At 38.1% G+C, this 120,523-nt stretch overlaps 2 protein-coding genes across 2 annotated transcripts; one reads left to right on the top strand and one right to left on the bottom strand.

Moving 5' to 3' along the window:
* Window positions 1-16,006: 16,006 nt before the first annotated feature.
* Window positions 16,007-70,694, top strand: SBSPON (somatomedin B and thrombospondin type 1 domain containing). Its single transcript, XM_043976342.1, has 5 exons — window positions 16,007-16,356; window positions 37,679-37,873; window positions 48,259-48,352; window positions 51,370-51,546; window positions 69,545-70,694. The coding sequence occupies exons 1-5, from the start codon at window positions 16,131-16,133 to the stop codon at window positions 69,660-69,662; spliced, it is 810 nt and encodes a 269-aa protein (XP_043832277.1). The 5' UTR covers window positions 16,007-16,130; the 3' UTR covers window positions 69,663-70,694.
* A 5,151-nt stretch (window positions 70,695-75,845) lies between these two features.
* TERF1 (telomeric repeat binding factor 1) lies at window positions 75,846-119,043 on the bottom strand. The gene is made up of 10 exons (XM_044004135.1): window positions 118,695-119,043; window positions 110,839-110,934; window positions 104,988-105,109; window positions 103,366-103,449; window positions 97,899-98,048; window positions 94,720-94,805; window positions 91,289-91,345; window positions 87,971-88,068; window positions 86,883-87,019; window positions 75,846-77,046 (listed from the first exon to the last, which is right to left on the bottom strand). Exons 1-10 carry the CDS (start codon window positions 118,915-118,917, stop codon window positions 76,870-76,872), a joined length of 1,230 nt encoding a protein of 409 aa, XP_043860070.1. The 5' UTR covers window positions 118,918-119,043; the 3' UTR covers window positions 75,846-76,869.
* Window positions 119,044-120,523: the final 1,480 nt, after the last annotated feature.

Genomic DNA, 120,523 nt, shown 5'->3' with positions numbered 1-120,523 from the left:
GCTTCTGAAATTCCACCCCTACTAAAAGACCTTATGGTTTGATTAATGAGACCCTAATACTGAGATTCAGAAATCCCTCAATTACATCTCCCCCTATTCAGGGTCTTCTTACCTTCTCTTTCCCTTTACCAAATAGGTATAGGTCATTGCCCCCCTCCTCAGTGGATCCTATGAAAAGAGCCACTATTTACTTCCCTATTCTCATAAACATCCTCGCCATTAATGCAGTGACATTCCCTTTTTTGTGGCTCCTCAAAGACTTCTAAAGATATTTGTATGGGACATAAGCATATAATAGTTAATGTTGTTAAATAATGAAAGATATAGGAAATAGAAGACTAGGGACATAGTCATTTAGACCTGAATTCAGGTGCCACCTCTGATACATCTTGATTTTTTTTTTTTTTGCAGGGCAATCAGGGTTAAGTGACTTGCCCAGGGTCACACAGCTAATAAGTGTCAAGTGTCTGAGGACGGATTTGAACTCAGGTCCTCCTGAATCCACAGCCGGTACTTTATCTATTGCACCACCTAGCTGCCCCACCTCTGATATATCTTGACTGTGACTTTGAATAACTCACATAATTTTTCAGTGCCCTAAGAAACCTTCTAAAATTGTTAGCTGAAGAGTAGTTTCTGAATTGGTGAATGGAGTTCTCCACACTGATAAAATGACCTTCCCAAAAAAACAGACAAAAAGAATTTAAAGAATAGTTTAATATGACAATTTGAAGCATTTGAATAATAGTTCAAAATTTCAAGGATACGTGGTTTTATTAGCAGAGAGAGAGAGAGAGAGAGAGAGAGAGAGAATATGAGGTCCCGGAACATGTAGGGCTCACCTCATAGGTTTTAGGGACTTGGCGTTGACTGGAAATTACCCTCTCATCCTCAAGAGAGAAACTAATTTCCTAGGCAAAAACTTTTCCATGACTCCCTTTAGTACAATGAATGATTCAAGTAGAGATCCAGAAAAATGTCTTCAGGTGTTCTTTCTACACAGGACACAGAGCCAGGAAATGAAATGTTATGTGTGTTGAAGAGCAAGAAGACCCATTGGCCCAGATCAGTTCTTTTGCTGTCATATCTCGGGGATTGTCTTTTATATGTTCTTAGAAGCACATAGAGTTTGCAGTGCTTGGTAGGGGGCATGAAAGGAAGTACAGTTAAGGATGTTTCTGAATTTGTTAAGCTAGAAGAGTATATAATTGAAAAATTTAGGTTGGGGGCCTAGAATTAGTTTTCAGCCCTGCTTAAGTCAGCTATTTAGTTAAGAAGCATTATTTAAACTCCTACCAGGCACTGGGATAGGCATTGGGTCAGTTGCCCCACCATGCATAACTTCATAGTTTTTAAGGCTAAATGTGATCCTTTCATTTTTAAGTCTGATGAAAACAAGGAAATGCCATCAGAAATAGGTTGAACCTTTTTTATTAAACCATACCTGTGATCTCATTGGTATAAAGAACTCCCATATGAGGGAGCTCCAGCCCTCAATAAAAGTCAACACCTGTTCTGAAACTTAGAGTACTAATGAATCTTCGGGAAGATGAGCTCAGAATATTAGTAAAATTAAAACCAAGAGAAGGAATCAAATAGATACAAAAAGGAACTGGCTACAAAACAGAAGTAAATTCAATGGAAAAAGGATTAGAAACATCTAAGAATGTAAGGAATTCTGTGAATGGAAAAACTGACATCTAGCATCTGGCTCCTTTTCTTCAATGGTTTAAATGTGGTCTATATCTCACAATTAACTTGATATTAACAAGAAATGTACCTGCTTTGGCACATTTTAGAAATTATTAGAAATTTCATTAGAAATTCATCTGTAGTTGATCATAAAGTTGGCATCGTTAATACAAACAAATAGAGATCCTGCCCCACATGAAAGGGTGTGCATGTGGAAGTATGGGGTGGAAGAGAGGGTGTTTGCTTCCTTGTACATTCCCAGCATTGAGGCCAAAGTCATCTCAAATACACAGCCACGGAACATTGCTCCAGAACTGCATTCACACCCACCCAGAAAAGCCCAGATGCACTCCCACTTCTTTCTTAGAACCGAATAGAATGTGAACATTCCTGCCCCTTGGAGGCCCATTTCCTCCATGATTGCAGGGCAGTTTTCACAGGGCTTTGTGTGCTCCCCCAGAGAAATGTCCTGGGTCACAATGGGAATTCCACACGTAGGAAGAGAGCCCAGAGCACAGTGTGCTATAAAGATCTATATTGTAGATCAGAGAGCATCATTTTGCCCTAAAAAAGAGCAAATTACATAACTTTTAAAAATGTCATCCAGATGTCATTAAAAAAAAATACTGCTTCTAATTCCTCTGTAGTCAGGATCAGCAGGGCCAGATTTTTATCACCATTGAAAGAACAGTCTTGGCACTAACCACAACCTTACCCATTGTACGTTTTTTATGAGGAAGTTAAGACATATATTTTGTTACTATACCTCATTGGCTGAATTCCATTTTGTGACCAAGATTTATTCAGAGTTCTGGTATGACTCTTTATGCACACATGTAAGGGGAACTGTGTGTTTAGATTTCAACTTTTATCTTTATCTCTAAACTTCACCCTAATCCCTTTTCCTCTGAGGAAATCTTCAGTCTCTCTACAAATCCTGGACAGGTAAAGCTGTCTCTGTCACATGATACGGTTACTTGCAAATAGCTATAAAGATTAAAGGGGAAAATGTAAAGCCATATCCATCTTGGGCATTGCTGTAATTTACTGCATCCAAAGTAGGCTCTGATGGCTCATTGTGGCATGGATTCTTGAAGGCAGCAACAGATTCTACTAATGTGGAAAGACAGACTTTGTATACAGGCTTGATTGTCAGCACAGCACACCTAAAGGTTCATTGCCATAAATCTGACCACTGAATGGTCAACTTTTTTTAGTCAATGTAACACATGAAATTAAGGGGTGTAGTGTCCTTCCACTTCAGCAGTAATAGCAGCAAATAAACACAATAACTTTGTATGACAAATGTAAAGACAAGATTTTGGGATAAGAATTCATTATTTGGTACAAATTGTTGGGAAAACTGGAGAGCAGTGTGGTGGAAACTGGGCATGGATCAATATCTTACACCATTTACCAAGATAACATCAAAATGGATACATGGGGGCAGTTAGGTGGCACAGTGGATAAAGCATCAGCCCTGGATTCAGGAGGACCTGAATTCAAATGTGACCTCAGACACTTGACACTTACTAGCTGTGTGACCCTGGGCAAGTCACTTAACCCCCATTGACCCACAAAACAACACAAAAAAACAAAACCAAAATGGATACATGACCCAGGTATAGAGAGAGATCTTACAAAAAAAATTAGAAGAACACAGACCATATTACTTATAAAACTTATGGACAGGCAAACAATTTATGAATAAATAAGAGATAGAGAACAAAGCTAGGTAGAAAATGGATAAATTAGAATACATTAAATTAAAAGATTCTGTAGAAATAAATGTGGCCAAAATCAGAAGGAAAGCAGAAAGTCGGAAAAAAATTTTATAGACAGTTTATCAAATGAAGATCTCATATCTAAATTATATAAAGAACTTTGTCATATCTACAAGAATATGAGTCTTTCCACAATTGATGAATGGTCAAAGGATATGAACAGGTAATTTTATATTTTTGAATAATAAATATTTTTATTTAAAGTTTTGAGTTCCAAATTTTATCCCTCCTTTCTTCTCTCTCTGCCCCCCTTCCTTGAGGTGGCAAGCAATCAGATATGGGCTATACATGTATGATTATGTAAAACATTACCATATTAGTAATTTTGTGCAAGAAAACTTGAATAAAAGAAAAAATGAAAGAAAGTGAAAATAGTATGCTTAAGTCTGCGTTCCATCAATATCAGTTTTTTCTTTGGAGGTGGATAGTATGCTTCATCATTAGTCCTTTGGGATTGTCTTGGATCATTGTATTGCTGAGAATAGTTAAGTCATTCATAGTTATTCATTAAACAGTATTGCTGTCACTGTGTACAATGTTCTCTTGGTTCTGCTCACTTCACTATACATCAGTTCATACAAGTCTTTTTAGGCTGTTCTGAAATAATCCTGCTTGTCATTCCTTATAGCACAATAATATTCTATGGGGAGGGAGGAAAGAAAAAAAGAAATTTACATGATAATTTTGTTATATATTTGAAAGGAATAGCAAATTGTGCATAGTAGGTTTGCAGTTTCATGTACAATCATCTTTTGTTGTTCTTATACTATCTTATAGAAATGTTTGTTTTATTCCATAAATTAAAAATAAATTTTTTTAAAAAAGGAAGTAGGGGAAGAAGTTGCTAATAGTACACAATTCTCACATCATCAATGAGCATCAATTTGTTAGCCTTCCTCTACATTCCTTTCCCAATGATCAACAAAACTTTAATTCAAGGCCCTGCACTACAGAAGGAAGAGAACCACATCCAAATTGACATTTTTCTTATAAATGAAACAGAAGACATAAAGAAGTTAAATAGAATAAAAGCTTGAGAGGTAAACAGCAGAGTTGGAAGAGTGGGTTTTAGCAAGCACCCAAAGACATCAAGAGAATTTCTTGGGGAACTTGACATAATGGGTGTAATCAAGGGAACCTTTGCTTCCCTCCTTGGCTTAATGGAGAGAGTAAGTTCTAGAAAATGAGGTGGTTTGTCTATGTTCTACTTAATGGGCAGCTTTTCCTCAACTACTGGCCAATCTGCTACCTCCCCTTTACTGACCTCACCCATGAACAGGGGACAATTCAGTTTTCCTGGTAATCCTAAAGTACCAAGTATTTCAGAACTGAGCCAGGATACATGGTCCACATATGTAGACTAGGATATGTGCTATCAGAAAGGGCCAAGCTCCAGGTATGCTGCATGGGGCACACTCTAACCATAGCCAGTGGGGGAGAGGGTTGATTTTTCCTCATTACACAAATTACATTGGCCATCTCAATTTGCAGTGCTCAGTGAGTATAAGCAAGCAGACCACCATGAAGACAATTGCAGTTTTTCTGCCAACATTCATTGCAAAGGATAAAGTAGAGAAATTATATGAAGAATTTAGTAAGATCCTTCAAATTAACCCCCTGCTACTCAGTAATTTTAATATGAAAGTAGGCACAGAGAAAGATGGTAAAACCTGGAAAACATGATTCAGGATCAAAAAATGAGAATTTTCAAGATAGTGGATCATCCAGAAGACCTTATCTCTGTATATCATGACCATTTTCTTCAAGAAGACTCAGAAGGCACTAAACTTGGCAAGCAGCAAACCACACATTTACATTTTCACATGAGATTATATTTTAAGTGACAGTAAATGACTCATTACTGGAATAGGATTCACTTCAGAATTGATTATATGTAGCCTGGGCTGGTTAGGAAAAAAGTCAGAATATGTACCTATATAACTCTTGTCTGGAGAAGTTTCATACTGTGACATAAAGGCAATAAAAAGACATTGCCTTTAGAGATGGCTTCAGAGCTAAGCAGACATGGGTTCAAGTACTGCCTGTGGTACATATTGGCTTTGTAACTTTGGGAAAGCTGTTTAACCTTGGTGGGCCCAGTCAACTCTTGAAGACTATAAGTTGCAGAGAAGGTGTTACTTGTATTAAGCCGAGACTCTTCATTCAGAAGTTCCCTAAATCAGTGAAATCACATGTTCATCCCCTCTTCCTTAGGTCCCAGGGACAGAAAGGCAAAACTAGAATAGTGTCCAGAGTTGTTTGGCCCCATTCATCAAAAGGCTTTTTTAAAAAATGCATCTGTAGGTTACTGTAGCAGGATGCAGAAGCCAGAGGGGGAATTGGAACATCAGGCTTTGCTAGACTGGATAACAATTATTTGTTCAGGCTCATTTGGCTGCCAGAGAAGTGGTAGGTTCCTCTTCATTGGAGGTCTTCAAGCAAAGGCTCAATGGAAAAGTTAAAATGGAGATTCCATTTCAGGTATAGGATAGACTAGTTTACCACTTAAGTTCCTTCCATCCCTAAAATCCCATGATTGTGTGAAGATCCTAAGAGATTTGAACAAGTCACTGTCATAGCTTTTGAAAGTCTGATGTTGCAGTTCTTCTCACTCCTTCTATATGCTGACCCTTTGCTCTAGGCTGAATTCCAAATGGTTAACTGGGTACAGTAGTTTTTATCTTCCCCCACCCCTTCCCCACTGCAGTTTTTAGGAAGAAGCTATATGACAGTTATTAGGGAAGTTATATTGAAAATTTGGAGGTTTCTCCAAAGCTAATGGCCTCACTTCATATTTTATTGAGAAAATAGAGGCAATTTGCTATAAGATCTTTCTCTCCTCTTCATCTCACAATTTCTTGACATTATCACTTATTCTCTTGCCCTTTACTTCAGGCTCTGATAAAGAGGTGGTCCTTCTTACCAAGGCTAAACTCTCTTCATATAATTTTTTTTTGGGGGGGGGCAAGTCAATGAGGGTTAAGTGACTTGCCTAGGGTCACACAGCTAGTAAGTGTCAAGTGTCTGAGGCCAGATTTGAACTCAGGTCCTCCTGAATCCAGGCCTGGTGCATTATCTCTTCACATACTCTTGATCCCATCATCTCCATAAAATTATCCCTACGGTCATTTAATACTCTCATTTTACGGATGAGGACATTGAGGCCCATGACACAGAAATAATGTGTTCAAAGTCAAAAACCTTTCAAGGTTAGACTATAACCTTAGCCTTCTGACTCTATTCAGAAGTTCCTTTTTCCACTTCCCCCACCATGGGCAAAATATTTTATGAAAAACTTTAATTAAAAAAGTTAAAACAGGTCTTTATAAATTACATCCTTATAAATCAGTTTCAGAGTATAAACAGAATGCCATATTCATTAAATCCTTAGCTGATACTATAAATGAACCTGAAAATGAAAACTGTCATTTCCCAGTTTTATGGTGATACTACTTTGGGCAAGGTGGTAGGGGAAGAATCCCTGAATCACAGAATGCATGTCATGCCCCTCAGAGTAGTCTGTATCGGCAATCTTTATCTAATTACCACATTACTGAGGATGGACAACTTCCAAGAGGATTTTCACAGTACTCTGTTAGATAGAAAACCTATTCTTTTCTACAAGGTTGTTAAGGGAAGCAATGTCAGCCTATTTCTGAATTTCATCAATCTCACATAAGACAATAAGAATTATCCAAATGAATTCAATGCATGATTCAGCTTAGCCCTGCATTCTTTCTCTGACAGTTTAAGAGAGGGGAATACTTATTTGCATTGATGTTAACTTCATTAATATCTTTTTTTTTTTTTTTGGTGGGACAATGAGGGCTAAGTGACTTGTGCAGGATCACACAGCTAGCAAGTGTCAAGTGTGAGGTCAGTTTTGAACTCAGGTCCTCCTGAATCCAGGGCTGGTGCTTTATCCACTGCGCCACCTAGCTGCCCCCACATTAATGTTAACTTCAAAAGTTTTAGGATATTCCTCCTCCACCAAAAAAAAATCATTTTAATTTCACTTGTCAAGGTTGTATTGAAATATTAAGAAAAATCTATTCACCATATTCTCTCTCTCTCTCTCAGGTATGAAATGGCTAGTCTGTTGCTGCCATTGCTGCTCATACAGCTGCTCTGGTAGCAGACACTGTTCTGTTCCTAGGAAGGAGGCAAGATACCAGCTGCTTTTCAAGAGGCATTGTGGCACAGGAAAAAGTTTAGGAATCAGATAAGGCATTGTAGCATAGAAAAGAAGACCAACATGTGCTGGGCCCATCTTAGACTCCAGCTCACCAGGGAGCCATAAGCTCATGGCTTGTGAGTGGGTGGAATATATTGCCTTTGTAGGAAAGAGTTCCAAAAACGTACTAGCTGTGATGGTAAGTGGTATTAAGTAAGAGGTCACACTACAATTTAATTCAACAACATGTAATAAAGAACCTACTGTGATTTTCAGTACAGACATGTATACTAATTTGTTTTGCTTGTCTAGTATATTTATTACAAGGCATTTTCCCTTTTTTCCCCCTTTTCAACTTGAGAAGGTATGTATAGGGGATTAGGGATAGGATAGCCTCCCCCCCCCCAAAAAAAAGGGAAAAAGAAGAGAAAAAGGATCTTTAAAGCATTTTTAAAAAATTTAATTTATTTTTACATATAAGGTATTTTATTTTTTCCGTTACATGGAAAGATAGTTCTCAACTTTTGTTTATACAAGCTTTACAATTTCAGATTTTTCTCCCTCCCTCCCCTCCCTCCCGCCTTCTCTAGACAGCAGGTAATCTGATATAGGTTATATCTATATATCTATATACATATACATATATATACCTATACACACACACATATATATATACACACATAATAACATTAATCCTATTTCTGCATTAGTCCTGTTATAAGAGAAAAAATCAGAGCAATGATGAAAAACCTCAAAATAGAAAAAAAAACCAACAGCACCAAAAATAAAAGAAATAGTATGGTTCATTCAGCATCTATACTCCACAGTTCTTTTTTTTTTTTTCTTGGATTTGGAGATCCTCTTCTATCATGAGTTCCCTGGAACTCTTCTGTACCATTGCATTGGTGAGAAGAATATAGTCCATCACAGTAGATCAACACTCAATGTTGATGATACTGTGTACAATGTTCTTCTGGTTCTGCTCATCTCACTCATCATCAGCTCACGTAAGACCCTCCAGGTTTCTCTGAACTCCTCCTGCTCATCATTTCTTACAGCACAATAGTATTCCATTGTATTCATATACCACAACTTGTCCAGCCATTCCCCAATTGATGGGCACCCCCTCAACTTCCAATTCCTTGCCACCATGTAAAGAGCAGCTATAAATATTTTTGTACATGTGGGTCCCTTTCCCCTTTCCATGATTTCTTTGGAAAAAAGACCCAAAAGTGGTATTGCTGGGTCAAAGGGTATGGACAGCTTTATCGCCCTTTGGGCATAATTCCAAATTGCTCTCCAGAATGGCTGGATCAGTTCACAGCTCCACCAACAATGAATTAGTGTTCCAATTTTCCCATAGCTTCTCCAACATTTATTATTTTCTTTAAAGCATTTTTAATGCACAGAAGGAAGTCTAGAAAGAATCACACACAAGTAGGACAATTCTGAAAGTTACATTTTGAATTTATTATTTAAAAGTAAGATATACAAAAAGTCCTAATTTTATGTACAGTCCTCTTTATGTACTTCTACATATATAAATGCTCATTTTATTTACTGTTTGATAGTTTAGCATAAACATTTATATATATATACATATATATAGTTAAATATTGTTTTTTTATTGCTTGTCTCCTACAGAAAAATTAAAAATCCAAGAAATTATTTTCATGTCTCCTACAAGAAAAACCAGATCAGAGACAGACAGAAAAAACATAGTACCAGTTTGTTTATCCCAAGAACAAGCAAGCATGATTCATGTGGAAACCCCTTCCTAAAAAGGAGCTTGAAAACTCCCTTTCTAAGGATATATAAGGTTTCTTTGCTCACTGGTGACAGGGTGTTATCAGTTTCATTAGCATGATACAAATCAACCCCAAAGCCAATACTGCAACAAGAATGGATGTAATGCAAAGCAGTTTTAACATTTTCATTTATAACTAGTGTGTAGGAAATGCAGAAACACTCTGATAAGATTACAGGATTTCAAAAAGGAATTTGGCCAGGATGAGGATGCTCAAATGTCCCCACAAGATAGGGACTTATTTGCTAGCTATCTGGGTTCAGTTTGGAGTTCAGTCAAAGGGCATTTTGCTCCTATTAATCCAGGGTTTCATAAAATACTTTTGGATAATAAGGCAGCTCCATCAAATCCAGGTGGTCCAAACATTCTTATTAAATGTGTACACACATATTTATTTATTTTTTATGCTGGGCAATGAGGGTTAAGTGACTTGCCCAGGGTCACACAGCTAAGTGTCAAGTGTTTGAGGCCAGATTTGAACTCAGGTCATTCTCAATCCAGGGCTGGTGCTTTCTCCACTGCACCACCTAGCTGCACCTACACACACATATTTAAAGGTACCCACTATGTATCAGGTACCCTGAGAATACAAAGTCAAAATGAAACAGTCCATGTTATCAAGGAGCTTATATTTTATTGAATTTCATCTGTCTTACAATAAGGCCATTTGCTATGGTAGAAGGGAATGGACTAAGAGAATTGGATTTTAGACCTAGCTATGTCATTAATGAGTGGCATGAATTTGACCATGCTTCTTAACTCCTTTGTATCTCTGAGGTTTTTTTATGTGTAAAATAGAACGTTTCCCTTCTTCATCCCTTTTAGAATACATAGTTCTCTGCTCAGAGCAGATGCCACGTTTCAAGAAGCTTCATTCTTCTAGTTGTTTGTACCCCACCAAAAAAAACTATATACACGTGTGTGTGTGTATATATATATATATACATATATGTGTATGTATGTATACACACACACACATACATATAGTGTATATGGTGTTCCACCCAGGGGATGAGGGGGTAGCTCCTACAAGTGGCCCTGTGGGGAAGCCTGACCCCAGAGAGTCAGGCTTTTCTCATACTTTATAGCTCATTGCCTCCACTTCAGAGCTCCAGGGAAGATATTATTAAAGATATGTCTCATGTCTAGAGTTTAGGGGAGACCTAGAATGGTACTCACTATACAAATTAGTAGTCAGGTATAGGACAGCTATTTATTTCTCCATCAGAGGTGAAATGCTTAAAACAAAACACACATTAATCAATAAAATATGGAACAGTAACCCATTATACCTATTATACTCTTCTGAGAGATAAAGGCAATTGCTGAATGGACATTTCACTTTCATTTCTGATGTCTTTTTTGGGAATTCACAAGTCTGAAATCTGACAAGCCAGGGCATAGCCATGGTTTTCTTAGTCTTTAAGGTATTTATCTCCTCCAAGATGTTGTTTTGGAAATCACCTGCTGCTCAGCAACCAACATCTAACTCAAGGAAATCTCAGTTGCTCAAATTCACAAAGTAGCTTCCAGGATTGGAAACTTCCATCTCTCAAGATCTGTGCTGGGTCACATTTAGTGGAAGACACGCAAATTAGAAGGGGCAGGGGCAGCTAGGTGGCGCCGTGGATAGAGCACTGGCCCTGGATTCAGGAGGACCTGAGTTCTGATCCAGCCTCAGACACTTAACAATTACTAGCTGTGTGACCCTGGGCAAGTCACTGAACCCCAATTGCCTCACCAAAAAAAAAAAAAAAAGATGTTAAATTAGAAGGGGCAGCCAAGGCCTTGAGGTCCAGTTTGAGGTTTGTATAGGCAAGCACATGTTTTCACTGCCGCATGTATAATAGCCATTGCTTCTAGATCAGAGGGCAAGAGAAGGGGAACCCCTTCCATCCTTACTGGAATTTCAAGGGTAATCTCTGCCAGTATATGTTCCAATAAAGAGGCTACCTCAAAGGAGGCCTAGAGCCACCCTTCTTTTACCCTTGTAGCTCACAGAGTGGGTAGCTCTTCTTGGCTGACCCCAATCTTCTTCAACTCAGCCCCAAATTATGGGGGTATGAGAACCAATAATTTGCTGTTGGATGCATACATCCTTTAGCAAGGTGCAAGACCTTGTGGCCTGCCAAAATTGAGTCAATGTACAGACTCAGCTACATTCCCCTATACAATTGCATATACTTATCTGGCTGCTACGCAGGGTTTGTCTCCATATTTTCATGTAATACAAGCTTTAACATATAGCATTAGAGCTGAAAGGGGTCTTAGTGATCATCTAGTCCAGTGGTACTAAACTTAAATAGAAATGCATCCTTTCTGCTACATACTGACTGAGAACACCATAAATTAACATTATCTATGTTTTATTGTATTTTTATTTATTTTGCTAAATATTTTTTCAATTACACTTTAATCTGGATTGGTAGCACTGGGAATTTTGCAGCAAGAGACCTGATGAATTTGATGCCTCTGATCTAGTCTAATTATTTTACATTTAAGGAAATTGAGACCCAGATAGGGAAAATGCCTTGCCCAAGGTCATACAGTGAACAAGTATCAAAGTCAACATTAGAATCCAGTTCTAACTCCTAGGTCCGGGCTCATTCCCCAGCTCCATATCTACCTTCAGTTGTGAGCTATCAAATATTATAATTATGAAAACTTACTTGGGAAACTATAAAGTAGTATTCAAATGCAAGGAATTATTAGATTAGGATTCACCTTCTCATTTGTGCCTCTTTTCTCCTCCTCTTCCCATGATCTTGCTAATTATCCCTTACTGCTTCTAAGGAACAAACCTTTACAAGTAATTTCTTTCAAGGAGCAGGGTCACACTCCCTTACCCACTCAGTCACTGGAATTAGTCTCTCTTCTTCAATCTTCTTGTTTTCAATTTGCTTCAAAACATAGAATACAAAGTGTCTAATTGTTATATTAAAAAGCATACTGTTTCCAGCAAGGATGTGAACTTTATGGTTTGAAATGTCAATTGTCCTGCTGACTTTCTTTGCCTGTTCCTGTAGAAATTGCTTCTTTGCTAGTGGCTACTAGGAGTGGCTTATCTTGATGTTTGCAAGAGTGCAAGCTTTAACATGAGTTTAACATGAATTCCACTGTTTCTTACCAGACAAGTTCTCTTTTATTTTGTCTCTTAAAAATAATGCTTTTATTTCTGGCTAAAAATTTTAAAAGTTTGAGAACATCCACATTTGTTTCTGGGTCTAAATTGAACAGGACTATCTAGATCTCAGATAGCACACTTTCTGAGGTTAAGTATAGGGAATTTGGCCAGAGCACTCTTTCTCTCTCTTAGTTTATGTGGTGGTGAAACGATATGTATATTTCAATCTTTTAAGTAAATCTATTGAAACCCTTAGCTCATCTTTTTCCACTTTATCGCTTCTTTGACATAGTTTTCCATTAGTACATTGAAATTAATTCATGAAATAAATTCACCAGTGTCTCATTTTCCTCTGGAGTTTTTCCAAATACCTGCAAAGTTAGAGAATTTTAGTTACCTAAAGGTGTTCTGCAGTGCAAGTAACCTCTTGGAAGGTGTGGAGGAAAAACTGCATTGGGTGTGTTGTCAGAAAGTCTCACAGTGGCTCATGGATACAATATTGTGTTGTGTTATTATTGAGGTTCTCATTTGAGAGTGTATTATGAAAATGAGGGGAAATGAGAACTAAGTAATAAGAATTATGTTTTTTGGAAGTCTTCATTTGAATCATATAAACTATGGGGGGAAATTTACCTGAAGAAAAAAAATTAAAAAGGTATTAGATTAGATGGAAAATAAGGCATTAAGTAAGTGCTTACTATATGCCAGGCACTGTGGTATCCCTGGAAATACTAATACAAACAGAAAGATAGTCCTTGACTTCGAGGAGGTTACATTCTAATGTGGGAAGACAATATATAAAAGGAACCAGAAAAGGGAGGGGGCACAAGGCAGAAAAGTAGTCAGAGTTGAGCAGGATTAGAAGTGACTATGGCTAAAGTGGCTACTTCCTCAAATGGAGATTACAGGGGAAGAACTCATCAATTAGAGAAGGATATCGAAGGAGTGGACAAGGGAAAGTTATAAAGGAGGTCAAGGACAGAGTCTGGTTAGGAGCTGGATTAAAGTAATTTATCCTGAAAACCTCATTGTTTAGTCACACAAAGAAATAAATTCCCTTGTACCACCAGATTCAGAGCTAGAAGGGAGCTTAGAGGCCATCAAGTAAAATGAGTATTCCCCCCTCCCATTTTTACAACAGATGAGGAAACTGAGGCACAGAGGTGCCATATGACTTTCCCAGAGTATATAACCTTTTCCCATTCTGCTAGTAAGTCTCTGAGGCTGGATCCCATATAGCCTTTCCTCACTCTACTAGAATTCCCTGAGGCAGGATTTGAACCCATCTTCCTGACTCTGAGGCCAGTACCATGTCCATTACATCATGAAGATTTATCAGTTCATTGATTTCAAAAGGAATTCTGCTTGGGTAAAAGGAACAGAATCAACCTGCAAACCAGAATTAATCTGTTATCAGGGTTTATAGGTGAAAGGATCATTTGTTTGGAATTTTCTGTGACAGTTCTGATTTCAGTAAATGAAAGCATGCTTTGTAGGCTTTGTAAAAACTTTATCTTTCTATCTATACCTATATTCTTATATCTTTAGGATATGAGTATCTTATATCAAGCTATATTTCCCAATTTTGGATCTGATGAATCTTTTGGGGGGGGGGCAATGAGGGTTAAGTGACGTGCCCAGGGTCACACAGCTAGTAAGTGTCAAATGTCTGAGGTCGAATTTGAACTTAGGTCCTCCTAAATCCAGGGCCGGTGCTTTATCCACTGTGCCACCTAGTTGCCCCCTGGATCTGATAAATCTAATTGCTATCTTCCTAGGGCACAATACAATTTATCATTAGAAGAGTGTCCCCATGATGGACTATCCTCACTTTCACTTGCTAGCATCCCCCCACAGTTCAGTGATATGACACCCGCTGTACCACTTCATTATCTTCCTCATTTGTTAGCAGAGAATTCTTCTTCATGTCATCATGTATTTTTTTCATCTGTTTACTTGTACCACACCCCACAGACTGTAAGTTCCTTGAAGGTAGATACTATTTTTCATTTCATGTTTTGTATTTCTGGAACCAACATAGTGGTTGACACAGGGTTGGTGCTTGTTGGATTGGAATGGGGGGGGGGGAGATGCCACTTTTATTTGACAACTGGAGGCATTCACCAGTACACTTTATTTGGATGATTTTATTGATGCTTTCCTTTAAAAGTGAAGAGAGTGCTATTGCAAAAAGGCTTCTGTTGAAGAAGAAATTAATTGGGTAGCATCTCTTAAGCCAGAAACTTTGTGGGTTCAGTTTCACACAAGAACCCATATGTTCAGTTATTTGAAGGAAGCTTAACCGAAAGGAATCTCGCACAATTTCAGATCTCGTACCTTTTTTGGTCAGCACGAGAAGGGGCTGGGGAACGCCTTTCAAGCATTTGCATTTGGATTGTTTGGGGAGAGAAAGTTGATCTAAAAAGCACCAAATCCTTTCTATTCAAGCGTCATCATTTAAAAGCGTCTATAGATATGGGAAATCTACGTGGAAATAGACTTTGGTCATAAGGAGGGACTAACATTTCTTTGTTATTCATCCAGTCACTCAATCACAGTCATTCATTTTGATTCTCCATACAAGCAAACAATTTTTTGCTCGGTGGTTTGAAGGAAGCTCCACACCCCATCCCAATCCCTCACTCACCTCACACACCTCGCTCTTGCTCCCAACCCTCGGTACAACCTTCCTAATGTGGCTCTCTGGCAGAGCCCGTCCTCCAGAGGATACGAGAACTCGGCTCCCAGCAATAGGAAATTCGTGAATGGGGGCGGGAGGGGAACCCCCGGTTTTCATAAATGGTAGCGGTAATTCCTGATACTTCCCCCCAGACCCCTATTACTTCTGGGTATTCAGTGCTGGTTTTAAACGGCTTTGAATAGAGATCGATGCCAAAGGCGCCAGGGACTACAGGTGCCAATGGGCCGCTGCTCCCTCCTCCCCCCCACCCCGCCCCATTAGGACTCACTGGCCTGGGACCCACCAGAGTGCCGCTCCACCTGCTCTTTCCCCCGCCGGCTGCTTCACCTCGCGGGGTTTTCTGGTCTTCGGGTAGGTACGCTCCCTGCCCTGAGGGGCAGCCCATGTGGAGAGTAAGGAAGGGCGGAAGGAGAGCGCAGCGGGAAGCTGCTTTCTGGCTCCTTCCTTGGAGTGGGGAGTAGAGTTAGAAGAGGGACCCAAAGGGCCAGTTGCTGCCCCGAGAGGGGCGAGAAGTAGGGAAAGGGATGAAGTTGGCGCCCCGGTAGGGTTCCCCTGGATAGGAGGAATACCGCACGGTCTGGTCCTGCAAAAGCGGGAACCGCGGCGGTGCGGTCTCTCGAACGCCACGGGCAGCGGCAGATGGGGAGGGGCTGCGTCCGAGAAGGGCGGGGGCTGGCAGGAGGGAGAGGGGCGCGCCTTGCCTCTCTGGCGGTTTGGGGGCCGCCTCCTCCACCCGCTTCTCGGAGGAGCCCGCTCACTCTCCCTGGGGACCAAATCAACTCACCGTCGCCGCCTCGTTTGCCCCTATTACGGTCACTGCTGCCTTAGGGAGGGGAGAAGCCTTCGCGATGCGGACCCTCCCGGGTACCCTTTGGATGGCACTCTGGGGGCTGGCGCGCCTTTGGGCCGGGGCCCAAGCGGGCTGTTCAGAAGTGGGGCGGTGCTGCCCTGGGCGGGACCCCACCTGCTTTGGCCGGGGCTGGAGGCTGGATAGGGTCTACGGGACGTGCTATTGCGACCAAGCGTGTCGGCTCACTGGGGACTGCTGCTTCGACTACTCCAGGGCGTGCCCAGGTAGGGAGGTGGGCGAGCGTGGGACAGGGGCGTGATGCGGCCGAAGGGGGCAGCCCGCTCCCCGGGAGTCTTAGTGCCCTCACCTGACCCTGCTAGGGCTGGCCATCCCGCAACTCTGTCCTGAGCGCTGCAGAGCTGCAGAGCTGGGGCCCTTGTCTAAGAAGCCCAAAGAATTCTCGGATGTGACTCAGGCTCAGATGAGAGCCCGGGCAGTGTTTCTCACCAACTTGGAGAACTTCCACTCACCCTCTTGGGGAGAAGTTAGTGACCACCCGGTGGGGCAGGAGTCCTTTAGAACTTTCTGGGGTCATGGTTCGGAGGGCTTGGGGGGGGGGGTTGTAAAGGGAGGGGGCGGGGATTAAAAATAGCCTGCCTACGTAGGAATGCATCTGCCAGTATACATCATAATGCCAGGATTTGCGTGGTATCATTCTCCTAAACATTTTCTTTCTCTAAGTGTTCCCAGTAGGTACCTGCCTGAGAAATATGACGGGAAGTTCTCTTTTCAATCGGAATAGATTTAGAACTGGAAGAGATATTAGAGTTCAGCTACTGCTAAGACTATCCTGGAGTCAGCATGGTGAGGGGAAAGGATGCTAGAGTAGGAGATGGGAGACGCAGGCATCCGGATTGAAATGGCTTTTCCTCTAACATTTTACTATGATATCGTGGGCAAGTTACTTTTTTTGTGTGTGTGTGAGTCAATTGGGGTTAAGTGACTTGCCCAGGGTCACACAGCTAGTCAGTGTTAAATGTCTGAGGCCGGATTTGAACTTAGGTCCTCCTGAATCCAGGGCTGGTACTCTATCCACTGCGCCACCTAGTTGCCCCGCAAGTTACTTTTTGAGCCTAAGTTTCCTCACCTTAAAAAGAAAAGGTGGGCAGGAAACTTTCACTACCTATCTCTTAGGAGCTATGTAAATGTAACTTGTAATTTATAGCAACAGCCAGTTTGTTAGACCCTGAGTGGTATATTTAAAATTGCTTTCCATGCCATCCACACTGAAGTAAATAGTAATATGACTGATGACACTTGCTCTCTGTGTGACTGTGGATCTCCAGTTCCTCTTCTGAAAACTCTAAATCCTATGGCTCTGTAAATCATTAAGCTGCTAAGAGCCACACTGATTTTTCTGGGTTGCACTGGCCTAGTACACACTTAGAATGCAACACACCTTACGATGCAATGCACGAATGTGGGCTGTTTGGAGATGAGACAGTTTCTGTTACAAAGTGATTCCCGTGGTCCTATTCTTCTCCACTCCCCCTCCCCAGGAGGCAAGAATCAGGCTCAGCATCTACATCATTTCATTGGGTAACTCACTGAACATGCCTACTATGTGCAAAGCACTGTTTTAACTAGGTTATATGATTACAATGATAAGACCTATTCTCAAAGACTTTATGACCCAGTAGAGACATACACAAGTATTGTGACAGAAGAAAGAGTGCCGTTAGGTGCAAAGGAGAGATCTAGTCAAAGTGCTGAGAAATTTGAGGCCTGAAAGGCTTCCTGGAGGAGGCCCTATGAATTGAGTCTGAAAGGAAAAGGATTTCAACAAAGGAGTAATACATTCCAGAAATGTAGAATGGCCCAAAGAAGGGAGAGAAGGAAGAGAACGGAAGGAATCTCAGAAAGGGACTCAAAACAAGTAGGGCAATTTTCTTACTACTTTGTTAAACTTAATATATACACTTTTTAAAACTGTAAATGAAGCTCAAAGCTTTACATACAATCCTATTTCTTGTTTCTATTTGTATGTTGAAACATTTATGCTGCTTGTTGATGTTGAAGATCAAATTGAAAAGATGATGATAATAATAAATGCCAGGTTCTGTGATAAGCATTTGACAAATATTATATCATTTGATTCTCATAGTAATCCTGGGAGGTTAGTGCTATTATTACCCCTATTTTACAATTGAGGAAACTGAGGCAAACAGGTTAAAGTGACTTGCCCAAAGTCTACAGCTAGGAAGTACCTGAGGCTGTATTTGGACTCAGGTATTTCTGATTCTAAGCCCAGAGCTCTATCCACTGGCCCACCTAGAATCAAAATAAAGATGTTAAAGAGCTCAGAATAAAAATGGGGATAGAGAGTAATTCACTTTAATTACAATGTAGAATACTGAAATATCTGATTTATGTAGCATGGGGTAATTCCTGGTATGGGAACTGACTGTATCCCATCCTAGTAGATAGGTCTTAGGGAGTTGTCTGAGTCACAGAGAGGTTAAGTGACTTATCCAGGATCACACAGTGTCAGTCATTGGCATTGAACCCAGGTCTTCTGAGGCCAACCCAAGTATTCCATTCACTACATCATGTAGTCTGCATGTGAACAGGAATAGTATGAGATGAAACTGGAAAGATAGGTTAGAGGGATATGGTTCAGTGATCTAGGAGAGATGAAATAAAGACTAGCTAAAGCCTGAGAAATGGTGGTTGTGTGATCATGTTCTTGAACCACTCCTTATCTTACCCAAGATATTGATATCTCTGCATTGGTGTCTCCAGAATTTTTCCTGCTCTTAAGTGACGCTGCTTTTTTTCCTCATGGGCAAGGTCAGCCTCCTCTCCCTTTCAGGTGGTATGTTCTAAGTTATTCTCACTGCCACAGTTCTCACTTTGGGCAAATAGGAAGGTGAGAAAAAGGGAGATGAGGATGGAAGGAAATAAGCACTTACTAAGTACCTACTATATGCTGGGTGTTGTGATAAGTGCTTTACAAATATCTCATTTGATCCTTACTACAATAACCCTGTATCATGATACCATCACAGAGCTAGCAAATGTCTGAGGCCAGATTGGAGCTCAGTTCTTCTTGACTCCAGACCCAGGGATTTCTCTACCACACAATCTAGCTGCCTCTGATAAATGATCTTCTCAACAATAAGGCAGGTGCAAGAGTAAAGTTGTAACCAGCAAGGAAAGAAGTGAAATTCTTTCTTGTTTACTATTTTGGAAATTAACCATTCTCTTCTACCTCTGAAAAGTGTCAATAGGAGTAGAAGGAACCATTGTGATATGATACTCTAATGTACGCTTCACCATTTCTTACACTTGACTCATCCTCCAAATCTCCCCATTTCTGTTGAGTGTATCACCATTCTTCCAGCCATCAAGATTCAAAACCTTGGAATTATTCTTGACTCTTCCCTCTCCCTCCCTTTCCATATCCACTCAGTTGTCAAGCCTCATCAACTCTACCTCCATATTATCTCTTGGTTCTATTCCCTTCTCTCCACTCACATGCCTACTGTCTTCATTCAGTCACCTTGTGTTGGGAATGTTGCAATGAACTACAAATTGATTCTTCCTGCTTCTACATTATTCTCACTCTAATCATCTACCACACAACTACCAAATTAATATTACTAAGGTACAGTTCAGACTGTGTCATTCTCTTGCTCAAGAAGCTTCGATGGTTTTCTTTTGCCTCTGGGATAAAATTAAATCTCACCTTGACATTTAAAACTGTCCCTCCCCTCATCAGGTTTCCAGTCACCTTTCCAGATATATTTCATACTATTCTCCTTTCACACTCTTGTTTTCCAGTCAGTGATCTATTTGCTGAATTCAGCATTCCACCCCCAATTTCAGTACCTTTGCAGAGACTGATCCCTTTGCCCAGAATTTCTTTTTCTCTTTTACCTCTTAGAATTCTTAGTTCCTGGGGCAGCTAGGTGGTGCAGTGGGTAAAGCACTGGCCCCGGATTCAGGAGGACCTCAGTTCAAATGTGACCTCAGACACTTGACACTAGCTATGTGACCCTGGGCAAGTCACTTAACCCGAATTGCCCTGTCCCCCCCTCCCCTCCAAAAAAAAAAAAAAGAGTTCTTAGTTCCTTTCATGGCTCATAAGACCATAAATTTAGAACTGGAAGCCAGTTTAGAGACCATCTTGTCCAACCCCCTCATTTAACAGATGAGAAACTGAGGCAAGTTGAGATTAATTGATTTACTAGCATCCCAAAGCTAGTAAATTTTTGAGGTGGAATTTTAATCCAGGTCTTCTGACTCCCAAATTCAGCACCCTGTCCACCACAGCTCAGTCTAAGTGCCACCTCCTATTCAAGGGTTTTCTTGAACCAACAAGTTGTTTTAGCTTCTATATGACCTCAAATTATCCTGTATTTATTGATGTACATATCTCCTGCCTCTGCCCTCTCTTGCCAAAGTAGAATGTAAGTTCATTCAGAACTGGAGACTCTTGTGTGTGTGGTTTTTTAAAAAATCTAGTGGCTACCATAGTATTGTCCATATAGTAGGTGCTTAATAAATGTTTATTGAATTGAGAGTTCCTGATTAGCTTGATACATATTCAGCTATTTCTATTTGTTTTTTTTGGGGGGGGTTGGGTTTTTTTTTGCAGGGCAATGGGGGTTAAGTGACTTGTCCAGGGTCACACAGCTAGTAAGTGTCAAGTGTCTGAGGCTGGATTTGAACTCAGGTACTCCTGAATCCAGGGCCCATGCTTTATCCACTGAGCCACCTAGCTACCCCCCCAGCTATTTCTACCTATTCAGCTATTTTACTCATTTTCTTTTTGGAGCTGGATAGTGAGCAGTCTCCCTAAATTGCCTAGCAGAGTCAAGATCTAAGCAACAAAGAAGACAAAGTGACCTGAAAAATCCCATGATTGTGGTTTGAGGTTTTTGCTGTATACATTCAAAAGATTGTTTTTTTCAAGGGTTTTTTCTAATGGATAATTAATTCATTTTAAGATTAATGCTCAAAATTATGGATGTTGCTTTAGTTATTTTCATTATTCAGAGAAAATATCATTCTTTTTTAAAATCATAAAAGTATTTTATTATTTCCAGTTACATGTAAAAATAGTTTCCAACATTTGTTTTTATAAGATTTCGAATTCCAAATTTTTCTCCCTTCCTCCCTTCCCCGCTCCCCAAGACAAAAAACAATCTTTTTTTTTTTCCAGGGCAATGAGAGTTAAGTGACTTGTCCAGGGTCACACAGCTAGTAAGTGTCAAGTGTCTGAGAGCTGATTTGAACTCAGGTCCTCCTGAATCCAGGGCTGGTGCTTTATCCATTGCACCACCTAGCTACCCCCCAGAAAGCAATCTGATATAGGTGTGTTATATATATATATATATACACAATCACATTAAACATATTTCTGCATTATTTACTGTAAAAGAAGAATCAGAACAAAAGGGAAAAACCTCAAAAAAAAAACAACAAAAAAAGTAGAAACAGTATGATTCAATCTGCATTCAGATTCCACAGTTCTTTTTTTCTGGATGTGGAGAGCAGAAAATAACATTCTTAAGAAATCTTTTTCCTGAAGGTTTCTTCCTGAATGTTATTGTTGTTTTGCATTAAACTTGTGATTTCATCAGCATAGGTAACTCCCAGTGAAGAAACTCCCCCTCTTGTACTCAGAGAGCAGCTCAGAGTACTCTGAGTTATTACCTCCATATCCACTCTATCAGAAGAAGGACTTGGATCTCGGGTTTCTTGATTCTGGGCCCAGCTCTCTACCACTACAGCACATTCCTTTTCTTTGACTTATCTGGCACCACTTCTCCTTTTTATCTCTTTCTAGGGATTCAACCCCTACTGTGCTACTAGAAGACTTGTGGGAATTAAATAAATGTGATTGAGTACAATTCCCACTGCAGAACTTCAAACCCCCTTCCATGAATATTGCTTCTTTCCCTACTTCTTGCTGCCACCAACCTAAACTTGTCCCATATAGATGAAAATCTGCCTTCTTTTGGGTTGAGTGTTGGCCAATTTTCCTTTCCTTTATCCAACAAAGAGAAAGTCAGGGTGAAATGGTTTACTAAGGAATTAGGGGAGCAAACTGAAGAAAAAGTAGTGTGCAAAAGTATCTTTGATTTAACCCATCAGATCCTATCTTGGTTGAATTAAAGGAAAGAGGATTTTATCGGCAGATGAAACTGAGGAGAGCAAGGGAGTGATTTCAGGTTACCTTGTGGAGTGGGGGGGGGTCATCTTTAGACTGGAGAGAAGATATAAGAAACCCTTTGAGGAAGAGACTTTAGGGTTCAACTCAATTCACCTAACATTTATTAATATTTGTATAGGGCTGTGTTTGGCGCCAGAGACACAAAGCAAAAACCAGAACATTCTACTTGGGGAAAATAACATTCACACAGATAATTTAATGCAAAATATATCTGGGGTAAATCAAAAATATTTTTGTGTGTGAAAGGAACAGACAACTGGTGGGGCCAGAAAAGTTTTCCATGGGAAATGGGACTTGAGCTAGTGGGTCTTGATAGGAGGTAGGCATTCCAAGTAGTAGAGGTGAAGAGGGAGAGCATTCAGTTAAGGAAGCTGTTTTTGGCTGCCTAGAGAGCAATTCTTTACAAGACTCCAGTTACAGAACTCTCACAGTCTGCATATGGTCAACATATAATCCTCATTTTAAGTCTATGAAGGTGGAAAAGTTAGAACAAAGGGCAAACCCATCATTCCCAACTTCAGTGTAGAGCTTTGAGATAAGTAATAGAGATGACCCTGCCATCTGGAAGTACTCAAATAAACTCGAGTTCTTAGAGAAAAAATTCCAAACAACTGTATGCAGGGGAAAATTCTTGTTAGTAGTGGATAAGAAGAAACCAAAGCCAAAAAAGGGATATGTATTTTCTAGGATTTTCATCTTAAGCATAGCCAGGATCTCTAAAGATTCTCTCTGAATATTTTCAAGAGTTTCAGAGAGTTCTGTTGATTTGGAGAAAAAAAAAAAGAAAGTAGGTTTTAAGAAGACTTTAAAATAATTTTTCCTGAACTTGACAGTAATTGACAAATATGAACATTTCCAAATAGGGAAAAAAACCTAAAAGAGGACTGCAAATGAAACTGCAAATCTACTATACACAGCTTGGGTTTTTAAAAGTATATTTCAACTTTAACATGGTTTTACCACCACTTCCCTTCTTTTCTGTGCTCTCTTCTGAGAATGCAGACATTTATCAGCATGCTCTCTGGGGCCACAGATAAAAGACCTGCTGTGGCCACCTCACTCACAGTGGCCATCAGGAAGATGGCAACTGTAGAGAATTGACTTACCTGCCTTGATTTATATTTTTCATTATGGCTTTAGATAATATACATAAGTAATATTGTGTAGTATATTTTGAAACACCTGGACAGAAAGGAAATAGATGAGGAGTCTGGGAAATGGATCACAAGCCTGGAAAAGAGGAATGATATAGTAATGATAGGGGACTCCAATTATCTGTACATCTGGAGGTCTCTCCCTGCCAAAAAGAGAGCTAGTGATTATTCAGTTCACTTTAATGATGATTTTTAATCCATCGAAAGAGGTGGTAAAAGAAATAGCTATTCTTCTTTGACTCTCATCATCAGTGAGGAAGAACTGGTTGCTGAAGAAGTGACAGGATTTTGAGCAGGGGGAAGTGACCATTTGATCTTAGAATTTGTAAAACAAAAGGAGAGGAACTCTGAGCAGAGTTTCATATTCACTCAAATTTTGGAGATCACTGTCAAAGCTTTCAGAGAAAGGATAGTTAGATCACATGCATTAAAAATGTGTAGGAGTAGTAAGCCCAGGAGGGATGGGTTAGATGTTTGAAGAATGAAATTCTGAAGACACAAAGAACAATTCTGATGAGGAGGAAAAGGGAAACTGGTTTAAAAACAGCAATGTTGAACAATTTAGGATTATAAAAGACACATAGGTAAGACAAAAAGGGCTGAGAATGGAAAATGTACACAAAAGTGTGGCATTGTGTCAGGGACACTAAAGATAAGGAGTTGTGTCCAATTCTTCATGATCTATTTGGGGGTTTTCTTGGCAAAGATATTGGAGTAGTTTGCCATTTCCTTCTCCAGCTCATTTTACAGATAAAGAAACTAAGGCAAACAAGGTGGGTCACACAGCTAATAAGTGTCTGAGGTTGGATTTGAACATAGGTCTTCCTGACTCCAGGCCAGGCACTCTATCTACCACACCAACTAGCTGCCCCCAAAAAAAATCCCCTATAAGAGGTAAGGACAAAAAAGAGGCAGATTTATTTATTGCTGTATTGGGGACAAGAGGATAAAAAATGATAGGATAGCATGCTACTTGGGGGTAGATTAGACAATGAACAATGGAGAGAATGCTGAGCTGTTTCTGTCCATTTTGCATCTCTTTCTGCCAAGGAGAATGATCTCTGGACTGGAATGGATAGAACAACAACAACAAAAAAGGCTAATAAAAGAGTTGAAACACAAGATTAAGAAGGGAGATAGTAAAAGCACCTAACTGCCCTTGATAGTTTGCCACCAGGTCCAAAGAGCCACATCCTGGGGCACTGAAAGAACCAGTGGGCACCTTTGCTGAGCAATGATATTTGAACAATTTTGAATAATGGGGAAAGGGATGCAGGACAGGGGAAAAGTAAAGGTTGTCCCAGTTTTCAGAAAGGAGAAGAGAGTAAAACCCTTCAGATTTAGACCAGTGAACTTCCCTTTAGATTTCTTTTAAAATTCTAGCATATCATGAATGACAATCTGGGAAAAGGAAGCTGGCATCATAAAGAAATAGCATTACCCTCACCAAGAACAGGTGATGGTGGCTAACTTCATTTTCTTCTTGGACTTGGTAGTTGTTGCGATAAGGTCATGGGTATAGATATGGTTCATATAGATTTTTTTCTTATTTATTTATCAACAAACATTTATTTTATTTTTTCCAGTTACATGTAGGGTAGTTTTCAACATTCATTTTCATAAAATTTAGAGTTCCAAATTTTTCTCCCTCCCTTTCCTCCCCCTTCCACAAGATTGCAACCAGGTTATATATGTACAATCCACAAGTGTTCTTTTTTTTTTAAGTGAGGCAATTGGGGGTTAAGTGACTTGCCCAGGGTCACACAGCTAGTAAGTGTTAAGTGTCTTGAGGCCGGATTTGAACTCAGGTAGTCCTGAATCCAGGGCCGGTGCTCTATCCACTGAGCCACCTAGCTGCCCCCACAAGTGTTCTTTTTATCAGCTCTTTCTGTGGGGGTGGATAATAAGCTTCCTCATTAGTTCCTCATTGCATTGCTGAGAGTAGTTACATCATTCACAATTGTTCATTGAACAATACTACTGTCACTATGCACAATGTCCTCCCAGCTCTGCTCACTTCACTATACATTGATGTTCATTAGTCTTTCCAGGTTTTTCTGGGATCATCCCGTTTGTCATTTCCTATAGCACAAGACCATTCCACCACAATCATATAGCACAGCTTCTTCCATCATTTCTCAATTGATGGACATTCCCTTGATTCTCAATTCTTAGCCTCCACAAAAGAGTTGCTATAAATATTTTTTGTACATTTCCCCCCTTTCTCTTTTTCATGATTACCATTGTTAACTGTTTCCCTTCCATCCTATTCCCTTCCCCATAATATTTATTCTATTATCCTTCTTCTTTCATCCTATCAGTCTTCAAAAGGGATTTACTTCTGTCTGTCCCCTTCCCCACTCTGTCCTTCCTTCTTTTGCCCCTCTTTCCAATTCCCCTCCTATTTTCCTGCAGGGTTAGAGAGATTACTCCACTCAATTGAGTGTGTACATTATCCCCTCCTTGAGCCAATTCTAATGAGATTGAGGTTTTTGAGCCAATTCTAATGAGTGTTAGGCTCATTTACTGCCCAGATTAAATAGATTACTCCACTGAGTTGGGTGTGTGTTAGTCCCTCGCTGAGGCAACTCTGATGAGTTTAAGGTCTTTGAGCCTTTTCTGAAGAGTGTAAAATTCATTTACTGCCCTGCTCTCTCCCATCTCTTCCCCCACTCCATAAGCCTTTTCCTGTTTCTTTCATGTAGGATTTCACCTCTGCCCTTCCCCTCCCCCAGTGCATTCCCCTTACCCCTCAATTTAACCCTAAAGATGTCATTATGGGGCAGCTAGGTGACACAATACACAAAGCATCCACCCTGGACCCAGGGGGATCCCAGCCAAAACCTGGCCTCAGACACAAGACAGTCACCCACTGTACGATGACCCCAGGCATGTCCCCCAACTCCAATTGTTGTATAGCTCTCTAGGGTCTTGTATTTGAAAGTCAAATTTGCCATTCAGTTCAGGCCTTTTCATCACAACTATCTGAAAGTCCTCTTTTTCATTCTCTTTCCATTTTTTCCTCTACCTCTTTAACTTTATCTTCAAAGTCCTTTTTGAGTGCCTCTATGGCCTGAGACCAATTCATATTTTTCTTAGAAGCTTTAGATATAGGGGCCCTGACATGGAAATCTTCCTCTGAGGGTGCACCTCGATCTTCCTTGTTACTGAAGAAACTTTCTAAGGTCCTCACCTTTCTCTGTCTTTCATCTTGCCTTTCTTTTACTTGACTTTTAGCTCCTTAAAGTGGGGCACTTTTTCCAGGCTGCAGTATCCCAAGCTTAAGAAGTCCCAGGTGGTATGATTTAAGGAGAATCAGGTTCTTCACTCACCTGGCCTGTTTCCTGGTCCTAGATGACCCCAGACCAACTTGCTAATCAACCAGCTTTGTGTGTTGTGGTTGTTAGCTCCCAACGAGCCTGTGCCCCTCCCCCACCTGGGCCCCTGCTAGTTGAGTCTACCTCCTGGTTCTCAGCAGGGGTGTAAAATCCAAGTTCTGCCTTAGCACCAGCATAGACCCCTGTAGTCTCTCCCCTGCCTAGGGCTCAGCCCTCTCACCAGACTGTGAGCTTAGTTCCAGACGACACTGGCGCTTTAGCTGATTCAGAGGCTCTGGGGGTCTCCCTCTCTGGTGAGGCCTTCCTGGAATTGGATCTGTGTCAGGGTGACTGTGGGGTTGGGCTCTACTCCTGTATCAGCACAGCAGCTCCCTCCTTCTGACCTTCCAAGCCATTCTTGGTTAGAAGATGATTTCAGCACGTTCTTCTGTGAGTTTTGCTGCTCTGGGCATTTTCCTATGGCGTTATTTGGATGTTTTTTGGAGCGATCGTGTCATGAGTTTGAGAGCTCACTGCTTTTCCTCTGCCATCTTGGCTCCACCCTTAATATGTCCATATAGATTTTTTCAAGGGGTTTGAAAATTTCTCTCATTGATATCAAGGTTAAAGTGGAGAAATATGGAGCAGACTATAGTTTGATGAATTTGGATATGGTTGGATAGCTGAACCCACTCATTTCTTATGTCAACTTAGATCCCCATAGTAGAATAACTCAAGGTATCTCTACCTGGTCTTGTGCTGCCAATATTTTTACTAACAACTTGGAAGAAGGTGACCTAGATGGCATATTTTCAGAATTTGCATAAGATACAAAATTAGGAGCAATAGATAACTAATGAGTCAGATGAGGGAGGATCAATCTCCAAAGATTTCAATGGGAGTAGGATCTATGACAATCTAAGGACAAGATGTTTAATAGAGAGAAATAGAGGATAGTCTTACACCTGGGTTTTTATAAGTTTAATATGGAAGAGGCAGGATTAGAAAGCATTTTGAAAAAAGACTTGCAATTTTTAGTGGATAGAAATCCCAATATGAATCAACAGTGGGATACCCCCAAACTAATTCCATCTTTAGCTGCCTTAAGAAAGGTGCAGAATCTAGAATGAGGGAGGTAATAATGCCACTGTACTCTATCCTGGTCATATCCTCATTTGGGGTATCATATTCAATTCTGGGGGCTATATTTTAGGAACAACATTGAGAAGCTAGAGTGTATACAGAGAGGTGACTATCGATAAAGTCCCTGAGATCATAGACTATCAGGACTGAATGAAAGTTAGAGGGAAATGAGGAGCACTGGCTTCCTGTGTAAAATCTGTCATGTGGAAGAGGGAATAGGTTTGTTCACCCTCCAGGGCAGAGCTAGAAGCAGGAAGTGGAAGCTTCAAAAAGAGGCAGATTTTATTGTCAATTCAATTCAATTAGCATTTATTAAGCACCTACTATGAACCAGCTACTACCCACTAGGCTTAGAGGATGCAAAGAAAAAAAAAAGCAACCCCTGCTGGGGAGCTGGATACAGTGACAGGCTTGGAGTCAGGAAGACTCTTTTTTCCCTAGTTCAAATATGGTCTTAGACACTTAGGAGCTGTGTGAAACTGGGCAAGTCACTTACCCCTGTCTGCCACAGTTTCCTCATCCATGAAAATGATCTGGGAGAAGGAAATGGCAAATCACTTTAATATCTTTGCCAAGACAACCCCAAATGAGGTCATAAAGAGTTGTACACTACTTGAAAACGACAATAACAACAACAACAGTTGCAGCCCTCAAAGAGCTTATATTTTTCTGGTGGGGGGGGTGGCGAGGGGACATAACAAAGATAAATAAATATTAAATATGTATAAAGTAAGCATAAGGTAATTTGGGAATGTGGTGGAGATAACTGTGAAGATGGTCTCAAGTAGATGGAACTTAAACTGAACTTTGAAATGAAGCTAGGGTTTCTAAGAGGCAGAGATGAGGAGAGAGGGCATTCCAGGCATAAGGGAATAGGTGTGCAAAGACATGAAGGTGGGAAATGAATTGTCCTGTGTGGAAAACAGTAAGTAAGCCCATTGAACTGGTATATAGAGTACATGGGTCAGGGGCAGGGCAACGAGGAAGAATAATAGAAATCTGTCTGGAAAGATGGTTTGGAGCCAGAATGTGAAAGATTTTAGATGCGTAAAAAGATTTTGTATATTACTTAGAGGCAAAGGGAGTCACCAAAGCTTATTGAGCAGAAGAATGTCACAGTCAGACTTGTGCTTTAAAGCAGTATCAATATGATAGCTGTGTGGAAGGGATGGGGTTAGAAAGAGAGACCAAGTGCAGTTAGGAAGCTATTGCAGTGGTCCAGGTGAAAAATCTTGGAGATCTAAACAAGGGTGGTGGCCATGTGGTTGGAGAAAAAGGGGGAAGATACAGGAAAGAATGTGGAGATAGAATTTACAAGTCTTAATGTAAGGGAAACTTCCTAACAAGGTGAACTATCCAAATGTGGAATGGTCTACCCCACAAAGAAGTAGGTTCCTCTCCCCCAACCCCTGCAGTAGAGGTCTTTAAGGAAAGCATGGATGACCACTTGTGGAGTGCATAGTAGGGGGAATTCTTATCTAGATATGGCTTGGATCAAGTGGCCTCTGAAGGTTTCCAACTCTGAGATTTGGGGATTTGTGCATCTATACCTACATTACTTGCCTTCAGTATATGGTGAGGACTCATATCTCACTGTACTGTTCCGATAGGTGAAAAGAGTGAAGATCTGAGTTCAGATCTGGCCATTACTAGCTGTTTCTAGCCTCTGTGTGCCTTAGTTTTCTCAACAGTAAAATAGGGATAATAATAGCAGCTATTTCCCAGGGTCAAGAAGACCAAATGAGATAAGATTTGTAAAGGGCTTAGCACAGTGTTGGGCACTTAGTAGGTGCTTAATAAATACTTGTTTACTGCCTTTCCTGCTTGTGATCTAGCTAAGGGGACAGTTATGTCAGTCTAAACAGCTAGCTTACTATGGAAGAGAAATAGGATCAGAGTCTGATTTCAGGTAGTGGTGACAGTTTCTAGCTCGGCAGGACCCTGAAGATCATGTAATCCAAAGTCCTTGTTTTACTGATGGGGAAATTGAGCCTTAGAAAGAGTGAAGTGTAGCTAGTAAATGGCAGGATCAGGATGATAACTCAGGTCTTGTAGCACCACAGCCACTAAGCAACCTGGGTTTTTCCCTCCTTTTCCTCCCGGATTCTTCCTGAAACAGGTATTCCTGCCTTCCAGTAGATGAACAGGTATGTGTGGGGGTACTAGTTGAGACATTTGTTGTGATGTGCAACTTTGGGGCATTAAAAAAAATAACTTCTGCTATAAAACAACAACTTGCCTTTATTTCTGAAAACTCTATCTTAAAAAAAAAATTCCACAAATCTTTTTTTGTTCTGAGTTTGCAGTTTGTGAGAATGCCATCAGTCAGCCTCTAGCACTATAGGCTGGGAGGGAGACTTGCTCTGAACCCAACTGGCACCTTCATGTCTGGGCTTTTAAATGAATACAACATTTATACAATAATTCATAATGTCAACTTATAATTTTTCTTAGTCATTCTGCACAATAAGTCTTGGGGCTAACTCATCACTATTATTTACAGCCCACCTTATTTAGACAGTGGAACCAAAGCTAAGGAAGTCAGTGGGGAAGGCAGGGCTCGTTGGCCTGAGCAACCATGCATCTCTGAATGCAGAACACAGTGGCATGCATTCTTCCATTTCAGGTCCAACAAGGTACCACCTAAAGAGAGGGCAGAAAATTGTCCATTTGCTCCTGATTAAGGTTGGGAGAAGAAGAATGAAGTAGTAATAGATCACATTTCTTTAGCACTTTGTTTTATAAAGTACTTTCTTCACAAATCTATTAGGAGGCATGTATGGAGAAATGTTTAACAGCTGGCTCTGGGATGGTGGGGGGAGGGAAATGTACTACAGGACACACTTTTAATCTGCATTATTAGCATTTTCACCTTCACTTCAAGTAATTAACAACAACAACAATACTAATAATAATAGCAGGTAAAATTTATATAGTGGTTACCACATATGGTAAGCACTTTACAATTTTTATCTCATTTAATCCTCACAACAACCTTGTGAAGTGGGTGCTCCTATTATCCCCATTTCACAGGTGAGGAAGCTGAGGCAAACTGGGGCTAAGTGACTTGCCCAGGGTCACACAGTGAGTAAGTGTCTGAGGATGGATTTGAACTCAGGTCTTCCTGACTCCAGCACTCTATACACTGTGCCACCTAGTTAGAAAATCAATAATAAATCAAGCCCTTATTTATAGCATTTGTTGATTTCCAAGATATAAATGCTCACACTAAAAATTCAATGATCAGCTCTCTGGAGCCATTTGAGCTGACTCCAGCACACCTCTGGATGGAGGCAACACACATGTTATACACATTTACAGCTAAGGCATGGAGAAGTAAGCGATTTGTCCATGATCGTATATTTACTAAGTGTCAACATTGGTTCGACCTAGATCTGATTCTGACCAGTACTCTTTTCACCTACTTCATTCTGCCTCATCTTTCTTCAAAGGGAATTCATGCCTGACTAATTTATTGAAAATTCTTTTTGAGGAGGTAATGGAGGAAGGAGAAATCACCTACATTCCATTTGGGGAACTTCATGGTGCTTTCAATGACTTTAAACTATTTAGAACAAGGTAAATTACAAACAGGGTGTGCTGGTAAATGTTTAAACAATCTCTTCTGCAAAAACCCAGGACAGACTTTTAAGTCTGATCTGAATCATTACCATTTTGGCCATCACTTTAGGCAATCAACAAAACAATAAACCATGTCCTTATTTATGGCATTTGCTAGTTTCTGAACTATAAATAAACACTCACACTGGAAATTTAACAATTGACTTTTTCAAACCCAGTTCAAGGTGGCCTCAGCACATCCCTAAATTTACAAATAATCCAAAGGGGAATGGTACAGCTAGATGGCACAGTGAATCAAGTGCCTGGTCTGGAGTCAGGAATACTCATTTTCCTGAGTTCAAATTTGGCCTGAAACACTTACTAGCTGTGTGACCATGGAAAAGTGACTTAACCCTATTTGTCTGTTTCCTTATCTGGAAAATGAACTGGAAAAGGAAATGGCAAACCACTCCCATATCTTTGGTAAGAAAAAACCCAAAAGGAGTCATGAGTCAGAAACAAATGAAAGATGACTGAATATCAGGATAAAGGGGAATGGGAAGATGCACAGTGGGTCTGTAGCATCTTCTTAACAATGACTTTGGTGCAAGAAATGATGTAAAAGAAGGTGGACTGGTCAGGTATTGAGAATGAGAGATCACAGAGGGGCAACTCATGTAGTAACTTGGCAGCCTTGAAGTACAAAAAGAACAAGAGGGTTCTATAGTGTATCTTACCAATGATGTGGTCAGGGGCATCAAACTGTCAAATAGAAACAAATACCCACAGTTCAGTATGTTGACTTAGAAAATCACAAATTAACATTAAGTTGTTTTGTACTTTTATTTATTTTGTTAAACATTTCCCAATTACCTTTTTTTTTGGTGAGGCAATTGGGGGTTAAGTGACTTGCCCAGGGTCACACAGCTAGTAAGTGTTAATTGTCTGAGGCCATATTTGAACTCAGGTCCTCCTGACTCCAGGGCCAGTTGCTCTATCTGGTCTCTGCTGGCAGCAAGTTTGATAGCTCTAATTGAGTTCAACCTCTTCATTTTACAGATGAAGAAACTGAAGTCCAACAAGACTAAGTGGCTTAGCCCAAAGTCAGCCAAGTGTAGTACAAAGTGGTAGAATCAGCATTCAGACCCAAGTGCTCTTCCTTCAGATGAGATAGTTTTAATTTCCCCTGTCCATGCTTCTATCTAAAGGAAGGCCTACAGTGAATGGGGAGGTGCTGGGAGAACCTCTGGGGACACAGGCTAAAACAGCACAGAATGAGGTGTGGCAAGCCTGAAATCTGCATCATCTGAAGGAGCATCATTGTTTCTGGAAATCATTCAAAGTATCAGAAGGCTATGGACTCAGGATGCCTTGATTTGAGGGTTTTTCCTTGATGCAGATAGAACTAACTTAGAGATAGGAAACAATGGGGGCATTAAATAATGTCTTATTTAATTTAGTTTTGAGCAATATTTACATTTAGTAGGATTTTGATAAATGTTTTTCCTTTTTGCATGTTTTTGTCTAAGTAGATTCTTTTTTAACTGCTTATAGGGCATTACTTCTACCTTCCTAACTGTCCTTTCTTTTGGTACTTTCCTTCCTGGTATTCTCCCTGGTACATTGAAATGAGCCTTGGATTTAGAGTCAAAGGACCCAAGTTCAAATACTAGCTCTGCTACTTACTACTTGACTACTGACCTTGAGGAAGTCACTTAACCTCTTTAGGTCTTAGTTTTCTCATCTATAGAATGAAGTATTGGACTAGATTACTTCCTCAATAGGTAGCTTTCAATCCTAAATCAATCCAATAAACTTTACTCTCCCAGGTTTTATAATTTAGCATTTAAAATGCTGATTGATTAAAGTTCACTCATTACTAAAATTCTTCATACTCTTAAGGGGCCCTCAATCCTCTTCACCTTTTCTGAAGTCAAAACCATGGTGAACAACAACTTCATTTCTTCCTTTTTTCCTTCTTTTTTTTTCCCCATTTCTTCTTTTATTCCTCAGTTTTCCTCAAGGTCCAGCTTTGGGTACCACTTCCTCCTTGAAATCTTTTCTACTTTTTTTCCACTGGAAGTGATCATTCTCATCTCAGACTTGTCAGAACTTTCTTTGGATCTCTACCTGGTATTTAGCACATTCTGTCTTATTTTGTGTGTGTGTGTGTGTGTGTGTGTGTGTGCGCGCGCGCGCGCGCGTGCGCATACCCATCTTATTCCCCTGGAAAATTAAAGTTCTTTGTGGGCTAGGACCATGTGGTATTTTCTATTTTCTAATGCTGGACATAATGCCTTATACACACTTGTCACTTAGCAGATATTGGCTAAAATGATTTTTTGGTATCTGTTGAATATACAATCCCTGACTGTCAGCAAAGTACCCCAAATTTCTAGAATAACCCAAAGGGATGAAATGTTTTTTTTGTTTTTTTTTTAGTGAGGCAGTTGGGGTTAAGTGACTTGCCCAGGGTCACACAGCTAGTAAGTGTTAAGTGGCTGAGGCAGGATTTGAACTCAGGTAGTCCTGACTCCAGGGCCCATGCTCTATCCACTGCACCACCTAGCTGCCCCTCTTTTTTTTTTTTTCCCCCAAATTTTAACTGAGTTTTCAGAAACTGGGAGATTGTAGTTCTGCAGGTCAGAATATCATGAAACAGAAAAAATGTCTTGTCAGGTTTCATTAGTAACTAATAAAAAAGAAATGGATACAAAGAATGCTGAATTTTAAGAGAAACTTTGGAGTGATTTATGGAAATTTGAGTTAAATTGAATAGAATAAGCATCAGAGGGAAAGGACACAGAACAGTAATGGAATAGGTTTAAAATAAGACTGTAATTATGTATGATACTTATTTGCATTCAATCCAGCTAGAACCTCCATGCTTCCCCTCCAGCTCCCCCCCCCCAAAAAACCCTAGTTCTTATTTAGCTAAAAGAAATTGCAGCCAAAATAATAAAAAACACAAAAATAAATCAAGAATATATTATTTTTATTCTATGCAGGAAGGGAACAAACGTACACAAATGTTTCAACTTGATATTTTGGGGATTACCTTTTTATTTGTAACTATTTTCAAATGAATATATTCAATTTGTATTACAGTTAAATCTCCCAAATATTGTATTTCAAAGTCCAAGAAGCTTTCTGAATCTCTTTGATGGGTCTTTTAAAGTCATGGATTTTAAACAAAACAGGAAACCTCATTCTGCCAAACTCAAACCTGAAGCAACAGTAACAATGACAGAAAACAGTAACTTGCAGTTTAGACTGCCTTTTCAATCCAGGGACTTTAAATAGCTTTGGAAGAAACCAGATAAAATAAAAAAAAATTTTTTTAAATTAATAAAGTATTTTATTTTTTTTTCTGTTACATGTAAAGATAGTTCTCAACTTTTGTTTATACAAGTTTTACAATTTCAGATATTTCCCTCCCTCCCCTCCCTCCCCCCTTCTCTAGACAGTAGGTAATCTGATATAGGTTATATATATATATATATATATATATATATATATATACACATAATAACATTAAACATATTTCTGCATTAGTCATGTTATAAGAGAAAAAATCAGAGCAATGATGAAAAACCTCAAAATAGAAAAAAACAACAGCATCAAAAACAAAAGAAATAGTATGGTTCATTCAGCATCTATACTTCACAGTTCTTTTTTTTTTTTTTCCTTGGATTTGGAGATCCTCTTCCATCACAAGTTCCCTGGAACTCTTTTGTGCCATTGCATTGGTGAGAAGAATATAGTCCATCACAGTAGATCAACACTCAATGTTGATGATACTGTGTACAATGTTCTTCTGGTTCTGCTCATCTCACTCATCATCAGTTCACGTAAGACCCTCCAGGTTTCTCTGAACTCCTCCTGCTCATCATTTCTTACAGCACAATAGTATTCCATTGTATTCATATACCACAACTTGTCCAGCCATTCCCCAATTGATGGGCACCCCCTCAACTTCCAATTCCTTGCCACCATGTAAAGAGCAGCTATAAATATTTTTGTACATGTGGGTCCCTTTCCCCTTTCCATGATTTCTTTGGGAAAAAGACCCAAAAGTGGTATTGCTGGGTCAAAGGGTATGCACAGCTTTATCGCCCTTTGGGCATATAAAATAAAAATTTTAAGGTGAACCAAATTTTTTGAAGAAGTTTAGCATCTTAAATATACTCTACAAGATATTCTCATTTTCTTTGTAGATGGGGACTTATCCTGTGTACCTATGTAATAAGAAGAGTAGGTTGGGAGCAAGACTTGAGGGAAAGGACAAAGTGTGATGAAGATCCAGTGAGTTTTGAACCTCTGGAGGATTTAAACTAGGGAATAAGAGGAAAGAGGATGAAGTTTAATGTGCCCCTAAGGGTGCTAATGAGGTGAAGGGAATGACATTTTTCATGTTGAGGACCCCCAAGTAGTTGCTACAAGAAAGTCAAAGAACTGAAGAGCTTGATTCTGGAAAATATAGTGCAAAGGAAGAATTTTGTAGTGAGCTCTTTGAAGTAGGTGTTGCTTTTCTTTCTGCCAGGGTCAAGTAGTTGTTATCTATGCTCAATGTTCAGGTTGGCCTCCCTCCCAGAAGGAGAAGAGAATGGGGCTTAAGAACATTTGTTCACTTTCCAGGTTATCAGGGAAAATGAAGTGTTCCTTTAAAAAAACAGAAGGTGAGAGATCATTTGGTAAACAAAGAGACAAATAGTGATAGTTGGTGACTCCATGCTGAGGGATACTAAGGTGGCTTTTTGCCAGCCTGCCAAAGCCAATAGAGAGGTCTGTCATTTTTCCTGGGAATGGATGAAAGATAATATGTAGGATCTCCTGAAATATCAAGTCGTATAGCTAGTCAGTCCCTAGATACAGTGCTTCACATGAGTGAAAGTGATAGCTTCCCAAGTACAAGATAGGAGAGGCATGGCTAGACTGCAGTTTGCATAAAACTAGAATGAACTCTGCAGGCTCAATTATGACATGACATTCACAAAAAGTAACAGCAATCTTTACTTTGCAAATCTTAAAGCACTATATAAGTGCTAATGATTGTTATTATTGTTGTTGTCAGCCTTGTCATTGTTATTATTTATTATCATTCTAAATCCTGAGGGAATTAAATCTAAAAATCTATCAGAATCACTTAAAATTTTTTCTTGACCATGAAATTGGCTTATTGGATTTAAAAAAAATCAACAACATTTGCCCTTGAAATTCTGGTTTGTGGCTTTTTGAGACAATCTAAAAATGGCAAATTTGGTAAACAGATATCTCAACCTCTTTTGAGGAACATGATATCTGGCCTGATATGTTCCATCAGGTGAATGGGGAAATAGAATCCATGGGAAACTGGGAGTATCTAGCCTCATTCTGCTCTCTGAGGACAATGCCCTCTTCTCCATGGTGTCCAGATCAGTTCTGGGAAACTTGTGTCACCCATAGAAAGTTGTCTTCTATCTCGAGTTGCCTTGAAAGGTCTTGTCTTGGGCAGAGAAAATCCTTGGGCATTGCTAGAAGTCAAGGTTAGATTCTGATAGTCTCAATATTTTATAACATAGCATATGGAGGAAGCTCAGGACTAGAAAGACCTGAGTTCATGTTTTGGCTTTGCCAATGTGATACTTAAACCTAACTCAGTTTACTTATTTGTCAAATGAGAGAGTTATACTAGATCTCTATGGTTCTTTCAGCTCTTGTATTCTACATCTCTATCAGTCCTCAATGACTGTAACAACCTTCTGGGATGGTCTTACTCTAGGCTTTCTTCTTGGATCTGCTTGATACAGATTAAGGCTGGACCTTCTCTAGGACAACATTTGAGGTTTTGTTTTTTTTAATGGACCCCCAAATCCACTTTGGGATTTTGAGTGAATGGTCCCTGCAGGTTCATCATCTATCATTAATGGAAAGACCAAGTTTACCAAATCTGTCTGGTGCATTGTGATATTCTGATGTCTTATATGTGTTGCAATCTTAGACAAATCATAGATCCTGGGAGAAGTTGTAGGGGCAAGATAAACTGAAACAATCTGAAGATTTGTATGCTACCTTTTCAACTGGATACCAGTCAGAGACAAATTTAGATGGTGTTGGAATTTCAATCCTATATTAGAAGAGATAATGGGGTGCCAGTATGATCCACTGGAGAAATTCACCACTGTAAATGTTATATCATTTTACTTTCTAGCTCGCCCATGCATTGTGGGAGAATGGAGTCCCTGGAGCAGTTGTACAGAGCAGTGCAAACCTGCAACCCGAATGCGTAGACGTTACGTGCAGCAGGAACCTCAGAATGGTGGGGAGCCTTGCCCACACCTTGAAGAGAGAGCTGGTTGCCTGGAATATACAACTTCTCATGGACAGGATTGTGGGCATTCATATGGTATTCCTGTTCATCATTGTTGTAATCTTCCTATAATAGCACTCTTTACCATTTAATACAAAAAAGTTGGTTATTTATTGCTGTTAGAAAAAGGAAAAAAAATCCTCTTTGGCCAAGGTTGGGAAGTGGAGAGAAGGGGAAAGGAGGAAATGGAGTGTTGAGGTCTACATATTGGAGGCATTCTCAAAACGTGATTCTGAGAAGAACCTGCTCCATGGCACAACCCCTAGTCTGAAGTAATAATCAACCAATCACAAATGCCTTCCTCCCCACCAGCTTTTCTCACATAGTCTATCAGACATGTTCCTTCAAGCCCTCTGACCCATTTATGCACAGTAACATGGAAAAGATATCATTCTAAGTATAGTGATACAAGGATGCCCCCAAATGGCTTGTGCTGTTATCATAAGCTGTAGTGTTTAGGACTAATGCTGATAACAAAGTACTTAGCACAAAGTATGGCAATTTTTCGTATGAGGAAAATAGGCTGACTCTGCATCTCACTTTGTAATAAAAATAATAGCTCACACATAGTACAGAATAAACATTTATAAAGTGTCTAATGTGTTTCAGGCACTGTGATACATTTTCCTAGGAGCGTTTTCTCCATACATGGATGAGGACAATTTCCCCTTAAATGTTATAAAACAATCCTGAACAAAAAACCCTCTTTTTAATTATAAGGGTAGCAATACCAAATTTATAATCAAGTGGTCTGTATTCTTAGAACCCAGAAACATAGTTGAAAAAAAGGGAGGGAATTCAAAATCGAGGGTTCACAACTAGTGGAACCTACTAATTGCAGGCTTTTAGGACCTATCAATTTATTCCTTTAAAACTTATTTTTCATTTTCTCAATTAAAAAAAAAATCCAGTCCCACCCTGCCTTTGGCTGCTAGAATGGACTGGACAATTAAAGTTTTTGTTTGTAGAATCTTGGAATAGGAAGCCACAATACTCTCCTGTGACACAACAGACTGTCACTGTTATAGCTCTCTTTACCACTGGGTACAGGAAAAGCATAGGAATCCTAGATTTAGCACTGGATAGTACATTTAGAGGTGATCAAATCTAACCCCCTCATTTTATAGTGGAAGAAACTAATACCCAGAGAAGTAGTGTTCAAAATGAAATTCATCATCTCTCCCCCTAACTCTCCCACCCTACTCCCGCTCCTACTTTCCTTAATACCATAGAGGGCAGCATCCTCCTCTCTGTTCCTTAGGCTTGAACCTAGATGTCATCCTGGACTCTTCACCATTCTCTGCCTCCCCCAGCCAAGTTTATGCCAATGCTTATTGATTTCACCTTTGCAACATCTCTCTAATATGCTCTCTTCTCTCCTCTGACACTCTAGTGCAGGCCCTCGTCATCTTATGTCTACATTATTGCAATAGGCTCCTGGTGGGTATGATTGACTCAAGTCTCCCCACTCAAATCTACCTTCCATTCAGTCACTGACGTGATTTGCCTAAAATTTAGCTCCAGTCATGTCACACTGCTCCCCTCTCTCCCATTAACTACAGTAGCTCCCTATTACCTCTAGGATCAAATACAAAATATTCTGTTTGGCATTCAAAGTCTTTCGTAACCTAGCCCCCTCCTACCTCTCCAGGCTTATTATACTTTACTCCCTACCACATACTCTTTGATCCAGGTTCACTGGCTTCCTGGCTGTTCCATTAACAAGACAGTCCACCTCTTGGCTCTGGGCATTCTCTCAAGCTGTTCCCCATACATGGATTGCTCTCCCTTCTCTGCTCTGACTGCTGATCTCCCTGGCTTCCTTCAAGTCCCAGCTAAAATTCCACCTTCTAGAGGAAGCTTTCCCTAAACCCTCTTAATTCTAATTCTCTCTGTTGATTATTTCCTATTTGTCCTATATATATATATATATATATATATATATATATATATATAGCTTGCTTTGTTCATATTTGCTTGTATGTTTTCTGCTCCATTAGATTGTGAGCTCCTTGGGGGCATGGATTGCCTTTTGCCTCTTTTTGTATCCCCAGCAATTATGACAGTATGTGAAACATAATAGGCACTTAATAAATGTTTATTTATTGATTGTTCAAGGTAGTGCTGGGAGATGTACTGAGGACTTCAAACTTTAAATCAAGTGGTCTTTTTTACCCAACTCCTCCACCTTTAAGAACACATTTGATGCTCACACATCTAGGTGAGATACAACTATTTCAGGGCATGCTGTGAAATGCATGTCAAAGACAGCAGAAAAAATTCTCAGTGGAAAAAAATACATAGGCTGGCTAGGTAGATGAAATTTGTCCCAATGCCCCTCCCTCCTTTTTTGTCCCTACAGTTTGCTCTTACCACTGTGATGTTTAAAATCTATATGTGTTGTGTTGGGGCAGCTAGGTGGCGCAGTGGATAAAGCACCGGCCCTGGATTCAGGAGGACCTGAGTTCAAATCTGGCCTCAGACCCTTGACACTTACTAGCTTTGTGACCCTGGGCAAGTCACTTAACCCTCATTGCCCCGCAAAAAAAAAACCAAAACAAAACAACCAACAAAAAAAACCCAAATCAACAACAACAACAAAAATCTAAATGTGTGGTTGCTTTAAATTAGAAGCTTTAGCACCAGTCTTTGGGCATTAAGCATTTATTAAAGCATACTAGGTATTAGTAAAAAGGAAAACACATGGAGTTCAGAAAGTTAAGAAAAGGCCTATCTAGCCTAGACTTCCAGCCTGGTCTGGTTCTTCCTCAAGTCCTCCACTATAAGCCTCCTTCAAACATGAACTCTCCTCAAACTGAGTGTGGAAGCCTTTTATAGGTCTGGAGCAGAGGTGGTCCCTACACACTGCTTCAAGCTGATTGATAGGCGTCATCCAAATTCATTGGTTCACTGGACTTGAAGGTGGTCTTGAGTTGAGATCAAAGTCCTTAGCTTCTGAGAACAATACCTTCTTAAGGGCCAGCCAGGTGTGGTTACAATATAATTAACTTGAAGTAGGCTAATCAGCAAAGTCAATCACTCTCACTTGATTCAATCAGTTTAAATCAATCTCCAGGTGAGTCTTTGAGTATCTGCCAAATCCCATTATTTTCTCATACCTCCTAACATTCTTTGTCTCTGGTCCTCAGATTCCTGTTGCTCTCCATTGTCCTCTGGCTCTCCGAAGTGCCATAATGTGGCACCCTGCCCAGACTTCCTTTCTCTAAAATTCATTTCCCCCATTTCTTTTCCTCAGATTGGAGAAAAGCAATCTGATTATCTGAATGAAGTCTCTTATGCTAAGGATAGGATATTTTAAGGAGGTATTTGTATTTTAAAAGAGGAGTTTGTTCATCCAAATTAATCCCTAACTCATCTCACCATAGAAATCTATCTCATCGAGAGGGGACCTAACCCAAAGCCTCTGGTATTTTCTTATCTTCACAAGAAGGCAGCAGAGGTATTGCATTAGTCAGTGAGCATTTATTAATCACCTACTGTGTGATAGGCACTGTGCTAAGCATTGGTGATTCAAAAGGAAGCAAAAGACAATCTCTGCCAACAAGGAGCTCACAAACAAGCAATATACAGGATAAGTATGAAATACTCAACAGAGGGAAGGCTCTAGAATTAAGGGAAAGACTTCCTCTAGAAGGTGGTATTTTGACTGGGACTTGAAGGAAGCCAGGAGACAGAAATAAGGAGGAGGAGCATTCCAGGCATGGGGGACAGTCAATGAAAATGCCCAGAACTGAGAGATGGAGAATCTTCCTGAGGAACATCAAGGAAGTTGGTCAAACTGTATCAAAGACGATGTGGTTGGGGTTGAGGTGTAAGGTGTGAGAAGACTGGAAAGGTTGGTGGAGGGGGGTAGGTTAGGAAGGGTCTTGAATGCCAAAGAGAGGATTTTATACATGATGCTGGAGGTGATAAGGAGGGGCAAGGAGGGACATAACACGGTCAGACCTTCTTCACTTCAGAAAAATCACTTTTGTAGCTTAGTGGAGGATGGAACTGGATTGGGGAGAGACTTGTTGAAGACATACTGATAAGCAGGGTATTATGGGGGTCCAGGCATGATGACATGAAGCTCTGCACCAAGGGGCAGAAGAGGACATATTTGAAAGATGTTGCAAAGGTGAAATTGACAGGACTTGGCAACAGATTGGCTGTGAGGGGTGGGAGATAGTTCAGAGTCCAGGATAATGCCTAGGTTGGGGGATGGGGAAGAGAGCTATGCCCTCACAGTCATAGAGAAGTTTGGAAGCAGGGAGGGTTTTGGGGAAAGATAGTTTTGGACATGTTGAGTTTAAGCTGTCTACAAGACATACAGTTCAAGATGTCTACTAGGCAGTTGGAGATAGGAGCCTGGAGGTCAGCAGGGAGAGCTGGGTAAGTAGATTTGAGAATCATCAATAAAGAGATGATAATTGAATCTAAAGGAGCTCATAAGATCACCAAGTGAAATATTATAGAAGGAAGTGAGAAGAAGGCCTGAAATAGAACCCTGGGGGACACCCATGTATAAGGGGTGTGAACTGGAGACTAAGAAGTGGTCAGATAAAGGGAGGAAAACCAGGAAAGAGAGTGTCCTGAAAACTTAGAGAAGAGAGTATCAAGAAGTAGAGGGATCAAAAAAAAAAAGTAGAGGGTAATCAACACTATCAAATGCTGTGGAGAGGTCAAAGAGAATGAGTATTAACCAGAGGCTACTAGATTTGGCAAGGAAGAGATCATTAATAATTTTGGAGAGAGCAGTCTCTGATGAATGATGAGGTAGAAGGCCAGACTGTGGAATGCTAAGAGAGTAAGAGGAGAGAAAGTGGAGGCATTTACTGTGGTTGGCCTTTTCAAGGAGAGTTTAGCCACAAAAGGCGGGAGAAATGGAATGATAAGCAGGATGGAAGGATCAAATTATGTTTTAGGTGTTTTTTTTGTTTATTTTTTGAGCATGGTCAAGACAGGGGCATGTTTCTAGGCAGGAGGGAAGCAGCTGGTAGATAGGGAAGAAGTTGAAGATAAATGAGAGAGTGGGGATAATTGAGGGGTCAATTGCCTGGAAAAGACAGGATGGAAGGGGATCACTTAGGAAAGTAGAGGAGTTTGTCTTGGCAATGAGAAAAGCTACTTCTTCTCTTGAGACAGGGGTGAAGGAGATAGTGATAGAGGCATCTGACTGATATGAAGAAGAGGAGGGGAGAAGAGGGAGCTCTCAGTGAAAGGCCTCAGTTTTTTTCAGTAAAATAGGAGGCAGTGTTTTCACCTCAGAAGATGTAGAAGGGTTATCCATGGAAGGCTTTATTTAAGAGGTATAAAAAGATTTGGGAGAGCTGTTGTGGTGAGTGGGATAGTGAGTTAATTCAAGAAGTGAAGAAAGATTGTCTAGCAGCATTGAGGGCCCATTTGAAGTTATGTAACAAAAGTTTGTACTGGACCCCCAAAGAATGGTCTATTTATTTTTCTCCACCTTCATTCAGAAGCACATATGTAGGGGCAAAGGCAGCAGATGGGGGGAGTGATCTCAGACTGAGGCTTGGAAAGATACAACAAGTAATAAGATAAGGGGATAAGGGACCCAAGAGGACAATGTAGAGTTGAATGGGTTCATTAAGAGGTGAAGATGTGGAAAGGAGGAGAGTTTGGCTGGTGCTAGAATGATGGCCTGAGGGTTTGGAGGTCATGGTGTGCATGAAGAGCAGGCTTTGGTACTTGAAGGGAAGAAAAGTGGAAAGCCAATAGATGGTGAGCAGATAAAGGAATTTCAGAGTGTATGAAACTGGAAGTGGTATATTTTTAGGTGACAGCAAGAGAAAGATGTGGCCATTTTTATGTATGTCTAGAGTGGGGTAGAGGAGTAGGTCATGGGAAATGAAGAAATTGAGGACCTGTGAGGTTAACATGATTAAGGAAGTATTATCAATATGTATGTTGAAGTCTCCTAGTATGAAGTCAGGAGTTGGGGAGGGACAAAGATTGTGATCCAGGTACTGAACTTATTGAAGAAGGAAGGGAAGTGTCCTAGAATTCTGTAGACAGGACCTACTGGGATATCTGTAGACAGGACCTACTGGGATATTCACCCCGCCCCCCCTCCCCTTCAGTAGAAGCAAAGGACAGCAACTTGGTAATCAGCTCCTGAAATGTTGTTGGCTTTAGTATCAGTCAGTCAGCAATCATTTGTAAGCATTTACTATGTTTAAGGCACTGTGATAATTGCTGGGGATACAAGAAAAGACAAAAAACAGTTCATGCGCTCAAGGAGTTTCTATCCTAATAGGTGAGACAATACTTAGGTAGACAGAAAATATGCACAGAACAGATGGAAGTGGGTTTGGATGATTATTTCCTCCACTTTTTAGAAGCATGATACTCTAGGATTCTTTGATTTTTTTGACCTTCTTCTAGTCTTCAGAGTGTTATTAGACACATCAACAAATACACGTTTGCTTTTAAATTTTACTTTGATAATTTTAAAGACTTTAATGATACCCCTTAAGATACTGGAAGTACTCAAGTACTCTGGACTATGTCAGAACCATAGTAACAATTACTGGGCCTAAGGAGACACTCTCTAGTAGGATAACTTGATCCTGTTTAGTAGGAATAATGAATCTCCCAAAGTGGTCATATTGAAGTTTGAACTATTCAAAGTGATAATTACGTAAAATATGGTCATTGATCCCAGCCCAGTGGAAATACGAAGTGTGAAGTGCAATAGCACGTCTACCTCAGGGGTTTAATTATTCCCACCAGTTGAGATGGAGCTTTATTGGTTGAATAAATCAATCATCCAATCAAAAAGGATGTATTAAGTGTTTATTATGTACCAGACAGTATGCTAAACAAGGAAAGGCATAAACAGTCCCTGCTCAGAAGCTCATCTCATGAGGTGGACAAAATGTAGATAATTAGGTACATATAAGAAACATACAGAGTAGATGGAAAATCATTTTGGAGAAGACTCTTGCATCTGCTGGGACTGGGAAAGGCCTCATAGACTAGTGACCTAGAAGAGGCCTCAGACTTGATCCAATCTAACTTTTTTCTGTGAATGAGGAAAGTGAAATTCTGAGAAATCATGTGTTAAGATCTTAAGCTTAAGGTCACATAGCAAATAAATTAGGAGAGAGGATCTGAACCCAAATTTCCTGATTGGATGTCTATATTCCCCCCACTATGTCATGAAACTTCAGAGATTCATTGGCTTTAGAGTTGGATGAGACTTTAGAAATCACCAAATCTAACTTTCACTTTGCAGATGAGGTAACTTGAACCCCCAAAGATGAAATGATTTTCTTAATTTTATGAAGTCAGTTAATGGCAGAACCAATGCTAGAACCCAAGTTTTTTGACTTCCTATCTAATATTGATTTCATTAGCTCTTAAAGCTTGCTAATTCCCTGAGGCTGCACCCACAGAAGGACCTGTCATCTTGAAGAACCCATTCCTCTTCCCCCTTTCCCCTGCCTCATATTTTCACCAAAAGCTAACCCTTCACACCCCTAGATAAGTTCAACTGGGGCAGAAAAGGAACCCTACCCTGACCCTACCACCACCAAATACAATCTCCTTCTGTCTTCTTTTCTTCCTGCAGACCTCCTTTCTGCTTGTCACATTCCAGAACACATTAAGTTTATGTTTGTTACAGACATCTCTGTTAACCTCCATCATTTATACTGAAATAGTAATGGTGTATTCTAATAACTGAGAGCCACTGATTCAAATAAGGGTCTTCTTAGAGAGCCATTATCACTGATGCTGGACCCTAAAGCCTTTATTTGAAGTTTTATGAGGGTTAGTTCAAATGACCATTTTTCCATTTTATGCATCTAAGTAGATTTCTATCATAAACACGAGTCATAAAATCCACAGTAATATACATGCTTCCCATTCCTTTGAATCATTTAATGTTATTGTATCTTTTCCTACTATTGTACAATGTGTTTTATAAACTTCAAGTTAGCAGATGGATGCTAACTCTTATATTTCCATTATTTTCTCCTTCCACATTATTTTTATAGACCAGTGATGCATAATCGACTTTTGAGAAGACCTAAGATCTCTCCATTAGATCAAAGGACATTAAACACTTTTTAAGATGAATTTATTTCACTTTAATTTTCTGTATGAACATATCAGCCATGGGGGCAGCTAGGTGGCTCAGTGGATGAAGCACCGGCCCTGGATTCAGGAGGACCTGAGTTCAAATGTGGCCTCAGACACTTGACTCTTCCTAGCTGTTTGACTTGGGGCAAGTCACTTAACCCTCATTGCCCTGCCCCCCCAAACATTATGAAGGAAAATTGTCCTGATAGTCTAGAACCAGAAGATAAAATAGAAATTGAAATAGAACATATCAGCCACTCATTAGAAGGCATTGTACCTTTTTTTTTGTGGGGCAGTGAGGGTTAAGTGACTTGCCCAGGGTCACACAGCTAGTAAGTGTCAAGTGTCTGGGTCCAGATTTGAACTCAGGTCCTCCTCTAGGGCCAGTGCTCTATCCACTGTACCACCTTGCTGTCCCCATTGTACCTTTTTAAAAAAAATTGAAATAAATTCATCAGGTAATTTGGATTAAAACTTTTATGATGACGCATGTGTTTATTACTAGATATTCTGCCCCTCCACACTTAGTTAATTAAAACATGGTCATTCAAGTAACTAGAAATGGGGAAGTAATTAGGAACACAAGATCCTTTAGGTGTGCTTATTATTGGAGACCAAGTCTTAAATGAAAAAGGAAAGAATTTCAATATAGAGCAGCTTTAGACTGACTAGAGCCTTAGCTTTTACATATGTATATGTATGCACATATGTATATACACATATATGTATATGTGTACATAATGTGTATATATACATATATGTAAATGAGAGAGTAGGAATGATGATAGAGGGGGCAATCTGCTGGAGAAAATGGGAAGGAATGAGATCACTTGTAGGAAGGTATAGAGGAGACAGGACAGATAGAAAAGAAAAGAAGGAGAATTTAAAAGGAGAGAGAAGAAAGGCTCTCAACTTAGGTGTCATCCCTGACTCCTCACTCTCTCACCCCCTATATCCAATCATTTACCAAATCTTGTTGCTATAACTGTTGTAACATCTTTCCTTTATGCCCTCTTCTTTCCCCTGACACTGTCTCTCATTATAAACACCTGCAGTATTACAAGCAACTACTGTCAGGTTGGCCTTCTTGCCCCAGGTCGCTCCCCATTCTGGTCCATCCTTCAATCAACTGTCAAACTGTTCTTCCTAAAGCAGGTTTGCTCATGCCACCCCTCCCCGCTCCTCCCCCAACTCATTCAATAAACTGCAGCAGCTCCTTATTATGCCCAGGATCAAATATAGAATCCTGTTTATGTTTTAAAGTTCTTTATAAAATGGCCTCCCCTTGCCTTCCTAGTCTTTTTATACCTTATTCTCCTTAACACACTCTACAATCCAGTAATACTGGTCTCCTTGTTCATCTCCTGATGCCATGCCTTTTCACTGGCTGTCCCCCATTCTTGGAATTCTTAGCCTCCTAACTTCAAGATTTAGCTAATATTCTGCCTCCTGCAGGAAATCTTTGTGGATCTCCATAATTCTAATGCTTTTGCCCTGAGATTATCTCTGTTTTATCTTGCATATATATTTTTTTGTACATAGTTGTTTGCATGTCACTTCTCTTATTAGATTGTGAACTCTTTGGACTATTTTTGCATTTATTTCTATACCCAGAGCTCAGCATAGTGTCTGGTACTTAATAAGTGCTTTAAAGGTGTTCATTAACTTGACCTACCTCTTTTTAAATATATCCCTTTTAGTTCTTTTTCTACTTGCCATTGTGTTTTTCCTCTCGGCCTCTACTTTTTAGTATATTTTAGTATATTTTATTTTTGAGGTCAGATTTCCCTACCTCTCCCAGACTAGATGTGCAGAGGCCACTTATGGAGCCCAAACCAATGCTGATCATCATGGAAGATTTGATCTCCATTTTTCTGACCTGGGCTGGTTTGCCCTATTAGGTATGTTAGTTTCTTTCTCCCCACTACCACTTCATCTAGGGGTTTGCCATATTGATGCCAGACTTAGTTCAGACACCAAGTCTGGATTAACTTTACTGCAGTTTGGAACTCCAGAACTCAAGCAATCCACTAGCCTCAGGCTCCCCAATAGCATGGATTACAGACATGGGTCATCTCATCCTGAAGTCATGGGTGTGAGCCCCATTTATTCCCTTCCCATAAAGTATGTGTGCAAACCTCTCTCAAATATGGTTAAGGGGATATTTCCATTTACCTTTTAATGATCTAGCTCAATGGGTCATAGGGATTTAGAACTTTTCAAGATATGTGTCATAAAGCCAAAGGACTGGGAACTTTACTGTGAGTGCTTTATTTTTTAGACTGTCTGTTTTAATACAATCTTTTCCTTTGCAGTTCCTGCTTTCATCACTACCTCTGCATACAACAAGGAGAGAAAAAGACAGGTGGCATCTCCACAGTGGTCTGCAGCAGACACAGGGGATGCTGGGTAATTACTCTTTTGACTTAAAATTTGAAGATTGAGTAGTCAGGTCAGTTATAAAAATCAAGCTTATTTGTGCATAAGTTGGATAATTGAATTTACTTTTTCTGTTTGTTTAGTGTATTTATCCTTTTTTTTTTTTTTTTTTGCTAGGCAATGGGGATTAAGTGACTTGCCCAGGGTCACACAGCTAGTAAGTGTCAAGTGTCTGAGGCCGGATTTGAACTTAGGTACTCCTGAATCCAGGGCCACTTTATCCACTGTGCCACCTAGCTGCCCCCCCATATTTATCCTTTCTGAACTTAATATCTGCACCACCACCACCACCACAGAGTAAGGAATATATGTCTTCTTGGTTTTATGAATGTTGTCAAGGTTAAATTAGGTATGAATTCTATTTTTTTGAGAAAGGTTCTGTATAAAAATGAAACTACAAGATCACATACCTAGAGCTGGAGGACCTTAGATCATCTAATCTAACCACTTCATTTTATGGAGGAGGGAAATGAGACCCTGAGAGGCAACTTGCTCAAAGTGATATGGATAGTAATGCTCACATCACCTTGTGAATTAGTACACTTTGATGTAATGGAAAGAGAGCTGGAATTGGTACTGGGAATTCTCAGCTCCATACTTACTAGCTGTATGACCATGTGCAAATCACTTAATTTCTCACATCCTCAGTTTCTTCATCTGTAAAAGGTGGGAAGTAATATTTTCTTTACCTACTTAATAGGATTGCTATGAATAGATCACTGTGTGAACCTTAAAGCAAATACAAATGAGTTATTTCCAATAGTTATAGTCTAGATAGATTCTATAGACAACAGCATAATTTCTGCCAGGTGCATTTCAAAGGAGCACATATGTCATAGTACTTGTAAAAACCTCAAATTTGTATGATGCTCCTTGCTTTCTCAACAACAACCCTGAGAAGCAAGTAATTAAAGTACTATTACTTCATTTTATGGATGAGGAACATGAGGCCAACAGAGATTCTATGACTTGCCCATAGTCACAAAGTTAATGTGGCAGAGTTATGATTCAAACCTGGATCTCCTCATTCTAAATCCAGCACCCTTTCTACTCTGCCATATGGATATCTCATCATATGAAGGATAATCAAGCTGGGATGAAGTTTCTTCCAATAGATCATGTAGCTCATTAATCTGCCTGTAGATAAGACCTTTGAGAACAGGATAGATACTTCAGACATTATTCTGCAGCCTTCTTTAAGAATCTGTCATAGTTCTTCATTCTCAAAAATCTTTGTAGCTCAGTAAGGAAATAATAGTGTCAAAGTGATTTTGTTTGCAGTTCCCTTTGGACATTTCTGATTTGTTTTTATATTAGAGTTATAAATAAAATAACATTTAAATCTCAAGTCAGCATAGCTTATGTTGTTAGATTTCCCTTTACTTTTAATGACTCTGAAAATCCTTACCTATGCCTGGAAGTTCTCTTTAAAGAACTCCTCAGAGATTGTTTTTCCACTGGTCTGATGCAGCAGTTTTTGAAGTGTAGTCCAGGGATCCTTGAGACCTTTTCAGAATGTCTACAAGGTTGAAACTATTTTCATAATACTAAGATGTTTTAATTTTTAATATAATAAATAATGATAACTCATAAGCCATATTAACAAAAGCTCTTTGAGGAAAAAGTTTAAGCTGTTTCCTGAAACACAAAACGTCTTGAAGGCATACTGCTTTTCTCAACCTTAATTTGTCTGACTTTGTAAAATTCTTTGAAAAGTGCATAACGTTGACTCTGCTAATGTATTACAAGGGTTTTTGTCTTTCTTGTTTTGATGGGGGAAAGTAGAAGGAATAAAAAATAAATGCTCAATAATTTTAAAAAAAATGAAATAAAAAATGCAGACAAGAGAAGCTAAATCATTACAGGTGATTTAAGAACTATGTCCAGGAAACAAGATATCAGATTTTCTGCTTTGTAGGAGTGAGAGATCATGGATTAGGAAGAGAAAAGATGATAAAGATCAGCTAACAAATAAGCCACCAATCCAAAAATGGAGAGATCACCAAAGAATTGCTACATTTCACTACATTTTCCAAGATTTCCAAGTTTGCATGTGCATAGTATTGTACACTTAGATGAGCAGCCCTGAAAAGGACTTGGCAAGCCCTCTTACCAGAGGTGTTAGTCCTCCCTGAACACCCTATACACCACTCATCCACATTTGAAGTCCATCTTCACCCAACTCTCACCTGTGGCTCCAAGAAGCTGTAACATTCATAGTGGCCACACACCGGTAAAACTCTCTTGATAGATGGGCTTAATGAGTTTGAGACCTCAGTCCTGTCAGTGAGTTAGGGGGATGTCTAACCCAAGCACATGAAGACCTCCCTTATCAAAATGTGTGGATGAGAAAAATTTGTTCCAGTGGCCATGAAGGCCACTGAAGCAGGCGCTATGGAGTGCTTAGAACTTGGTCAAATATTGAAGACACCAAAGTCATCCCTGTATCCTGGGCCATTGTCAGTTGTCTTGACTTTGTCCTGACACTGGACTTTGATGACTCTGGAAGAGAGAGTGAAGCTGATGACTTTTTGCAACTCTGCCTCACTTAAATACAATTCATGAGCAAGTCAAGACAACACTCCATGATGTCATTGAACAAACAGTTTTACACTTAATAAAGTACCTTCCTTATAACAACCCTGTGAGACAGATAGTTCTGGGGGTAGGGGGTGGTATTCTTTTTTTTTTTTGGATGAGGAAATTGAGAATATGAAAGCTTAAGTGCCCAAGGTTTTGGAGCTTGGTTCCTTGTTGTTTTTCAGTTTGACAATAAAAAAATCTTATTATTAGGATGCTTCCAAGGAGTAGAACCATTAGGTACAAAGCTGGGTCACAAGCCATGGCTTCTGATGCTGTTAGATGTTCTTTCCATTATGTCATGTTGATGTTGGAGAACACCATCCCTAAGGTTCCCTGTTGGTCATACCTATACTATAGCTTATGAAATTGTCTGTAACTCTCCCTCCCCCCCCCCCCCGCAACAGATATTGTATGGAGTTCAAGACAGAATCCTTGACTCATCATTGTGCTATGGAAAATCGTCCCCTGACCCGCTGGATGCAGTACCTTCGAGAGGGTTATACTGTGTGTGTAGATTGCCAACCTCCAGCCATGAATACTGTGAATCTGCGTTGTTCTGGAGATGGCCTGGATTCTGATGGGTAAGAGAAGTAGATTAGTTTGTACAAGCAAATACTCTATTATAGGATAGGATACTGCCCCACCCACCCCTTATTTATAATGATAAAACTCTTTGAGATGGACAGCTCTACCTTTTTTCTCAGTGAGGACACATAATATGTACCAGGTCCTGCTTTTTCTGTTTTTAAATTTTTCATTTTATTTCCAATGAATAGAAACCCATCTTCTCTCCCTACATTCCCTACCCTATCCTATTGAAAATAAAAATAAAACCCACATTAAAATTTGCACAGTGAAACCAAATTCCTGCATTGGCCATATCCAAAAGAGAGATGGCTCAATGAGTACTTTGAATTGATCACCTGTTAGGAGGTAGATAGCATGTTTCATAAAACCCACGTTAAAATATGCACAGTGAAACCAAATTCCTGCATTGGCCATATCCAAAAGAGAGATGTCTCAATGAGTACCTTGAATTGATCACCTGTTAGGAGGTAGATAGCATGTTTCATTGAGTCCTCTGGAATGGTGGTTGGTCATTTCATTGATCAGTATTATAGCTTTCAAAGTTGTTTGCCTTTACAATGTTGTTTTATATATGGTTCTAGTTTTGCTCATTTCACTCTGTATCAATTCATACAAGTCTTCTCAGGTTTCTCTGAAACTGTCCTTTTCATCATTTCTTAGAGCACAGTAGTATTCTATCATATTCATAATGTGTTCAGCCATTCTCCAGTTGATGAAACCCTCCTTGGTTTCTAGTTCTTTGTCACTACAAAAATGCTGCTACAAATATTTTTGTACATATGGGTCCTTTTTCTCTTTTTTTAGTTCCTTTGGGTACAGATATAGTAGTATAAACTACTATATACAGATATAGTAGGATGTCTGGACAAGCTTTCAGCTCCACCAATAATTCATTAATATATCAATTTCTCCACAGCCCCTCTACCGTTTACCATTTTCCTTAGTTGTCAATTTTGCAAATCTGAGAGATATGAAGTGGAACCCCAGAGCAGCAATAATGTGCAATTCTCTTCATTATTATGTCTTGCAGCATTATTTATGTGGATATATATATATATATATAGTCTGAGTTTTTTCACTTGAGATCCATCTGTTCATAACCTTTGATGATTTATCAATTGGGTAATGGCTCCTGTTCTTATAAACCTGAATCAATTCCCTTCATAGCTTAGAAATGAGACCTTTATCAGAGAACCTTGCTGCAAAAACTTTCCTCCACCTTTACCTTCCTCTCATAATTTTAGCTGCTTTGGTTTTGTGAAAACAACTTTTCAGTTTTATGCTATCAAAATGGTTCATTTTACTTTCTTTTATCTACTTTATCCCTTGTTCATGAATTCTTTCCCCATCCATACATCTGAAAAATAATTGCTACCTTGCTCCTCTAACTTATGATGTAACCTTTTATGCCTAAGTCATAGACCCGTTTGATGCTTATCTTCATATATGGATGATACATTGTTTTATACCTAGTTTCTGCAAAACTGCTTTCCAGTTTTCCTAGGACTTTCTGTTAAGTAGTGAGTTCTTGCTGCAATAGCTGGGATCTTTGGGTTTATCAAACATAAGACTATTGTGTTCATTTGCTTCTATATATCATACACCTAATGTGTTCTACTGATTGACTACTCCGTACCAAATGGGGGCAGCTATATGGTTCAGTGGATAGAGTGTCAGTTCTGAATTTAGGAAGACTCATTTTCCTGTGTTCGAATATGGCCTCAGACACAATCTCTAAGAAGCAATCTTTTGGTAGTTCAGTATGGCACTGAATAACTAAATACATTTAGGTAGTGTTGCCACTTATCATATTGCCTTGGTCTATCCATGAGCAATTAATATTTCTCCAACTATGTAGATCAGTCTTTATTTGTATAAAGAATGTTTTCTAGTTGTACTTCTTGTATATATCTCAGTGGGTAGACTCCCGAATATTTTGTACTTTAAATAGAATTCATCTTTCCTCCTGCTGATTTTGTTGGTAATTACAGAAATGGTAATGATTTATGTAGGTGTACTTATATTCTGAAACATTGCTGGTTATTGCTTTAGTTAGTTTTTTAGTGGATCAATATCATCTGTAAAAAGTGGTATTTTTCCTCTTTGCTTATGCTTATTCTTTTTGTTGTCTTATTGCTAAACTAGCATTTCTATCACTATGTCAAATAGGAATGGTGATTTTACTGCTGATTTTATTGGAAAAACTTCTAGTGTATCCCATTACATATAATGCTGGCTCAGTTTTAGATAGATATTATTTATTATGTTAAAGAAAGCTTTGCTTATTCCTGTACTTTTTATTGTGTTTTTCTAAACAATATAACATTTTATAATAATATTTTCCCCAATTACATGTCAAGATAATTTTTAGCATTCATTTTTTACAAGACTTTGAGTTGCAAATTTTTCTCCCTCCCTCTCTTCCCTTCTTCCAAAAATGGTAGGCAATTTGATAATGTAGTTATACATGTGCTATCATGTAAAACATATTTCCATATTATTCACAGTTGTGAAAGAAACAGATCAAAAAGAAAAAATCCACAAAAAGAATAAAGTAAAAAAATATGCTTCAATCTACATTTAGACTCCACCAGTTCTTTATCTGGATATGGACTGCATTTTCCTTCATGAGTCCTTTGTTCTTGTCTTAGATCATCATGTAGTTGAGAAGAGCTAAGTTATTCATAGTTGAACATCACACAATGTTGCTGATACTGTGTACAATGTTTCCTGGTTCTGCTTATTTCACTTTGCATCCATTCATACAAGTTTTTCCAGGTTTTTCTGAAATATGCCTATTCATCATTTCTAATTGCATAATAGTATTTCATTACAATCATATACCATAGCTTGTTCAGCCATTTCCCAATTGATGGGCATCCCTTCAATTTCCATTATTTTGTCACCATGAAAAAGCTGCTATAAATATTTTTGTACATGTAGGTCCTTTTCCCTTTTTTATGATCTCTTTGGGATACAGATCTACTAGTGGTCTTGGTGGATCAAAGGGTATGCACAGTTTGGTTGCTCTCTGGGCATAGTTCCAAATTGTTCTTTAGAATGGTTGGATCAGTTCACAACACCACCAATAGTACACCAGTGTCCCAATTTTCTCACATCTTCTCCATCATTTATAATTTTCCTTTCTGTCATAATAGCCAATCTGACAGGTGTGAAGGTAGTACCTCAGAGTTGTTTTAATTTGCATTTTTCTAATCAGAAGTGATTTAAAGCACTTCTTCATATGCCTATAACCACCTTTGATTTCTTCATCTGAAAACAGCCTGTTCATATCCTTTGACCATTTATCAATCTCAGAATGACTTATATTTTCACAAATTTGACTCAGTTATCTATATATTTGAGAAATGAGGCCTTTATTAGAGACTCGCTATAAAGATTGTTTCCCTGCTTTTCTTCTAATCTTGATTGCATTGATTTTCTCTGTACAAAAGCCTTTTATTTTAATATGGTCAAAATGATCTATTTTACATTTTATAATGTTCTCCCCTTCTTGTTGGGTCATGAATTCTTCCTTTCTCCATAGATCTGACATGTACACTATTCCTTGGTCTTCTAATTTCCTTATGGTGTAGTATTGGTATTGCTTCATTGTTTATGGTACCTTTTAGCAAGGTGTAGTTTCCTTTTAATCTCTTTTAATTAGGTCTATTTTTTGCTTTTGTTTTGTCTGAGATCAGGATTATTACTCTTGCTTTTTTTTTACTTCAGCTGAAGCATAATAGATTCTGCTCCAGCTCCTTACCTTTATTCTGTGTGTGTCTCTCTATTTCAAGTGTGTTTCTTGTAAACAACATATTGTAGGATTCTGTTTTTTGATCCACCCTGCTATCTGCTTCCATTTAATGGGAGAGTTCATCCCATTCACATTCACAGTTATAATTACTGTTTACTTCCCTCTGTCCTTTTTTTCTTCCTTGTTTGTCCTCTCTCTCCTTTCACCCTTTCCCTCCTTCCCAGTGTTTTGCTTCTGTCTACCACCCCAATCTGCCCTCCCTTCTCATTCTTGCCCCTGCCCTTGCCTTACTTAACCTATCAATTTTTTCTATGATACAAACATTATTTTAATATACAAGCCAGAGAAAGTCAAAATAGAAAAACCTATAGACTAATGTTTCTAATGAATACTGATGGAAAATTAAAAATAAGATATTAACAAGGGAATTATGGCAATGCATCACAAAGATTACACATACAGACACACATATACATATTTTGACAAGGTTGGATTTTTAACAAGAATACATTTGGTTCAATATGAGGAAAACTATCAACATAGTTGATAGGGACAGCTATGTGGCACAGTGGATAGAGTGCCAAGGTTGGAGTTAGGAAGACTCATCTTCCTAAGTTCAAATCTGGCCTCAGATGCTTACTAACTATGAGATTCTGGGTAAGACCCATAACCTTATTTGCCTCAGTTCCTCATCTGTAAAATGAGCTGGAGAAGAAAATGGCAAACTATTCCATTATCTTTGCCAAGAAAACTCCAAATGGAGTTCATGAAGAATTGGAAACAACTGAAAAACCATTGAATGACAAAATCAACATAGTAGACTATGTCAATAACAAGAACCATAGCTTATTTAATCTTGGAAAAATTGTTCTTTAAATGTTTGAATTTGCTTGTAAATCAATCTGATCTTAGGATTTTTTTCACCCTCCAGGAGTTCATTTATGGCTTGTTTATTGTCTTTTTTTTCTTTCTGAAATCAGTTTATTTAAGTCCTTTATTTTCTTTTAATCTGAAAACTTTATATTTATTGTATATATTCATATATTTCATTTAGAGTGTCAGGTTTATTGGCATGTAGCTGGGTAAAATAATTAAAGAATTCTTTTGTTTCTTCATTTGTTGTGAATTTTCCTTTTTAATTTTTGAAATTTGATTTTCTTTTTTCTTTTTTAAAAATCAGAGTCATTAAAAAGATATCTAATTGCCATTTTTTAAATCCCAAGATTTAGTTATTAATTCGATGTGTTTAAATCTTTTCACTCTTAATTTTGGCAATTTCTTCTTTGATTTTTCTTGATACTATTTTGGTGTTTAACTGGAGTTTTTAATTAGTTGGCTTGCTTAAGTTTTTTTTTTTAGATATAATTCATTGACCTTAAGAGAACCAACTAATTAAAAACTCCAGTTAAAACGTCAAAATAGTAATTCAGACTTTCTCTGCCCCTTCCTTCTCTCCCTCTCCCCAGCTTCCTTTTGTTATTTTTTTCTGCTTTAGAATGTAAGCTTATCTGCACTTGCCCCACATCAACAGTCCATTGCCAAGTCTTCTTGTTTTTACCTTTACAATATCTCTAGTTTACATCCTTTTCTCTTACACAGCTATTGCCCTAGTACAGAGGCCCTCATCACTTCATGCTTAGACTGTTGCAGTAAATTAGTAAACAATGTGATTTTCCTAAAGCCTGAGTCTGAACATGTCAACTTCCCTTCCCACCCAATAAATTTCAGTTGCTCCCTGTTACCTCCAGGATCAAATAGAAATTCCTGTTTGGCTTTTCAATCCCATCACTGCCTTTCTCTTTCCTTCCTTCACCATTTTCTTGCATGTTACTCTCCTCCACATAGTCTACAATCCAGTTACACTGGTCTCTTTGCTGTTCTTCATACATGACTTTTTCCTGACTCTGTGCTGTTTAATTTGACCCCCATGACTAGATGTTCTCCCTCCTTGCCTCTACCTCCTAGTTTCCTTCAAGACTCAAATCAAATCTCACCTTCTGTAGTCCTTTCCCTCCCCATCTCTGTCTTTTACTCAGTGCCTTACACTGAGATGTATGCTTCCTTGTGTGCTGCATATACAAACATATCAATGCTCTATGTTGTATCTATGCTGTATATGTGTGAGCTCCTTGAGGGTAGGGACTGTGTTTCTGTCTTTCTTAATATCCTTTGTACTTAGCATAGTGCCTACCACACTGTTGTCATTTTTGAGTTGTGTCCAACTTTTCATAAGCCCATTTGGAGTTTTCTTGGCAGAGATCCTGGAGTGGTTTGCCAATTCCTTCTCCAGCTCATTTTACAGATGAGGAAACTGAAACAAACAGGGTGAAGTGACTTGCCCAGGGTCACAAAGCTACTATGTGTCTGAGGCTCCCTCTGGAACTTTGTGTCTGGAAGATGAGTCTTCCTGACTTGAGGCTTGGTACTCTATCCACTGTAGCACCTAACTGCTAGGCACATAGTAAGTACTTAATAAATTCTTCTTCTTTTTTTTTTTTTTTGGTGAGGCAAGTGACTTGCCCAGGGTCACACAGCTAGTAAGTGTAAAGTGTCTGAGGCTGGATTTGAACTCAGGACCACCTGAATCCAGGGCTGGTGCCACCTAGCTGCCCCCTTAATAAGTTTTTATTGACTTAGATGACATTTTTTTGGATAATAAACATTGTTATTTAAAGTTTTGTGTTTCAAATTCTATCCTTCCCCTTCCCCCTCCCTGAGGTGGTAAGCAATCAGCTATAGGTTATACTTGTGCAATTATGTATAACATTTCCATATAAGTCATTTTGTATAAGAAAACTTGAATAAAAAATGGATAGACAGGCGGAGTGCAAGCACGAGCCATGTCACAAAAACCCAGGGATGAGGTATAAGAAAAGACAGATCATAACATCTATCAGTAAAGACTCTAGCAAAGTGGTAGAATTGGAAGCTGGATAGCATGGAGCTGAGGAAATGAAGGCAACAAATGTAGATGACTCTAGGCATTTGGGCGTAAAAAAAAAAAGGACGATAGCTTGACAGTTTTTGAAGGATGGAAAAGATGTGGAAATGTCTGAAGGAAGAAGACAGAAACCAGTGGATAAAAAGTTGAAAATTAGGGAGAGATGATCATCAAAGGGACAAACTCCTAGAGAAAATTGGAGGGGATAGTATGAAGGGCATAAGTCAAGGGGTTGCCATTTGCAAGAAGGACCCATCATTTGAGACTGAAGCAAAGGAGGGTGTGGTTAGTGAGTTGATTTGACCTGTAGTCTTGGGGAAGAGAATGAGAGCTTATAATGGAGAGACTCAGTTTTTCCTGCAAAATATAAGTTCCTCTGCTTAGAGGGAGGGGACAGGTTAGGTTGTGGGTAGTTTGTGAAGAAAAGAGAATTTGAAAATAGCCATTACCTTGAGCCTCTAGAACTGGAAGCATCTAATTTTTCTGGTCTAGATTGGAGTGGAAATATAGCCCTCATCCTGGGTTCAGGTAATTTATAGAGTATCCTAATATGAATGAGTCCATTCTAAAGGCTTCTAGGGAGATGAATAGAGGGACCAACAGTGGAATTTCTGTATGGCGCATTTCAACTTTGATACAATCATAGATTTTATGACATAAATTTAGGGCAGTAGTTCATTGCTTCAAAAAACCTGAACCTGCCTAATGTTTTATCAATCTGGCAACTTAGCCCAGTACTTTATACTCTTAACCAGAGCTACATCTGATAATTGTTTCAAAAGCTTAAAGAGCAGAACCAGTGGACAAAGCCATTTCATTTCAAGGCTATAATCTGCTTTTAAGAGTGTCAGGCAGAACTAGTTAAAAAATTGACTTAAAAAAAGCATTTTTAAAGCATGGTGTGAACTTCTCCCAAGTTCTTTTTAGTCAATCATTATTTCTACATTGTTTTATTCAATAACTTGATTAAGTTTTACTAGGCACTTAAAGCAGCCCATGAAATAGATACATAGGGTATCTATTTCAAAGAGGTATATTTAGATTTAATATCTTTCAGAATATCTCATTTGCATTTGGAGTTTAAAATAATTTAAAATATATTTTAATTTGACTTTTATTCATAAAATATCCTAGCTTCTGGCTGAGGAACTGAGGAGCTAGTGACTTTTAAAAATTTATATTTTTAATAATCTGGTTTTGTTTTCATTACTTTCTTATTATGAAATTATAGTGTTACACTTTTCATTACTTTTTTTATTATAAAATTGTAGTGTTATAAGGGAACATACAAGATCTGTAATTTAACCCTGTGAGAAATAACAAATCCCTTCCCCTTTTATAGACCATCTCACACATTCTAATTAAGGGAATAATTTAAAACTTTGCATTATAGATCGAGAAATATTGGCTGTGGAGGCAGTTTGGCCCAGTGGATAGATTGCTGGACCTGGAGTCAGAAGGACCCAAGTTCAAATATGACCCCAGATACTTGCTAGCTCTGTGACCCTGGGCAAGTCACAACACTCTTTGCTTCAGTTCCTCATCTGGAAAATGAGCTGGAGAAAGAAAATGGCAAACCACTCCAGTATCTCTGCCAAGAAAATCCCAAAAGGTGTCATGAAGAGTCCAACAAGGCTAAAAAATGACTAAAACAAATTTCACTAATAACAGTTGTACCATCTCACAGGAAGAATTTTGGGGGTGATGTGAGTAGAAGAAAAGACAGAGGTCCTGATCTATTATTTCTTCACCATAAGGAATTCAAAGTGTGGAAATTCTCACCACTAGTGCAGGTCAGCAGTTCATTTGCAATTTATATATTTAGAGGATGTGTCTGGGGCACTGAGAAAGATTAAGTGACTTGCCCAGAGTCACAGAAGTAGTATGTCAGAAATAAGACTTGACCTGACTTCTAACTGCTTCTCACTTGAAGAATGTTAAGAACCTTTTTCAGGAAGCTTTCCAAAGGCAACCCAATACATTTTCTCTTTTCCTCTTTAATTCTAGGACTTATTTACAATGTTTCAACAAAATATATGTTCTGTGTTGTCCCTCCAACTACCTATCATAGTGTGAGCAACAGGCATTCTTCATCCATTTGGTTTTTTCCTATATAAATGAATGTGTTGAACTCTTGATTGATTATGGATTTTGTCTGGAAGCCTGGCTGTGTTACAGGGCTCAGTGCAATCATCCCAATGTCATTTGTATACAGGATCTGGAGGGCCTCATCATCTATTGAAAATTCTTCATTTTGTGACTATGCCCTGGGCATCCAACATGTCAGTGTCTGGAACTTTGGGCCAGCACGTCTCCCTGTTTTATGCCTTACTTAATGTTAGTAATGGGGAGTGGGTGAGTAATCATCCAAGAGATATTATGGCATTTTTCAGGATGCCTTGAATGGAAGACACTGTTAGGGGAGACTCCCAAGGTCCTTCCTTTTCCTTATTTAACTATTATTACCCTTTGAAAACAAGAATTCTGAAGGAAAAAAATTGTTTCCTCTCCTACTTTTAGAATGTTATTTAGCCCTGATAATTTTACAGCCTTTTCCTATTGTTCAAATAAATTCACCTTTCTAGGTTTTGTTTGATTCTTATATTTTTATTTCACAGTTCTTAGTCACTTCTGGCCTTTTTTATCAGGAATGCCTGAAAATCCTCCATTCCATTAAAGGTCCATTCCCCGCCCCACCCTCCTCCCCTTTAGGATTATATTGAGCTTTGCAGCATGAGCTGCTTCTGGTGGTAAGTTATCTTTTGCCTTTTGCAGTACTGTATTTTTTTCTCTCTCCACCACCATACACATATTACAAATATGTATAAGCAAATCATTTCTGCAATGGCCACATCAAAATAACAATCTCATTCTGCAGAGAGTTCTTCACTTCTCTATCAGGAGGTGAGTAGCCTTCATCTAGAATTAGTTATGCTGATCAGAGTCTCTAATTCTTTAAAAATTTGTTTGTCTTTGCCACATTATCATTATCTAATGTGTTCTTCTCTGGTCCTGCTCACTAAAGCATCCCCTTCATCATTTCATAGGTTGCAGTAGTATTCTTTAACACTTACCATATCATATATCATCTTTCCAGCCATTCCTCAATTTATGGGCACTCTCCCCCATTCCTATTCATCACTTCAAAAAGAGGTATAGATATTTTTGTTCTTCTTTAGAGCTTATTTTGCTTATGACTAATCCCTATTTTAATATATATTCCTTCTTATTCCCCCTTCTCCCCTTCACCTGTCCCTAATTCTTTCCTATTTTGCTGTTGGGTGAATTGTATTTCTATATCCAACTGTGTCTATATTCTTATTCCCTCCTTTGATCAGTTCAGATGAGAGTAAGGTTCAAGTGTCAGCTGCACCTTTTCCTCCTTGTTTGTATAGATGTCTGCTTGTACACTGTGATTGGTAAGATAATTTTCCCTAAAGTTCTTTTCCCTCTCCACTCCTCCCCTCATGTACTCCTCTTCCCCTCTGTTTCCATTCTCTTAAGATGAAGACATAACAGAACCATTTTCAGGCCTTGTCTAACTTTATTTCCTCTATGACCTAATGTTGATTGGGTTCAGACAGCACACATATCATCTCCTTATATTTGAATGTAAGAAGTTTATCCTTTTATAGTCTCTTATGATTGTTCATCTGTGTTTGAACTCACAATTCCTATGTGGTTGTTCTTTTCATCAGGAAAGCTTGAAAGTGATTTATTTCATTATCATTTTTTCCTCCTGTAGTATTATATTGTTTCCCTAGGTAAATTATTCTTGACTGTAAACCTAGAGTCTTTGCTTTCTGGAATGGTGTATCACAAGCTCTCTACTCTTTTATAGTGGTGGCTGCCAAATTTTGTGTGATTCTCTGACCATGAGTCCATGTTACTAGAAAGAATTCTTTCTTTTTCCCTGCTTACAGTATGTTTTCTTTGACCAGGAAGCTCTGGATTTTGGTTATGATATTTCTGGAAATTTGAATTATGGCACTTCTTTCAAGAGATGACTAGTGAATTGATCAGACTGATGAACATTATGTACAGGCCTCTGTTCTGCTCCTGGCCTTTCTCCTGGAGTTGTTGAGCAACAAATACCATATCATCTGTTCCTTGGCCCTTTTTGAAGCCACACCAGCTCTCAGGCAGATTACTACCTTCCAGGTGAAGGATCAACTTATTAAGGAAGATTTCAGCAATAATCTTGCCATCAATGACTAAGAGAGACCCCCACAGTGATAGATGTCACAGGACAACCTATTTCCTATACCTTTATAGGGATGGACAATGGAGGCATCTTTGAAGTCCTGGGGGATAATCTCCTCTTGCCATATAACTGGGGAAATTTCAGTCATCTTTTGTATGAACAATAGACCTCTCACCCTGTAAATCTCAGCTGGAATAGAATCAACCTCAGAAGCTTTGCCACACAAAAGGAGCCAAATAGCATTAAAACCTCTTCTTCAGTTGGAAATTTGGCTAGAGAGGGAGTGACTTCAAACAGAAGTGTACAATTATTGGTTTCAACACTGATTGATGATTGTCTGTTGAGAACACTATGGAAGTGTTTGGCTCATCTCTCCAGGATGATGTCCTAAACTGCCAAGTATTCAAACTCTTCTTCAAAGAGTGCAACTTCAATGAACTGACCATGCTGTTCAAATGTCAAATGTATTTTTGCCTAAAAGACTGTTTTACAGAAAACTCACAGAAAGCAAACATCCAGATGGTGGTCAGAAGAAGCAATACAAGGACACTCTCAAAGTCTCTCTGAAGAACTTTGGAATTGATTGCGTGACATGGGAGATGCTGGTGAAGGACTGCCCAGCATGACATGCCAGTATCAAAGAAGTCAGTGTGCTCTATAAGCAAAGCAGAATTGTCATAGCTCAAAAGAAACGAGATGCATAAATTTAGAGGCTCCACCCCCAAATGTTCACATGTACTATTTGTGACCAACCTGTGGTAGGTAGAGCCTTCTCTGGTCTGATCACTGACAGTTGGACAAATTGTAACTTGACTAACTTAGTGATGTTGTTTTGGTTCTCTTTGAGAATGAAGGATACCAACCAGTGGATTCTTGCTTTCTACTTTGCCTCTGGTTCTAAGGGATCTGGGCACCTTTCTTTTAAGATTACTTCCAATATAATTTTTTTATTCCAATATAACTTTTTATTTTGGAGTACCTGCAATCAGGTTGTCTGATGATTCTTAATTTTTTTCTCCTTCTTTCCAGGCCACTTGTTTTTGCTATGAGATACATTACATTTTGTTCTAGGTTTTCAATCTTTTGATTTTGTTTTAGTGCTTATTGTTGTCTCATGGAGTCATTGATTTCCATTTGGTTCATTCTAATTTTCAGGGAGTTTGTTTCTTGGGCAAGGTTTTGTACCTCTTTGTGCCAAACTGTTAATTCTCTTTCCAATTTTTTCTTTCACAACATTTCTTTTTCCATTCCTACCTCTCATGCTGTCATTCAATTTATAAAGACACTTTAAGCTTAAAAAAAACCCCTCATCCTTTTGCTTTATCTCTTCTAGGAATTCTAGCTGAATCTTTGCCTGGGCTGAGATTTTCCTCTGAGGCTTTGCTTGTAGAAGTTTTGGAGTAATTCTTTTTCTGAGTTTGTGTCTCAAATGTGCTGGACACTATAATAGCTTTTCATGGGATTTTTCTTTTTGCTCATTCTTCTAGCCTGCTTTCTGACTTCACACTTGATATTAGGGCTGAGGTCTGTCTTTTGGAGGGAAGGTGTGGGCTGCTTTTGTTGCTTCTTTCTTAGGATTCTGAGTGTTATATAATTTTGGGATCTCAGGGACAGGTTGGGGACCTGCAAGCTTTCAGTGCTCCCAAAGTGGTCTGATCAATGGAAAAATCTGATTGCTGACCCTCCAGCCTCACTTCCACTATCTCCCATCTGGGCATAGGGTATGTTCAGGGAAGAGTTCTGGTGTGAGGTCTTCTGAGACTTTTTTCAGGGCTGCTTTCTACCTTTGGTGACCATCTGATTCACCCAATTTCACCTGTGGTTCCAAGAAACTGTAGCATGTGCAGCTGTCACACTGGTATAAACAGATGGTTTATCTATTTAGCAGATGGGCTAAACCAGGTTCAGGGTAACTGAGAGGCCTCAAACATTGGGGAGTTGGGGTAAAAGAAGGGGGCCGATGAGAATTTGTTCCAATGGTCATGAAGATGGCTAAAGAAGAGCTTGGTTAGACAATGAAGACACCAAAGCCATCCATTGCATCCTAGGCATCATCAGTTATCTTCACTTTTGTTTTTCCACTGGATTTGGAAGAGAGTGAGGCTGATGACTTTATGCAAATCTGCCTCACCTAAATCCAATTTATGCACAAATCAAAAGATATCACCCAATACCATTTTACCTACCTCAAAGTCCTGTGGTGACAGGCATGTGACAAAGCAACAGGTGAGGTTACACTGGGAGCTCTAGTCCCTACCCTCTAGTGCATATAGATGGCTCTGGCCATAGGGTCATCTTCTCACTGGACTGAAGCAGCCATGGGATTCAGTAGCACCTTGGCTGTCTGAGCAGTCTTGTGTGTGTGTGTGTGTGTGTGTGTTGAGGCAGTTGGGGTTAAGTGACTTGCCCAGGGTCACACAGCCAGCAAGTTTCAAGGGTCTGAGGCCGGATTTGAACTCAGGTCCTCCTGATTCCAGGGCTGGTGCTGTATCCACTGTGCCACCTAGCTGCCCCCTGAGCAGTCTTCTTTTTTTTTTTTAATTAAATTTTATTTTTTTAACAGGGCAATGAGGGTTAAGTGACTTGCCCAGTGTCACACAGCTAGTGTCAAGTGTCTGAGGCTGGATTTGAACTCAGGTACTCCTGAATCCAAGGCCAGTGCTTTATCCACTGTGCCATCTAGCTGCCCCTCTGAGCAGTCTTTTTTTAAGGATGGCACTGCTTATCTCCTGGCATGAGAAAGGAGCTAGAAAAAATGCCCTAAAAATTGTCTGCTTCACCCAATCCTGGCTGGCTTGTTGTGGCAGATGGAGATCCCACCCTGAGGTCAAAACACACAAAAAAATGTATAAGAACTTTTGCAAAGATAATTCCACTTGCCATTGGTACAATGAATGTATACATGCTTATAGAAAACATAAAATCCAGTAGACCTTAATGATGAAACAGCTCTTGTGAGAGAACTCAGCAGTTATCACATCCAAATAGTAGCCCTGAATGAAACAAGGCTGGCAAATGAAGGCTGGATCCAAGTTGGAGCTGGATACACATTATTTTGGAAGAGATGGTGTAGGTTTCGTGATCAAAACTAATCTTGCCAACAAGCTTACCAAGAGGTATGCCTACCAAGAGGAGTCAATGACAGATTCATGACAATGTGATTGCCACTTGCAGGAAATACCACACTACCATCATCAGTGTGTATACTCCCACCATGATAAACCTAATGAAGCCAAAGAAATATTTTATGAAGACCTGGAGATGATTTCATCATCAATGTGTCAAAAGAGGATAAGCTTATAATTTTGGGTGACTTTAATGCAAGAGTACACACAGACTACCAGACATGGCAGGAAGGAGGGATGGAGTTGGATACAGCGACAACAATGGTTACCTATTATTGAATATGTACGCATCTCTTGACCTTCTCATCACTAATAATATCTTCCATTTACCTATATGTAATAAAACTTCATGGATACACCTTCACAGCAAACACTGGATTTAATAGACCATGTCACTGTAGGGAGAAGAGACAGGATGTGAGACTGTGACAAAGGCAATGTGTGGCACAGCATGCTGGGCTGAACACAAACTTATCCTCTCCAAGCTAAAAATTTGCATTCAATAAAAGTAGCAGCCCCAAGACAAAATGACTAACGTCAACAGGTTAGAGTACTTTTCCCAAGGAAAACACTAGTAAAAGTATGTACAAGTTGCTAACTCGGAGGGAAAGCTGAGCCAATACATGGTTGGCAAGAGTGAAGCAGAAAAGGAGTGGATAGTTTGCAGAGATTTGGTATACAGCACTGCATTTACTCAGCTGGGACAGAACATTTGCAAACATCAAGATTATTTTGATAAAAATGATAAATTCAGAAGCTGCTAAATGAAAAATGAGAACTCCACAGGGTTTACCAGCAAGATAATTCATATATCTCTAAGAGAGCCTTCAGGGCATTGTAAAAGTGCTTTGGTTTGTTATGATCAGCAGAAAACTGAATTTCATCTGCCTTCTTACTGAGCTAAGAATTCCTACATCTCTGTAAGCTTCACCTGCACTTTATTTTTGATGGAGTTAACTGTTGCTTTCTTCTTTTTTTTTGGTGGGGCAATGGGGGTTAAGTGACTTGCCCAAGGTCACATAGCTAGTAAGTGTCAAGTGTCTGAGGCCGGATTTGAACTCAGGTCCTCCTGAATCCAGGGCCGGTGCTTTATCCACTGCGCCACCTAGCTGCCCCCTGTTGCTTTCTTCTTAAGGTAAACTGCCAAGCATTCAAATTCTTTTTCAAAAAGCGAGACTGATGGGATGGATATGTTCTTCGAATGCCAAACAAGTTTGCCTAAAAGACTATTTTACAGAGAACTCACACAAGACAAGCAATCTCATGGAAGTCAGAAGTGACATAATGACATTCTCAAAGTCTTTCTGAAGAACTTTGGAACTGATTGTATGACATGGGAGATTCTAGCGAAGGACCACCCGACATGGCATGCCCACATCAAAGAAGCCACTCTGCTCTATGAGGAAAGCAGAATTCCAGTAGCTCAATAGAAATATGAGCTGCACAAATCCGGAGACTTTTCCACTCCAAATGTTCATGTGGAGTCTTTGTGCCTGACCTGTGATAGAGCTTTCCAAGCTCATACTGGTCTGATCAGTAACAGTCGGACACACTGTACCTTGACTACAACATAGTCATGTAATTTTGGTCATCTTTGAGAATGAAAGATAATAACCAACCAACTAGCCAACGAACAACTCTCCCATCTGAGTTCTGCAAGTTCTTGACTTGAGTTTAATTCTGAGTAACAATATATTGCTGCTTGACTTAAACATCTGGGAAGTTCTACTGGTTCAGAATAACATAATTGAGAACTTCCCTTTGGTTTAGGAATACTGGTTTGGTTATTCTTCTGTAGGCTTCAGAATGGGCTAGAAGCTGGAACTAAGGCATTGTTCTACCTCTGGGCTTTGAGCTGTACCATTGCTGCTTGCTGCTGCATGTATTTCTTGGTTTGGGCTTTTAGGAGCAAGATTGTTTCAGTCCATTTTGGATCTGTGACCAGGCACTTCATAGTGAGCAACAAAGCTGCTACTTGGCACCTGTTCATGTTGAAGTGTCCAGTAGGGGTGTGGGATCTCTTTTTGCTCTGGTGCACTGTCTCTCCCAGTACTGGAATGCTTCTTACACACTACTTCTGGACAGATACATTCCCCAGTATCTACACTCTTTGTTTTCCTATACATACCTGGACTGGAAAAATGACTCATGGATTTCTCCATCAGAATTTGATCTGGTATATTTTTTATATCCTCTTGGAGATTTTTGTTTGTTTTTTCTTTTTTGGGGCGGGGGAGGGTAGGGGGAGTTCACCATACTGCTTCTTATTTTGTTACTCCACCATCTTGGTTCCATCTCTTTGGCAGTGTTTTATTTCAGTATTTCCTACTATGTATAGTAGGTACTACTACTTTTGTGATCCTGTGATTTTTCTGGACCTAAACTTCTTTCTGCATGCTGTAGTTGTGTTTTTGTTTTTTGTAATGTGGTAAGATTTTTGCTGACATTCCTGAGACTTTTCCTTTTGGGAATTCTTTAAGGAAGTGATAGGTATAGTCTATTTTCACTTTGGCTTCTGGGTATAATAGAGCTGGACAGTTTTGTCATTCATAATTTCTTAAAATACAATGTCCAAGGTTTCATTAAAAAATCAGTTTTTAGGTTAGTCCAATGATTCTGAAATCATCTGACTGATGAGACTTCCAGCTGAGTTGTTTTTACATCATATATATGTTCTAATTTTTCAGTCTTTTTTTGAGGGGCAATGAATGAGGTTAAGTGACTTGCTTAGGGTCACATAGCTAGTGTTGTGTCTGAGGCTGGATTTGAACTCAGGTCCTCCTGAATCTAAGGCCGGTGCTTTATCTACTATGCCACCTAGCTGCCCCCTTAATTTTTCAGTCTTAAACCTTGTTCTATTTCTTACTGTCTCATGGAGTCATTGATTTTGTTCAGTCAATTCTAATTTTCAGGGAGTTCATTACTTGGATTATATTATTTTCTCTTCAAGCATTTTCCTTCCTATTCTTTTTTTGTTTTTGTGGGTTTTTTTTTTCAGGGCAATGAGGGTTAAGTGACTTGCCCAGGGTCACACAGCTAGTAAGTGTCAAGTGTCTAAGGCTAGACTTGAACTCTGGTCCTCCCGAATCCAGGGCCGGTGCTCTATCCACTGCTCCACCTAGCTGCCCCCTTCCTATTCTTTTTTTGAGATTTTATTTCATGTTTCTGTCCTGCTTTATTTCTTCTAGGTATTCGTGTAGTCATTATAGATATTTTTTCCTGAGTCTCTGCTTTCAGTTGTTAGTAAGTCACTTTCCTTCTAGGTTGGATTTTCAAGTATCTTTAGGTATTTTGGCATTTATTATAATTCTTTAAAGTGATCTTTATTTTCTTCAGTTTACTGATGTCTTCAGCCTTAGTTACTGAACTGGAGCTTGTGTTAGGACCAAGCTTTGTTCTTTGCTCTGCTTGGTGGCTGAGCTTGAATTTAACCCAGGTCTGGACTGCCTACAACACCTCCTAGAGTTAGATCCTTCTGGATCTTTGAAATTTATAGTGGTGGTTCTTTGGGGCCCTTTGTAATGGCTTAGAACTGAGTGCCAAAGAAGCCTTAGGCCTAAAGTCCTGGGATGTTCTGGCCTGAATGAAGCCATGCATGCCACACTCACTGGTCCATTGCTTTCTCCCTCCTCAGCCCTCAAAGTAAACAGCCCCAACCAAATCAACTTAAAAAATAAGCTAATGTTTTGTTTAGGCTTCTACTAACATTAATTTTATTTCCCTGTATCCAACTCTCGGATTTGGTAGAATGAAGTAGCCAAAGAATGTACTAAGAGGTATGGAGAAGTCAGTCATGGAATAAGTGTTTTTTCCCTAGCTATACCACAAACCATAAAATCTATATGTGGATGTTTAAAAAGTCAGCTCTCAATTAACAAAAATAATCAACTTTGCAAGTAATGTAAATTCACTGACATCAAATTTTATCTCGTTTAGTGACATATTTTAAAAAATACTGTTTCAGAAATCAAACTCTTCATTGGCAAGCTATTGGTAATCCTCGATGTCAAGGAACGTGGAAAAAAGTTCGGCGAGTGGATCATTGCTCCTGTCCAGCTGTGCACAGTTTCATTTTTATTTAGAGCTTAAGCAATTAAAAAAAATTGTGAATATTTTTAATATCATAAGGAACATTTAACACATTTCACAAATCCTAAAAAAAATTACCTGCTGTGTGTGCTAAACATTTAATTGTCATGCTTTGAAGAAAATAAAGGAATAAAGAAGGGAAATGTGGCAGAAAATCCATGTCTCAAAGTAGGTGACTATCTACATGACTGCTATGGTTCAGTGTAGTTGAGATTTGTCTATACTAGGTCACTTCTATCTTGGTGAGAAGTCAGAGACACACATGACATATAATTATATTGCATTGAAGGTATTGTCCCACATCCAACAAGGGTCTTTATACTTCAAGTCATGTTAGGATTTTTTTCCATGTCAAAAATCTCCTTTGAGCTTCCTAAATAGTTAGGAATATTTCCTGAGTATTGGTCCTTATTCTCAAAAACTTTTCAGACAGGATAAGTTATTTAATCTTTCAGAAGCACTTTATAACAACATTTACTGCTCTGCTAAAGTTTCTGTTGGAGGAAGTAAATGGATACTAATGATTTTGGTAGACAAGAACAATCCCATGTTAATTTAAGGGTCAATATAATTTACTTTTAATATTGAGTCATGAAGAAAACTTAGGAGTGGAGTAATTATGTCTGTTGGAGAATTTATTCCATTAACATCCAAGAAACATTTCAAGTGTAAGAATTAAGTGCCTCAAAAATATCTCAGAATTAAGGGGAGAATTTTAAACCATGGGATGTTGTTTAACAATGTGATTGCTTTATCTTTAAAAATTTCTCCTGTTTAAAAGATGAAATAAAAATACTACTTTTGTTTCTTGTGCATGTTTTTTTGGGGGGGGGAATGAGAAGAGAGAAGAATTTGAGGCTGCAGTAGGCTAATAGCCCACTTACTATTTATATTACATCAAAACAAAGTGGTAAAATATTTCTCTTTTACTCAGGTCAGTTAAAAACGTATTAGGGGGTAGCTAGGTGGCACAGTGGATAGAGCACCGGCCCTGGATTCAGGAAGACCTGAGTTCAAATCCGGCCTCAGACACTTAACACTTACTAGCTGTGTGACCCTGGGCAAGTCACTTAACCCCAATTGCCTCACCAAAAAAAAAAAAATGTATTAGGCACCTGTTTGTCAGGACATGTGGTGGGGGAGTTGAGGCTACAAAAAAATTCCTTCAAAAAGGATCTACAACATGTACACAGGGAAGTAAATACTGCCTGGAAAACGGCATATGAAGAGGTTAAATGACATAAGTCCACAGAGTAAGGTGGCATGATATTAAAGTTTTGGACTCTTCTAGTGACTACCCTGATCGGGATTCTTATCCTTAGGTCTCTGCACTTAGTATTTTAGTAACTGTATTTCAGTATAATTGGTTTTCTTTGCAATCCTATGCATTTTATTTTATGCATTTAGAAATGTGATTCTGAAAAGGGGTCCATAGACTTCACCAAATAACCATAAAGGGGTCTGACAAAAAAAAAAAAGTGAAAACTCTTACTCTGACCTTGGGCCAAGCATTTCTCCAAGATCCAATTTGTTCAGCTGTAAAATTAATATTTCTAGAAAGAATATAACATAAGAATTAGAATTTGAGGGAGAAGGGAACCTTTTGACTGCAAATAAGTGGCATAGTCCAGAGCATTAAATATGGAGTTAGGAGCTCAGTTCAAATGCAGCCTCAGAAACTAGCTATGTGTCCTTGGCAAGACTCTTAACCCAGTTTTCCTCAATTTTCAAAATGGGGTTAATAGGACCTACCTTGAAGGACAGAAAGGGAAAGAAAGAGAACAAAGCAAAGAAAATCTTTAGAAAAGGTGAAGAAAATGCCTATCTTTTGGGGAATGGCTACACAAATTGTGGTACATGAATATAACGGAATATTATGTTGTAAGAAATATTCAGAATGATGAATACAAAGAATAGAAATATTTACATGAACTGATGCAGAGTGAAGTAAGCTGCATAAAATATACACTGGCTACAACAATGTAAATGGAAAAAGAACTACAAAACAATTTAAAGTGAATGTTACAGAATTCCAAAGAAAAAGCATGGCTCTCAAGAGCAAGTATAAGAAGACACCTCCCCTCATTCTTTTGCAGAGGTGTAAGGTCCTTGAGTAAGGAACACTGCATAATTTTCAGGCTTTTAAGATGCATTGATTAGGATTTTCTACTTTTTCTCCTTTAAAAATACTGTTATAGGAGATGGCTGGGGGGAGCAGGGAAGAGAAGGATCTTGGGAAAAAATTAGAAGAGGTAAAAACAGAAGAAATAATTTTTTAAAAGGCACAGAAAAACAAGAAAGACTAAAAATACATGAGAGGAATTTTGAATTAATCATTTAATTAAACAGGGAAAAATAAAAAGGAAAGAATCATATAACAAAAGGGGGAATTAACAAAAAGTAAAATTGGGAAAGAGTTGACAAATCGGAGAGGATGAGTTTGAGGGTGAAAGCGAGAGAACCTTTGAGAAGAGAGTTGCCTAGATTAAACAAAAATAATCATGGAGACAAGAAGAGGGAAAAAAATTCTGATTTGGGGAAAAAACACCCCAATACTAGAAACAAATGGGGGAAAATATAAACCTATCACATAATTTGAAATATAAGTGGATTAATGCAATAAAACAAAAGCAGGTGACCGTAGAAAAGACAAAACTTCATATTATATTGCTTACAAGAAACAAACCACCCTCAAAAAAATATACTGACTAAAAATGAGAGGCTAGAACAAAATTTACCATGCACTGGGTGAATCAAAAAAAAAGGTAGAAACTGCAATCATGTTAAAACAGACAATCTAAAGGGAAAGGCATAATCATTTATTAAGAGCATTCTATGTGCCAGGACTATGGGAAATGCTTACAAATCATTTCATTTGATCACCACATCAACTCTGTGAGGTTGGTACTGTTTTATAGTTGAGGAAACTGAGGAAGACGGAGGTTAAGTGACTTGCCCAGGATCACACAACTAACAAGTGTCCGAGGCTGGATTTGAAGTTAGGTCTCAGGTCAGGTCTTCCTGACTCCAGGTGCAGTACTCTCTCTACTGTGCCATATAGCTGTCAATATAAATAGAAATAAAGAAGAAAATTACATTATGCTGAGTGGACATCTCAAACTGGTGTTCTGTGTTGTCCTTGTTTTGTTGTTTTCAGTCATATCTGACTTTTTGCGATCCTATGGTGTTTTCTTGGTAAGGAAACTGGAATGGTTTGCCATTTCCTTCTCTAGTATACCCCCATTTTAGAGATGAGCAACTGTGGCAAATATTTGCCCAGAGTCACACAGCTAGTAAATGTCCGATGTCACATTTGAACTCAGATCTTCCTGACTCCAGGTCTTGTGTTCTATTCCCTGGGGCACCTATCTACCCAAGTAATTTTTTTTTTTAACTACATAATCTCCCTAATATCCTGAGACAACTAAATTGACCTTTCATCAACAATAGCATTTGTGTGGATAAGAGCATAACAAACTGGTACTATTTTCCGGCATTATGCCTAGCAACCCCTACCTCATCCTTCTACTTTTTAAAAAATTCAATTTTATTTGTAGTTCCAAATTTTCTCTCCTTCCACCCCTGCCTATTGACAAGGAAAAAAAAAGTCCATTACCAATATGTAGTTATGGAAAAGAAATTTCCCCATTATTCATGTCCCCCCCCCAAAAAAAAGCAAGAAAAAGATAGCATGTTTCATCATGAGTTCTTTGAAATTGGGATTGGTCATTGTATTATATTGCTCACAGTTCCATCTGATCATCACCAGTCATCTTGACCTATGTCTTACCACTGGACTCAGATGACTCTGGAGGAGTGAGGCAGATGACTTTGCCCAGCAAAGTCACTTCTTGCAAGACATCACCCTTCTGATGTCATTAGTCCTCTTAGAGAACAAAGGACAAACAACAAAGAAATCAGAGTTCCCAAGTTTTTCAGAGATGAGATGATTGTCTTTCCAATATCTTTACTGTATAAATTGATCTGGTTTTGTTTACTTCACTTTGCATCATTTCATACAAATCCTCTCAGGTTTTTCTGAAACCACCCCCCCCCCCTTCATAATTTCTTACAGTACCTTAGTATTCCATCACATCATATATACCATAACTTATTCAGTCATTCCCCAAATAATGGGCATCTCCTCAATTTCCAATTCTTTGTCCCCACAAAAAGAGCTGTTATAAATATTTCTGTACATATGGGTGGGTCCTTTTCACTCTTTCTTTGGTCTCTTTGGGGTAGACCCAGTAGTGGCATTGCTGGGTTGAGGGGTATGCAGTTTATTAGCTTATTGGATAACATTCAAAATTGCTAGGAAATCAAGAGGGGAAAAAACAAATCCCTGCCTTTAATGGGAAGTGGGGGAGATGGGACATGTACACAAAAGAGCATGATGCAAGGCAGACCTAAAATGCTTCAAGAAAATGGAGAGCACTTACTTTCTGGAGGGGAGATAAAATGAGTGAAGGTTTATTTTATTGTTTATTTGTTTGTTTGTTTTTTGGCAGGGCAATGGGGGTTAAGTGACTTGCCCAGGGTCACACAGCTAGTAAGTGTCACGTGTCTGGGGTCGGATTTGAACTCAGGTACTCCTGAATCCAAGGCCGGTACTTTATCCACTGTGCCACGTGAAGGTTTATTTTAAAAGGTTGCGTCTGCTATGTCTTAAAGGAAGAAATGGATCTCCAACAGGCTGAGATGTTGAAGGAAGGCTATTAATATTTGGAGAATGGTATACATAAAAACATGGATGTGGGCTATCACAGAACAAATGCTACTTGAGTTTATCTAGAAGAGAATCCCAGAAGGGATGAAATAAGGGTGAAAACATAAGATGACAGTGAAACTGCAGAGGTCCTCAACATTAGACTGTAGGATGTATTTCATACTCTAGAGAAAAGGGATTTGAGCAGGGAAGTAGCATGGTCTGACTTGTGTGATAATGATGCATGGCTAGAGGCAGCGAGGTGGCACAGTGGACAGCATACTGATCTTAAAAGTCAGGAAGACCTGAGTTGAAATCCAACCTCAGAATATATCTGAGCTGGGTAAGTCACTTAACTGCACAGCCTTAGTTTCCCTATCTATAAAATGATTAGAGTAACTACCTCACAGAACTGTTCTGAGGATCAAATGCCAAAAGTAAAGTGCTTTATGGACTATGGAGCACTGCATGTATTAACTATTATTACTGTGAATATTATTGGTACTATTCTAAAGGATGGATTGGACAATGGAGAGAATGGAAGAAATGGGATCATTATCACAATGTTGGCAGTGATAAAATCAATATAAAAGGAGAATATGAATTATTTTCTAGGTAGTAATTAACAGGATTTGGCTCTTGATTGGATTGGGGGGAGAGAGATGAGTCAGGTAACATTGAGGTTACAAGCTTAGGTGAGGGATGTATGGTGGTGCCATTGCCTTAGAAATAGTGGGTGGGGCAGGGGCAGATTTTTGTGGTAGAACAGCAGATTATTTTGTACCTTCTGATTTTTAAGATGGAAAAGGGACATCCATGTGGAGACTCCCTTATGGGAGATATATGGCTCTATCCTTAGATAGAGCCCCTCTACTCCTTTATCAAGCTCATTCATTCACATAGCTGTGATTGTCACCTCTAAGGAAATGATTAAAAACCTATCTATCTAGTCTCAAACTATTGCCCGAACTCTTTTGTTTTTACATATCCACCCATGTATTTATATGGAGTTGTCCTGTCAGTACTTTAAACTCCACATACTACAAACAAATTATCTTTCTCCAAACACTGCTGACTATACTTCTGATATGATGCCCTGACTTGAGTGTGTTCCCTCATTTCAGCTTCCTTTCGTGTACTGTCTTTGACCATGACAACATAAGCTTCTCGATGGTCTTTTGGTTTGAATTTTATTATTAGCAAATATACTTAAGCATAGTGCTGGGTACACAGCAAACACTTAATAAATGCTTGTTGTTTTATGCATGGAAAAACATTATTCTGACAAGCCAATAGGCTTCAAATTGCCCAAGGGGCTAAAGATACAAAAAAAGGTTATGAGCTCTTGTGCTGTACTATTATCTGCATGACTGAAGCAGAGGGTGTCAAAAAGTGAGTTGGTTATCTATGAGACAAGAGTCCTAATAGCTATCTGATTTTGTGCATATTCAAATACTTGGCAACAATATGAGGATTTGAGGTTTTATTGAGTAATACACAATTTCAACAGCAAAAGGTTCGACTGAATTTTTAAATAATAAATGGAAAAGACACAGACACAACTATTTCAATGTTTTCTTATATTCAATCCACAAACTCTAATCTCTAATACTTGCAAAGCAGATCTAGAGTTATAAATAAATTTGACATGTTTTTTCTTAGTTTGATAATTTAACAAAGAAAAACAGTCTAGTTAGTCCTACTAACTTGATGCATTCATGCATAACAATTAAGTGATTCTTTGATATTCCTTGTCCAAGACATGAAGAACAAAATGCTTGAGGTGAACAAAACAAGCACTGCTGATTCCAAGAGTTCTTTAATCATCTTTCACCTAAGTGATATTAAAATCATTAATATGATCTATCAGAGTTCAAGTGTTTCTAGTACAATTAATACACTTTGCTGGTACTATGTTAAATAACAAAATTACAGAACTTGATATTTATGATGTATGTTTTCCTATATAATACTACAAAAGTCAAGCTTAACATTTAAGTTAAAAGTCCATTAGAACAAAGTCAAAATAATCTGTCATATAAGGAAATTAGCCAATATTATGTTATTTTAGGTATGTAATTTATTATCTCCAAACTTCCTCCTTATATGAAAACATACACTGCATAGAATGAACACTGTGTATTTATGATTTTATCAGTGAAGCTTTGACAGTGACCCACTGATGCCATAAAGCCAAGCAAGTGTATCTTAGCAGAACATTTATTATTCAAATGCTCAAAATATTAAAATTCTGTTTGGTAGATTTTTTTCCAGACTATTCTATATTAAACCAAGCAAAATGACAGTATGTGGCATGGTTCAAAAAAAGACACAGTACTAAGAAGCCTGTCTAATGACTTTGTTCACAGAAAAATATACTATCACACCAAAACATTTTAAAATTTCAAAATACAACATTGACTGCTAATGTTTTAAACAAACCAATTGATCTAAATGCTTTTCCTTATTTAACCCACCTTTTACAAACACATTCAGTTATCACTGTCTGGAGAAACATGTTCTAACCTCTTCAAAGTGCGCCACCTGTCCTTTAACATAACATTTGTTCGATTGCTGAATTTGTAACTTGAGAGAATTTTCTGCCAATTTCCCTCTCCATATTTTCTCACCCCTGATTTCAGTTTCTGGTCTTCATCCCAACTCCAGGCCTTCAGACAAAAAGAGAAAGTAAGTTTACACTTGATTTTTGCAATGTATAAATGTATATTTGTGGATTCTATGTTGTTCTACTACAGTCCAATTTCAATTTTTTGGGTGATTTAAAACTTTTTGATTGAATGTATGGATGCTATAATTCTTCCAGCAGAGTACTGTTGAAAGAATTGTGATTGTTACCATCATCAACAAAGACCATGGCAGAAGTATATTAAAAAAAAAATTCAGAGATCTGCATTTAAAATTCTCTCCCTCCCTCCCTTCCCCTATCCCCTCATATGATAAAATTTGCATAGCAAAGAAAACCCAGAAATGTCTATGATTGTTAATCAACAGAAAACATTAAAAAAAGTATTACCACCAGTGGTTTATCACTATTGGTATACTGCATTTTTAAAAAGGATAAACTGCATTTTTCACAGAAGGATATAATTACCTTATGATTAGTTACTAAAACTATTCATCCCTAAGGTGACCAATACACACACTTCAGCTAGGTGGCTAATTCTGATAGAAAGAGAAATTATGGAATATTCTTTAAATTACTTTCTTATCAATAAGTTCAGATATATGACAATTCCTTCACATATATTTCGACTTGGGAGAACCAACGTATTTGCAAAACACAGGTGGCCAGTGCTGTAATACAGCCTGTGACTACGGGCAGGAAAAAAACAACTAAGTGGCTAACCTGAAAATGAAAATATTACCTTATTAGAATGATACTCAAATGAAGTGAGCCAGTAAGTACTTTATAAAGCCCTTTACTATTTTACATGAGACCAATAAGCAAGGAGAGAGGAATTCTTATAGCTTTTGAAAGAAGGGAAAGATTCTAGAGGCATGGAAAAAATCTGACATTTTTATGAGAATAATCTACACATAAATCAATGGCATTTCGTGAAAAAGGCATGAAAAGGGAGCAAGTCTGTTTTTTTAAATGATATTGTACAGCCGACTTCTACAGACAGAAAAGAACTAAAGGTGTAAAGAACACAATATCCTAATAGATTTATTGTTTGTTGGTTATAAAAAAAGCATTTGATTCAATAGTGTAAAATGTTGCCTTAAATTGTCTCTCTCTCTCTCTCTCACACACACACACACACTCTCTCTCTCTCTCTCATACAAGATTCCTTGAAAGATGTAACAGAGCTAACTGCTTGATGACCTTTTGAGATGAAGAAGAGCATAAGATAAGGAGACTAATGCTTGATAAATGTTTGGCACCATCCTGGAAAACATCATAACATCAAAAATCAAAGAAATATCTCCTTGAGATGGCTATGTCCTCCAGGTGCTCCAATTTGTGGATGAATGACATTGTGCAGGCTACACCACCCCCTGGAATAAAAACAAAGCCTCATAAAGAGATCAATAATCATTCATGAATTCTGGCCATCGAGCTACACTGGAAAAAAACAAGTGGAGAAAGAATTTCTGTTGTTGAAACTACAACAGATGATTGAATGAACTACCCATAAAACTTATCCATTAGGATATATCTTGAACAATGAGCAGAACCCCCATAACTAAAACTAAAAGGAAAGAAAAGCAAACTGAATTAACTATCAATTAAACAAGAACCCATTTTTAAAGTAATGTGTTGATGTTGTATGGTGATGAGTCATAGGCTGTACTCATCAATTAAGAAGTGTGCAAGAACAGTACATCAAAGGATGTCATTAGAAAGATATATAAGCAAAAAAGATGGACTGATCATTTGACAAATGCAAGGGTAACTGATAGAGAACTCGGGTATGCAATGTGAAGAGAATGAGGAAAAATATCATTGGCATGCCAGGTGGAGGTATGGGATGACATAAACAAGTGTCATACACGGGTCATGAACTTCATTACAAGAATGGATCTGTTTTTATGAAACCACAAATTTTCTGAAGAAAACTAGACCTTTTATTTTGGGAAATACAGAAGTAACACATGGACATTTCCCCTTTCACTTAAAAATCCTTTCCTATACTGACTTTGACAAAAATTAAAATTTTATTCTGAAAGTCTAAGCAAAACTTTCATAAGAAAAATATTTCATAAGTAGTGATGAATTTGATGAATTCTACTAACTGTCAAGTAATACATTCCTGTTATGGCAAAACTTACTAGAAGGGTGTCCTTTTGAGTAATTTTATTTCTGACCTTTGGGATTATTTTAATATTACTACCACATGAGATTCCAACAGGTATATGAAGACAATTATTAGATTCCTCTTAAGTTTACTCCTTACACTAAGATGACACAGTTTCTCCAATCATTTTTATAACTTTTTTTTTGTTTGAACATTTAATATGTTGCATTAGAGTAAGGATTCTTAAACATTCTTTGTGTAATGGCTCTCTTTTGACAGTCTGGTGAAGCCCATTGATGCCTCCTAAAATAATGTTTTTAAATCCATTAAATTACAAAGGGAATCAATTACATTGAAGAATGTAATTTTTTCCCATCTTAAATTTATGGACTCCCTGAAAAGCTATCCATGGATCTTATCACCCCAGAAAGTCCTTTCACCACACCACCAGAGGTTCAGCAAGAAAAGATGTTTTTGACAGCAAAGTGGGAACTCTGTAAAGCATAAGTAGTAAAACACATATAAATCAATGTGCAGGCTACATTTCTAGGAAGAAAATGAGTCCCAAATAATCGGCTTAAAATAGTTTTAGAAATAAAACTCATTGGTAAATTGGAGACTGAGTAATCTCTTTAAATCTCATTCATTTTTATATTTCTATTAGTTCTACTACTGTATTAAAATATTTTTCAATTCAATTTTTAAGATGTCACACAGCTAGTGTCAAGTGTCTGAGGCAGCATTTGAACTCAGGTTCTCCTGAATCCAGGGCCGGTGCTTTATCCACTGCGCCACCTAGCTGCCCAAGTAACATAAGCTTTAAAAAGCATTACATAACTAAATATTACCAGAATAGTAAGAAATGTTATATTACAACAGGCCAGGCTTTGTGTAATTTTCTGGTGTTTAAAAGTTTGACAGTAAATGGAGATTATAGATTTCTAATATCAAAATGGATCGGAAATTTTTGTATTTTATCCCTAATATGATTTTCAGGATTAGAAAATTATATGCTGGCAACTGCTAGAGCTACTGTAATTGTATGGAGAAGTCCTTTAAGAATTACATTTATAAGAACCTAATTATTTGTTTGTCCTTTGTTCCTGAAGAGGACCATGACATCAAGGTGATGTCATGACTTTCACTGAATTGGCTTCAAGGTCACCAACCTCACTCTCTCCTCCAGAGCCATCTGGGTCCAGTGGCATCAGGACGACTGGATAGCCACAGATGTTTAAGACAATTGGAGTTAAGTGGCTTTCCCAGGGTCACACAGCTAATACGTGTCTGAGGTAAGATTTGAACTCAGGTCCTCCTGACTCTAGGGCCAGTGCTTTATCCATTGTACCCTCAAGCTGCCCCTATAATAACCTAATTTGGAGATGGCAAATCTTGACTTCTACCAAGCGAGCAAGAAAGGTTTTGAGCACAAACCTGGCAAGGGAACGGTATATTGATAGTTATCATGACCAATTATAGGAAGGTTCCTGACAGAAAGATGTCCATGGTGTGATGAATTCTTTAGACATGTTGACTCATGGGAGAAAAAAACCCCCAACAAAATACTTCTCAATCTAGTATCAAGCTTAATCAGTGAGGATCATGGGAGGGAGGAAGATGGTGCTAAGAATCACACATTCAAATTGTCTAAGGACATTACTAAATGGCAGTTATATTGGCCATTCTTGCTATAAATGAAGTCAGAAGATATGTAGTAACAAAAGAACAGGTCAGAGAATTTCCTCAGGTTGAATGAATTAGTGAAGTTGATAAAGAAACATTTCAGACAAGCTAGTGATCTCACCACCTTGCAGATCGGATGCATGATAAACAGAAGTTAAAAAGACAACCATAAAGATAGTTGCAAATTTTATTTCAACATATTGTGGATTTGGCAGAGAGATAATATGAAGTCCTTTCCACTTAGTGATTTTGATACCAAGGTGGACATAAGGGAGAATAGTGAATAATAAGACACGGTTGCAAATTACAAGATAGGTGAGAGCAAATTATTCAGAACTGTCACACTAATTAGCTATGACTAAGAGAAAAGAGCCAGTACTAATAAGAAAAAGCAACTTCTGGAGTGTGGTTTCTTTTTCCCGTTAGGCCATGCAGTAATTGAGGCTTTCTTTTCACCATTTCTTTAAGTTGTCCCATATCTCCTGCTCTGTGCAGTCACCTTGCCTTCCCTTTTTTTCACCTATGAAAAGATGATTATACTAACAGCTGAAGGATATAAGGTTCTGTGTATTTTATGGAGCTATGGAGTTTAAATCGAAATTGCCAGGCACAAATTTAGTCTTGTCATTTTGTTTACACATTGGGGAAAATAAATCAGTTTACTAAACGTTTCATGTAACTGCATCCAAGTTTTTCCAAGTAGGAAACTTGGAATTTTTCTGGTATAGTGACTTTTTAATTCTAGTTTTCATATTCTGGAGATCAGACTGTTGCTTTCGCATGATGTACATAATGTCTCATGACTGGAGTTTGCTTTGTTTTATAGTATCTGTACTCCTTGTATTTTTCAAGAGCTATTTTGTAAACAGAGGATATATTTCTCCATTGAAAACACAATAAAAAACATACCTCCCCCCAAAAAGAAAAAGCAACTTCTCAGACAATAACCAATAACCTAAACATTGGCACCTACAGTTTGGATTTCTATGTGGTGCTAAGAAGCATAAGACATGATTCATTGGGGTCAAACAGTTTCAGCAAAGAGGAAGCTAATCACTAGTTTTGGCAGAAGTACAATAATGCTAATATTCTCAGCAAGTACCCAGTTTTCTATTAAAAGGTCAATAAAAATGATCTAAGTGATTTGTTTGTTAAAGTCAGAGGATTCTGGACAGAGAAAGCACTGAATGGCATACAAAAACATAATTGCCAAAGTCTTAGCAGAGTGAAAAAAATTATTTGTTATTTTGTAATAAATTCTATGTGTATAGTCAGATCAATTAATTACAGAAAAGTTCAAAACTGACACCAAATTAGAAGACTAAAATGAAAAGACTACACTGTGTGCAACCATAACAGCTCCAACCTAAAAAATGTCACAAGCTGTTGACTATGATCAGAAATGGCTGAAAGACTAAAACTATAACTTAAGGTATTTAATTGACATAAAACTAGTGACAGAAAGATGAGGCTAAGAGCCTAGAAGATGTTTTGGTCAGTAAATACAATGTCCTTGTTGATTTGAGAGAAATGGCAGCTAAGGGGAATTTCCTTTTAGAGTATAAATCTCCTTAGTTGAAACATTAAGGAAACGGAGGATGGAAAATTATGAGCAATACTGTCTTCTTGAATATGAAGTGCCATTTTCTGAAGGAAAATGCGTGTGAACATGGTAAACAAACTTGTTCTCCAGAGCTAATAGTTATGAATTCAAAAGAATATAAATCTAGACTTCCTCAACAATAACCCTATGACTAGAATGCCATGACTGAAGGAAAAATTGGAAAAGCAATAGTTTTCAAGATATTCAATGTTAGGATTACATCTTTTGATGTATGATATTAGTAAGTCACCACTTTCCAAAAAAGTGACTGAAGATGACATCTTATCACTCAAATACCTATTTAATCTTACAAAACCTTTATAGTCTATGCACAGAGGGTATCCATCATGAAAATAAAGAGTTAGGTAGGCCTTCATAAATGATTTTCTGGTTGGCTACATTTTAGCAGTCATACAAGACACTGCTGTGTTTTTATCTGGCTGATTACTCCTCCAAAAAATGGTTTGGCAGAACAAAACTTAAGGCTTGAAATGTACTACAAAGATGATTTTGTTCAACAATATTCTTACCAACAGCAAGCAAAATGGAGAAAAGATAAACATGTTCACCAATGGTGTTTACCACTATCATATAAGATAGATGGTAAAAAGTTAAAATGGAATAGATATCGTATAATTCTCCAGATGTTTCTTCTTGTTTTAAATATTTTGCTGACCAAGCATTAGAAGAGCATAGAACCTCCATAGCCACTTGCAATTTGTACAGCAATCAGCAAAACACTGAATGACTGAAGAATGCTTATCTTTCACATCATGGCATGCAGCTTAATAAGCATGTCCTCATTTTCCACATGGTTGACCTACTTTGGGACTTCTCCACTAAATGCCCCTGTGTCAGGTACCTCCCGTCCCCTTCAGCTTCCTTTTGTGTGCTGTCTTCCCTCATGAGATTGTAAACTCATAACATGGACTTCCCTGTTTCCAATTTGGATCATGAAGGTTTAGCACAGTGCCTGACACAGTAGGTGCTTAACAAATGTTTATAGATTATTATTAAGATGACTTAAATTAGTCTATTAATATTTCATATCTTGGATAGTTGTCACAGATGGACAACATGTTGGGCTCAGAACTGAATAGGAGTAAGGCAGCAGGTTGAACATTTGGGAAATATTTCAACATTTTCAAGAACTCAACTTGCTTCTTGCCTCCCAAAGTCCACCTCCTTCAAAAGTGCTGCTAGATAGCTGTGAATCATGGAACAGATTGATCACAGAATTAAAAAAAGGCTGGTGACTCCAAAAAAGTTACATGGTAGATATAAATAGGCTAAAGTATATTATTGTGTTCTACCTTGTGTTCTCAAAGAAGATTATAAGGCATTATGTCAAAGACCTTTATGACCAAATGAGGTAAGCTGTTCAAATAGTGAGCACAAAGATTAAGGAAGATGGGCATTACAATCATTGTAATGGTATTATTCTATAAAGTATGAAAAGTTCCCAAGGAAGGCTAGGAGTAGTTTGGTTCATCTGTGAAGAATTATTGCATATTAAAGTTTCTTAAACTATGGGTCATGTAACTCAATGTGAGGGTTGCATATAATTTGGCAACAGTAAAAGGTTATGTATCCCTATTTTGTATATCTATATACCTGGGGTCATGGGCTAAAAGAGGTCGCGAGTGGAAAAAGTTTAAGAAGCCCTATTATAGATAAAAATAATAATAGTGCATAATAATCACAAAAGATTAGAAGAAAAGATGGATTACTATTGCCTCCACCCTCCCTCTTTTCTTTTTATGTGTTGTCTTCTCCCATTAGATTGTGAGTTCTTTAAGGACAGGGGGCAAACCTTTCTTTAAAATCCTAGCACTTAGCACAATGGCTGGCACATAGTAATTGCTTAATAAATGTTTACTGACAAATATTAGTAGTGCTAACTTAGGGATTTATTAAGCCAGACAAACTGGCTTCTTTCTCTTATATGTAGGCATGTGAAGATTTAATTTTAAAGGTTTAAATTTCCAAAGTAGGACTTTGTGAAAATGTTTGGTTCATCGTATGAATTTGGATAAATCACAAATCAAAACTTGTTCCCTCTCATCCCTCTGGAATTAACAACAAACCAGGTGGCTAAATGGTACCATGGATTGAGTGCTGTACTTGGAGTCAAGAAGATCTGAGTTCAAATCCAGCCTGTTTCACCTTACTATGTGACCCTTTTTAGTTCACTTACCCTTTGTCTGCCTCACTTTCCTGTCTGAAAACTGGGGATAATAATAGTACCTACCTTCCTAGGGCTGTTGTGAGGATAAAATTATGACGTTTGTAAAGCACTGTGCAAACTAAGTAAGTAGTGCTACATAAAATGCTAGCTTTTGTTATTATTTGAGGCAGCTGGTGGTACAGTGGAAAGAGTACTGGACTTGGGAGTTAGTAGTTGTTTTATTTGAGTCACGTATGACTCTTTGTGACCCTATTCTGGATTTTCTTGGCAAACATACTGGAGTGGACTGCCATTTCCTTTTCCAACTTACTTTACAGATGAGAAAACAGGCAAATGGGGTTAAGTGACTTGCTGAGGGTCACATAGCTAGTAAGTGTCTGAGACCAGATTTTAATTCAGCAAGATGAGTCATTCTGACTCCAAGCCCAGTCCTTGATCCACTGCATCATCTAGCTACCCCAAATTATTTCAGACACTGCCAAGAGTGTCAGTCAGGAAACCTGACTTTTACTAGTTGTTTGACCCTGGGGGCAAGTCATTTAACTTGTCTGCTTCAGTTTCCTCAAGTGTAAAATGGGGATAATAATAGTAATTATCACCTCCCAGGATTGTTGCAAGAATGAAATATATTTCACATTGTAGGTGCTATATAAATACTTATTTACTTTCATTCATCTCACTAACTATATCATGGAAGTCTTGTATACCATCTTTACCCACTCAATTAATTTCATGATCATCAACATAGAGATTCTATACTAAACCTTAAGCTATTACAAAAATGCTAAACTGTTATTTCAAATATGATTTTCACATTTCATATAGGACTCATTTATCCAGTGCAACATAGACTTTCTCAGATCTACTTATTGTAAGGGGCTAAAATTCTAGCTATACTGTCTAAAATATCTAATGAGTGGTCGACAATAAATTATAAGCTTTAGCAAGAGTTAGACTTTTAAGCATTTATTAAGGAGAATAAGAATTTGGTAAAGAGAGAGAGAAAGGCCTAGATTCCTCTATCTATTAAAAGGAGAGTGCATTTCTAGCTCCCTTCTCCACCAGAGTCCTCAGGAAAGAGACCAAGTCAGAGCGCCAGCCTCCCCCTTCTTCCTCCCACAAACCAACATCACTTCCTGTCACCCAAGAAAAGCCTCATGGTTCTGCCCTTAGAGGCCCTCTCCTCATGTTGGAGCTTTCTTACAGTAAGTCTCCAGCAAGTGGCGTCATTCCAATCATTACATTATCCAGCCCTAACTTCTTACTAAATCTTCAGAATGGCATTTCTAACTGACTACTGGGACTTCCTGAACTGGATGTCACAAGGACATCTTAAACCCGACATGTCCAAAACAACTCATCTCCCACCCCTTGAAGCTTTCCTCTCTTCATGACTTTGCTGTTACTGTCAAGGGTAGGCTTACAATCTAAATGCCATCTTAAACAGGGCCTGTTGGTTTAACCTTTGTACCATCTCTTATATATACCTTCTCCTTTCCTCTGACACTGCCACCACCCTGATACAGATCCTCTTCGACTCACATCTGCAATAACCTGCTACTCAGTCGCCTCATCTCTCCCCCTTCTATTCCACGTTCGATCTTCCTAAAATCGTATCATCCAACCCCTCCTCTCCAATTCTGTAAATTCCAGTGGCTCCTGATTACCTCCAAGAGCAAATATATACTCTGCTTGGTATTCAAAGTCCTTCCCAACCCAGGCCCCTCCTATTTTTCCAAGTCTTCTACTTTACTTACCTCCATGTACTTTGGATCTAGTGACACTCAATGGTCCTCCTTGCTGTTCCTCATGTTACTCCCAACTCCATTCATTTTCACTGGCTGTTTTCCATTCATTTTCACTGGCTGTCTTCCATTTCTGTCTCCTGTCCTCCCTGACTTCAAGTTCCAGTTAAAATCCCACCGTCTGTAGGAGCCATTCCTGATCCCACCCCCCCCACCCCCCCCATGTTAGTGGCTTCCTCCACATATCTAGTTTGTACACACAAGTTTTCACGTTGTTGCCCCCATCAGACTATGAGCTCATTGAGATCAGGGACCACCTGTACCTTTATTTGTATATCCCAAAGCTTAGCCTGGCATATTGCTGGCGTTTAATAAATAATTTCTGACTAGTTTAAAAGGTAATTTACTCAATTTTGTTTGAGGGCCATACCTTGAAATGTATATATTTTGAAAGCATTGTTTCTCCCTTACCTATTTACACTGTCCATAAATATTTTTGATTTAATTCAAATTAATAAACACCTACCCTCTTTTTCCATCCGCTAGGTCTTTCAGAAGTGTTTGTTTCATTGTTTGCCTTGCTTTTGTTATTGTCTTTAGTGTTTATTATATGTTTTTTAGTGCTTTTGCTACTGTTTTTAAGACTCTGCATGATCCTTTTACCTAAAAGAAGAAATATTCTTATTAAACAAAAATGGATATTTAATTAATAAAGATGAATTTCCAGATTGATATTTTCCTTGCCATTGTGCAAAAGCACAAAATTTACTTATCTATTATTTTCCTAATTATTAAATTATTTTTAAAATGTCCAAAGAAGGTAGAAATATGTAAATTTTATACAGACATAGGGAATTTCACAAACACATAAATTACATTATCCCAGCTAACCCCCTCCTCCCCATCCTGGGGAATTAATCACCTTTAGGAAATTACTGTTGCACTTTCATAATGGACATACTATTTGAACTAAGGACAGTAATAAGAGCTATGATTCCATCAGTGTGGACATTTCCTTCACCAATAGTGACTTGAGATCTCAATTCCTCTAAATCTTAGCTGTGGCAAAAAAAAAAAAAAAAAAAAAAAAAAAAAAAAAAAAGAAGAAGAAGAAGAAGAAGAAAAAAGTAACATTGATATTTTAGGCTTCTCCAAACTTACTTAGGTAATTCCACCGATGACTCCATCACTATATTTTTACTCAAAGTACTGCACTTAGAAAGACTTACTACAACTTGTACTGTACTGGTAAAGCTTTTCAAGAATCCAAGGTCACTTTCACAGCATAATAAAAACACTCAGAACTTTAGTAGAGATTTGGAAAAATTAAAAAAAATCATTTTGCAAATACAATAATAAGCTTCATAATAATCTTCCATAGATTTAAAGTGAATAAAAATAATTTCAGTGGTAAAAGATGGAGAAAATAGAGGTACTGTGTCAGAGGAGAGGAAAAAGCACAGTACTAGATGTCAGGAAACCTGGGTTTTAACTTGAGGTTCTGCTGATCTGGGCATTTTCCTTTTCTGTAAAATATAGGAGCTGGAATAAGGTGATCTCCAAGGTCTCTTCTAGTTCTGAAATTCTATGATTATATTAGAAAACAATACTCACTTCCTTGTCTCCTTATTTTTATTCTTGTTTCGTCAAAATCTTGGTGCTGTGAGTTCTCAAGTTTATTTTGTGACAAAGATAAGAGAGTTTCATGATACCTAAATAAGATAAAATGTTGAATCTTATGGAAGGTTCCTGCATAAGGTGTAGGTAAAATTATGGAGTCAGTGGCTTTATCAAATCTTTACTTATATTCTCCTTCCACTTTAAGGTATTGACTCAAGTGTTTATTACCTTTGATCTGTTGATCCTTAGTATCTAGCCAATACCAAGGAGAAATGCTGCTGTCATGTTCCCCTCCCTCCAGTACTCTTTCTTACCAAACCATTCCAGCTAGGCTCTTTGTGGCTTCTAAGACCTTTATACTTTCTAGTAACTGAAACAAATTTATCTGTGAACATTCAAATATGTAAATTAATATCTTATTCAAGAAATCTATACAACACATACTTACTCCCAGTAACATTCAGGCAGTCTTCTTCTGTTGACATGTATTTCCTGTGCTCAAAGGTTATTTCTATTAGTTTTCTTTCTGATGTTCTCCAAATAATCCTTCCTCTAGTCCCTGGCCTCCCTTTGAACCATTGCCACAACTTCCTCCTCCTCCGCCCTGCCATTCCATTCTAGGACTCTATACCGTGGCTCCCTTGGGCCAGCACAAATACAACCCCCTCTCTGGAACTTTTTGAAACAGGCAGGAGTGGAAAACTTAGTGAGGAAACAGGGAAAGAATTAAAAGTATCGTATCAAAGCAAAGTATGGAATTGCTAGAGAGTAATGTGACTGATTTTGAGGTATGGGTGGTAAGTTATCTCCAACAATTAAGAAAAGTTTCAAAAATGTTTTGAGCAGTGGCATAATAATTTGAACATACTCATAGCTTTCTAAGAGGACTAATTTGAAAGACAACATTCATTTAAAAGTTTTGTCATATTTAAATAATAACAAAAAAGTCACAACAATCACAATTAATGATTACAAGCCAAGGTTAAAATTCAATGGACAAAATGTATGCTTAAAATGGGAAGGCTGAATTATTTAGATTTATGATCTAAATTATTTCAGTATCTTTTGAATTTGTTAATATTCAAGAAAAGGCTCTAAGGTTCCTTGCTTGACATTATAAAGCAACACTATAGTGAAGGAACAAAGCATGAAAGACTCAGGTCTAAATAAGTGTTGTTCCACACATTATAGAGGCAGATTAAAAAAAAATGTATCAGGGCCCTAAGAAAGAATACCAAAGAACATGTTGATTCTTTTCAGCTCAGGAAAGCTGAAAGATTTTGTTCAAAAACAAACAAACAACAACCCCAGAAAGACCAACAACTTGATCTGATGCTTATGACTGCAATAAGGAAAAATGTGTAATGAGGAAAAATAAACTAGTAAAGTAATGGATCACTCTTGAAAATCTATTAAGTGGCCTTGAGGTTACCCAAATCTTCTCAGAGATACTCGTAAAAAACTACTGCAAGTAGTCTTTCCAACAATCCTGATAAAGCAGTTTTATTTGATCAACTTCTTAATTGTAACAGTAAAAATAAAGCAGGGATTATTAAAGAGACTTTAAGCACTTACACTATATCTAATATACAATTTCACAGTATTATGTGTCAACTCAACTGGCATTTATTAAGTCCCTTCTATGTGCCAGACACTCTTCAAACCACTAGAGGGTACAAAGGAAGACATCGGACAGCCCCTGCTCTCAAGGAGCTTACACTCTAATGGAAGACAACATGCAAACAACTATGTACAAACAAGTTATACACAGGAGAAATTGGAAATGTCAGAGGAAAGGCACTAAGATTAAGGAGGACTAGAAAAGGATTCTTATAGAAGATAGAATTTTTGCTGGGATTTGAAGAAGACCGTGAGGCAGAGATGAGCTAAGAGAGAATTCCAGGTATGGGGGACAGTCTGTAAAGATGCAGAAAGTTAGTAGATGGAGTGTCTTGTGTAAGGAATAGCAAGGAGGAAAGTGTCAATGAGCCAGAAGAGTACCTTGCGGGGAGAGGGAGGTTAGAGAAGGAGAGTAAGCTTTAGGAAGACTGGAAAGATAGAAGGGGGTCAGGTTACAAAGAGCTTACACAAAATTTTATATTTGATCCAAAAGGCTATAGGAAACTACTAAAGTTGACTGAATGTGGCTATGGGGTCCAAGTGGACATGGTTAGATTTATACTATAACAACATCAATTTAACAGGTGAGTGAAGGATGGTCGGTCAGGAGTGGGCTAGTCTAGGTGGGGAAATAACCAGCAAGCTACTACAATATTGTAATTGCTATGCTACCATGTTTAATAGGTTTATAAATTTCAGAAACCTTTATGCTGTCTTTGTGTACCATTCATAGTTTATTAAGTATAGTGGTTGTCATCATTTCTATAAAAATCATATACAAACTTAATTCATTATTATGTCCTTTCTATAGGAAAATCAAATTCTATTTAAGAGCATCTAATATAAGTATTAAACTAGTTCATAAATGCATTCTAACAGTGATACTAGCGGGACATTATCAGTTAACCCTAATGGTGACCATTTCAAGCCAGAAGAGGGTCTTGAGGTAGCCTTTAGTTCACACCATGTGCGTCTATGTAACTCCAAGTAAATGAACTGGCAGTCTAATTTTATACCCCATCTGCTCAATTCTTTCTGAATATATCTAGTAATTTTCCATTTCTCTTTTTCTGCAGATAAGTTTTGTCTTTTAGAAAGTTATAAAGCAGGTATGTAAACAAATCAATGGGAGCATAGAAAATAGATTCTTGAACAGATTTATTTTGGAATCTCTTAATCCTACAATTCTTAGGTGTTGAAAAGGTCCCAAACATTATATCTAGTTCAATTTCCTGTCCAAAACATGACTCCATTTGACAACATGACTAATTAATTTCATCAACTGACTTCTCATAATCAATTTTGATGACACAATCCAATGAGCTTTTGAAAATTATGACAACCTATTAAAATTCATATTAATTCTCTTAGCTTTAGTCTTACCCTTCCTCTCCTGATTGAGAGAAGATATGATATAGTGGAAAGAAAAGTACCAGACCTTGATTAAGGAAGCCTGGGTTCAAATCCTGAGTAGGCTATTTACTATGCAATTATTTTTTTCATCTATAAACTGAGTCTAACAATACTTATACTACCTACATCAAAATTATTGTGCAAGGTGTTTTAAAAGCTTAAACAAGAGCTTTGGAAATCATACTATCTGGGTTACTCACCATATTTAAATGTTGGACCATCACTGGTTCATTCAATGATTTTAAAATTAAACAACAGAAAAACGTAATTTCCTTTTACCTGATTACAGATGTTGAATCATCCGCAGGAGATTCTGGTTCTGCATCCTGTTTTTCACTAATTTTTAAGGAAAAAGAATCAAGAAATTAAAAGGTTTTCACAAATACTATCCATTTTGCATATTACATTTTTATTTTAACTAATGAAACACAAGCTTCTTGAATATAGCCCTGGTGTGCCAGCAGGTGTCACTTAACAGCCCCATTATAATATAGCTTATTATTTAGATTTATTGATGAGCAAATAAACCTCACTTCAAAAGAATAAACCAACTACAGTAAAAGAGGTAAAAAGTCTCAGTTCACACCTATTTTGAATGTTTTCACCTCTTAAAACTCAGTTATATTTTTTTTATTCAACCATTTGTTTATGATATACATTTGGAGGAACTCTAGTCCCTACCCTTTTACATCCAATTCTTTGGGCTCTACTTTACCTAGGCAACCTTATTTTCAACTACTCTTTAGTATGCACCTTTTAACCCCATCAGGCAGGTCTTACTGGCTCATATCTTGCTCCTCATTCATTCATGCTCCTTCCCTTGCATGTGAGGTCTTTTCCCCTTTCTCCCTTAAAATTACGTTCATCTCTCAAAATAAAGTTCAAGACTCACCTCTTTGATTGTCTGATTAACTAAGGTTAAGGCTGTGTTTTGTTCTTGAAATCTTTCTAGGCATATGTCTGGCAAATATCTGGCACACAATAAGTACTTACTAAATACTGCTGAACTGAGTTTAATGAAGGTACATTGCTTATTAAATTTGGAGGAAAATAAAGCTGGGAGGAATATCCAAAATACATAACAGAATTGAAATAAAAATCCCAAGTTAAAATTAATTACCTAAGTACATGATAGTTTGAGAGTTTAAAAAGCAGTCCATGCAAAAGACTCTACTAGTTGGTCAAAGACAAAAAGGATGTATACATCCTTAGTAGCATTTTTTTGTGGTAGGAATCCATGAACTGGGGTATGGTTAAAGAAACCAAAGCACATGATCCTTATGGAATAACAATGCTTTAAGAAATAATGGATGGGGCAGCTAGATGGCGCAGTGGATAAAGCACCGGCCCTGGATTCAGGAGGACCTGAGTTCAATTCCAGCTTCAGACACGTAACATTTACTAGCTGTGTGACCCTGGGCAAGTCACTTAACCCCAATTGCCTCACCAAAAAAAAAAAAAAAAAAAAGAAAAAAAAAGAAATAATGGATGAGGAATTCAGAAAAGACACAAAAACATAAGATCTGTATAAATTGTGAAATCCAGTAATATACATAATGAATACAATAATGGTAATGAAAAGAACTAAAGAATATTGAATTCTTGAGAAAAAAGAATGATCAGTTTTGGATCTCTAATTACAGAGGTTCATTATAAACGGTTCCAAGAAAACACATGATAAAATATACCCAGTTCTTTCCAGTAGAGATGGAGTGCAACAGACTTGGAACATTGCACAACATCAGGAAGATTGTGTTTAAAGTAAAAAAAAACAAACAAAAAAACCCCACCTTTTTATAAGACCTACTGGCTATAGTGTATCTTGAGACTGATGAGTGAACAATGTGCCAATGAGATCTTTTTTTTTATATGCATATTTAAGGAACAGAAGGAAAAAAATAGGAGCTGAGAAGATAGCAAGGGAAAGTAGCCATAGAATACCATGGGGGAGACACTATATCATGAAGGAAGAAAAGGTCTACAATGTCAACACTACAGAGAAGTCAAAGAGAAGGAGTAATAATAAAAATAGCTATAACTAACATTACTTCCTGTGTGAAAAGTTTTAGCAGAATGGTGGTGAAGCAAGTTGACTATCAAGAGTAATGAGGAGCTATAAACTGTTAAAGAATAAAATGCAGTATGTGTAATTTATTTTTTTGAAGATCATGACAAAGAAGGGGAGGAAAGAAATAGTATAAGATCTTGATGGAGTAGCAAGGTAAAAGAAAAGAGATTTTTTTTGGTTTTGTTTTTATGAGGCTATCTGAGGATATATGTAGGCAAAAGTGAAAGATTCAGTGCAGATTGAAGAGAATAAAGATGAATGAGGATGACTGAAAGAACAAGGAAGATATTGATATGAAAGTTGGTAAACTTGTTTAGAGTACAAAAGAATGCTTTCAGATGTGTCCTAAATTCTGTAGAGTATTACTTAGGGCTGGGGTTTGATGACTATAGGGTCCAATTCCCTTTTCAGTGTGAAAACTCCCATGAAAAATTACACTTATTACCCTAGCAGCCATCTTTCAGCAAATACATATTGTTGATCAGAAGGAAAAATAGGTGAGTGGATAGGGGGCTGAAATAAATTCATCACTGTTTTTAATTAAATCTAATTTCTGAAAATTAAAAAGTTTTTGCATAAACAAAACTAATGTAAACAAGATTAAAAGTGAAGCAGAAAACTGGGAAAGAATTTTGTAACAAGTATCTGAGTCAAATTGATAAAAATACAAGTCATTCCCCAATTGATAAATGGTCTAAGGATCTGAACAGGCAGTTTTCAGACAAATAAATCAAAACTATTTATAATCATATGAAAAAATGCTCTAAATCACTACTGATCATAGAAATGCTAATTAAAACAACTCTGAGGTCTCTCCTCACACCTATCAGAGTGGCAAATATATAAAAAGGAAAATTTTCGATGTTTGAGGGATGTGGGAAAATTGGGACGATAATCCACTGTGGTTGGAGTTGTGAAAAGATCCAGACATTCTGGAGAACAATTTAGAACTATGTCCAAAGGGCTACAGAACTGTGCATACCCTTTGATCCAGCAATACCACTCTTGGGTTTATATCCCAAAGACATAGCCCCCAAAAGAATAAGACCTATTTGTACAAAAATATTTATAGCAGCTCTTTTTATAGTGGCTAAGAATTGGAAATCAAAGGAATGCCCAGCAATTGGGGAATGGCTAAACAAGCTGTGGTATATGATGGTGATGGAATACTATTGTGCTATAAGAAATGACAGGCAGGATGATTTCAGAAAGGCCTGAAAAGATTTGTATGAACTGATGTATAGTGAAGTGAACAGAACCATAGAATGTCGTACATAATGACAGCAATACTGTTTGATGAAGGACTGTGTATGACTTAACTATTCTCAGCAACACAAAAATCCAAGATAATCCTAAAGGACTAATGATGAAACATACCATCCACTTCCAAAGAAAGAATTGATACTGATGGAACACAGACTGAAGCATGCTATTTTTCATTTTCTTTCATTTTTTCTTTTATTCAAGTTTTCTTGTACAAAATGACTAATATGGCAATATTTTTTGCACATGTGTAACCTATATCTGATTGCTTACCACCTCAGGAAGAAAAGGAGGGATAAAATTTGGAACTCAAAACTTTAAATAAAGGAGTATTTACTGAGAAAAAATTAATTTATGTCAAATAATGGAATTTACAAACCTGTTTTCTGTTTCACTGCTTGAGCCTTCAACAAAGGGGCCAAAAATTTCTTCATCTTTTTTGCTTTCTACTACTTTTAATGCTGCCTACAAAAAAAGGAAATATGTTAAATGAAACAACACTGTTGTTTTGTACCAAAGAACACTGAAAATAAACCTAATATAATTTAAAAAATTTAAATCATAATGCTTAACTCACTAAGTTTTAACAAATGAATTTTTTTCTTACACACACACACACACACCCCACACACACACTCTCTCTCTCTCTTAATTTTTCCCAAGTACACATAAAAACAATTTTTAACAAATAAATGAAACTTCAATTCAGAGTCCTATCTATTTCAGATTCTGCCAAGGTCCTTCATTCCTTTACTATTCAGGTAATGTCTCTGTAGAATAAAACACTGGGTCATCTTATAAATAAACGTTTTAACATTTTAATCCTCCCAAAAGCCATCTAGAATGAAGGATTTCAGTTATGTGCTCTACTACTCATGTAACAATGACCCAGAAAACACTAGAAAAAGTAAAGGTGTAACTCAAGCCAACTTGCTGGTATATGCATATTATGTACCTATCACTTCTGACTGAAATGGATTAATAACCATTTTATAGATGTAACATTACAGTTTGGATCATTTTAGGTTAAATTTACGTGTAAATGCAACACATTTAATCTGTCTTCTCTGGAACAAAATAAGAGAGGCTTATCACGATTAGATTGTCCAAGAGGTAATGAATTCTAGATCAATGACCAGTCATGAAACGTATGCCTAGGCACAGAAAGTAGATCTAGAAGCAATGGATGGGCATTACAAAGAGGGAAATTTGAGATGAAAAAGGAAAAACTTTCTAACAATTTGAACTATCCAAAAGTGAAATGGTCTGCTTCAAGAGGTAGTCGATTGTAAGACAATCCCAAAAGAAACGAAGAAAAATGCTATCCACCTCCAGAGAAAGAATCGACGTCGATTGTACACATTTAACTTATATCAGATTACTTTCTGTCTTGCGGAGAGGGGGAGAAAAATCTGGAACTCAAAATTTTAAAAGAATGAATGTTGAAAACTATCTTTACATGTAATTGGGGAAAAATACTATTAAATATACTATTAAAAAACCACAAAAAACTGATGTCCTCTAAATATAGAATGAAATATTATTTTTCACTTTCTGTAATTTCTTGCACAAAATGACTAATGTGGAAATGTTTTTACATATCTGCACATGTATAACCTATATATCAGATTGCTTACCATCTGGGGGGGGGGAAATGCTAACAGAACTTAGAATTTAATACTTAAAACAAAAGAGGTAGTGGAATTCCCCCTTTCAGAAGGTCTTCAGGTAATAAGTGTGTTGCACTACAGGTTTTGAAGGTAGGATATATGACCACATAGCCATTGAGGACCCTTCCAAATCTGAATTTTAGAATGTTAGGCCTAATACAATGTGAAATTTAAAAGGGACAAAGGAAGACTTATATGAATTAATGCAAATTAAAGTGAGCAAAACCCAGATAGCAATGTATACAGTAACAAATCTGTAAAGAAAAACAGCTTTGAAAGACTTAAGAACTCTGACAGATGCAACACACAACCAGAACTCCAGAGGTCTGATGATGGAGCATGCATCCCCTCTCGAAAGAGAGGTGATAAATTTGTGGTGATTGATAAGAATATAGTTTTTGGACACGTGGATTTGTTTGGGTTATTTGTTACAAGGACAAGGTTTTCTTTTCTGAAGGGGGAAGAGTTTAGAGTAGAGGAGAGCTAAACTGAAGTATTTAGTAATAATGATCATAATGACAGGGAGCATTCATATAGCACTTTAAGGTTTGCAAAATACAAATGTCTTAATTTATGCTCACGACAACTCTGGGAGTTAAGTACTATTATCCTAATTTTACAGATAAGGAAACTTGTGGGAGATAGGTTAAGTGACTTGCCCCCGGTCACACACTGAATAAGTATCTAAAGCCAAATTTGAACCTTTAGGTATTACTGATTCCAACTCCAGAGTTCAAGCAATTGTGTATTTCAGAGCAGAGAAATTCAGAAGAAAACAGAGGAGTAGGACAGCTTTGAAAGTAACATGAGGCAGCATGTTACAATACAAAGAGCACTAATTCTGGAGTTTTAAATTCTACCTCTGATAATTTTTAATGTTTGTGAAACCTTGCAAAAGAAGCTTAACCTCCTTGCCCTTTAGTTTCTCATCTGTAACATATGGGCTTTGGAACAGACAGGATGGCCTCCAAGGTCCTTCTCAGCTCTCATACTATGATCCTTCCAACTTATTACAGATTTTTTTAAAGCAAACTGTCCACAAGAGGGAGTTGTGGTTTCACATATAGTCCTTTTTCTATTCTATTTTATATGCAGAAATGCTAAAGAGAGAGTGTGTGTGCACACGCATGTGTGTATATGAAACTCATAATTTACAAAATAAGATTAAACAACAACATGAGGAATCATGGCTTGATAGAATTTTTCTGAAAAAAAAAAATCTTTGGGTTATAACAAACTAGAATAGAATCACAATACAAGTCAACAGTGTGACAGGGCAATCAAGAATTTCAATTTGACAAGCTGCATTCAAAGGGGAAGAGTCAATCCAGGTATAAGGAGGTGATAGTAATATTACATGCAGATTCTATCTTAGTCAGACAATATCTGGGGAACTGTGTTCAGTTCTGGGCCCCAGATTTTCAACTTTTCCCGAAAAGGCAGAATGAGATAGAATAACTGGAGTTGCAAAGATCCAAATATAACTTCAAGTAAGGAAAAACTTCTTAACTATTATTCTTAGCAACACAATGATCCAAGACAACTTCAAAGGACTCATGATGAAAAATGCTATCTATCTCCAGACAAAGCTGATGCAAAGCAAACTATTTTTCACTTTGTGAGGCATGGATAGAAAATATCTGTTTCTCATTTGAAAGACAAGGAGATTAAATAGCAATGAAATTTATTCTGGCTAGAGTATGAAACCAGTCAGCTATACTTGCCACCAGATTTTTTTTTTGTATCCAGTATTGGTCTCACTATTTTATTTACCAAAATGTAAAAGTGTTCACAAAGATTAGGTTTTTAACTTTGTCCTTTTATTCTAATTAATTATTGATAACAACAAAGCCATATTTGAAGAGTATCAATAAAACTTCATACATACCTTCATTAGAAAGCTGGATGACTTTTCAGTTAACACCTGATTAGCATAAATCTTGACTCTGTCTATCATGCATTTATAAGGGAAGCGTTGAAAAAAAGGATTGTGTGGATCTTTCTTATTGATTATCATCAACAGCTTCATTTTTAGAGGCTATAGAAAAGATAATAGAAGAGTACTAATTCATAAAGTACACCAATTTGCAATTTTTCAGAATAAAAATGTCTTGTATGTAGTTCAAGTTAAAAAACAATTGTTGGCCATTAGTGTGAAAAGTATTGTGCAAACTGACTAAGTTTCCAGGCCAAAACAGATTCAAAGGGAAGATTATAAACATTAACACCGGTACAATCATTTACAATTACTCTGTAATTTTTTACATTTAAATAAATAAGATTCATACCCTAAAATGACATAATTGATCTTCCACTCCTTAAGTTTCTATCATGATTCTTTGTCCATTTATCTCCATTTCTTTTTTCTTATATAGTAAAAATTAGGATATACTTTGTTCTGGTTCTGCCTTTTTGCTCTGCATATTTCATAAAATTCTTTCACATATTTTGTATTTCTCATGCATTCAAATTTATTGCATTATAATGTTTCATTATGTTATTATATCTCTAAAATATGCCTTGACACTTGACTTACATTTCCTGTCTGGAACACCCTCCCATTCCCACCAACTCTCTCCATCCTATATAAGAAATCTCATTCAAGGTTAACCTGAAATCACATTTCTTTGCTGAATAATTCTTTGTCTGCCCTACCCACTATAATCTCTCCCTTCCTCTGAAGGTTTACTTTTTGCCCGCGAGAAGTATTCAAGCGTTAGTACTATTAATGTTTTCATGTCTCACTTCTTCAACTAAAAGATCATCTTTTAAAAGATCATTATAGGGGCAGCTAGGTGGCGCAGTGGATAGAGTACTAGTCCTGGAGTCAGGAGGACCTGAGTTCAAATCCAGCCTCAGGCACTTAACACTTACTAGCTGTGTGACCCTGGGCAAGTCACTTAACCCCAATTGCCTCACCAAAAAAAAAAACCCCAACAAAAAAACATTATATCCAATTCTTCATTTTACATATGAGGAAATGGATACTAAGAAAGCTAAAGTGAGCTGTCTATGGTCACATGGTTATTATGTGGGAGAGGCCTATTTTTTTTGGGGGGGGTGAGGCAATTGGGGTTAAGTGACTTGCCCAGGGTCACACAGCTAGTAAGTGTTAAGTGTTTGAGGCAGGATTTGAACTCAGGTCCTCCTGAATCCAGGGCAGGTGCTCTATCTACTGTGCCACCTAGCTGCCCTTGAGAGGCCTATTTTTAAACATCCAGGTCCTCTAACTCTAAATCCAATGCACTTTGGGGGGCACTACACTGACTATTAATCCTCCACAATTTTAATAACCAGCTAGCTCTGTTATATATGCCTTTTAATAAACCTCATTTGGATGCCAGATTCTGCTCTGGCTTTTTAAGAGACTGAAATAGTTCTGCTTACCACATTACCACCTACTTTAAATGAAAACATGTTGCTAAATGTAGGGTAATGACAATGGCCATCTTTTCCTCCAACCTCTGAAATTCTATTATTCAAACCCAGGAAACCTGTGCTGGAAGACAGATCAAGGGAGGGGAAGCCACTTCATTCTGAGGCAGCAAATTCCCAGTTTTGAATAGTTCTGGTCACAATTAAGATTTTCAAATCTGCCCTTCTGCATTTACTCTCCATTGTCCAGTAATTCTGACAACCCATTTCCATATGAAAGCCCTTGAAGCCAGTTACTCTGTACCTCCCTCCCACCATTCCCATCTTGGGCTTCTCTTTTTTTTTTTTTTTTTTTGGCGGGGCAATGGGGGTTAAGTGACTTGCCCAGGGTCACACAGCTAGTAAGTGTTAAGTGTCTGAGGCCGGATTTGAACTCAGGTACTCCTGAATCCAGGGCCGGTGCTTTAACCACTGTGCCATCTAGCTGCCCCCTTCTCTTCTTTAAGATAAACACTCCCAGTTCCTTCAAATGATCCTCAGATCCAGGACTTTTGCTCTGGTAATCTGTCACCTTTCCCAATTGTCATTCGGTTAATATCCTTCCCCCAAAACATGGCATCAGAACTGAACACAACATTCAAGAGATTTTATCTGGGTAGACTTGTTTTCCATTTAAATGAAAAGCATTCTTTTGCGTTTAACCACAAGAAATTTAGATTATACAAATATATTTAAATTAAATTACATATCATAGGAGTAGGCCTTGGTTACAAGTCTTTATTGCACTATTATCTTGTGAAACTAAACAGGAAGTTAGTTGATGGAGAGGAGGAAATTGGTGTAATTCAAAGAGCAGTCATTATGGAATGAAAAGACCTAGGTTCAAATGCCAGTTATGCATTTTTTTTTCCTTTTTTTTAGTGAGGCAATTGGGGTTAAGTGACTTGCCCAGGGTCACACAGCTAGTAAGTGTTAAGTGTCTAAGGCCAGATCTGAACTCAGGTACTCCTGACTCCAGGGCTGGTGCTCTATCCACTGCACCACCTAGCTGCCCCCAGTTATGCATTTTACTACCTGTGTGACTTTAGGCAAATCATATAGTTTATGTGGATTTCAGCTTTCTCTTTTGTAAAATGAATATACTAGAAGTTCTAAATCCTGGGATATTAGAAATGTTTTCAAATGCTATTTTTGAGTAGTGTCTTAGATTGTTTTACTAGAATTAAGATGACCTTAACTGGCTAACAACAATGTTGCTTCACAAGTAACCAAAAGTATCATAGAGTGATTTTTCCAAAGGACAGATCTGAATTCCAATACTCTATTAACTTTCAGTGGTTCTCTGTTACCTAACAGACCAAACATAAAGTACTTTGTTTGGCAAAGAGGCAACAAGGTGGTATATTCAAATACAGCCTTAGACATTTTTAAAAAATTTTTTTTTTTTGGTGAGGCAATTGGGGTTAAGTGACTTGCCTAGGGTCACACAGCCAGTAAGTATTAAGCATCTGAGGCTGAATTTGAACTCAGGTCCTCCTGACTCCAGGGCCAGTGCTTTATCCACTGTGCCATCTAGCTGCCCCAGCCTTAGACATTTACTAGCTGTGTGACCCTGCACAAGTCACTTAACTTGTAGGCCTCAAGTTTCTTCAATTGTAAAATGATGTTAATAATAATACTTATCTCCCAAGGTTGTTCAGAGAAATCAAATGAGAAAAGTGTAAAGTGCTAAGCACAGTGACCAAAAACAAAATAGGTGCTTAATTAAAACTTTTCTTTCACCTTTCTTTCTTCCAAAGCTCTTTACAACTTGGCCTTTTTAACCTTTGCAGTCTGCTTATGCATTACTAATCTACATGATCTCTATGATCCAGACACACAGGCTGGTTTTCTTGTCTCCCATGCTTAGTGGAATGCTATGCCTCCTCACCTTTGTCTCCTGGTTCCCCTTTCAAGACTACTCAAATCCACCTTTTGCAAGAGTCCTTTCCTGGGTCCCTTCAGCTCTGAAAACCTTCTCTTATTATGGTTACTTTCCATTTATATTGTAAAAAGCACTGGACTTGGGTGGGGTGGGTTAAAAAAAAAACTGAGTTCAAATCCCACCAGAGACATTAGTTGTATGACTTTGGGGAAGTCACTTAACCTCTGTGGCCTGTTTCATTATATGAAAAATAAGGGCTAGATTCTGATTTCCCAAGGTCCCCCCAGATCTAAACCTCTGATCTTTTAGTATGGGTATTGTTGCGTCATTTACTATTTGGGATTTTCTTGGCAAACATACCTTAGTTTCATTGCCTTTTCCTTCTCCAGTTCATTTTACAAATGAGAAAACTGAGGCAAACAGGGTTAAGTGACTTTCCCAGGGTCACACAGCTAAGTGTCTGAGGCCAGATTTGAACTCTTCCTCACTCCAGGCTTGGCACTCTATCTACTGCACCACCTAGCTGCCCTTATTCTGGGTATATTTTGCACTTATTTATGCAAACTGTCTTCACCAATATAATGGAAAGTGCCTGGAGTGCAGCAAACTGTTTTTGCCTTTCTTTGCAAAGCACTTAGAAAGAATTTAATTGTGAGCCTTCTTCACAAGTGGCAGCCTCAGGAATTGGACAAAGGTTTTAGGACTTAGAGGTACTTCTTTCCATAGAAAAGACTTATTTCATTAATACAAGTAATGAAATAGCTCTTACAAAACTTTGGGTATGTTAATATTAAGTATGTTAATAATAAGATATAAACATATCTCCTATACACATCTCTAAAGTAAAGTATATCTTGAAACAATTTTCTAATTTATTTTCTTCATTCTGTGTATACAACCTCAAATAAAGTCTTAAAAGATCATCTGACTTATCTGCAAATATTTACCCAGTCAAAAGAAAATTATTATTTGCCCGGTAGATTATTTACAAGTGAATTTATAAGAAACTACTCTAAATAAAGTAAAAACATCAAGAATTAACAAAAGAATATTTGAATACTTAGTGCTCTCATTCAGGGTCTCCCAAGCAAAGAAGGTTCTTTTTGTAGTGGATAAGAACTGGAAACTGGGGGGCTGACCATCAATAGGAGAATGGATGAACAAACTTTGGTACATAAATGTAATTCACATTATTGGGCTAAAAGAATAAAATTGGTTTCAGAGAAATCTGGGAAGACTTATATGAACTATTCCAAAATGAAATGAGGAAAGTCAGAATAATTTGTACAATAATAAAATTGTAAAAAAAGAAAAAACACACCTTTGAAAGACTTAAGAATTCTGTCAATGTAGTGAACAATCATGATTCCAGAGGCTGGAAGATGAAGCACCTTGCTCATGCCTTTTGACAGAGAAGTGCTAGACTCAATATGCAGAATTTATTTAATGCACATTTTTGGATATGGTCAAGATAAACATTTCTTTTCCTTGATTATATATGCGCATTTCTTTCAATTTGAGTAAGGAAAGTGAGAAACGAAATGTTTGGTAATTAGAAAGAGATACCAGAACCCAAAGAACTTTGAACAAAAGAGAATTAAAAAATCATAAAAGGTATGAGCAAATTTAGATGAAGAAATCAGAGTTTTCAATGCAGGTTTTAAAAACACAGAAACTAAAATTAAAAACAATATATGATAGATAAACTGAAAGAATTCAAGTTCTTAGAACAAAGGATCTGAAAAACAAAAATAGTGAACTAGAGAAAAATATCGCAGGAGAAAGCAAAAGTCAGCAACATTAAAATAATACATAAATTCTAAGCTAGGCAAAGTATCTGACCTGAAATAGATTCAAATGTGCAAAGATAAGTTAACAATTCTAGGTATTCCAGAGGGGCATAATGAATTAACAAAAATCAAATACCACAAGGCAGTCCCAAACTTCAGAAAACAGAGCACTATCAAAAAAAAAATAAAAATCCATCGCTCACCAGAAAATTCTAATACTTCAAATTTGATAGCATGTAGTGTTCCAACAGCAACTTTATAGTTACCTTATCCTCTGTGCCTTCAAATATTCTTTCAAAGACTCCTTCTGCTTCTTTATAGCTTGCTTTCTCCATGCAAACTGCTATAGCCTAAGACAATATAACAATTAATAATAGCAGCAAACACTATTTAATTTTCTAGAATAAACTCTTTCCTAAAATGGCATTTGAAAAATTGTACTAAAAAAATTTAATTAAGAAAATTTTTTGTTAATGATAAAACATGACTTGAGAATGCCTGAAAATCTTACTTTGGTTAAATTCCTGTTTAACGAATGACCAAATCACAGCTCAAATGATGCTCAAAGAATCTTACAGTTGGAATAGACATTGGAACCTAACAAATTTACAATACCCAAGAACCATGATTATTCAGCTTTTTTCTGAAGACCTTCAGTAAGAAGAAATTTTTTTGTAAATATTTTCTTATATTGAATTTAAGTCTGCCTCTATATATCTTTTTTTTTTTTTTTGGTGGGGCAATGAAGATTAAGTGACTTGCCCACGGTCACACAGCTAGTAAGTGTCAAGTGTCTGAGGCCTATTTTGAACTCAGGTCCTCCTGAATCCAGGGCTGGCGCTTTATCCACTGCGCCACCTAGCTGCCCCCCAAAGCACTCTATATATCTTTAATTCACTGGAACCCTTGTTCTTCCTATCAGGACCAGTAAAAAAGAAATCTTGGTTGTTCACCCATATTAGTAAATCTACTTTTGTACATCTAGCATCATAATAGCATTTGAGAAAATTGTGGCATATGAAAGAAAATTCTTGTTAGGCAAAACAGAATCTTTGACAGAAATTCCCCTGCTGAACATTACATAAGCTATAGAGAAGAAATTTTTTGTTTTACAGCCAAAGCTGACTCTAATGATGTAATGGGAAATGCCACTACAATCACCATCATTGCGCTATTATTTATGATACAAATTTTTTTTACAGGGTTAGCCTTTCCAGTAATAAAAAATCACTTTATAAAACAACAACAAAGGAATCTTTGCCACTCTGGGAGTTTTTGTTTTTTCTTTTCTTTTCTTTTTCTTTGGGTGGGATTCTGGGAGCTTTTAAGAAGTTTTATTTCCTTTTTCTAGTTTAAGTTTTCCTACACTGTTCCTCATTCATTATGGCACTTAATATTACTCCTTGAAATCAGTGAAAAAAACTTTTTAGTTTTGTTATATATTTTAGAAGTGTGAAACATTTGTATATGTACTATAATTCACACTTGTATCCTACAATGATTTATCTTGGACTTAATAGCCTTTAATATTTTGTATGTAAAATTGTTACTTTGCATAATGAATTTTTTGGTTTTGTGAAAACAAGGAAGCATATTTTGTTTCCAGTATTTACTACATACAACCAACCACAAACTTGTTAGTGGAGTTTCCTCCTTTATGCAGGCTTGATGACCCTAATAATAAACTGTATATATTTTTAAGTAAGAATAAGGCATTTAAATGGTTTAACCTTTGGCAGAGAGCTCTTAAAGTTAAATAAATTCCTAAGTGTTAATTAATAGCCTTATTTCCATTATGTTCATGACAATTCTTTAAAAAAATATTCCAAGAACATACCTATTTTCACTATATGTAAAAAACACAGGCCATTAGGTACAATATACAGACCTGAATTTCAAGTAGGTCACGAATTTGGTCATGAAGTAATTCTTTTTCCTTTCTAATTTTATTCCAGATCATCAAGGCTGATTCCAGCGGAGTAAGCCGTGCATCACTTTCAAACTGAGCATCTTGAAAAAAACAAAAGAACACAGGTAATTTTGGAAGTTAAAAAGAAGAAAACCACAACTTTATTGTCACTAGCTTATCTAATATGGTAAAATCATTTGTTTTGACAATTTCCATTTTAAAATCAAATTTTTAAATGGGAAAACCTGTTTTACTTAATGAAAGGTGTTTAGAAATAGACTATTAAGTTGTAATGAGTTCATACAATACCAAAAGTTGATGAAGTTAAAACTGATTTCAACAAACCTCAAAGGATGGTCTTAAAAATCCTTTGCTGTACTGATAAAAATACTGTAGTGTTACATATCCTCTGATACTGTATAATTCTGGCTTCCCTGAGAGGAGAGGGAGAAGAAAAAAATCTGAGCCAAATACAGAGAAAATTCTAAATGTGAATTGAAAGACCTTCATGATAATTTGAAGGAAAGAAGATAAAATGACCTAAAAGAGAAGGGCTCAATCCAAAGGAAGAAAAAGATTAAAGACCAAATGACAACCTAAAGACAACTATAAAGAGTAAAAGTAAAAGGTAAAGGTATGGTAAAGAAATGCAGAAAAAGTGAGTAAAACAAATCACTAAATTGGTAAGCAAAACAGATTGGTAGGAAAAAAAAACTTAGTTAATGAGAAAGAATGTGACAGACAAGATAAGTTTTAAGTGGCTTAGGAAGTGGTAGGTAAAGACCCACAACTAGAGCTCATAAACAAGGCTAACAATAACAGTCACTCTGGAGAACAGGTAGAACACTAATAGTGACTTGTATTGGAGAATGAGATATTTATAATTCTGCCACAGTTAAGTCACTGCTATGTATCATTTAAGAGTAGGCCTGTTGCCTTCCTAGAAGAAAAAGTAAAGATACTTCTATGAAAACACATGTGGACATCAGGGTCAGACAAACAACTGTGCCTTGGAGGAAAAAAAAATGGAAGTGGGGATCAATGTGAGACTCAAATGAGATAAAATGCAAAATGCTTTCCAAATCTTAGCGTGCTACATAAATGTTGTTTATAGTACTATACAAAAGTGCTATATAAAAATACTATATAAAAGTGCTTACATAAGGGCTATATAAAAGTGTTGTTATCTATTAGTATTGGAATAAAGAGGGGAAGCTAGATGGTTCAGTAAATAGAGCACTGGCCCTGGAGTCAGGAGGACCTGAGTTCATATCTGGCCCCAGACACTACCTGTGTGACCCTGGGAAAATCGCTTAACCTGGATTGCCTAAGAAAGGAAGGAAGAAAGAAAGATTAATTTCCTTCCCAGTTAAGTTCACATACCCCCTGAAATCTATCCATAGACCCCTTTGGAATCTAGGGCTCTCAGGTTAAATAAAGGAAGAAGAAAAAAGAGCTAAAGTTAAATAGGGGAAATTGCCCTTTGTCAAGTTAAAGAACGGAAGAATATTGCACAGAGGAAGAAGGGTAGGGCAAGTTATCCTTAAAGGAATGCAATGACAGCCTCCAAGAAGAGAAAAGCAATTATTTGCCAACCTCAAAATTGAGAAGTCTTTTGTTTCCCCAGGGAACACACCCATGATATAACAGAGAACCTCTAAATAGCCATCAAAATGGGTAACTACTACCCATTTTTGGCAATTAACTTTATAGAACTGGACAAAACAACATAATTCATTTGAAGAAACAAAAGATCTAACACAAAACAACAAAAAAAAGGCATGTAGGGGGAATAACACTTTCAGACTTCAAACTATTATAAAGCAGCAACCAGAATTATTTGATACATTAATTTTAATCATTTTACATATAAACAGATAAAATGTTTGACTTAGAAAAGCAGATCAATGGAACAGATTACAGAAGGAAGAATTGGAAATAACTGAACTCAGTAGGGTTCAATAAACCCTAAATATAACATAGTTAAGAAAAAATGAAAATTGAAACACAGCAAATTTACAAAGATTACTAAAGAGGGGAATCAAATTAACTTTGGAGGACTTATCAAAGAGCAGGGATACTAATAACAATATTGTTGGAGTTGTGAATTGGATCAACCATTCTAGAATGCAATTTCCTCAAAGGGAATCTCTAGGTGAGGGCTTTAATTACTAGGATGTTTACACCCCAAGGAAGTCAACAGCAAAAAGAAAGGCCCCATATATACACCTAGATGTATTATGCAGAAGCATTTTTTTTTTTTGTAACAGTAAAGAACTGCAAACAAAATACTTGCCTATCAATTGGTTGACACTGATATAAGTTTTGGAACACCAATATAAAAGATTATAGTGCTATAAAAGATTTCTATGAATATAAAGAAGCTTCAGAATACCTGAATATAGATCTTCTTTGAATGTATACAAAGTGAAATAAGCAAGACCTTAGAAAACAATAAGCACGTTCATTCCAACAATGTAAAAAGAACAAATCAATGAAAACTGAATACCTGGGACACAGCTAGGTGGGTAGCAGGTAGAGTCCCTATTGGGAGTCAGGAAGATTTGAGTTCAAATCCTGCCTCAAATATTTACTAGCTGTGTGACCCTGGGTAAATTATTTAAGCTTTTAAACTTAGTTTCATCTGCCAAATGGGGATGACAATAGCACCTACACCTCAGATCTGTTGTGACAATCAAATGAGCTGAGATACATAAAGTGCTTTGCAAACCTTAGAGTGCTACATATTATCATCATCATTATTATTATTTTTGGTGAGGCAATGAAGATTAAGTGACTTGCCCAGGGTCACACAGCTAGTAAGTGTCAAGTGTCTGAGGTAGGATTTGAACTCAGGTCCTCCTGAATCCAGGGCCAGTGCTCTAACCACTGTCCCAGCTAGCTGCCCCTGAGTGCTATATATTATTATGTATTATTTTATATTGAAATAAAGATGTAACTGCCTTCCCAATTAATTTCACACATTTCCTGAAATCTATGCACAAACCCTGTTGGAGTCTATGGCTCTCAGGTTAAGAACCTCTACAATAGAACCTTCTATAATAGAAGCTTTGTGTATCAAGAAAACAGTAAAATCGAGCATGTTGGTCTTAGAAATAAACAAGAGAAGGCTGAACTGCCTTCAGGAAACTGCCAAGCTTCTTTAATGATCTCAAGCTTCTCCAAGAAAAAAGGCCCACTTCCTTAATCTCAACATCCTACAGTTTATATGACTATAAGACATGGCACACTGGCTTTTGAAGTACTAAGAATAACTACCACACAGAAGACAAAGAAAAGACACATGATAGATGTGAATAGGTTTCAATATGTGAGGAAGTTCAAGAGAACAAGAGTAAGAGATATGAGGAAAAAGTATTACAGGAAAATATGTGGTGAAGGTAAAGGATGACAGAAATGCTGCCTGGGATGCTCCCCAAAATATTAGAAGGAAGTCCTTCAGATTGTAAAGTCCGTTTTATGGCGATCTTAATCTCTAGGAACAGGTTAAGTGTTTCTGCATATTCCTGGAGGGAAGACTGAAATCAATGTTATCAATGATATTGGAATACTTGGGTTGATTAAGAAATTAATATAGACACACAGAGAACTCACTAACAAATCCCAATTTCAAAGAGACACAGACATACTTTGAAAGGATAGGTAAACAGAAGATAATTCTTGTAAGAGAATAAAGCTAGGAGTGCTAAAATGCAGAATGTGCTCACAATGGCTAACAAGACTAGAGATAACAAAAAAGGGTAGCTATGTTGTAAGAAAGTGGATCCAAGAAGGAAGAAGACTGCTCATCCATGATGGGTAAGATAACTGACAACACATAGAAGGAACAGCTGTTCAACCTTTGCTTTATTTCTGTTTCAGCTGCTGAAAACAATGTTCTTTGAAATGGAAAGGACATAAATAGGACAAGTAGGAGGTGCATGGTTAGATAATTAAGGGGAAAAGAACCTAGTTGAATTGCATCCACAAATATTGAAGGAACTGACAGATATTATTGGGTTACTTACATACTGTCAGTTATCTTTGTGAATTGTGGCATCTAGAAGAGGTAGTAAAGATCAAAGAAAGGTACAAGACATGTTTTTCAGAAATGCACAGAACAGAGCCTACAAAGTATAGAATGTGAGCTAGATTTTAATTCTTGGCAAAATTCTAGATTGTTTTATTAGCAAGAATGCTGAAATTTGATGCCTACCTTTGTAGCTTGGCTTGGGAAAGTCAATAGAAACTGCAGTAAAAAAAAATACTTTGTTGACAAATTAAATGTTCAGCATCTCAGGATTCTTCAAGTCAAAGAATATTGTATTGTGCTGTCAGTAAAGTTTGAGAGTGACTCTAACCAGTCTTTATCTGGTTCCAAATACAACCAACAGAAAATGACACCAGTTAACAATGTGTTTTAATAGGCAATTTTATTCAATGCTTTTAATTCAGTGCCTTCCAACTCCCTCCCTGAGAAAAATACTCAATGTGTTCTGATGTGCGATTTTTTAGTAAGCTCCAAGTTCCTGTTAGGTCACATTATTTTCTAAACTATAGGCACCAACATAATTTTCTAACCTTCCTCCTATGCCCCTTTTGTCATTAAAGTTACCAAATATTAAGGGTTGTGTGTGCGTGTAGGCACATGTATACTCTAGACCACTCAGTGTGAAAGATCTTATTAAGCTCTTCATTAAATATCTTCTTCATCCTCCTCAATGTTTTATAATGTAATGATTGGAATGATGCCACCTACTGGAGACTTACTATAGGAAAGCTCCACCATGAGGAGAATGCCTCAGAGGGCAAGGCCATGTGGCTTTTCCTTGGCATCAGGAAGTGACGTTTGCTCATGGGTGCTGTCTATCAAGGCTACCAGCCAATCAACTTGAGGAGCCTCCTATTTTCTGAGAGGGGACAGGAAGGAGGAAAGAGGGCCTGCGCGGAGTGCTGTCTCTTTTTGGTTCCTGACTTGATGGTGGTGGTGGTGGCGGCGGCAGAGGACTTCACAGGAAATTTGAGGAAAGATAGGAATGCCAGGCTGTTGGAATTCTGTTCTCAATCTTTCTCTTTCTATCTTTCAATAAACCCTTAAAAACCTAAACTCGTTTTATCAGTGATTTTAGTCAGTTTCCCCCAAAACTGGGAGAGCAGATTAGAACCCACATTTAGAATCTTAAATTACACAATAATAAATCTAGTTGCTGCCTTTATGTAAAGGCACATGTGAAAATTTTGAACTATGCAATGAAAAAAATCAAATGCCTTTTTAAAACTTCTGGTTTCATATTAAATCATTAGAAATTATAAAATTGGGAATTATATTATGTTAATGTAAATATTTATTAAGAACATATCAGGAAAACATCAACTTTTTTTGGGGGGGGGGGAGTTGGTGGGGCAATGAGGGTTAAGTGACTTGCCCAGGGTCACACAGCTAGTAAGTGTCAAGTGTCTGAGGCTGGATTTGAACTCAAGTCCTCCTGAATACAGGGCCGGTGCTCTGCACCACCTTGCTGCCCCCTGACATCAACTTTATTAATTAATTGAAGACATTAAGTTTAAAGTGATAAATAGCAGTCTATGAAGACGGAAGTCAGAGGACTTGAATCAGGAGGAAACACCACAAAATTTAAGGTCTTATGTTGTTTGATATACCCTGTAAATTCTAAGTATTTGTGAAATGACTAGTATGATGTCAAATATACATCAATAGAAACATTTTTCAAAAGACAACAGATTCTATGTGGTTGCTATTCTTACTGACATAACTTTCAAGAGACATATCATCAAATATTTTAAAATAAAGGACTGAAAAAATATTTACCCAGTGTTTTTCCTTCCACGATTCTTGTTAAAAACTGACACACATATATAGTTCTTAGATGATGCGCTGTTAGTCTGGATAGTCCATGAATAATGGCTGAAACAAAAAGTGAAATCAGATTAAAACAAAAAGGTGATCCAGCAGTGCCACTATGTGGCTAATTAAAAAAATAGATATGAGCATTTTTATCATACATCAGAAGTATTTTTCTATCCATTTGTACAGATAACATAATTAGAACAAGGTTGGAGTAGCACATTAATGCTTTCAATATCAAATTTAATCCAGTTACAGTTAGAATTTGACAAGTATATCTTTCTTAAAGTTTATTTAAGAATACATTTACAAATAACTGCTATTTTGACGAAAAGGAGTCTTATGTGAATGTATAAAACCAGTATGCAATTCTTCATTGTCATCTATTCTCCAATTCCTTGGTCCCTTGTTTTATAACCACTCATCTTTTGCCAAGCTCCAATCTTGAATTACTATCACCATCAGCCTTCTCTGCCATGGAAGAAAGCTAATCTAATCTCACTGGGGCTTCACTACAGCAGAGGAAGTCTTTTTACTTCTCAAGTGAGTTTAACCTTTACAGTATCTATTCCAAACCTTCAATCTCCTCAAACTTCCCAGGCTTCTGACATTTCTCTTCACTCTCAGCTATGCAACTTTATTTCAAACTTTACTGAAAAAGACTATTACCCATGAATTTCCTGTTCTTCCCTTCTCTGTATCTTATACACACCATTTGATATTATCTTCTACTCTCCTTTACTGAATTCTGACTGGTAGTCTTCACCAACTCACATTGCCCCTTACCTGTGCCCTCGATCCATTCTTTTCTAGATTGCCCCCAATCATTCCTTCTCTAGTCTTCTGTCTCCAAGTACTGGTTCCCAAATCTCCCTCAACCTGAAAAACGTCTCACCAGACCCGACCATCTATCTATACAAGCCATCATTCTATCTCTCTCCTGTTAAAGACTCCTAGAAAAAAGCTGTCTATACCCATTGCCTCCATTTCCTCTCCTCTTAATTCTCAACCTTTTGCAATCTGACTTCTGATCTCATTAAACAAAAACTGCTCTCAAAAGTTACCAGTGAACTTAACTGCCAAATTCAATGGCTCTTCCCTCAATTCTAATCTTTATTGGCCTCTTGCTATTCCTGAAACAGAATAAACCACCCTTTAGTTCAGAGCATTTTTACTGGTAGTCCCCTAAGCCCAGAACACAATTTCACCTTAGCTTCAACTTCTAGTTTAAACTTGGCTTCCTTCAAGTCTCAGTTACCATTCCACCTTCTGCAAAAAGCCTTTCTTAATCCTCCTTTATCTTAAGAGGCTTCCCTGTCAGACTACCCCAAATTTATCCTGTATATATACATACCATATTGTTTACACAGTTAATTTGCACATTTTCTCCCCTATTGGACTGGGAGTTCTTTGAGAGGAGCCACTGCTTTTTTGTCCTTCTTTGTATCCAGGCACTTAGCACAGTGCTTGGCACATGATAAGTGCTTAATAAATGCCGACTTGCCACTTTCTATATAGCATTTCCTAATATTGACCTTTCTCCTCTCTGGGTTAATATTAATTTTAATATTACTGCTCTCATCTCACCAATGTGAGGGCTCAGCTACTAACTGTGGGTATATTGTATGGCTGTCCTGGGCCTCCTCAGCTCCCTCTGGTTTAATTATCATTCCTATGCTATGAATTCTAACTGTATACATACAGTCCTGCATCACCTACTTACCTTGGATATGCCACCCAAACAGAACTCAATCCTTTCCCTAAAAGGCCACTCATTTTTGTAACTCCCCTATTTGTTGTTGGTTTTTTTTCCTTGCGCGGGGCAATGAGGGTAAAGTTACTTGGCCAGGGTCACACAGCTAGTAAGTGTCAAGTATCCGAGGCTGGATTTGAACTCAGGTCCTCCTGAATCCAGGGCCAGTGCTTTATCCACTGCACCACCTAGCTGCCCCTCCCCTATTTGTTAAGGTCATATTCCTCTAGTAACACAGGTCATAAGTGGCCCCCCCCCCCCCCCGCAAATATCCAATCATTTTTTACTTCTAAAACTGATTTTGCATTTATTCCATTCTCTTTACTCAAGCCACATTAGTGTTCTCATATACCTTGAACAATATTTCTTCTTTAATTGATCTCTCCCAACCTCCAAGTGCTTATCACCATGTTCCCCACACACCCATTTCTCTAGTTCTGGATTCTCTAACAAGGAGGTTCTTGAAAGAGCATATAATTTGAACGTTTCATAGCATATTCTAGTCATGGGTCCATCCCTACAAGTATATATTGAAATCAAATCTACTTCCTTGTATTAAGCTATTTCATTTTATTATCTAAGTTTTGTTACACTAGTTTATCAATTGCTACTATGGGTTTTATTGTTGGTTCCTTTCTTGAATTTTATCTCCTGTTAATTACTTATCTACAACTATTCTTCCTCCTTTATTAGATGTGCTAGTTGTTCTTTATGGTATCTAGTTGGATAGATTATGTAGCGCTGTTTTCTTTTCAGTTTAAAGCCATCTTAACCAGATTTTTAAGATTCCAAGGACATTTTTTTTTTAACTAATCCTTATTAATCTGTCCCATTTTGGGGCAATCATTCATAGCTTCATTCAAGATGATCCAAATCTTGTTCTTACACACTTGTCTAAACCAGCTGTTCTCTTTTCTTTTCTTTTTTTCTTTTTTATTAGTGAGGCAATTGGGGTTAAGTGACTTGCCCAGGGTCACACAGCTAGTAAGTGTGTTAAGTGTCTGAGGCCGCATTTGAACTCAGGTCCTCCTGACTCCAGGGCCAGTGCTCTATCCACTGCACCACCTAGCTGCCCCTCTCTTTTCACCTCTGCTTTGAATCAGCAACAGTGATGAAAATCTCCTGTGTGCCTAAGTTTTTGTTTTTTTGCTTAGGACACCTCAAACCTTAGGACCATTTTCTAGGATCCTTCTGGCAGTTTCATTTGTCCTCATAACAATCATGGAAGTGTGTAATGATTATGAGATATGACAAATTTCAGGAGGGGTTTTGTCAAGTTCTAGATATTTGGTCCCAGGAAGAGAGATCTCTTAAATATTAATATCAGGTTGACAAGCAGTACCCCTTTATAATAGATAATATGTGTACAAAACAGTGATGTATAATGCTGACTGTCAAAATAAGTGGTTCATATAGTTGGTGCTACAGGAGTTCAGATAGGCAAATTTGTCCTTCATGTAGGTGAGAAGTGGGCATATAGGTTGGCAAGGGGAAGGAAGGCTATTACAGTGGACAAAAAGAACAGGGGCAAAAGCAGGAATGAAGAGGAATGTTCAAAAGAAAGGAAGAAAAAGGTTATAAGTAGATTTTAGCTCTGGGAATAACTGGGAAACTAGAGGGTGCAGAATACTTAAGAATCCGGAAGATTTGAATTCAAATCCAGCCTCAGGCAATTACTAGCTGTAAGACTTTGGGTAAGTCACATGCCTGTTTCTTTAACTGCAAAATGGGGATAATAATGGCTACCCTTCCACATCGAGGATAATCTGTATAAATTTTTTTGGTCCTTTCTTTGGTAGCAAGGAAGAAGTATGACTTATTATGATACTAAGAGATAAAACATGTTGATGTTCCCCAACACTCTCTCTCTCTTTACATATATATATATATATATATATATATAAAATGCATTTCTGAGTTTCTAAACTTTTTCTGTGTCATCTACAGCTTCCGCAAAACTCCCCCCAAATTCCCATTTAATTTCTTATACTGATGTGAGATACACTGAAACCTTGATTAGATGTGGAAGGTATAACTAGTGCTTACTCTGTGCCAGATACTGTGTGAAGTACTTTACAATTAATATCTCATTTGATCTGTTTATCAACCCTGGAAGGTAAGTGCTACTATTATCCCTATTTTACATAAGGAAACTGAGGCAGATAGAGGTTAAGTGACTTGTCCAAGGCCACACTGCTAGGAAGTGTCTGAGGCCACATTTGAACTTAGGTCTTCTTGATTCCAGGCACACAGCTCTACTAGGCCACCCAGCTAGCTGCCCACAAATGAGATAATAACTGTAAAACACTTAGCACAGTACCTGGCACACAGTAAGCTCTATATAAATGCTTGTTGTTGTTGTTGTTGTTAAAGGCCTGAGAGGTAGGATGGAACAAAACTGCTTACAAAATGTACAGATTCCTTTGTGTAAAAAAAACCCCATTATATGTTCTGAGAAGTAAAGAAACCAGTAAAATATAAAATTCTTAAGGGCAAGTACTGCATTTTGTTCTTTTTCTTTTTTAATGCCTTGAAATTTTGGGGGTCCTTATTTGTGATTTCATTCACACCCCAAATTCCCTCCCTACCCATGAATGTACTTTAGTGACTTGTCTGAGCATGCAGAAGACTATATGGCTTGATCAGGGTCACAGCTGGTATGTGTTAGAGCCAGTATTTTAATCCAGGTCTGAACTCCCAGATCAGGCTTCTGACATAGGTTAAGAAAGCCTAGGGGCAGCTAGATGGTGCTGTGGATAGAGCACCAGCCCTGGAGTCAGGAGTACCTGAGTTCAAATATGGCCTCAGACACTTAACACACTTACTAGCTGTGTGACCCTGGGCAAGTCACTTAACCCCAATTGCCTCACTAAAAACAAACAAACAAACAAAAAGAAAGCCTAGTCTCAAGCACTTGGCTGAAATTCATAAAAATGAAATTTAATATATATAAAATCTCACACTTGGGTACAACCACCCTGCCCCCCCCAAAACCCTTCAAAAATGGAATGGTATTGGCAGAGGAGTGGCTTTGGAGTGTGTGGGAGGTGGGAAAACTGCGGTTAAGCCCCCTCTGGATGCACATTAGTCAGGTGATTATGGGCAAGTCACTTAAGTATTTCAGTGCTTCCCCCCAGGTAACTAAGATTAAGTGACAAGGATTCCAAGTCCAGGACAAATGCAAATCATCTACATTAGTTAAAAGCTGAAAATGGGGGCAGCTAGATGACACAGTGGATGGAGCACCAGCCCTGGAGTCAGGAGTACCTGAGTTCAAATCTGGCCTCAGACACTTAACACTTACTAGCTGTATGACCCTGGGCAAGTCACTTAACCCCAACTGCCTCACTAAAAAAACAAAACAAAAACAAACAAAAAGCTGAAAATGACACAATTTTATAAGTGGAAATGATATTAAAGAAGATGTATGAGCATCTGCTTTGCCACTGCACTCCAAAGAACACCAAATCTTTCCATTTGACTGGCAACTAAAACTTCCTATGTGTACTTGTTGTCTTTCCCCATTAAAATGTGCAGCTCTTTTTGTGGTGGCTAAGTATTGGAAATCAAAGGCATGTCCATCAATTGGGGAATGGCTAAACAAACTGTGGTATATGATGGTGATGGAATTTTAATTTGTGCTATAAGAAATGACAGGCAGGATGACTTCAGAAAGGCCTGGAAAGACACACATGAAATGATGTATAATGAGAGACAGCAATACTGTTTGATGAAGAACAGTGAATGACTTAACCATTCTCAACAATACAATGATCCAAGACAATCCCAAAGGGCTATTGATGAAACATACTATCCACCTCCAAAGAAAGGACTGATATTGATGGAACAGACTGAAGCATGCTATTTTTCACTTTTTCATTTTTTTCCTTTTAATTAAGTTTTCTTGTACAAAATGACAAATATCATAATGTTTTACATAATCATACATGTATAACACATATCTGATTCTTGCTGCCTCAGGGAGGGGGATGGAAGGGATAAAAATTGGAATCCCAAACTATAAATAAAAATGTTTATTACATTTAAAAAAAATGTGAGCACAGTGCCTGCAACAGAGTAAGAGCTTAATAGCACTCCCTGTCTTTCCAGTTTCTTACACCTTATCACCCTCCACATAGTCTTTTTTTTTTGGGGGGGGGGGCAGGGCAATGAGGTTTAAGTGACTTGCCCAGGGTCACACAGCTAGTTAAGTGCCAAGTGTCTGAGGCTGGATTTGAACTCAGGTCCTCCTGAATCCAAGGCCAGTGCTTTATCTACTGTGCCACCTAGCTGCCTTTCCTCCACATACTCTTAACATGTAGTTGTTCCCCAACAAGATCCTCCTTTGCCCTACTTGGAACGTTTTCATTGGCTATACCCATGCTTGGAATTTTCTAGATTCTCACCCTACTGCCCTCTCCACCCCAAATAAAATTCCCCTTAGCCTTTCAGGATTTCTAACAAAAAGAGCAAGAACAATGATAGCTAACATCACCTTAAAGCTGGTGCCTTCCCTATTATGTTATGGCCAATTTATCATATGTATGCATGTACAGGTGTGTATATCTACACATATACATATACACATGTGTATATATATATATGTATATACACACATTTATATTTGGGGGGCATCTATGTACTTTTTTTTTTTTTTTAGTGAGGCAATGGGGGTTAAGTGACTTGCCCAGGGTCACACAGCTAGTAAGTGTTAAGCATCTGAGGCCAGATTTGAACTCAGGTACTCCTGACTCCAGGGCTGGTGCTCCATCTACTGTGACACCTAGCTGCCCTATGTACTTTTGTATATATATTTTTGCATGCTGTCTCTTCCATTAGGCTATAAGCCCCTAGAATGTTTTTTTTTGGGGGGGGGGCGGGATATCAGCTCCTTAGTGCTAGTATCTTCTCTTGGTTAAGTTCCCTCTAATTTATCTCTCTCTCTCTCACACACACACCCTTCCATAAAGGTAGTTCCTACAAATTTGTTTGCATGTTGTCTCCCCCATTAGACTGTGAGCTACTAGAAGACAAGGAATTTGGGGGAAGGGGGGGAGGAGTGTTATCCCTTTAATGGTAGTACCTTCATTGTTAAATACACACACATATGTACATATATCACATATGTCCACATTTAATTGCATGTTATCTTCCCCATTGGGCTGTAAGCCACCAGAAGGCTTTTAAAAAATGCAGGTGGGGTGGGAGAGTGTCATTCCCTTAATAGTAGTGCCTTTCCTCTGTGAAGCTATTTCAATTTACCTTGCATACATATATAAGTTTGTGTGTGTGTGTGTGTGTGTGTACACACACACACACACACACACAGACACGTTTATATGTGGTCTACCTCATTAGGCTGTGAGCTACTAGGACTGGTTTTTTTTTGAGTGGGGGAGCTGTCATCCCCTTAATGCAAGTGCCTTCCCTTTGTTAAATTTCCTCCAATTTATATTACATACATACGTTTATCTTGCCCATATATACGTACATATTTAATTGTACATTGTCTCTCCCATTAGATATGAGCCACTAGAAAGCAAGGATTTTGGGGGGAGGAGGCACCTTTATATCTCCAGGATTTAGCAGAGCGCACGAGCATGTAGCACCCATTTAATAAATGCTTGCATATCTGACTGCAATGGTCTTTTCTGTTTTTAATACCCTCAGTACTCAAAGGCAGAGTAAGCCCTACACCGAGACAAAAGACAACAGCACAGTTTTTCTCCACAGAGACCCCAGGAAGCCGGGGGATGAGGAGATGTGGGCACCATAGCGGGCAGCCCCAGGGTAGGAAGCGCCACCCCACCAAACATCCAACCTCCCACACCCACTCGGGAAACTCGAGCAAGATGGGGAATGAGGAGGAAAAAAAAACAACAAGGAAGCAATAACAACCCTCCCGCTCCCGCTCCGCCCCCCAGGCCACGCCCGCACTGCGGCAAAACGCGGGGCTTTGCCGCAGAGACCAGCGCAAGGCAAATAGGGGCCGGCCCGCGCCCCCAGCAGCGCCGAACCTCCCGGTCTCTGCCTCTCGACCCTGTCCCGCCCGCCTCATCCCTCTCACCCTCCGCAATGTTGCGGTTGCGCTTGAATTCTTCGATATCGTCTTCGCAGAAGGCCTGGCAGAGGTTAAGGCAGAAGAAATCCAGCATCCATCCGCAGGCCAGGGAGTCTGCCGCTGGATCCACCGTGTAGGGCACGGGCTCATCTTCCTCCTCTTCGAAAGAGATGAACTGTCGCTTCACGGCCCGGATATACGCCCGTTCCCGCGACGACTTCGGGGCCATGGTTTCGTCTTCCAATTTTCAGCTGCCACGGAAGCCCTCCGTCTCCGTCTCTGTCTCTCTCTGCAGCTATTTGAAAAGAGGATGAGAGAAGCGAATAGGTCGACGGGAGAAAGGATCGCCCACTTCCTTTTATGGTCTTCTTCCGTCCACAGGGCGCACTTCCATAACCAATCAAAGCCCGAAAACAGAGCGGACGTGGTTTCTGATTGGCTGAAGGCTGTTTCAGTCATTCTGACGCGATGCGACCTGCCTTCTCTGCAGCAAACGAAAAATCCATCGCTTTTCTGCATCAGCTTGGTTTTTTGAACCTTCTGGAAAAAAGATGACATAATGCCAGAATAAAAACAACAACAACAAAACCTGAGAACGATATGTTGAAAACAGAAATCCTTGCTGCTTACAATGCTTTGTTATTATTTCTTTGCCTCAGGTTATAGAAAAAACATTGGGTCTAAAGTCTAATGACTTTGTTAAGTAATTGCCTGTAAACATCTTGAACTGGTAAGACAACCTGTCAAGATTTGATGGATGGGAGGGGCGGGAACATCTTTGTCCATCCTGACTCCAGGATTTTATTTTTAAAATGTACGAATAAAAAACCCCAATGCTATTCCACTGTAACCTTTTATAGTCCTATTTACGCAGTTACAATAACAATACCATTCTTACAAACGGCTACAAATTTGTTCCAGGACATTACTAGATTAAAGGACCCTGCGTTTCCAGCACAAAGGGACTTTAGAGACCATTGAATACAAAGGTTTACAGATGAGGAAACCTCTACTCAGAGAAGACTTGGTTGGAATCACACAGCTAGTAAGTCTATGAAAAATAGATTGCAGGGAAATTTTGTAGGAGCTGGTAACAGGTAGATGGTCACATATTTTAAGAAAAGGATAGGTTCAACATGTGAGTTGCTACCAAAAATAAAAAAGAAGAAGAAAGGAAGGAAAGAGTAGGGAGGGATAAAGGAGAGAGGGTGGGAAGGAAGAGAAGAAGAGGAAGGAAGGAAGGAAGGAAGGAAGGAAGGAAGGAAGGAAGGAAGGAAGGAGGAAAGGTGGGGAGCAAGAGAAAAGGAGGTAAGGGAAAAAAGGAGGAAAGAAAGGGAAAGGGAAGAAGGCAAGAGGGAAGGAGGAAGGAAGAAAGAAGGAAATGGAAGAAGGAAGGGGAAAAGGAGGGAAAGAGGGAAGGAAGGAGGGAATGGAGTAAAAAAGGATTTTATGTTTTATTTCAGAAATACTAGGGAGCCATTAGAGCTTATTAAATATGGGTGCGTATAACATGATGACGCCTGCACTTTAGGAAGACCACTTTAATAGCTGAGTTGAAGATGGGCTACAATGGAAAGATACTTAAGACAGGGAGATCATCAGAATTCTATTGAAATAGTTCAAGTACGAGGATGACATCTAGGAATGGAGGGAAAGGAAGGAAGGAAGGGAAGAAGGAAGAATGGAAGGAATAAAGAAGGAAGGAAGGAAGAGGTGGGATTTGAGGGTAGGCAGGGAAACCAGGAGGGAGAGAGGAGGAGGGAAAGCATTCCAGGAATGAGACAGTCAGTGAAAATTCACCAACTTGAGAAAAGAGTATTATTTGAGGAGCAGCA

This window comes from Dromiciops gliroides, chromosome 1 (assembly GCF_019393635.1).
Source record: "Dromiciops gliroides isolate mDroGli1 chromosome 1, mDroGli1.pri, whole genome shotgun sequence".
Classification (NCBI taxonomy): domain Eukaryota; kingdom Metazoa; phylum Chordata; class Mammalia; order Microbiotheria; family Microbiotheriidae; genus Dromiciops; species Dromiciops gliroides.
This window is presented reverse-complemented; position numbering and strand designations above follow the sequence as displayed.

Coding starts and splice junctions, on each gene's coding strand:
- TERF1 (XM_044004135.1), bottom strand. CDS start 118,917: ATGGCCCCGAAGTCGTCGCGGGAACGGGCGTATATCCGGGCCGTGAAG. Junction 110,935..118,694: donor CAACCGCAACATTGCGGAGG/GTGAGAGGGATG, acceptor TTTTTGTTTCAG/CCATTATTCATGGACTATCC. Junction 91,346..94,719: donor AGCAGTGAAACAGAAAACAG/GTTTGTAAATTC, acceptor CTTAAAAATTAG/TGAAAAACAGGATGCAGAAC.
- SBSPON (XM_043976342.1), top strand. CDS start 16,131: ATGCGGACCCTCCCGGGTACCCTTTGGATGGCACTCTGGGGGCTGGCG. Junction 48,353..51,369: donor GCAGACACAGGGGATGCTGG/GTAATTACTCTT, acceptor CCCCCGCAACAG/ATATTGTATGGAGTTCAAGA. Junction 51,547..69,544: donor GATGGCCTGGATTCTGATGG/GTAAGAGAAGTA, acceptor ATACTGTTTCAG/AAATCAAACTCTTCATTGGC.